Source organism: Petromyzon marinus, chromosome 46 (genome assembly GCF_048934315.1).
Source record: "Petromyzon marinus isolate PM22_M1 ecotype Great Lakes invasive population chromosome 46, UKy_Petmar_22M1.pri1.0, whole genome shotgun sequence".
NCBI classification, from domain to species: domain Eukaryota; kingdom Metazoa; phylum Chordata; class Hyperoartia; order Petromyzontiformes; family Petromyzontidae; genus Petromyzon; species Petromyzon marinus.
Genome location: NC_133712.1, coordinates 8,853,375 through 8,980,001, shown reverse-complemented (window position 1 = coordinate 8,980,001; position 126,627 = coordinate 8,853,375). Strand labels below are relative to the sequence as shown.

The following is a 126,627-nucleotide window of genomic DNA, read 5'->3' as shown; positions in this document are numbered from 1 at the left end:
AGCATCATCACCACACACGGTGCCTTTAAGTTCCAACCACCAATGAGCCCACCTACACGCGTCACCACCCGAGACTGGAAACCCAGGGACAAACTCTGTAGTCCCCCGGGTAAAGTAGCCAGGAAGCCAACGCTGCGTTCGACAATTACTCGTCACCGTTGTCAACATCCATTGAGCCCTTCGAATAACTTAACATTCGGATGCACCGTTATTACATGGGGCCCTCTCCGTTATCTTTGCGCTTGCTGATCACCGAACCGCAGAGGTGGTCAGATTTCGCAGATGCGACAGCATTCGCCGGGTTGGCGCTAACGAGGATCGATGTCGACTCCAGCCGGACGCAATTAGACGGATCGCACAAATTGGTAACGAATTTTTTTAAAAAAACCCTTCGCACCTTCTGTTCCCCGACCGCTAGTCCGCGATTGGGGAGCTTTGCGGAGATGTACAGGGGCTTAGGACACGCCGGGGGAGCGGCGAGCATTTACTGGGGCAGGCGCGATTGGACCACCGCCGCAAAGCCGTGGTTAGAAGCGATGATGGTGACGACGATGCGCACATCATCGCTGATCACTCAATCCCTTGACAGGACGCTTCATTTATTTCAATATAAAAGTCATTTTGATAGGTTTTTTTTTACATTTTCATGGCCCCATAATTTCGTTTGCACCTCCCTTGGCAGGGTGGGGGGGGGGTGGATAAAGCCCCCGGGTTTTCTTCGTTAGCGGCTGGCTTGCATCCCGGAAAAGACGCGAAAAATCTCACAATTCTCCGGCTTGGCGATGCTCAATCAAGATGAACATCGGTCATTCTGAAATAGATTTTTTTTTTAGATTGTTTCTTTCGCAGCAAATGTCTACATTACAATTGGCATTTCTTTAAACAGTGTGTGGTCTCTTCTGGTTTGCATCACTCAACGCCGGACGTGAGCCAAGCGTTTTCTGAAAACAGGTGTAAAAGTCGTAATGCTGAACTTGAAACACAATTGCCTACCCCCCCCCCCCTACACACACACAGACTCCGGAAGGCTTATTTACATACGGCACAAACAGCTCTGGTTAGGCTTAAAGCCAATTAAAATGAATGACAGCGTTTACAAAACAGGACTATGGTTGAGCAGCAGGTTGTGCATGGATGATTATACTTTTTGAAGGATTCTTTTTAAGTGGTCCCTCTGTAAAAAAAAAATGAAAACAAATCCCTTAAGTCAAGTTAAAGTGATTTCCTGCTCAATTGAGTGTTGAGGCCGTGCCCCACCTACCGTTTTACAGCCCTGTCCCAGTGGTGTAAATTCCATATTACTATGGCAGGGGGCGACGCAATCCACAAGGACTAGCGCTGCTGACATCTCCACCAGCTGGTACTCATTTTACGGACCCCCCCCCCCCCCCCAGAGGGATGATGGGCTGAGTCAACCCCGCAACCAGGACTCGAACTCGCCACCTTCCGATTGCGAGCCGGCTCGAAAACATTTTTGAGGGTCAACATTTGTTTAAAGTCTGCTTTAATTTGACTGTCGTAACATGTGGCCCTTTTGCCAGTACCAAAAATAAGAATAGTTTTTACCCTTTTCTGGCAATGAAAAAGGTGTAAGATGTTCTAACGCCAAATTGAAACCTTTTTTCAAGGAATCATGTCTGCATTAACCACAATACTTGTGGTCAAAATGCAAACAAAAACACACACTATGATAATATATGATGCATTGTCCTTGATACTGATTGGTCCACACCAGGGACGGCTTTCTTTTGAGCCTCGACGCAATTGGTGCGAGACCAGAGGACGCCAAAAGGTGTACAGCTCAAAGACAATGCACTATCAAAGTAATGAGGGCTCGGGGTAAGCATCAACATCATTAGACTTTGATAGTGGCATTGTCTTTGAGCTGTACGCCTTTTGGCGTCCTCTGGTCGAGCACCAATTGGGTCGAGGCTCAAAAGAAAGCCGTCTCTGGTGTGGACCAATCAGTTTCAAGGACAATGCATCATATATTATCATAGTGTTTTTTTTTTGCATTTTGACCACAAGTTTTGTGGTTAATGCACACATGATTCCTTGTTAACAGGTTTCAGTTTTGTTGCCAGAAAAAAGGGGAAAACCCTTATTATCAGAGACAGCTTCTTTATGGCCTAGTCTCACAAGTGCCAGACCATAGCATTGTCTTTGTTACTGTTCGCCTTTTATGGCGTGCTCTGGTCTGACACTGCTGAGACTCAGCCATAGAGAAGCTGCCTCTGGCGTAGGCCGATCCGTTTCAAAGATAATGCAAATAACAGGTCCCTGCAGGGTGGGCTGGTAGGAACATTGGAATTTTTCACTTCGTTAAAGTATTGAAAGGGGACGGATGGACGGACACATTAATCTAGCAGGCTGGTACACTCAGTTTACAACTTCGTTCCTACCAGTATTATTACCAGAGCGTGTTTGTTTGCATGTTCACCACAAGTACGTGTGGTTAATGCAGACTTGATTCCTTGCAAAAGGTATCTTATTTGGTGCTTGAACATCTTAACACAACTCATTTTTGTTTATTTTCAGAAAGGGTTAAACCTATTTTTGTTTTTCATACTTTGACACTGACAAAAAATATCCCATGATATGATGTTTTACAATTGCTATTTCATTCCCCGTATCTTTATTTCGTGAAGCCAGAATTTGGCCATAGGTGACATAACTAAAGTGCAAATTAATTAAAATTGTTAAGACAATTGTGTATGACGTGAAAACATCCTGTATCATTATTTTTGTGACCACCCCGAGTGATGACGTAGATCCATTGCCCCCCCCCCCCCCCACTGAGGTTTTCTATACCCCCACTCTGAGCGAGGTCACCATTTAGGGTTGGGTGCATACACGCAGATCTTGCCATGTGCACTGTGTGAGCTGAACAAATTATTTTAAATGTCAAGCAAAGTAAACTTTGCCTGCGCTTCATGCGTAAGTCTTAGGGTTACCCAAACAGAGGACATTTGTGAATGCTGTACGTAGTTTAATCATTTAAATAGCAGGTGATTTTCTATTTTTGTATATCGCTTCAGTTTTCCAGCGCTATGGGGGCCCCGGTAAAGTTAATATGGAATATTTAATCGGCCAGCGGTGGATTTTGCCGAAATTCTGAAACAGGAGTCAAATACAAACAAAGTAAAAACATTCAACATCGTTATGAATATCAAACAGCGTGCAGGGGGAATTCATTTCAATAAAGGCGCTGCTAAATACATTATGTGAATCTGTGCGCTATGGTTATATTGCATGACTTAGGAAGTCTTGTGATTGCAGAACGTGCACTGGAGCTTGGAGTGAAGGGTTGTGAATAAATAAAACCTGTAAATGTTTTATTTAAAGCTTTCGTGACTGCAAGGATTCATATTCTTGGTTCTTTCGGTAAAGTCACGTAGAAGGGAAACAATAAAATGCTAAAAAATCTAAAACAATAAACTTCTCACGACGTTTCGACTGCAACACAAGCAATCATCATCAGGTGTAATTTTTTGTTGGTGTTTTAAATACATTGTGCACAACAAATATATATTCTGTTCTCCCTATAAGTTGTATTTGGCTAAAGTTAATAGCAATAGCACACGCACCTGGTCGCTCCTCTCTGTATACACGATGCATTAATTGCATTGCAGTCAGTTGTAGGAAATTTTCTCGTTGTGGGAATAATGTATTTTATTTACCACGTTTATTTCTCAATGACAGATGTTCGTTGAGAGCGGTTGTGCTTTATTTTGCTCGGTCGGTGTTTGCCGCTGAGGTCTGCGACGAGTTATTTTGATTCCTGTTTTTGTTCATATTCCTGTACCGTTCCCGGTCTGCTGTAATTCTCGATTGAAAACCTATTTCTTTAAAACTGATTTTTGTCTTGAGTTTGTTGTCCTTCCCCCGCACCTCCGATTAGCATAGTTTTTGCTATGTATGGTGCGAAAGAAGTTCAACGCACAATACGCAAAAATGTGCTCCGATGCCAACTTTATTGAGGGCGATATTGGCACTTAAAATAAAGGTTGATTGGTTGAGTAGAATTATGATTTCTGAGTGAACACCATACCTAAGCCTGTTCCTCACAATCGCTCATTACAGGTGGTGCACAAGTGTAGTGACTTAACGCGCAGGGTTAGCAATGGGTGATGTGAGGTGACGCTGGAGTGGCGTGGCAGCAATTATGGGGCGAAGCAGGGATGGAGAGAGTGCAACTGAACTCGCGCAGATGCAAGCGTGGGGACGTGGATTAGGCGCCGAAGAGGCGGCAGCAATTAGGGGGCGAAGAATAGATTGAGTGGGTGCATTTGGGGAGGAGCAGGTATGATGTTGGGGCACGGGGAAGGCGCCGGAGAGGCGGGGGATGGAGGGATAATTGGGGGATAGCGCGTGCAGGAGACACTGTGGAGGCGGTAGCTTAATGGGGAATAAGTGAGGACTCCAAATGAGGAGGGAGATATAGAAGGGAGTGTGCGGAGGAGCACGGGGTTGGTGCTCAAGGGATGAAGAACACAAGAGTCGGGGAGAAGACGCCTGGGACCTCGCGCTCCTCACCTCGTGCTCGCCAGCAGTGTTGGCTCATCCCCTGCTGGGGGCAGGGACGAGGGCGGAGGTGTGAGGGAAGCAGGACAGGCTAGCGGAGTATAGAGTGAGAGAGTTAGCGGAGTATAGAGTGAGAGAGTTAGCGGAGTATAGAGTGAGAGAGATAGCGGAGTATAGAGTGAGAGAGTTAGCGGAGTATAGAGTGAGAGAGATAGCGGAGTGTAGAGTGAGAGAGTTAGCGGAGTATAGAGTGAGAGAGTTAGCGGAGTATAGAGTGAGAGAGTTAGCGGAGTATAGAGTGAGAGAGTTAGCGGAGTATAGAGTGAGAGAGATAGCGGAGTGTAGAGTGAGAGAGTTAGCGGAGTATAGAGTGAGAGAGTTAGCGGAGTATAGAGTGAGAGAGTTAGCGGAGTATAGAGTGAGAGAGTTAGCGGAGTATAGAGTGAGAGAGATAGTGGAGTATAGAGTGAGAGAGATAGCGGAGTACTAAGTGAGAGAGATAGCGGAGTATAGAGTGAGAGAGTTAGCGGAGTATAGAGTGAGAGAGTTAGCGGAGTATAGAGTGAGAGAGTTAGCGGAGTATAGAGTGAGAGAGTTAGCGGAGTATAGAGTGAGAGAGATAGTGGAGTACTGAGTGAGAGAGATAGCGGAGTATAGAGTGAGAGAGTTAGCGGAGGTGAGTAGGTGGAAGTCGGGGAGTTTGGAACAAGGGGTGTGTGCGTGTTAGTGGAAGTGAGGAGCATCCACATTGGATGCAAGGTAAATAAAGTGACACAGGGGAAAAGTTAAGAGTGTCCGTGTGAGTACACCACTCCACAAGTATCAGCCAATTGTGAGAGATAACAAATAACATTCATATGAGTGCTCCCATCTTCCATGAAAACCACCAACTTCGGTATTGCAACAACCTCTTCGACCCCGTCCAGCCCCTCTATGCAGGCTGCTGGGTCCACGAACTTGCAGCAGCGGTGACAAGAAGCAGCAGCAGCAGCAATAATGCCATCTGTAGCTGTGCACATGTTGAACGTCTTTCGCACCATACGTAGCCCGCCGTGCTCATTGCACGTGTGGGGTATTCCCATGTTCCTCCTCGCCGTTGTCATGCCTCCTTCTCCACGAGTCCATCTTTTCTCAGTCATCCTCCGCCACTCTTGCCTTCCGCTAACGGTTATTTTGCCCGATTCATGTTTGGTTCCGTTCTCCAACAACCCGGTAGCAATGAAACACACGCACAACTTAGCATTTAGAATGACAATCGTTTACAGTCCTTTGACTGTATTCGAAGGCTTCCCCCGCATAGCGTATTGGTCACGGTGAATATGTGCTTTTCACCATATTTCACCACACTGCAAGGACAGGTTGGTGAAAGCAGGGAGGGCCCACGACTGGTTCAGATATAATTGGCTACTGATGTTAGCCGGAGCTGGGATAAGAAACTCTGTTCGCTGGGTTCAGAGCGCAGTACGCCTAACCCACACGCGCTGTCACCCCAACACCGTCTCCTAAATGATATTATTGTAATGATTACTTTAAATTGTCACCATATGCTGTGCCATCACGTGTTCACATCTTACTAAAGCGCGCTTTAATAGAGCCGTGCAATCTGATACGAAACACAACAATAGCACCGCTTAACCGTTTCTTTCTTCATGTGAATTTAATAATCGAGCGTTGTGCATAAGTTTAATTTTTTTTCCAGACAATTCACACTAAGTCAATAAATCCAATTCCTGTATTATTTCCCTTAAAATTTTACTTTTTTGTGAAATTTAATATCAATGCCAATGTAAACACTCAACATCCAGAAATAATTATAGATGTTTTTCTTTGTGAGGTTGAAATGTAAGAGCAGATTTTTTTTCTTGGGTCGTAACTTTTCAAATTGGCACAGAGGTTGCGATGCAAACTGGCACTTTCACGATATGCACTCTCAATTTTGCTTGGCATTCGCATGTACTCGAACGTATCTTTTTTGGTACAGGAAACAAAATAAATATGTTGGCAGACTCATGTAGTTTCAAAGTTTAATTACATTTACAATGCTTTTGTTTGTTTGAGTCCACTTCTTTGTGTGTGTGTGTGTTTCACTACCGTGTGGCGCAATTTCTTGACTAACGACGTAAATTAAAAAAAGTCAAGCAACCTGGCCTTTTACCATTCATCTCATCGTGCTGCTGCGTCACATCCAGTTTAGCCTGGCATTTACGAATGAAAATTCCAATTGACGTTAGGTTAACCTCATTATCATGTTACTTGCGTCGACTTAAAGTTGTAATTGAAAGTAAAAATGCGTCTGCAAGGGGGCTTTGATTTTTGGAAATATGACTTTTAAAGAAACACAGTTTGATTCGATGTGAGTGTTAATTTGGTTAACAACATTTGTGTTAAAAAACATTAAACAATGGGGGTTTTTTTTACGTTATATCAATCAATGACGGTTGTGAGTGGAATAAAAACCACAATAGCCAACCAGAGCCTGCACGTGCCTCACTGTGACGTGTCCAAATTAAGATGCAGCCTAAGATAATTTACGAACGTTATTAGAGGCGGTACTACTGTGTAGTGCACTGAGGAAGACCCCCAATCACAATTGTCATTGAATTATATTGTGTACCGTAGATATATATTTACTGAGTTCAAGGTTTAAAGGTTTTTTTTTATTTGAAATGTAATATCACGCCCACATTTATTTAGAATTATTTTTGGTGTTTAATTTGTTGTCATTCCCCCGTACCTCTGATTAGCACAGTTGGCTACGTACGGTGCGAAAGACGTTCAACATTACTACGTATCAAAACATTGTACAATCAATTCACTGACTGGCTGACCTCGTAATATGGGGTGGCGGGTAGGGTAATTACTCGCTGCTCACACCAATATTCAACAACTCGAGAGTGCTTGACGAAATGATTGCGCCGACTAGACTGAGAGAATGACCAAACAAAATCTGCGGGTGACGATATTTTGAGGACGATTCCAACTCCCCTTCATTTCGTTATTCCTGAGGTCCCTTGAATTCAGGTGACTACGTGAGCCGTCGTCATTCCCATTGAGGTCGTAGAATCATTTCGATGGCATGGCACCCACAAAAACATGCCAGAGGCGAACACGTTTTTAATAAAAAGGAATGTTGTTAATTATTTAAAAGAACAAAACGGTGATTTTTGTAGATCTTATTTCAGGAACTCGTACAGCAGGGGCTTTCTGTTGATGCGTTATAAACACTCTCCTTACAACTCGGAAACCTGTGGAATGTTGTTAAAGGAAATAAATGCAAGGCCAAACCCAGAATTGACTCTGGTGATGAACGGCAGCGTGCAGAGCGGGTGCACAAGGCCAAAGGAGTCTTGCACACTGCGATGTTGCTTTAAGTTTACAGAGCGCAGAGGGAGGTGACCGGGTGGGCTCGGAATGCGCAGTGCAGATCAGGCTCCACTTGAGTGCCTGGGTTAGAATCCAGTCAGGTGCCTCTGATTAAACCGAATTCTTCCTCGAGCGCGTTGAGTTGACGGCCGGAGCCCCCCTCATCAAATGTCGCATTAAATGTGAGTCTGCACTAAAAGTTTTGGCGAAATTCCACCACCGATATATAAAATATTTGTGTGACTGCCATACAGCGGACATGATTATCTGTAACAGGGCCAGTGAGAAAGTGCTGCCCAGCACTGTGTGGGCCACAGGTCTCAAAAGTAGTTCTGTGGTATCCATTTCCATGATCACGCAAGGATGCACATCTCTGGGAGAGATCCGAATGGATATTTACTCACATTATGCTGACAGTACACAAAAAAGTAAGCGCTCTTATTATTGGTTCTTTCGGTAAAGTCACGTAGAAGGGAAACAATAAAATAATAAAAATATAAAACAATAAAAATTCTCACAACGTTTCGACTACAACACAAGCAATCATCATCAGGTTTTCAGGTTCTCACCTGATGATGATTGCTTGTGTTGCAGTCGAAACGTTGTGAGAATTTTTATTGTTTTATATTTTTATTCTTTTATTGTTTCCCTTCTACGTGACTTTACCGAAAGAACCAAGAATATGAATCCCTGCAGTCACGAAAGCTTTAAATAAAAAGTAAGCGTTCTGTTTGGTGTCGGTGGTGGCAGTAGAGTATTGGTGACAAGTCGAATGTTTCTTTATATTCAAAAACCAAAAAACAAATGTCGATGCGTTGTGTGGTCTCACCCGAAAAAGGGATTTCCATTATTCAGGGAAAAATCTCTCAAGACCCCGTTGGTGTTTATTTGAGGGCCCATGTTGCACGGAGAAGGGCAACCGTTTTGGGGTAAAATAGGGGCAACGTGACGGAGCTGGAGAACACGGCCGCACCGAACTTACAACTTCACTCACCTTCGCTGCCATTTCTCGCCAAAGCTATAGGCAAGCCCACGGCCAAAGCCGATAAATGTTTGAAAGTAAGGGAGTAAAAAAAAAACACCGAGTAAGATGTTTTGTATAATCTGCAAATGGATATCTGTTGACTGTACAGCTTTGGCAGGTGGATTCTTTCTTTTTTTGAAAGCACCAGCTATGAAGTTAAAAGCGGCGGGTTTTGAAATGTTCCTCTCGATTTCCTCTTTCATCTGCTATTGTTATGTCATGGCGTGAGGTCGGCTAAGTGGTCCATTTCTTTGCCATCAAAAAACGGTCAATTTACTCGGTGGCAGCTCTTTGTACTCGTTCCAACAGGCTGCGATGTCTTCTCTTTCTCTCGACGAGAAATTGGTGAAGGCAGAGCCCTGCAATTACTCGCTCACGCCACTTCTGGCGGAAGGGCCTCCAACGAGAACGAGATCGTGAGCCCCATACTCTTTGGTTCTATCCGGTAAAGTCACGTAGGTAAAAAATAAAACAACAAAAATCACGATGATGAAGGCCGCTTGTGTTGTGGCCGAAACGTCGTGATTTTTGTTTTATTTTTTACCTACGTGACTTTACCGAATAGAACCAAAGAGTATGGATCCTTGCAGTCACGAAAGCTTTAAATCTAGAATCGTGAGCCCCCTTCCAGACCCAGCGGTGGGCAACCTGCGGCCCCAGGGGCCTCGTCTCGGTGTGTCGAGGGCACCGCTCGGCAACCTGCGCCTCTTTGGGGTCATCCATTTAGTACGCACGCATGGGGTTCACCCAAACGCGCACGCTTGCGTATGGGGGGGTCTTACTGACAACCTTGATTTGATGCTTTCGTGACTGCAGGAATCCATACTCTCTGGTTATTTCGGTAAAGTCACCTGGGTAGAACAATAAAATAAATCACGACGTTTCGGGCGCAACACAAGCGTGCTTTCCCACCTGATGACGGACGCTTGTGCTGCGCCCGAAACGTCGTGATTTATTTTATTTTATACCTACGTGACTTTACCGAAAGAACAAAAGAATATAGGTCTACTGACAATTTACGTACGCATAGGAAACGGGGGGGGGGGGGGGGGAGGGGTGAAGCCTCGATAATAATTTGTCTACATTGGCCTTCAAATGAGTTAGATAGTCCGGCGGTGGACTATCTGTTTGCTTAAACACGTTAATATTATTAATCCTTGATCGTTTCTGCCTGGATTAAATATCGGCCGTTCTATAGGATTCGGGGGGGGGAGTGCGTCAGGCGTACGTACGCAGGTTGGGGGGGGGGGTGTAATAAGTCCGCGTGCGTACAGGGAGGGGGGTGGGGGCCAAGTTTTGACAGATTTTTTTGCGTTCGCACTAAACGGACGGTCCCTTTGGCGTCCCCCTTGTGAGCAGCCGTTAAAAAAAAAACCAACGTAAATCTTAAACGTAATTTAACATAAAGATAATTGATTAAATACGTTAGGGAATGGGTCACTATGGAATGCATTCACAGTCAAACTGTATTGTTGGATAATAACTAAAGGAGGGGGGGAGAAACGAAATAGACGATGTTTATTCCATCACTTGTTTATTTATTTAAGTCAGAATGTGTGTTGTCTTCTGCTGCACGCCGGCTGTGTCTGTGTAGTTCCGCGTGTGATGCGGCTCTCGGAACTATTTTGGTGAAAGACAAAAAAACAAAATAGATCCTCGTCTTCACCTTTGCAATGTTGCGCGTGAGGTCACGGATGTCAACCTTGCCACCCACCCGAGGCGAAGGAGCCCCACTAACTCGACTGTGCAGCTCACGTCACTGCTCTAGACCTTATTTTGGCCTACTCTTCCACTGCGGTCAGACGTCTTGGTGGGGGGGGGGGGGGGCGTCCATAAATGACGTCACGCGATTTTGGACGATTTTTGACCCCCCCCCCCCGCCGCTTCGTCACACGGCGTCACAAAAAGTCAGACCCCCCCCCCTCATATATGACGTCACAAAGGTCTGCCCCCCCCCCAAATAAATATAAAACATGCTTCAAAACGCTTTAAACTATTGTCATTGTAATGTGTATTTAATGTGCCGCTGCACTCTGATGTTGTAGGAGAAAACATTTATTAAAAAGTATATTTAATTAAGTAGAACGTGTTGTCTATATTTATTTAAAGTTGCGCATTTTAATGTGACGTCACATTTCTCAAACCCCCCCCCTCGTCACACATCGTCACAAATGTCTGACCTCCCCCCCCCCCCGGTGCGTGACGTCATTCATGGGCGGCCCCAAAGTAATCGAAAACGTTCCCATTGTTTGAATTTACGTGCTGGGAATCTTCTTTCGCACCGTACGTAGCCAACCGCGCGAATCGGAGGTGCGTGGGAACGACAACAAACTAATCACACAAAAATCGAAGTTCTCAAGAAATTAGTTTCAAATGTAGATGATTTAAACGTGGGTAGTTCCAGTGGCTTCCTAACGTCGGAAGGAAGAGCGTTCCAGACGGCCGCAGAAGCGCGTCTGAAAGCACGCGATGCGGTGACCGTCTTTGTTAGATGAACAGCCAAAAGCCGCTGCGATGATGACCGGATCTCGCGTGATGATTTAGGCTTCCTGATGAGATCAGCAAGGTTTTGTGGTTCGTTTTGGGTGTAATGAATGCGACCTTAGGGGCCGTCCATAAATGACGTCACGCACCTAGGGGGGGTGGGGGGGAGTCAGACATTTGTGACGATGTGTGACGAGGGGGAGGGGGTTGAGAAATGTGACGTCACATCAAAATGCGCAACTTTAAATAAATATAGACAACACGTTCTACTTAATTAAATATTTTTTTTAATGAATGTTTTCTCCTACAACATCAGAGTGCAGCGGCACATTAAATACGCACTACAATGACAATAGTTTAAAGCGATTTGAAGCATGTTTTATATATATTTTGGGGGGGGGGGGGCAGAGCTTTGTGACGTCATATTTGAGGGGGGGTCTGACTTTTTGTGACGCCGTGTGACGATGGGGGGGGGAGGGGGGGGTGGAAAATCGTCCAAAATCGCGTGACGTCATTTATGGACTGCCCCTTATAACAATGTAGTCGTTCGGCAACCGGTAGCCAACGCAGCTCGGCGAGTACTTGAGGGACAAGATCAAAACTGCTGCCAAATTATAACGCTTTAATATAATGCATCATACCTGCATCGATGCCCTGTCGTATATGCATAGACACACTTCTATGCGTAATAAAAAAAACCCAACACAGTTTCAATTTAAACTTCCAAGAATGTTGGGGCAAAAGGTGTCAGCAAGCATCTATTGAGGTCAGACCAGTGCACGGCCTTACCAGTGCCACACACACACACCAGACCTTCCTTTGTGCGCAGAGCTGCTGTCGACATGCCACACTTACTACAGTTCAAGCCCGAGTCAATATTCGGGAGACCCAGAACATGTTAGTACATTAATTGCTACGATGTTTTGCATGGGCAGCACTCACATCTTGGTTTGCAGGGATATACTGCAGTGTCCTAACCATTGCTATACATATATTTACGTAAATACAAATACTCCAAACATAGCCTTATAGACTGATGGGTAAAATGATGTTAGCAACCACCTATTAACCCTTGAACAGCGCATTAAGTGGTCAGGTGGCTGGAACTGCACCCAGCCACCTTTGTACCCCCAGTGTTGATGAACACTATATATGTACGTTTAACACGTAGGCTTTTGCGATTAAAATCCATAATAGAGGTTTTTTTTTGGGTTAGATCGCGTATATATAAAAATGTGTCATTATAACCCGCCACCACTCGACACAAAACTGGCTGTCGCCTGATGAAGCTGGTTGTAATTACTGGCGAAACGTCGTACTCAGATTGTAAGTGTTGTGGCTTGGCTCTCCAACACACCGGTGTGCTGTACTAGTATACTACACTATACACTACACTATACACTAGTGCTGTACTAGTATACTACACTTTACACTACACACTAGTGCTGTACTAGTGAAGAATTGGCACGTTCTGTTTACGTGACAACCCTTACTAGTTGGCTGTGTCGGGTGGTGGCGGGTTTTAACGACACAACATTTATATATTTACGCGATCTAACCCAAAACACCTCTCTCTATTACATATGTCCAACACAAAGTTCTCTGTTTTGTACGGTTGAGTTGACCAAGGGAAGGCTCACGACACTTTCAGACAACACTTACGATCGATGTTGGCTGTGGTCTGGAATCTAACTCAGGTGGCTGGGTTCGTAGTGCTGTGAGTGCACCACCGGCGCCCACAGTCCAGTGTCGCTCCTCTTGTCCTTGGCGATGTGGGCCACACTCTGGGCTGGCGCCAGCTGAGCGCCAGGGGTGAGTCCTGCATCACCAAATGCCCCTTTGACCTTTCCACCCGAGTGCATTTGAGTCGGGCTATGGTGGCCCACCACACGCCAACTCTACCGCCCCCCCCCCCACCACCGCTATCCGAGAGGTGCTGGAGCCGGGTCTGAGCGTGCTCCCGGCTGACCCGATTATTTGTGTAAATGATTTCCGTTATCCTTGCAGGTATCCAAGTGTAAACATGGATGTTAGGATGACTTTGCTGTCTCTTCATAATTGTATGCGGTTAGGCATGGACAAGAGGATTAACTTAGTGCTTCCAAGAGGCCGCGTACGGGTGATTCATCTGCGGATCAATGGGGTAAATAGGGTAAATAGGATGAATGGGGATTGGGTATATAGGATGAATGTTCTACCTCTTCCAGGTGTCTCCTCTAAACTGCGGAGCAATACGAAGAACCAATGTGCAGACAATGACCGTTTCCCAGGATCGATCGGAGGGACACAAATAATAGGATTAGCAAATAATAGGCTTCTACATAAGAGGAGCGTTAGAGCTGAGATATCCAATAAGGTGGGCGATTAAATGCTGTACCAATGTTCAGTTTCATTACTCAGCTACATCTGAAATATCTTGATTTTAAGCTTTCGTGACTGCAGGAATTCATACTCTTTGTTTCTTTCGGTAAAGTCACGTGGGTAGAAAAATAAATAATAGATCACGACGTTTCGTTCGCAAGAACAAGCAATCGTCTTCAGCTGAGAGAGAGAGAAGCATTACGTTGTGACGAGGCATTATATAGATCCGATAGGGGGGAGTATCTATATAATGCCTCGTCATAACAGCATGCTTCTCTCTCTAAGCTGAAGACTATTGGTTGTTGTTGCGATCGTGATCTACTATTTATTTTCCCATCTACGTGACTTTACCAAAAGAACCATAGAGTGTAAATCTGAAATATTTGGGTGAAACAAAGAGCATCGCCTATGTGCACACGTGTGTCGCTGGATGGGAAGTTCTAGGCAGAGCTTGGTGAAGTCATTAGCATCATCAGCCCACGTCACACCAGGCGGAGTGTGGGGCGATCACTGTTTATAAAAGTGTTTGAAACATCCCAAGTAATTGACCAAGAATAAAAAGTAGTGTATTACAATTTTGATTCGGTTAATCGGCAGACTAATCCCAGCTCTACACAGCACGATTAAAGTAAAGTACAGAATGCGGTGTATGTGTTCATATGTTCACATACACATCGCCTGCGTTTTGGGGCAAGGTTTGCCCAATGTGGGGTTGAAACATCCACACGTGTGGAAAGCCTCTTGTGCAGGAAAGTGAATCCCTGCTGACTCCAAACAGCGAGCAACCCCTTGACACCGCACGGCAAGAAAACAGATCGTCGATGATTGATCCGATGCTCATCTCATCGCGCGGGGTTTGGGCAAAACGAGGTTTGAGAGAAGAAGAAGAAAAAAATATCCCCCCGAGGCCCCGTAGGCAAGATTCGGCTCACCGACTATTATGATGGAAAAGCCACAAATGAGAAAGAAATTCAATTTATGTTTTAAAATGTTTGTGTGCGCGGTTTTTTTGGTTACCTTTTTTTAATGCTTAAAGACACAGTTTGCCCGTGGCGATGACTGACGTGTAGGTGTGCCGAAAAAATGTTCTTTGCAGCTTGAACCCATGCTGAGATTTGTGTTTATATTTCAGCGACATCAAGGTGGAAAATCTTATCTACACACGCTTAGCTCGGGCATTTTACATTAGCGTGCGCATACCAGACCGCATGCTGCACTCTAATCATGCTGTGCAACTACGCATTCTTATACATTTTTTTTAGTTGTTAATATTATTTTTTAAAGTGGCAAAATATCAATATCCTCAAGACCAATCCGGCATATGCTGTCCGGTGTACTGTACACAATTCCCCATTTGACAAGGATAATTCTATCCATTTGCCACCCACTGTAGGTTGGGTGGTCAATGCTTCTGCCTCAACAAGTGGTGCTCAGTTTTTTTCAAATTCCAGAGAGACGATGATCATGGGGTTGAGTCGACCCTGGCCAGGATTTGAACCCATGAACCCTAAAACTGAGAGGTTTGAAGCTCTACTCACTGCACCACATCTCAGTCATAACACACAACGAACACACGTTCTTTTCTTTGGCTACATCGAAACCTGATCCGTTGTCGTGTGTTTAAGACTGGCAGTCAACAATGAGTGTTGGTCAAACGTGCACCAGCTCATAGCAACCAAGTCGGGACACGTTTTATTCAATATCTTTGCAATACTACGTGTGGAAGGCATCGGAAAGGGAGGAAGACCTCACAGAGAATGGCTCGACGACAGAAAGAGATTGGTGCCAGAAAGATGTGGCCACTACTTGAGTATGTTGGCACAAGACGGAGGGAAATAGAAGCAAATGATGAAATGTACAGTAGACACCTATCGGGGGCTATCTGCCCATGGATGACGATGATGACTGTGTTTTCTTACGCGATTAAATTCCAGTGAGGTACATTCTAGCCACATATTTTGCCAATGGGATGGCTGCCGTGGTGAAATGGTTAGTGCGCTGGAGTTCCAATCCGGTTGTGGTCAGGTTAAGTCGATCTTCTCGCAGAGCGAATTAAACGATGGACGCGTTTCTTAAAAGCCTCCACCGATATCCTGCCAGCAATGCAAATGCGTAAAGCACAGTCCATTGATTGTCAAGTCGCGCGTGTGGTGGGGTAAAGCGTGGGTACTCCCACCTCTCATAAGACATCTTGCCACCATGGAAGATTAAGTTCAAAGCAACATCGAGAGGTTGTCCCCTCGAGCTGTTCCAGTTGGGGGCCGCTTGTGCCGGCAGGGGCATGGACAGGGGTCGGAAACCTGTGGATCTGGAGCCGCATGCGGCTCTTTAAGGAATTATTCGTAACGCTATTTAGTAAGGGCGCAACGTCTCTCGTATTCACAACACGGTGCATTGCGGCTTTTGAAATATTGAAATTTCTTACCGAATTCGTTGCCGACCCCTGGGCATGAGCAAGCAATGGTCGGGGCTGCATCTTTACCCTTTTCCTTGCAATGCTGTATATTTTATAAGGTGAGGAGATTACTCTCCGCTTTGTTACGAGGCGAGACGTGATGCGTCACGTCTTGTTAGCATTGTAGCGCCGATATTGGTATGGGGGTCATTGCCACCGGCATCAACAGAAGGACGTTAAGATGTGTTGCATACAAACTGCAGTTCTGCCGTCAAGCACACGACCATCATCGTGGGGATTATATTTACAGTGTTTGTATATAACTAAGAGAGAGAGAAATGTGAAAAAGCAAAAAAACAATTATGATTGTAGCACACACACACACAACAGCTGGTCTATTATTGAAACGTGCAATTATTCGTTATTTTAAAATATGAATGCGCTGTAATTAAATGAAAGTTAATTAAATAATAATGACGATGGTGGTGGTGGATAACGGGGTTTTTGACAAGGTCTGACTCCAATTTAGAATTGTTTCGCTGCACAAGAGGCTGCCGCGTAGCACTGGGTTGAGGGCATGCAGCCGGAACCGCTGGCATCCTGGGGTTCAATCTGCATCCCAGCCGCCGCAAATAAATTAAGTTCTCAAAAGTACTCAGTTGATGTTCGCAGCCTGGTGGTCTCCCAGGGCCTGGCGCTGGAGGGCTTCTTGGGTCGGGCCCTGCACCAACTTTGGCCCACGCAAGTTCACTTTCCTGAGCGGTATTATAATGCTGGCTGTTATGGTGCCCCCCCCCCCCTCCACCCCACACACACACACAGCGGTAATGTGTGTATGTTGAACTTCTTTCGCGCCCTACCGAGCTGGAAACGGGTCACCAATGAATACACAAACAAATATAATAATACGTTTTTTTTGTTGCATTTGATTTTATTTATTCCACCCCAAAAGGATTTAAAATGTCCAGTTTGATTAAAAGGTGTAACCCAAGTGTGGATTTGGAGGTCTCTCGAAGTGACTTGAGAAGCAGTTTTGGGATGTCATCTTCCAGGGCTATACTCCGACACAGAGTGATGCACTGCTAAACTGACACCGATGGCACAATTTGCATATAATTGTGAATGAAATGTCAAAAAAGATGAATAAAGCATTTCACTCAGGGGGATTATACTTCACCACGCTGGTCAGCGCAGATTGGTTGAGGGCATAGACGTGGGAGTATAGAACAGTACAACAACGGATTTTGCTACACTGACCTCTGCTGACAACGTAACTCCCTAGCAGCCTATTCACACTTTTATGCATGATGGTTTGGGGCCGTCCATAAATGACGTCACGCGATTTTGGACGATTTTTGCCTCCCCCCCCCCCCCGTCGTCACACGACGTCACAAAAAGTCAGACCCCCCCCCCTCAAATATGACGTCACAAAGCTCTGCCCCCCCCCAAAAAAACATGCTTCAAATCGCTTTAAACTATTGTCATTGTAGTGCGTATTTAATGTGGCGCTGCACTCTGATGTTGTAGGAGAAAACATTTATTAAAAAGTCTATTTAATTAAGTAGAACGTGTTGTCTATATTTATTTAAAGTTGTGCATTTTGATGTAACGTCACATTTCTCAACCCCCCCCCCCCCCTTGTAACACATCGTCACAAATGTCTGACCCCCCCCCCCCCCCAGGTGCGTGACGTCATTTATGGACGGCCCCTTTCCCATCCAAGCGCTAACCAGGCATAAACAAACACATGCTTAGCTCCCGAGACAGGGCATATTGAAGGTGATTGTCCCATAGGCTAGTGATATGATTGTGTTTAATCGCTGCCTGGATATGCAGAGCAGACGTACTGTTACGTGTGTTTGTTTAATGTTTGCTCGCCCAGTGAAATACTTGTTCAGCATAGATGAACCATGCCACCTTGTGACTATACAACCAAATTACACATTCACAAGTGACACCTCCCCCCCCAACCCCCTGCTTTTTTCTTCCTGATGACGAACGCTTGTGTTGCGATCGAAACGTCGTAGTTATTTTGTTATTTTATGTTATTTTCTTTGAACCTATCTACGTGACTTTACCGAAAGACCCAAAGAATAAGTGGCAACAAACTTGAAGAACTTGCATATTCCACGTCCATGATCATCTCCATATATAGAAAAGGCAAAGTTGTGAATATGTGTGTCTGTTCAAAATGTTTAGCGTACTTACCGACATGCAACAAACTTGAAATTTGCCATGTGGGTACTTTCCAGACTGTACACCATGCACAAATTATAAAAATACACTTTAGGTTTTTTTTGGGGGGGGGGAGCTCAATAATGCATTTATTTTTTGCACGGCCAGTGAGCTGTGACGTCAAATCTGTCACGTGACCCGCGCACGTGGAAGCGTAACGCATTGTAGTGTAGCGGTTAGCGCGCCGCGCTACGAACCCGGCGACCCGAGTTCGATTCACGCTCACGGCCACCACCGGTGACGATTATTTCAACCGCTCCTGGGCCTCCCCTAGGTCGACTCAGCCTCAAACGAGTAACTGCTGTGGTGTGTGAACATCGCCACTGGGGAGACAAAGGCGGCCGGGCGTGGTGGATCCAAGTCCCGGGCGAAGTACAGCTAGTCATTTATAAGCAGTGGTGGTAGTGGTGGTGTCGCTCATTGGGTGGCGTGGACCTTAGAAGAAATTGTCTTTGCCCCCCCCCCCATCTCAATCCCAGTTAGATAACAAAATACATCATATAGACAAGAGAGATGTAGTGAGGTGAGCACTGTAGGGAAAAATCGAGATGTCCTGATGAGAGACTTGAGATCCAGACAAGCTAAAGGTGAGAGAGTACTTGGATTGTAGTGTTAAATAGCTTGTTATGTTTTCACCATGTCAATTTGAGCTGATGTATGTGATGCACCCAACATTTATTGAATTACTTGCGGTTAGTACCGGGCGTTGCCCGGGCGAAAAAGGCAGACACACACATGGACTTACAAACAGACATGGACCCATACACATAGAAACCCACTGACTTACACGCACGCAAACACTTATGGACTCACACACACAGACATCGACTTGAGAGACACATGTAGTTACACACACAAATCGACTCAAACACACAGTTACACACACATATGGACTCACACATACATACATAGACTGAACAACAACCGCCATTCGCCACTAAGTGGCAGTGACGTCACCACAACGCTTGTGGAAGGCTATGTGCACCTTGAGGCCACGTGAAGTGTCGAACACCTGCTGGCAGGTCACGGGGCAGACCCAGATGGCACAGGTCGACTGAGATGACTGGCAGATGCACCACCTGTGCCCTGTACCCTGCTAACTTGCTGTGCTTTATTGAATTATAATCTGGAGCTCCTCGGTGTACTTAGGGGCCCTAAGCTTCTGTTTAAAAAGGGAGCACTAATAATAACCACCGCTCTCTCCCATTCAAACCACTTCAAAGAGTAATGCCATGAATATTAAATTGACAACTGTTGAAATCTGTCCGTCACTGCAGAGTTCAAGCACTGAGCTGAAGAGTACAGACTTCATCAATTGTTACAGGCAAGATGACCACCCTTTATTGACACATTATTCGTAAACATGTTATGAGTCGGCTGATATTTTGTAAATGGATTTAACTACAGTACTGTTAGACTATAAAATGGAGGGACTCGGGTTATAAGGCCTCTGAAAGGTTCTGATAAGTTGATTGTGGTTCTTGATGTGGTTATTGTAACGCAACTGTTGATTTTTGGCAAGGTTAGACTTTAGTAGAAAATACTGTTTTCACTGTTGGAGTTGGAAATCTATGACACGTATTATTAAATAATGTAACATAGGCATCTATGGGAATGTATATCCAGTATAGTAAACATATACCCAAATAGGCTTAGGCCTGTGCAGAGTCGGATAGTTATTGCAAAGTTAATGTAAACAAAACATGTGTAAAGTTATATTAAAGTATGTTGTGTTGCTAGATTATTATTTTACTGTTCCGGACGTATTCAATACATGTATGGCATTCTTGCCTTGGACCCTGTCTCATAATTCTAGAAATGCTACGCTTGCAAGATATTTATAATCCACCTTTTTAACTTTGACTAGCCCGCTCTATAATCCATTCCTCTCTCTCTCATCCTCAGTTTGCGTATTAGAGGCATAAGAAGACATTAAACTCAAAGTGGCATGGGTACAACACGTATTGTGCAGTCACACTGGGATTCTTTTTGGGATGAGAATAACGCTTCAACAACTGCTACCGTAGCATTGGTTGAAAATGTTCAAAGGCCGAAACAAAAAAATATATCATATTCCATGGTGACATAAACCGAGATCCTGCGAGCGAGGAAGAGCACATGTATGTACGTGGATGTTGAATTTATTTTGCACCATACGTAGCCAACCGTGCTAATGGGAGGTGTGGGAATGTACAGCAACCAATGTGATTTAAAGCACAGGAAATAATTTCGGAAATTAATAGATAAGCCTGAAACGTTGGGCTCAAGATGAATGCGTTAAATAAATAGTTGTTCCTGGGATGCAACTGGGAAAAACAGAATGTTGACCTCTATGGATGCTAGTAGAAATAATGTCATTAAGTGGCGGATGAGAGTGGTTTTCATGCCCGAGTTTGAAAGTAAATTTTTTGTTCTTAATAACAAACAAAAAACTTTTAGACATACTAAAGTCCACGATATTCACCGCAAATTTAATTGCGACCCCGAACCAAAGTTATTTATTGAATCGCAAGGGCAGCAATTTAGTCCCACCCGTGATATTGTGAACCATTATTATATTGTATCTTTTAAATTACATCCCTCTGCCTTTTTTCACTACTGGATAAAGGTCCTCCCGACACGTGTCAGTCATGTGGAGCTTGTTTTACCGTGATTCACCCTGTCAGCTAGTGCTGCCCGGAGGCCCAGTTCCAGTTCAGATATTGCTCACCACTGACGTTAACCGTCACCTAGGAATTTACATTTGTTGGCCAGGTTCACGCGTTATACAGCTAAAAGTTAAAGTAAGCCAACACTTTTTTTTATGTGCATGATGCAAGGAATCACCACCGTCCGCTCGACTGTTTCTTTGATGTAGAGGCGTGCATCGATCAGGGGGAATATCAGCGTTCCATCAGGAGAAATGAGACACCCCGGAAAAAACGCCGGTCCTGTGAGCCACTCAATTATCCCCAGAAAATCGTGGCAGATAAAAGAAAAAAAGGGGCAGCTTCGGCTCAGGAACAATCAGATAGAAGATTGTTTGGAAGGTGAGCATTTCTCCAGCTGCCGCATGCTCAAGAACAAATTGCTTGGCAATCTCTTTTACCCTGAAAAAAAATTACTTCCTTTTTCACATAATGTACCTTGTGGTAAAATGTCACGTGAAATTGTTTTGAACTTCTGCGAGTGAATTGGTCATGTGTTTCTTGCACCGAAAAAATCTTATCGGGAAACGTATATGAGCAGAAAGGTTGAAGCTTAACAGTTTTACTTTAAAAAAAAACGTGCTGGTTTATTTTTAATACCATTAATGGCATTATTGGAACCGCTTTGTTAATGTGCTGCTGGTTGAAGGCCTCTCCACGTCTTGTTGGTGAAGTGGTGGATGTTTGACCATACCTCACCGTGCTGTTCAGTGCGTTTTGGCAAAAATAGGGGGCCCAGGATCGGTTTCCCACACAACTCCGCCGCTGATTTTTAACCGTGGCCAGGGATTAAACCCAAGGAGCTAGGTCCATAGTGCGGTGCTAACCCACTGCACCACCACGCCGCTAATAATTATTGTGGAAGTAAAACTGGAACCAGGTTACATCTTCGCACGTGTAGGAAACATGCGTAGACGTTTCATGTTTAAAGACTTTACTGAATTAACGGCTACAGTAGCAACAGAGCAAATAAAACAAGTTTGTTCAATGCCTTACAGAGACAGTAATAAGTAAAGAAAGCAAAGATAATTCTGTAAACAAGCATTCAAACTAAAAAAAAGATAGAACAGTATACTGAAATGTTGAGTACATTGCTAACGTCACGCAATAGTGTTACGATATCCATTTACAGCAAACTGCACTTCCTTTCGAATGATAATTACTTTCGGCTTTAAAATATTTCACAAATACACAAGTCTTGTGTTCCTTGATTAATCAGATCTATAAATGACAAGAAACCCCCATCGTAACGTTTATTAGCGTAGAGATCCCGATAAAATTAAGGCACAAAAGATACATTTTCTACATAACGCTAAAAAAACACATTTAGTGGCAATAATGTATAGACAATGTGAGATGAGGCAGAACGCAAATACTCTGCTGCATATCAACTTGCAGCGTCTTTTTAAGCCGTGAAAAATGTCACTTTCAGAACTGAAATATTTTGTATGAGTACATTTAAAATACTAACGAAACATTTTTTTTATATTATTTAGGGGAAAACATGTTTAAATAATCACTGCCCAACGCTTTGTGGAATACTTGAGTAATTATCTGTTCAATGTCATCACTAAATTAGGGAAAATACAATTTAAAAATATATATTTATGTACATGCTTCCCAATACAATCTTAAACACATTCTATTCTGGAATACATCGACATCGGTATTTTCAGAATGCATTATTAATACAACTCGGGGTTCATTATGGTCAGTAAACCTCAATGTTGACAACCAGGGGTATGTTGGCAGCGTTCTGTGTTGATGTCGAGGATGGTGAGCCAACCGAGGGCTACGGGAGCGACATTGGGAATGTCTTGAGACGCTGCCAACGGATGAATCAGAATCTGAATAATCCGATGAGCTATAAAGCTCTGTTGTTCACAGATGTCCAGTTTAATGTCTCACTTGTTGGTACCGTCTCTGTAGCAGTTCCAATTTCGTCTTGGCCAATAACAGCTAATAATGCGATTGAACCGTGAGACCGTGAATGGGTTATGACATAATTAACTCGTGTTAAGTGACATGAATAAGCAAGGGTAACTGCAGAAGTTTAGCTACCTTCGCAAGTCCCAACTCTACCGCTCCTTAGCTGCGTCAGCGTCTTCATCGTCGCCGGTCACGACTCAATGGGGCATTGGGGAACAGCTGTGCTCCACAGGTTGGTGATTCGATAGCCACCGCAGGTTCCAATGCCACGTTGGGCTTTTCGCGTCCCAAAATTCACCGGAGCCAGCACCGTCGAAAAATCCCCGGATCAAAAATCCACGTCTCGGTCGTCAGCGATTTTAAAAAAAAGAGTATTCTCAAGTGCAGCGAGTTGATGGTCGAAAACCCCGGTCGTCAGTGACTGCTCAACAACAACAAAATAAACACCCAACCGAATAACGTTTAGTTTTTACACTTTATTTCGTCTGAATTCCAGCTCTTGAGAATAAAAGAATGGTGGTTTGACTGTCGTGTGACAATCCTAACACCGGGAACGTTTCATCTAACCTACTTGCACAAGTGACACCAAAAAAAGCTGCCTGACAAATAATTTTGGGAAAAGTCTCGTGTCAAAATCTTGTCGGCAGCTGTTGTCCTACACGCGCGGAGCGAAAGCTTTGTGAGATTCCAGTTGTATTCTTCATTCTCGTGGCATTTTTGCCGACAGCATGTTTATTTTATATTGAAGAAAAAAAAAGACCAAATGGAAACAAGACCATCAACCGCCTGGGGGCAGAAGCATTTATTAACTTGCGGTGTATTTAATTAGCAGCGAGGAGCATTTAGGGGTGAGTCCAGTGAGTAGGTTGTAGTCCTGTCAATAAGGAATTTGAGTGCTATTCTCTTCTAAATGTTTTTTCATTTGTCACTCCCAATTTTTTCCCCATGTAAAATGTTAAACTCGTGGCCAAACAACCCAAGCAGGGCCCTCTTGATCGAGTTTCGAGACTCAAGCGAGGTTCTTCCAGAACCCGTCAGATGTGTTTTATGTTGTTCGGCATGATGTCTGACGTTTCGTGGCACGTGCTGCGAGCTTCAGATACTGAAGAACAACGCTCACTTCCCGAAGAAGCTCGCAGCCCAGCACGTCAGGCATCATGCCAAACAAACACGTGGTACGACCTGAAAACACGTCACTCAAGCTGTACAGCACAACCGTAACAATGAAACGGTATTATTTGTGGGTGAGCGTGTTTCAACAAAACGTGTATGCTTTGTCCTCCTTGACAAGGCGTTGGACAGACCTCTGCCCGCCACCAATTAAATGATGAAGAATCTATTAAATCTCTAAAACAATCCATTGTGCCCCCCTTGCATTTGTGAACACGCCAGCTAAAACTCAAGCACGTAACGTGTGGCGCACCGCAGGACGTCCAACATTTGACGCGACGCGGAGAGAGCGCGGCATTGCACCAGAACGTGTCGCGTCAACCTGCCCTGGTGGAATGCTTCCACGATCGTTTCAAAGCGAAAACGCGTTCACACAGTGTCATTTTTTTGTTTTTCCACTTCAATTCTCGTCAAATATTTCACGAGTCTTTAAAGGTTATTTCGACACCTTTCGTATATGTTAAGCACGGATCATAACCAAAAAGGAAGGTGAGCGTTTTCTCCGAAACTATAGTTTTGGACATCACAACATACTTCATCATATGCAGCATGAACCATCAACATATTAATACAGTACAGTTTAAGAAAACACGCGTAACAAATATACAATATTATTCATACAACTGGAGTATTAATCACCATTGAAACTATAACAAACCAATCGTCACCATAATCATGATCGTCCTCACCTAATGCCATTTAGAACCAAGGCATATTTGTCATTACATACTGGACAGAATTACTTGGTCTTGATTTGAAGCTTTCGTGACTGCAGGAATCCATACTCTCTGGTTCTTTCGGTAAAGTCACGAAGGTAGAAAAAAATAACAAAAGAAAACACGACGTTTCGGTCGCAACACAAGCGTCCGTCTTCAGGTGAGAAAATTATTTGCTTTTGTGGCTTTATATAGACACGGGGGGGGGAGAGGAGTTTTGTCGAGTCGTGGCTGCAGGAGTTCACTCCTGCAGATCATCTTCTCACCTGAAGACGGACGCTTGTGTTGTGACCGAAACGTCGTATTGGTTTAAATGCCCACGTATGGGTGAGAAAAAAAGTCACTTCATGTGACCGTGGTAATTACTCAAATGTATTCAGCAGCTACAGATTGAGCAGTAATGCAGTGATGTATGATGCACTTCTTTCGCACCGTGCGTAGTCAACCGTGCTAATCGGAGGTGATGAGTATGCCGGCCGCCCTATGAACCCAGTGAAATGAGTTTGACTCCTGGCCATGGTTAACATCAACGGCGAGTTATATCTGAACCAATCCAGCACTCCCACGCAATTCCTGCACCCCCCTTCGCCAACACGCACAGAGGACCAGCTTGATGAAGTATAGTCAACCCACCCACATGGCCAACAGCACATGCGATGGTATGCAGCAGTGGATGGACAGGGAGTGTATATTACTATTGGCATTATTATTCAGTGAGTATCAGCATTATGCTGCTAAAGTAACAGGGAGGCCTGGTTGCCCAATTGTGGGGCAAAAACGAACGGTGTTTTAGTACGCTTTAGCGCACAGAATTGGCTACAAGCTCGTTAAACCATTTATCATTTCCAAAATCAGGTATCCCTCAATTTACTAAAGGGGTGCGTTCTTCAAAAAAACACAGGTAAAACGAAATATTCTAATTCGGAATAGCTTCACCCATTAATTTAATACTAAGAATTAGGGGTGTGTTTCGGACAGTCATCCCACCTCTACTCCTAACCAAAATATATAATACACCTACATCACTTTTCACAATAATTTTTTTTTTTACAATAATGAACATATATATAATTCAAATGAATGAATAATTTAAAATAATTAACCTCTTCAGGGCACTTTCGCCAAAAGATCTGCACGTTGGAATGACTGTTCAAGGCGATGCAGTGGCGAGACCGCTGCACGGCAGGGGCACCGTGACGCTGTCGCTGATGGATGACGCAACACTCCGGGGGTGACTCTGCTTTGATGATCTCGTGGCGAGTGGCCGGAGTGAAACTTCGCGAACGCAGAAATTCGATTTCGATCGTGACAAGTGTCCACAGTTTGGCAATTGCGTCCGCGCGAAATGTCGGAAAACCGAGCGTTCATAAAACGGAAATCCAAACACAGTCAAAAACAAGCGTGTGCTGCGTAAGTTTTATGCAGCCTAGTCCTCTACAGGGTATGTAATGGGCACGTTAATATTACCGTCAAATTGCATTGTACCGCATGTTAACAAGGTACATTGTACCCCAATTACTAGTGTTGGAAAATATCCATTCATATATATATCTGGGACGATGAGTCGATTTATCGACTAAAGATTGTAATTGGCTTACTTTTTTGTGGTCACTAACCCGAGTCTTTTTTAAAGAAATGGCCGGCCTGCCGAAGGCAGGAAACCCCCCCACAAGCCACGCCCAGTGCGACGCTGATGATGCTTGGAGACATCGCCGAGCCCCGCACACACTGTAAAAATTCAAAGTCGTTTGCTCGCAATAATCTTACAAAAGACAATGTGACAAAACGTACATGCTCAGAGGAATGTCTCAGTGTACATGTCCATACTGCACACACTTGAAGTTACAATCTTTTTTTTTTGGGGGGGGGGGGGGGATAGCAGGACATCGTGTCACTATTTAAAAAGGGTGTTGCCAATTTCACTCCGAGCTCTCCGATATGGTATCAGGAATTGCCGCTTCTTGGTCAACGTTCTGCTCCCAGCACGTCGGACATCGTGCTCAACACGGCACGATACAAACACAATACACATCGGAGAGCTGTGCAGCACAACCGCGAAAACCTACACAGTAGAATTTCACCATATTTACACTGTCGCTAAGCTAGGCACTCGACCACTAAAAACACGTACGTATTTCTCCAGTCAATTCCATCAAGCCACACGATAACGTCATAATAATGTTGCCTGTGGCTAAATATAGATTTTTTTTTTTACATTCCAGAAACAGAGGTGACTGATGGTGCCAACTGCTTCACTGTAGATACATCATATCACAGGTAGCGGTAGTATAACAGCCATATTGTACCAAGAATACGGAAACAACCATTTGTTGAAGACGGCAACACTGTGATACCTTTTTTTGTCATTTCCTCGTAAAACAAAGCGACAGCTAAAAGCCTAAAAGCCATGGCAACACTCTTCGCGTCTTCTGCCACGGAGAAAAAAATAAAAAAACAAACGCCTGGTTCACGCACACACACACACGCGCGCACGCACGCGCACGCACGCACACACAAAAAAAAAACTTTTAACGACGCGATTTGGTTTTTTTTGCATAACACTGTCACAACCGCTCCGGCAGAGACCCGGCGGCGCTTTGAGAGGGCGACACGAGCGGAACACACGCCGCGAATTGGACGTCGCGAGGGTGTGTGTGACGGAAACGGCGCCCACGTCCGCGCAGCGCCCGTTGTGCTTCTCTCTCTCTCTCTCTGTGTGTGTGCGACGCGAAGGACGAACGAGCGGCCGCCTGCGGTCGAGCGCACACCGGGGACGAGCGGCCAGGGGAGGCAGAGCCTCACCCGTCACGCTCCAATGAAAATAGACGTTGCTAAAAAAAAAAAAACAGGATAATCAAATAAAAGAAATATTAAGATTTTTTTTCCACCGATCTGTATTATAAATGTCATTTCTGCACGATCCCAATCATTTTTAGAGTCAAAATCGCCAAATTCGCGGAGCTCCGCTGCAAATACTGTAAGAGACGAGAGGTGAGGCAGCGACGAGCTCAGCCTCCCCTGTGATTGCGCAACCCCTCACTAACTGGATGGAGCGCGGGCAATAAGCGCGTGCCTGTTACTATCTCAGTGTGTCACCAATGTCATGTTTGTAGACCCCTTCATTTCATGTCCTCGCCTTCCGTACTCCAGGTAACTTATTTCACGTACGTGTATAAAGATATTTAGGCTCGCCGGTCTCGTCATGAAACTGCAAGGAAAAAGCACCAGGGGAGGTAGCTATCACATCTGCCTCAGTGAGGACACGCCCCCTCAGTGAGGCCACGCCTCCTCCGTGAGGGCACGCCCCCCTCTGTGAGGCCACGCCCCCCTCAGTGAGAATCTGGCTCCGACACTAGCCAGTGCCTCCCCAGCCACTGACCTCACCGCACGTCACTGGTGCACCCCCCCCCGCCGCCCCCCCCGAACGCGGCGACTTTACGCAACGGGCAAAAGCTTTGCTGCCTTCGCCCCCGCGTTTTGTTTTGCTTCTTTCCTACCGCAAGCACTTGTGCTGGGCCCGCTTTAAACACGAACCGAATACAATCGTGCTTCTGTTGCCATTGTTTGTGTGGGGGGGTGGGGGGGGGGTGCTGGGGGTGAGGGGGTGGGGGAAGACAGACTCCATCCGTACGCCGCTAATAAAGCATTGCATTACACAAGCAAGCAATGAGAACGATCGCGACTGATCGGGCGCGGGGGGCAGAAACTTCTTCGAGCAACGCGACGCGCACTTTACAAAAGCAGCGACGAAGGCCGGGGAACGAAATGAAGAGTAGGAAAGAGTGTTTGGTAGCGCTCTTCGCAATCCTTTCTTCCTCCAGAGCAATACACCAGAGTCCTTTTTTATTTGGGTGGGGGGGGGGGGAGAGATTCAAATCTGTAAATAAAAGGAAACGGGGATTTTTTTTTACACGTAGGCTAGCAAAGGTCGTTTGGCAAACGTTACACGACAGCGTTCGATCAGCAACGAATCAGTCCATTAACGACATTATTTGAAAAATAAATCCTTTTTTTCATGTTATTTACAGCCCTTTGTCATTTCACCGCTGGATGAAGGCGTCACCATGCTGTGTTGAGCATTGTGTTTGTTAGACCATGCTTCACCACACTGGTCAGTGCAGGCTGGAAAGGGGGTCCCCAGAAACGGTTCAGATATCGCTCAGCATTGACGTTGGCCTTGCCCGGGAATCAAACTTCACTTGATGTAAGGACCGGCTGCTAGCAATACGAATCTCACGGCAAATAGGACTGTGATCAAGCAAAGCGTCGATTCGTAGATTACGATCACGTCTCAAGTTCGTGTGTTGGATCACACGCGTAAGTTACTTCATTCCACTACGCTCACCACATTGTGAAACATTCATCAAATGTTCGGTCAAACCACCACCCTCATTTGCAAGCCTCTGTGATGTCATCTCGCCACGTCACACGTCCGTGCGCCATGTGACGTCACGTCGCGTTTTGTGACTCGAAGCCGACGTTGTTGTCGCCGATGAAAACTGCGCTTCCGAGAACAAACACACTGCAAGGCATTAGAGAATCGGAGCTTGCGCGTTCTAGTTCCCTCCTCACTTTTATCCAGATGAGGTGCCTTCAGATTTGCTGTAAATGCACATGGATGACGTCTATTGTGAAACGAGCACATTAAAAGGCCCTGAATTACAGTGCTGCGCTACTTATTGTCTGTCGTCACCATCCTGGACTATTTTTTTTAAGAACATGTTGCTCATTACTGCCCGATGTTATTTCTGATCATTTAAAATAGATGGCTGCCGTGTCACTTTCGCATTAATTCTTTATCGCCTCATCTGAAATCGACCGTCTTTCAATAATTAAAATAGGCAATTAAAAAAAACCTCCTTGGGCCAATCGTTGAAATAATAGTAGAAAATAAATAAATAACTAGGCAAATATTTTTATTAGCTAAAAAATGTGCACATCGGAAGTAAAGACGTAGTTTTCAAAATTAACTGCTAATTATCTTTTTTACATTACAAATGAATAACAAGACCTTTGCCACGCCGCTTAAATTGCCTCCATTAATATTTATGCTAAGGAACGGATGACATATGATTAAAGAAAATACGCAGGTTAAATACGTAATTTCAAACCATGCAAAAAGTAAGCGGGTTTGGGCAGGACACGTCGCTGGAGAGGATGACAGCCGTAGGTCAAGAATAGTCGAATTAGAAGTTTGTTTCCCGAGTGAGCACATTGAGCTAAGACGCTTTTTTTCAATGGCAACTCATCTTGCCTCTAGGAATGAATTGATGAATGAACACAAGGCCTATTATCTCCTCCTCCCTCCCTGCTCCTGATCCTATTCCCCATCCTCTCCCTAACTCCTCTTACCCCTCCCTCCCTCCTTCTCCCCCCTCCTTATCCCTCCCCTTCACAGAGTTACAGCCAAGGAATAGAACACGTCTGAGAGAAATATCAACTGAGGAGATGGTTGCTGGGCGAATTATTACATTGCCGGAGCGTGGCGGCAGCTTGGGAGATTATCTTCATCCAGCAGTGGATTGGCCATGGCCGACGATGATGATTATGATGATTGCATACAGTTAAACAAATATTCGTTAAGTGTGAGTAACTTAAGAAATGTGGAAATGTAATAATTATCTACACCACTCATGTCACAAATCAGACCAGTTGACATACACAAACAGCATTCACAACCGTGAAATCACAGAATCCCCGTTCAATCTTTTCAGGGCACAGGAGCAAGTGCTGTTAGTAAGCACCTATGATAGAGGTTTTTTTTTGGGTTAGGTCGTGTAAAAATATAAATGTGTCGTTAAACCCGCCACCACCCGACACAGCCAACTAGTAAGGGTTGTCAGGTAAACAGAACGTGGCCAATTCGTCACTAGCACAGCACACCGGTGTGTTGGAGAGCCAAGCCACAACATTGACAATCTTGAGACGACATTTCGCCTGTAATTGTCAGTCTGTCGCCTGATGAAGCTGGTGGTAATTACTTACTAGTTGGCTGTGTCGGTGGTGGCGGCTTTAACGTCACATTTATATATTTACACAATCTAACCCAAAACACCTACATTATAGATGATATTGGTCGCGAAAGCCTACGTGTTAAACTAGTAAGCACAAATCAAAGGTAGTACAGTGCACGAGGGGGCAGGTGGCAAGCACCATGCCTGGTCACCTTTGTATCCATCCCCAGTACTGATTTTTATACACCACACCAAATACTAATTTCATGCTGAGTCGACCTAGGGGAGGCTCAAGACTGGCTCAGATATATGTTTGCTGCGAGTGGGAATCGAACTCGGGTGCTGCCATGTTCGTAGCACGGTGTCCTAACGGGTATTGTCGTGGTTCACAAACTGCTCTACGAACCCGACGACCCGAGTTCGATTCCCTGTTCGGGGTCAACACGAGTTCCGATTAATTATCTGAACCGGTCCTGGGCCTCAAATGAGTACCTGGTGCGGTGTGTAAACGTTGCCACTGGGAAGACAAAGGCGGCCGGGCGTGGTATTGGCCATCCACCCCGTCGCGTGCCGAGCCGGCCTTCGTAGGCGCGACTCGCTAACAGAGGGGAGGATCTTCGTCTTGTCTTTCTGCAAAGACACCCCACCTGGCAGAACAAACGATCCGGCCGCATCAGAAGAGGCCGCAGTCCTTGAGGTTGTTCTTGATGATGACGTCGGTGACGGCGTCGAAGACGAACTGCACGTTCTTGGTGTCGGTGGCGCAGGTGAAGTGTGAGTAGATCTCCTTGGTGTCCTTCCTCTTGTTCAGGTCCTCAAACTGACACTGGATGTACGCCGCCGCCTCCTCGTACGTGTTGGAGCCTTGTGGGGGGGGGTTAGCCAGAGCGAAGGAGAGATAGACGGGGAGCGGGGGGGGTGGGGATCCAGCGATCATTGGCGTTAGGCTCGCCCACGCCACCCCGAGCCCCTCCGTGTGGGCGGCCCTAGTTAGGGGAGGCGGCTTCAAGATTTTAAACTAGATTCAAAGCTTTCGCGACTGCAGGAATTACTCTTTGGTACTTTCGGTAAAGTCACGGAGAAAAAAGTTTAATTAAATAATAATAGAATACGACGTTTTGAATGCAACACAAGCAACAATCGTCAGGTGCAAATGAATGAGAAAACAAACAGCTTCTGTGTGCCTATGTGTGTGTCTCTCTCTGTCTCTGTGTGAGTCTCTCTCTGCTTGTGTGTCTGTCTGTGTGTCTCCGTGTCTATGTTTGGTCTCTCTCAAATTTAGCAATCTTTGGAAGAACGTAATCAACCAGGTGGGGTGTTGACTGTTATGTTAGCCGACTCTCTGTGTTATATTGCATTATATTTCCAAGTATACTAGGTTTGTTTTCTCATTGATGTGTACCTGATGATGGTTGCTTGTGTTGCAATCGAAACGCCGTATTCTATTATTATTTAATTTCTTTCTACATTACTTTACCGAGCGAACCAACGAGTGTCAAGTTTTTATTTCGTTTAGCCAGATCCGGAGCTCGAGAGACCAGGATGAGTCTCATTTGCGAGAGTCACTTGGCTCGCCAAAATGACGAAAAGAGAAACAATTTAACAAGTACGGCGATGAAGCTAATTAAGAAATCCGGACAAAAAAAAAAACAACAACAACCATAGAATATTCCACGAACTTAAATCGATGTCAAGTCACAGTCACAGGAGGGTTATGTTTGCTCGCATAGGTGTGACGCCACAAGGGACAGACGTTCCATTCCTGCAGACACTTAGAACTTTCATCGGGATATTGTCATCATCATCATCACTGTCAGCCACGATCAATCCACTGCTGGATGAAGGCTACCCCAAGCCGTCGCCAGCTCTTGGAGTCCTGCGATTCGACAATCCACCTGACACTTGCCCACCGGCTGATTTCGGCGCTCTGTCTCATCAATAGGCGTCCTCCTCTCGGACCCGGCCCATCCATTGGCTGCTGTGCTGTCTTTATTCTTGACCGTTGGTCAATAATGTACAGTGAGGGAAAAAAGTATTTGATCCCCTGCTGATTTTGTACGTTTGCCCACTGACAAAGAAATGATCAGTCTATAATTTTAATGGTAGGTTTATTTGAACAGTGAGAGACAGAATAACAACAACAAAAATCCAGAAAAACGCATGTCAAAAATGTTATAAATAGATTTGCATTTTAATGAGGGAAATAAGTATTTGACCCCTCTGCAAAACATGACTTAGTACTTGGTGGCAAAACCCTTGTTGGCAATCACAGAGGTCAGACGTTTCTTGTAGTTGGCCACCAGGTTTGCACACATCTCAGGAGGGATTTTGTCCCACTCCTCTTTGCAGATCTTCTCCAAGTCATTAAGGTTTCGAGGCTGACGTTTGGCAACTCAAACCTTCAGCTCCCTCCACAGATTTTCTATGGGATTAAGGTCTGGAGACTGGCTAGGCCACTCCAGGACCTTAATGTGCTTCTTCTTGAGCCACTCCTTTGTTGCCTTGGCCGTGTGTTTTGGGTCATTGTCATGCTGGAATACCCATCCACGACCAATTTTCAATGCCCTGGCTGAGGGAAGGAGGTTCTCACCCAAGATTTGACGGTACATGGCCCCGTCCATCGTCCCTTTGATGCGGTGAAGTTGTCCTGTCCCCTTAGCAGAAAAACACCCCCAAAGCATAATGTTTCCACTTCCATGTTTGACGGTGGGGATGGTGTTCTTGGAGTCATAGGCAGCATTCCTCCTCCTCCAAACACCGTGAGTTGAGCTGATGCCAAAGAGCACCATTTTGGTCTCATATGACCACAAAACTTTCACCCAGTAGTCCTCTGAATCATTCAGATGTTCATTGGCAAACTTCAGACGGGCATGTATATGTGCTTTCTTGAGCAGGGGGACCTTGCGGGCGCTGCAGGATTTCAGTCCTTCACGGCGTAGTGTGTTACAAATTGTTTTCTTGGTGACTATGGTCCCAGCTGCCTTGAGATCATTTACAAGATCCTCCCGTGTAGTTCTGGGCTGATTCCTCACCGTTCTCATGATCATTGCAACTCCACGAGGTGAGATCTTGCATGGAGCCCCAGGTCAAGGGAGATTGACAGTTCTTTTGTGTTTCTTCCATTTGTGAATAATCGCACCAACTGTTGTCACCTTCTCACCAAGCTGCTTGGCAATGGTCTTTTAGCACATTCCAGCCTTGTGTAGGTCTACAATCTTGTCCCTGACATCTTTGGAGAGCTCTTTGGTCTTGGCCATGGTGGAGAGTTTGGAATCGGATTAATTGATTGCTTCTGTGGACAGGTGTCTTTTATACAGGTAACAAGCTGAGATTAGGAGTACTCCCATTAAGTGTGTGCTCCTAATCTCAGCTCGTTACCTGTATAAAATACACCTGGGAGCCATAAATCTTTCTGATTGAGAGGGGGTCAAATACTTATTTCCCTCATTAAAATGCAAATCAATTTATAACATTTTTGACATGCGTTTTTCTGGATTTTTGTTGTTGTTATTCTGTCTCTCACTGTTCAAATAAACCTACCATTAAAATTATAGACTAATCATTTCTTTGTCAGTGGGAAAACGTACAAAATCAGCAGGGGATCAAATACTTTTTTTCCGCCACTGTACGTATGTTGAACTTCTTTCGCACCATACATAGCCAAAAGTGTCCAGCCCAAGCCATCATTCACTCGATTCAGCCAGTGTTTGTAAGTGTCCAATGCCAAATAAAATAAATGTGTTAATTACCAGCAGCTAAAGTGTACAAAAACACAATCATTCCCAGATTTACATAAAATAAACGGTAGTGAATCCAAAAGAGCTCTCGCTGGGTTGAATGAAGGACAGTGAATTCAATAGCAGGCAATATGGCATGAAGGAAATGCTACTCAAAATTGTTCACATTTCTGAAGTTAATTAATTTGATGGAATGCTTAATGCTTCTGAGCTTAACATACATGTGTAGTGACACAGCTTTAGCGATGTAGCAGCATAGCGCTGGCTGCTGGCGGGGAAGGGGATCTGCAGCTCACAGCAGCCCTGACAGCATCAGGCCAGGTGATACACCAGAGAGGGATCTAGGGGAGAGGTCACGGAAGGGACACACCAGGAACCCGCGGGTAGGTTCTAGAAAGTGGGCGTGGCCTGGGGCGGAGCCAGGCCACGCTAACAGTAAGAGGGGCCCCGAGAGGGGACCTTGGGGCTGTCGTTTATAGTGGGATCCCCGTCGTGCTGCTGAAGTCTTCAGTGTCGTCTCCGTCTACACCATCTCGGCGTGGCCAGTCAGGCAGTCTACCGGCCGTCCTGACTGGGAACCGTAGTCGACTATAGACGGATTATTTGGAAGTGTTAACCCGTTGGTGCGTGTTAATAAACAGAGTGCCTCCAACTCTTAGTGCCTCCGATTCAGTCACTGCACATGCACAGAGGTATGGTACCATCTATTTGTAAAAAAATATATACAAATTACAGTGCTAATAGGCGGAGGGAGAGCGGTGATCCCAGTTATCTGAGCAATATTCCCGGTCAGTGGCGAGTGGCATCCTGCACTCGTCCTCCAGCAACCCACACTTACCAGTGTGCCGAAGAACAGTCAAGCAACCCACATGACTGGTACGGCACTAGGAGAGGCCTTCATCCAGAAGCGCATTGGGAAAGTTCCATGAATAATGACGTACTATCAACTGATACCCTGATAACAATGGAGCCGCTGGTAGTCTCGGCCTGCCAGATTTACCAATGTACTCGGCGAAGCAGATGGACAGGGGACTCTTGTTGATCTTCTCCTCGAAGAGGTCCTTCTTGTTGAGGAACAGGATGATGGACGTCTCCGTGAACCACTTGTTGTTGCAGATGCTGTCGAAGAGCTTCATGCTCTCGTGCATGCGGTTCTGCAAGGGGGAACAACGATGGGTACACGGACTCACTGCGGTGCGCCAAGCGTCGATACATCAGCCTAACGAGGTCCCTTGTCAGCACCAGCAGCAGCAGCAGCTGGTTCGATATGCAGCCTGCTCGTTTACATCTTGTCAGGTTAATGAAAGTTAAGTGCGCGCCAAATTGGGTTTTGGGTAAAACAAAATAGTATTCCCTAATGCGAGTGTTGCAGGTAATTTTATGCAGTTTTGCCGGCAGATTATCACTTCGCATATCATATCTTGCAAGGCGCCTTAGGCACAACGTTTAATTACACGCCATCTCTTGGTTAATTTATCAACCACAACTCGAACCTACAACACCCGGTTTTCCTGGCAGTCCGTCATCCGAGTAGTAGGAAGGATGGAATCCTGCGTAGCTTCCGAGACCCGAAGTCGGTAGTGACGCGAGCTCTCAACTCACCGTCTCCTCGTCCTCCGCCAGCACCAGGTCGTACGCGCTGAGCGCCACGCAGAAGATGATGGCCGTGACGCCCTCGAAGCAGTGGATCCACTTCTTCCGCTCCGACCTCTGCCCTCCCACGTCGAACATCCTGGGCAGAGCCATCCGTTCAGCTCACATCGCCGCCCAGACCCTTCCGCCAGCAATGGGCATGAGCGAGCAATTGCGGGGCTGCACCTTTTACCTTTTACGGGGCTCCTCTAGCAATTGGCACACAGCTATGATCGCGTGGTGTTCAGTGCTAAATACGCTCGAGAGGGCCTCCATGGTGCTTCCACGAGTGGAGACCCTTCCGCCAGCAATGGGAGCGAGCGAGCAATTGCAGGACTGCACCTTTTACCATTTGCAGGGCCTACCGTGGCGATGGGCCTGCGGCTATGACCTGGAGGCGCCGCTCACTTGAAGTGGAGGTCCTTGAAGGTGAAGTGAGTTTCCACGATGCCCGTGGTCTTCACGCGCGTGCGCAGCACGTCCTGCTGCGTGGGGATGTAGCTGAGGTTCGATATTCTCTCCAGGTCGTTCAGGTAGCTGCAAAAGCCGCACGAGCCAAACACACACGCGCGAGCGGGGGGGTTACAGCGGTAGCGGTGGCCGTCGTGCGACGCGACGACGGCCCGGTGGGCACCAGGAACTGGAGGGCGACGACGGGAGTCCACTTTAAAACATCGTTCGAGTATGGAAAATAAGAATAGGTGTTTTACCCTTTCTGACAATGAAACAACGAGGTGTTGAGATGTTCAAACACCAAGTAGAAGACCCTTGTTGCAACCGATTGGCCTACACCAGAGACAGCCTTCTTTATGTCATTGTTTCACCAGTGTCAGACCAGAGAACCCCAAAAGGCAAACAGTATAAAGACAATGCAGGTGTAGTGCATAATTAAGAGACAATATTTAGGAGGCAACAACGTTTATTCTACACTTTACGCAACGCCGTTACACCCGAGACTAAATACACCTATTCTCACTCTTGTTACACATAGGACCACAATACACTTATTTCTCTTGCATACGGGATAACTATAATCGGGTCAGCGCTGCCAACGTGCTGCCTGACCCACGATGTCGAAGACGGAGACGAAGACGTAGCACTTGGGTTGCCCTTCACCTGCAGACAGCCCGGATCTGTGATCGGGGCTTCCCTTTAATCTCTCTCGGCGCCGCCTGGCTCCACCCTGGGCCGCGCCCTACGTACAGAATATTCCCGACGGTTCCAGGCGACACCGCACCTGTTCCCTCTCTGGCTCCGCCCTTAACCACGCCCCTTTCGGGAACTCTCCAGACGTTTCTCAGCTACATACCGCGTGCCCCCTCGTTCACCTTTGGCCCACTTTACTCACCCAGCCCATCACGTGCTTAACCCGGTGCCGGGGTGACTCGTCCTCACATGGCCCCTACCACCAGCCGCCCCCCACCGCACTCTCCCAGTGGCCCCCTCTGTGGTGATTCCCTGCGGCGCTGGTGGAGGCTGCAATCCCCGACTCTGCCGCTAGGACTCTTCAGACTTCCTCCTGCGAGCACCCAGTACCATGCCCCTAGTGGCCCACTGAGTGGTACTGCATGGTGTGTGAGCCCCTAGTGGCCCACTGAGTGGTACTGCATGGTGCGTGAGCCCCTAGTGGCCCACTGAGTAGTACTGCACGGTGTGCTCGCCTCCGCGCCTGTTTCAACGGCACATGGCGCTACGAGCCGTCGTGATCCATTTAACATCACTACACAGGTATCAGAGCATTTACAGCTCGGGTTAAGCAGTTATATCTACGGGACCTTTTTTGGCAGTATTAAACTAAGAAAAATTATAATCATGTGGGTGTAAAGACCATACACGCTACGCGACTTCGCAAGATCCAAGTTAAACAATCTCGTGCCGGCGTCATGTTCCAAACCTGCCACGTAAAAAAAAATAACCCGCAAATTACTAATTTGGGAAACGTATAGCAACTATTGGCACCTATTGGAAAGTTATTGCAGACTGTTGTCTGCAAAGCATAGCCTCCTAGCGCTATAAGAATGGTGCAAATTCCAACTGTACGGCTCACTTGATCCGATAAGACGTTAAGTTGGGGCACGACTACAAATTGGCAAGGCGCCCTGCAACCAGTGCCTGTTTGTAGACAACAGAGCGCAGAGCCAGGGTACAAACTCTGAATGCTCCGGGTGCCTTCCCTCATCCGCCATCCCCCTGATACAGTTCAGATCGATAAATGTCTCATACTTTTTTGAGGAATTAATAGTAAACTTTACGGTGCTCGGGCTCGTTAAGTCAAATAAAAACGCGCGGCGCCCCATATGGTGCAACTTGTAAATGGTTTACGTGACAAGAATTTAAACTTTGCCACCCCCATGTTGCGAAAGCTGCACGAACGGCAAGGGCTCCGCGTTACATGAAGATTTCGGATAACTTTAAAATGTCACGCGCCATCATTGCTGCCCGGAGTCGATGTAAGAGCTCTCCTCCGATGCATCCTTGGGTTGCACCATGTGCTGTCATTTCGCGTGATGTGGCCAGATGTTAACTACCTCGCCTGCAATGCAGGAGGTCGTGGGTTCGATCCCAACCTTGACGCCTATCTATATTTGGAGTTTGCGTGTTGCATGGATTTTTCTCTAGGCTCTCCGGTTTTTCCCTCCAAATGTAGAAACTTGCGTTTCCAGTATTTGGCTGCTATAAATCTCCACGCGACAAGCCACTTCGTTGAGCTATCATTTGTGGCCAGGTCGCTTTTGAAAAAGAGCCATCTAGCGCAGTGGGCCTTACCTGGTAAAATAAAACATTTTCTTTGGTTCTTTCGGTAAAGTCACGTAGAATGAGAATAAAATAAATTGATAAAATAAAATAACACAATAAAATTCTCACGACGTTTCGGCCACAACACAAGCGGCCTTCATCAGGTGAAGGGACGAGACTGTCTGGAGGACAGCGCTGGAGCGAACACAGCCAAGCTCAGACCGCGACCTTTAAGCTGTGTGAGAAGAAACAGAGCGCCTTGACAAAGGAATTAGCATAGAATTTAGCATTGTGCTAATTCCTTTGTCAAGGCGCTCTGTTTCTTCTCACACAGCTTAAAGGTCGCGGTCTAAGCTTGGCTGTGTTCGCTCCAGCGCTGTCCTCCAGACAGTCTCGTCCCTTCACCTGATGAAGTCCGCTTGTGTTGTGGCCGAAACGTCGTGAGAATTTTATTGTGTTGTTTTATTTTATCAATTAATGATTTTATTCTCATTCTACGTGGTGACTTTACCGAAAGAACGAAAGAAGATGAATCCTTGCAGTCACGCAAGCTTTAAATCGAAAAACAAGACATTGTTTTATCGTTTATAGTTTATGTTCCAAGCCGATGACACGTCAGAGAGCACGCTACACAACAACCCACGCGAAGGTGATTCGAGCCAAAGCAGTGGACATCACTGTGACCCTCCCCACTGAGTGTAAATTCTCCAATTACTTTCTCCGCGTGTTGTCTGTTGCATCTTTGAAACCCACGAGCGAGCCTGGCTGGTCACGACCGGAATGGTAACGCACAGCATTTGGTGAAATGTATGTGCGGGAGGACGGCAGGGAATTATTTTCCGGAGCTCAGCCCAGGACAGCCCCGGCTATAATCAAGCGCTAGTTTCAGCGCACTAACTTAAGTGAATTTCGAGGGCAGTTCGAACCACCGGAATGGTAACGCACGACCGGAATGGTAACGCACAGCATTTGGTGAAATGTATGTGAGGGAGGACGGCAGGGAATTATTTTCCGGAGCTCAGCCCAGGACAGCCCCGGCTATAATCAAGCGCTAGTTTCAGCGCACTAACTTAAGTGAATTTCGAGGGCAGTTTGAACCACCGGAATGGTAACGCACGACCGGAATGGTAACGCACAGCACTTGGTGAAATGTATGTGAGGGAGGACGGCAGGGAATTATTTTCCGGAGCTCAGCCCAGGACAGCCCCGGCTATAATCAAGCGCTAGTTTCAGCGCACTAACTTAAGTGAATTTCGAGGGCAGTTCGAACCACCGGAATGGTAACGCACGACCGGAATGGTAACGCACAGCATTTGGTGAAATGTATGTGAGGGAGGACGGCAGGGAATTATTTTCCGGAGCTCAGCCCAGGACAGCCCCGGCTATAATCAAGCGCTAGTTTCAGCGCACTAACTTAAGTGAATTTCGAGGGCAGTTTGAACCACCGGAATGGTAACGCACGACCGGAATGGTAACGCACAGCACTTGGTGAAATGTATGTGAGGGAGGACGGCAGGGAATTATTTTCCGGAGCTCAGCCCAGGACAGCCCCGGCTATAATCAAGCGCTAGTTTCAGCGCACTAACTTAAGTGAATTTCGAGGGCAGTTTGAACCACCGCTGATGTAATACAGAGCACAAAATGTACGGTTTTACCTCATTCGCAATCGTTGGTGCTAATCGCCTTCGGGGTGAAATGGAAGTTATTTTTCTGCGAATTATTTTTTGTAAAAGATAAAATTTCAGTTTTGAACTGCGGCCAAATTATTGTGGTTTGATACAGTACATTGCTGAGTCAATTTGGTTGTTAAAATGACGAACAAACATGAATGGAATCAACTTAAATTAAAAACATCGATAAGCCGCGCCAAGAAAATCTTCATGCAACTGTTTTAATTATAATTAACAGCTCTTTTTTAATCAACTGCTGGGTGGTCTCCCCATGCCGAGTTAGTCATGGAGCTTAATTGAACCATACTTCACTGCACTAGCCATTGCAGCTTGAAGGGTGGAGGATGAAGACTAGTTTACATTTCGCTCGCCACTCGCCATGGCTGAGAATCGAACTGGGGGGTGGGGGGGGAGGGCTTTTTAGGGACAGTGCGCTGCTCCACCCTCAAAACACGTACGACAGCATCGCATTCCCTCCCCCAGAGGCCCAAAAACCAAACAAAAAAACCGTGAATAATTATTTGCCATGCAGTGATGTAATGAAGCCACAAGATGGCGGTGGTATTGCAATCCAGTATCACTCTCATCCACAGAACCGTCATAACGATGATTTCAACTCGCAATGGCGCTGCCACAGTCTTGGCTGGCACAGTCGAAGAAGGGAGAGGACAACCTACGAGGCACAGGCAAGCGGGAAGCCGGCAGCCGGTCAGTGAGCCAGCACCAACGATTGCCCAAGCTCCTCTGTGTATCAAGGTGTTATTGGCCAATTAATGAATGCTTACGTGTGAGAGGAGACCAGAGCACCCAGAGAAATCTAACGCGTGCGAGGGGGCAACACTCTATCCCGTACAGATGGAACAGGTGGAGTGCACAATTTTCTGTACCGCCTTCACTTGGCGAACCAGGTTATGGCACCTCGACGCCTACGGGAAGGGCGTTTTGCAACATTTGTGCGGTGATCCACCAACGCTCGCTGTCTGCAGAGTGCTGGATTACAGGCCACGTGCATAGCTACCATCCCACACAATTGACAAAAGCCAGTGGTGGTGCTGGCCCATTGGAGGCCCTGAGCAGGAATCATTCGGGGCGGGGGGGACCCCGCTTACCTTATAAAATCCTCGTGAGGTGACAGAAGAGATATGGACAAGAGCTAGAGATGTAGTGAGATGAATGAAAGAGCAAAAATATATAAATGGAGTTAGATGTGGGAAGAAGTATGAGAAGGTATATTCCATTTACGTCAATTTCGGTGGTCATGTTTATTTGAATTTGAGCCGATAATTGACGCACCATTTTCCTCACGATTCCAGGGCCCCCTTGAGGCCCCTGGAGCCCTGCACTTTTGCTTTCTTTGCTTACGCCTGGCGTTGCCGCTGCCAAAAGCGTAAATCTAATTCACGCCAGAGCCTTTGAAAACCTCATTATTTTGCGACAGCGCACCTCGAATGAACCCGTAATGAAAATCTCTTTTTTTTTTGTGGCTTGAATAAGAAGTTATGAGCAATTAATTTCGCGGTTGCACAACATCGAGACGGGTTTTGAGTCTGACGCATATAAAATGGCATTTCACCGCAGGGGTTGCTGACCGCGTTGTGTCATTGTGTGGAAAAACCCGAGATCAAACCTGCCAAAGTAACTTGCGTCAGAACGACCCGACGTTATTATGGCGGTCCTATCTGGCGGGGGCGGGGGGGGGGGGATAAACAACGTGGATGTTGCCCACAATGGTGGAACGGTCATTGCACCGCTGGACTAGCAATCCTGAGATCGCCGGGTTGGACCCCATCTCCCTGGCGCGGCAGTTGTAACGACGGTGCAGGCTCCTTGAATCTCCCCGTAACCCCCCCTCACTGCCGCCACTGTCCGCCCAGCGGTTTACGTGGGTTCGCCGCAGTCTCCCACGTGTGGTGGAGGTTGCGTATGGGGTCGTCCATAAATGACGTCACGAGATTTTGGACGATTTTTGACCCCCCCCCCCCTTCGTCACACGACGTCACAAAAAGTCAGACCCCCCCCCCTCAAATATGACGACACAAAACTCTGCCCCCCCCCCCAAAAAAAAACATGCTTTGAATCGCTTTAAACTATTGTCATTGTAGTGCGTATTTAATGTGGCGCTGCACTCTGATGTTGTAGGAGAAAACATTTCTTAAAAAGTATATTTAATTAAATAGAAGTGTTGTCTATATTTATTTAAAGTTGCGCATTTTGATGTGACGTCACATTTCTCAACCCCCCCCCCCCCTCGTCACACATCGTCACAAATGTCTGACCCCCCCCCGCCCCCCCAGGTGCGTGACGTCATTTATGGACGGCCCCTATGGTTGTTCCTGCCTCCTGCAAGACGTCTGGCCAGCGTGGAGGAGTAGGCCAATGTGTACCCTCTTTGTAGAAGGGCTGCTCTCGAGCTCACTCTAGTGGAGGCCCGTTCTGCCAGCAGTGGCGTTGAGTGAGCAATTGCAGGGCTGCGCCTTTTACCTTTCACGTGATGAATCCGTTATCACTTTATTATTTATTGGGAGAATGAGGTCTTGCGGTTCGTTCAAAATACCGTGTTGTTTCCACCCGCTATTGTGTCCATGCTGAGGAATCATTTGTGCTATCGAGCGAAAACACCCGCTGTTAAAAATAATAATCGTAATTGTTGCCTCGTACGTCTCCGGCAGAGCCTCGTGATGTTTCCATTGTGGATGTTTAGATAACGCTGTACTGGACGGAAAGCAGCAACTTTAACCTCCAAAACAAACGGTCATTCATCATCTATCTCAGGGGTCGGCAACCTATGGCTCGTGAGCCAGATGTGGCTCTTTTGATGACTGCATCTGGCTCGCAAATAAATCTTAGCTGACATTTCTTTAGTTGTATTCAGTGTTAAAAAAATATTATATGGCTCTCACGGAAATTTATTTTAAAATATGTGGCTTTCATGGCTCTCTCAGCCAAAAAGGTTCCCGACCCCTGATCTATCTGCTGCATCTTCACGGTCTCACGATGCCGCGATCAATCCTCCCTCGTTATGCGCGAGCTGATTTAATCGCTCCATCTCCGCAATGTCGTGCCGTTCCAGTCTCGTCCTTCGACCTTCATACCCTTCTCGCGACGAGTCCTGCCCAAGCTGTCACGCGCAAACTTCGGTCGCCCTCGCACAAGCGGCTTTTGGCTAAGCAATCGAACATCGTGCCCTTTCAGATGCGCCTCTGCGGCCGTCTGGAATGCCCTTCCTTTATAAGGAAGCCACTGGGAGCTATGCATTTTTAAATAATCTACATAAAAAAATTAATTTCTTTCGAACTGCTTTTTGTGTTTCGTTTGATGTCCTTCCCCCACAGTTGGCTACGAACGCATACATCGCTGACGTGTGTTTTGTTGCTAGGTCCAAGTGTTCCTCCTCCTGCATCTCAGAATGTGCCACCTCTCCATGAGACTTTGCACGCTTTTTACGCTTATCAGATTTTGTTATTTTTTTCTTGCTCGGTGTGTCCATGTTTCTCCCCCCCCCCCCCCACGACCACCACCCCCCGTACATCATTTAGCTGGCTGTATGCGCAGATTGAAAACTCCCTCGTCTTGAGGCACGTCTGAATACTCTTCTTCTTCCATCGTCGTCAAATTCACGGGCAGAATTGAACCACTTTTAGAACGGGGGGGAAAAAAAGAAACAGTCCAATACGAAGTAGAACGAAGGAAGGTTCTCTGGACACTGCTGGTTATGAGCGTCGTTTGACCGTGCTTTCCGGTGCTGGTCAGTGCGGGTTGGTGTGAGGATAGAAAGGGGGCAAGGCCAGTTTACACACCACTCCTCACTGAGAATAACAATCGGCGGTAGCGTACAGTACATCCAAATAGCTGTTGTACCTCCTGAGCATCGTTCATTCAGTGTGAGATTAACGTATTTCACTGGCGTGAGAATCGGTCCTGTTTTACATAGCGAACATTGCATTGGTGTCAAGCCTGCTGCTGCTACTAAGCAACACAAACACAACACCCCTCCCCCACACCACCGCCTTCCATCCCCCCCCCATGCCCCACCACACTCCGGTCTCGCACCACCCGCTGACCACTCGTACGCAACACTGCCCCATCTCCAACCCATAGAAAATGACTGCTACACCCACGCGCAGAGCCTCATTCGGATGTCTCGCGAGGCCAGCGGATTGCGGGTTTGTTTCTGGCTCAGCGGGAGAGCCAGTGGGGGAGAAAAAATAAAGGAAAAATAAACAACCCGTACCGTGAGGTGCCCCTGCGTTGTTCACATGGAGTGGACGTGCCAGCAGGAAAAGGGGCATTTGGATGGGTGCCACTGCCGTCGATGGTCACTCACTAGGCGGCCGAGTCGTTGAGCTGGTACTCGCGTGAGCGGCGGAAGCAGGCCTGCACGCCGCTGTCGGACCACAGCCGCTTGATGACCTCCGAGAGGTCGGGGGTCATGACGCCCTCCTCGGCCACTCCGGCCAGCACGAACAGTTGCCGCGCGTCCTCCTGCACACCAGCGTTCATTCCATTCCGTGAGATCTCAGGCAGGAGGCGTTTTATTATCGTATTTTTATTTTATTTTACTCAATTATTATGAGCGGATGAAAATCTGTAGGTGTGACGATCACTTCAGACTGCCCACCAAACTCTGAGGGCACGGCTGCAGTATGAACGGACAAAATTAATGAGTCTGAATAATTACGCTGATGACGATAAATTACCTTTGAATAGAGACTACTGCAGTGAACTGACGAATTCCAAGAATGGGAATTTGCTATATACGTTTATTAATTATTCATCATGTTCACTGACTAGCTAACCTGATAATTACGGACCATACTAAGGTAACGAGTACGTAAAAACCACAGACTCAGACGTGACAAAAATTCCACAGGTTGTTGACAACAACTCGACAAGGACTATAAGACACAATGCTGACTAAATGAACACTGCCGTGTGCATGCACACACGCAAAAGAGTCAGAGGTGCCAAGTCGGCGGTGGAAATTCCACAATCCCACGAAGTTTTAATGCGTTTTAGCCACCCAGAGACATGATAGGCGGAGATGAACCTCCACCTGAATTTGAACTTGGGACTCTCATACCGAGTGACCGCTGCTGATATCCCTGACAGCAGCGAGTCAAGGGACTTTTTTTCCCACAGCGCCGGCCAGCCGGATGTTTGGCCAAAAAGTGCGTGACGGAAACGAAATTAACCGGCTGCAGCTCCAGCAAATTCACGTTCCGATGAATTAGTCGTCCTTCAATTTTGCAGCGACGTGACAGCGTAAAGCATTTTACACCGCTGCGCGGCGGAAGCCCTGGTTTGCTTCGCAATCATGGGCGCAATATGTACCGTATTACCGATTTAGCCGACAGGTCAACGACACTGCCTTTACCAGCTGACATCATTACGCGAGTGGCATTGCACCGAGATACCCGCATCTCCACTCTTTGCCCTGGCCAGCCTAAATCCTCGCAGCTACCCAGCTGTGCCGGGGGACCCGATGGCTCCCCGCTGTGTGTGGCACACGCGAGGGTGCCAAACGGGAGGCAGAGGCTCGAAGCCGCAGCCCTGCAAGCTGCTTGCTCGCGTCACTGCCGGTGGATTGGGCCTGCGCTTGGAAGGAGTTGCCCCTCTTCGGGGTGTTTGCCCTTGCAGACTGCGCAGAAGTATTTGGAAGAGGCCGAGTACCCACATTTTACACCCACCGCACTCTGCCCGACCGGCCCGATTGACTAACTGCGGTGTATTTGTACCGCTGGTGGACAGAAGCGAGGGGAATTTAAAGCAACTTACTCCACTGCTTCCACTGCCGTCGTGCTAGGAGAGTGAATGGAACTGGTGACCTCTGGATCGCAAGTCCAGTTTCTATCCGTTACACCGCGGCAGCATGGGCAGAGTTGGCCCTTTATAGGGCAAATTATATTTATTTGATTATACCGAATTGGCGGTGGTGCACAACCACAAATAACAACAAACTCAAAACCTTTGCCAATAATACTCACTGCCATTAACGGAAAAAATATTGATTTGTGTTTTTTTTTCCTTTAACAAGCAGCTTCTTTGCACGTATGCTGAATTTCTTTCGCAACGTACGTAGGCAACCGTGCTAATCGAAGGTGTGGGGGGGGGGGGGGGGAGCGACAACAAACTAAACACAAAAATTAGTTCCAAAGGAATGAGTTTTCAATCTAGATTTTAAAGTGCATAGCTCTGGTGGCGTCCTTTTCTTTCACAGCCTCAAATGGCCTTGGCTGCACCCATTCGTGCGGAGTACTGCTCGACCAAGGTGGTCACACTTTGCGAGGATGCTTGAGATTAGGATGCACGTGGAGGAGAAAAAACACATGAAGCGAGAATTTTGTTTTAAAAATAATGGAAATCCGGAGAATGTGGGGGAAATGCTGTGCACGGCTCAAGGGGAGGATGAAGACGATGATCCGTCTGGACATCCAATATCGAATATCGGACAGGATGGAATCCGTCTCGGTTGAAAGAGGCAACAACGCATGTAGAGAAGTGTTGTGGACCGCTGCAAGGGGATATCGGTGAAAAGGAACAACCGTGTCATGCCCCAGTGGCTCAAAAGCCTAAGGGACGGCAAGAAGAATGATGCTGGGTTTATCCAGACGGAGGAAGGTGGCAACGTTTTCCAGACAAGTTGTGCGAGGCTCGCGGGGAGCTCGACTGTTGCGCCCGCTCGCGCTTGGAGAGCAAGGGGGAGACAAGGGCGGACGCTGTGACCGTGCGCGACCTCGAGGCGTGGACCCAGCCCAGCACCAGGGAACGACGATCACAGGGGCCTGTAGCCATGGGCAAGTGCTGCCATATGCCGACCTCTGAACCTAGAGGTCACGCCGATGGATGGAAGAACTTCTTTGGCACCATGGGCAGCATTGTACCGAGGCTCTAGCTACTGTCTTTGGCAGGTAAGGGTTGGTGGATCACGCAGAGTTTTTTTTTTTTTTACTCCCAAGCACCGCTTCTCTGTGAGTTGACAGATGCCAGCAAATCGTTTCATGAGCCCATACGTGTTGAGTGATATCCATTTATATTTGTGGGATCGTGCTCTTGTAATGACATCTATTGGTTTGATTGTCACATGAGAAATGCCTCTCTATATGTGCTGCCTATGATCGAATTTATTTCATGCACCTACTGTTTCATCCGAACTACGAAGACAAGCAGGGACAGATCGCACACTGTCTGGGCATACCAGGTGTCAGGGGCTTTGGTTGGGAGGAGACTAAGGAGATGGCAGTACTGGACATTTGCGAAAAAGAGCTTAACAGCCCATCGGATTCCTCCAGTACAAATACATATTCGGATTCTGTTCTGATTCTCATTCAGTACGGCAATGGTTTAAATGTATGTATGTTGAACTTCTTTGGCACCATACATAGTCAACCGTGCTGATCGGCAGTGCGGGAGGACAACAAACTAAACACAAAAAGGCAGTTTTGAAAAAAATCTGACTTTTCCAGAGATTTGAGTGCGATCTGTTCCCATGGGTTCTCCTCCAGGTTCTCTGGTTAATAATAATCGGCCATCAGGTCACGGCGGTTTCTCATCCTTGCTTCAGGAATGCAATAGTGAAGAGGGAAATGAAGGTGCGGACGCCGTCGGGAAATAATGAAAGAATCAAATGAACAACATCCATCATTACCTATCCTCGCCCGCTGTTATGCACGTTCAGACGCGATGATTCGCGGTAGCGAAAGTAATGCCGCTGTTGAACGTGAAAGTTGTCACACCTAATTGCTCTGCGCGTGCAATTTAAGTCACATAAAGTCATTTATTGCCGTTGGAAACGCACGGGTAAAATGTGTTTAAAAAAAAAAACCATTACTATAAAACCGCACGAATCTGTGCGATTTGCATCTCATTACTTAACCGTCACAAACAGTCATAACACAACCATGGAATCAGACTATTTGGCAATTTCGCTATGCCGCGGATAATTTTTTAAGGATAAACGTTTCGTTTTTAATGGGCGGCGCATTACGCCGAGCGCGGGATGGAATTTGCAGTGACAAGGTGAGTTGGGCGCTTTGCACAGGGCCGAAACGTCACTGCTTGTTGAAGCTAAGCACACGGTATTGTCGCTGAGGTAGCTGCACCTTACACCGAGCAACGAGAGCCCATTTCCAAGGGCGAAGACGGCTCCTGTCAAAACGACGCTTTGAAAATCGGACCTAGACATTGAAATTTTGGATGATCTGAAACACTAAACTTGCTTTTGGGATCGTCCGAAAACGTGACTTCACAGCAATCAGAATGTGAATATGTATTTATACTGCAGGAGGAATCGGACGAGCTATAGATCTCTTTTTTCACATATGTCCAGTAGTTCACGGATGTCCAGTCGTTATTCGCTGAGCCATTCTCCACACAAGGCATTGCACTCGTGCCGGAATTTTTCCCCATGGATATTTACGGGTTGCAAATCACCGGGAGGCAGCACGTGGTTAGAAGTAACCACGTAGATACTGGATGTGGTGTGCGGGGGTGTGATGCCCTGGTTACATTTCTCTATGAGAGGTCCGAGAATGGATGCTTTCTGCATCTCATAAGGTGATGCCGACACGGACAATCTTGATAACAAAAAAGGGTCGAGGTGCCGCTCAGGAATGTATTGTTCATGCCGCTCTTTGCATGAGGGCCTCTATTTCAGAGAGTTCTCGAGAGCACCACCTAAAAGGTATTTTTGGCCTGCTCTTCCACGTCGACAAGACCCCCAATTCACCCACCCCACGTGAACTGCCAATCAACTGCCGTGTACTCCCTCGTACTGCTGGGCGAACAGAGGCAGAGGATTTATTAATAAACTTGCACCATTGTTTTAGCTGCCACAACAGGGGTATAGAATCGCCCCCGGCAATTTCTTTATCACAAGTCCGGTGTGCTATCCATCGCACCACTATGCATCCCAACTGGGATAAAATCGTGGACACAATGACAACTTTCCCATATTCATACACGTCATATATATGTTTGTTAAACGGCGGGAGGCCACGGGACATAAAGCACGGGCGGTTACTTGCCGCTCTGGAAACGTCTCCGAAGTCGATCTTGAGCTTCCCCATCGCTCGGATGATGGCGATGATGGACTGAATGGCGTTGCTGAACACGACCGCCGTGTACTGCTTGCACTCGTCCTCCGAGTAGCCGTCCTCGTGGATGATCCTGCGAGGAGGCGACAAGTCAGGAAATCGTCTCTCGCCGGGAGCGTCCGGGCCAGGCAGCGCAGCGGCAAAATTGCGCTGGGGAATCGAGTCAGCCGCTCCTCGTGACAGTGGAAGGGGGCGCAGAACCCACGTGGAAAAAACGTCCACAGAGCCCACGTGGCAACGGGCGTGGGGTGCTCCGCTGCCACCACGGTGGTGGCGGCGGCTCTTTGTGCCAATGCAGACGCGTTCAGCCGGCCCCGTCTGTGTGCCTACACTACGATCGTTTGCACAAAGCAGGCCCAGGTGAATGGCTACGAGGGTTTATTCATACAAAAAAACTTTTGTAACTCTGGTAACCTTAAAACCTGCACTACTCTGCAAAGAATGTCTACGGAGCACGCGAGCGCGTGGTGACCCCTACGCCTACGCCAAGTCACAAGCGCCCTAATCCTCGCGTTTGTTGCGCACTTTAACAACGCACACAAACACAGAAGCCACGCGTGAGACATGGCCTGTAAGCCGCCAGTGTTGTGCTACGGTGGCAAGATGATTACTAGCTCGCCTGGTATAGAGGAGGCCGTGGGTTCGATCCTGACCCTGGCGCCTGAAAATTTGTAGTTTGCATGTCTTTCTCTCCATGGTCACGATGGCTTTTCTCCAGGTCCTCCGGTGTATCCCTCCACATTAAGAATCATGCGTGTAGAGTATTTGGCTGCTGTAAATGTCCACGTGATAAACTACTTCGTTGAGCTATCATTTGTGGCCAGGTCACAAATGATAGCAGTGGGGGCCTTGCCTGGTAAAAAAAAAGAATTTAAATCGTTGTTTAGGTTTGGTTCACATAGGAAAACCGCATCATAATCTTCTGCTGCCCAGCAACACTTTTAAACGTCAAGAACACAGGTAAACCACGGTCATCCGCGTCCCTTCAACGAAGGAGGAATAGCAAAAACCACACCAACTTGTTCTCCTTGAAGCCCTCGACACCTCAATATTGGCATTGAGCTCCTGGGCACATTGACCATCACACGCAAGACTGGAATGTCAAGAGGATGACGTGTAATAAAAAAAAAACACAATTACACTTATAACTGGTGAATGGTGGCGCAACGGTTAGCGTGCTGTGCTTAAGTACACAGGAGACCCGAGTTTGATTCCCGACCATGGCTAATATCGGTGATATCCCAATTAGTCTTGGGGCACTTCATACACCAACCCGCATTGACTGGCGTGGTGGAGTATGGTCAAGCAAGCCCCCCCTTATGACTGACATGGAGTCAGGAGTCTTCCATCCAGCAAGCTTTGTTACGTGGAAAATGATACAATCATTGCACAAGGAACTACAATGAAATATGTATTATCTTCTTTACCAATTCTTCATAAAGAATTCTAATTATATATGTGTCGTCGTTATCCTTTCTTATGCAGCATAATGTGGAGAGGATTACGATTATAAGTTGCGTGTATGCTGGCACTTACTTCATCTGCTTGACTATGGTGCTCTTCCCCGATTCGCCAGCCCCTGCAAAGACAAAAGCACTTGTTGAATGGCTTTGCAAAGATAGCACCCGCAACCCTGGGGATTTACGCAGAGAATGCACAAGAATTGACGAGGATGGTTTCAAGTCATGAAATAATTCTCACGAAGATTTGCATACAGCAGATACATAGACGGCATAGAAATTTTTGCAATGTTTCGCCTTAAGCGTAATGTGATTTGTTTACACTGGAAAGCCTTGCTGGATCTTAAGACTTTTTTTCAGGAGAGTCATGCCACATTGGGGATGTCTGGCCATGAATTTCAAATTAATGAGAGTCTGGCTTCTTGTGGGAGGAAACTGAACAACCCCGACCCCCCCCCCGCCGAGGGTTGGTGGGATCGCACGAATTTGCGAAACTCCCAAACCCATGGGGTTGTGATGGAAGTACAGAAAGCCGATTGCATCCATCTGTGCGGATATTTTTTGCCACGTGTCATCCCCGCTCCCTCTATACACGCGTCAGCATGAAGGAAGGGGCAACGTGGCTCGGTCAGGGCTCGTGCCGAGTGGCATTCCATCAGCGGTGCGTAACAGCTCCTCATGGGTCCTGCTGGTTCACATTCAGCACGACAAAACAACATCTCCCTTTCTCTTTTTTTTTTAAAATGTTTTCATCGCGTTGTTAACTGAGCCTACGTTCCACGTCGTGACATTTCAAATATCACCCTTTACAGGGTACACAACTCTGTTGCCTTCTCGGGATTCAATTATTCACCATCCAACCAACTGCAAAGTAACATTTTATAGCGCATGACGTTGTGCAATATCGGCTTGTGCCACAGTTCGGCGTTCATTCCACTTCCCGAACTTTTATTTTTTCTGACGAGGCATTGGTTGATCGGCGGGCAGGCTCGTTGCATAAGCTAGGAATAAAATGTGACTCGCCCGGAGGATAAATACGTTCATTACCTTGCAAGGACACTCTGTTCTTAGACACTGCAGGTGCGCGTTTACATTTGTACCAAGCTGTTGCATCCATTAAGTTGTTTTCTATTTTCGTCTCCAATTTGTTAAGCATTTGGATAATTTTCCATCCACCGCATTGTATTACACGGAAGGTCAACTGTTGAGTCGGAAACCTCCCAATAGAAAGTTTCTGTTTTTGTAAAAACAAATAATTTCTCCGAAAAGCCATCGGGCTATGCCAAGTTATTCATAGTTCTCACCACTGGCATCATGCGGACATTAAGGGAGAGCACATTACAGTCAGTCCTGCCTTGGTGTAATGGCTAACGCGCTGGACTTGCAATCCACGCTGTGGAAGAAACCTGGGGAAAGTTTTTTTAAGGTCCCCCCTGACCACCTCCCCGCCTCTGTCCACCAAGAAGTATAAATGGGTCTGCAAGGCAGTTATTAGGCAGGTCACGTGTGGTGGGATACAGTGTGGGTACTTCCAGATGTGTCTATCCAGCATGGTAAAATAGGTCCAATTACTAAAATAGGTCCAATACCTAAAATAGGTCCAATATCTTTTTCCACCTTGATGTGGCGATGGCTCTTTCCGAGCTCTCTTCGAGCTTAAATTTGGAAGCAAATGTCTTACATTGACATGCTAATCTCTCACAATACAATAGCCACCCCCAAAGCTTCGTTTCTGAGTTACATTCACTAACACAGCCACCGTTAGCTGTTTTAGTTAAAGGCGGCTTGCCATTCTTTTCCACCTCCATGTGGCGATGGCTGTTTCCGAGCTCTCTCCGAGCTGACATTTACAAGCATCTCTAAACCTTTGTAAACAGCTCTCTGATTGGTGTAGGCCTGCTGCAGGTTACGGAGCCCTCTCCGACATTAACATTAGCTGCCCCGCCCATCTCTAAACCTTTGTAAACAGCTCTTTGATTGGTGTAGACCTACTGCAGGTGACAGAGACCTCTACTACATTAACATTAGCTGCCCCGCCCATCTCTAAACCTTTGTAAACAGCTCTTTGATTGGTGTAGACCTACTGCAGGTTACGGAGACCTCTCCTACATTAACATTAGCTGCCCCGCCCATCTCTAAACCTTTATAAACAGCTCTTTGATTTGTGTAGACCTACTGCAGGTGTCGGAGCCCTCTCCTACATTAACATTAGCTGCCCCGCCCATCTCTAAACCTTTATAAACAGCTCTTTGATTGGTGTAGACCTACTGCAGGTTACGGAGACCTCTCCTACATTAACATTAGCTGCCCCGCCCATCTCTAAACCTTTGTAAACAGCTCTTTGATTGGTGTAGACCTACTGCAGGTGTCAGAGCCCTCTCCTACATTAACATTAGCTGCCCCGCCCATCTCTAAACCTTTATAAACAGCTCTTTGATTGGTGTAGACCTGCAGGGTACGGAGACCTCTCCTACATTAACATTAGCTGCCCCGCCCATCTCTAAACCTTTGTAAACAGCTCTTTGATTGGTGTAGACCTGATTTAAAGCTTTCGTGACTGCAGGGATTCATATTCTTGGTTCTTTCGGTAAAGTCACGTAGAAGAGAAACAATAAAATAATAAAAATATAAAAAATAAAATTATCACGACGTTTCGACTGCAACACAAGCAATCATCATCAGGTGTGAAAACCACAGCAAGAAAGTTTGAAAAAAGTGGCGGTTATTTTTAACGTTAGCACCACGGAGAGAGATTTGACAGTTATTCAGATGGACGAGTCCATCTATGTTCGGAAAAGAGGAGGGGGGAGCACAAAATAATGGATGAGGTCTGAAAGCCACCGTAAGCGTGAACAGTCAATTAAAACCCGAAATGGTTTATCAAATCCTTCCAATGATTGCTAAACCAGAATCCATCTTCTTGGCTGAAATTGTCTGTGTTTGTATATGTGGATAGTCTCATGAACGAATCTCTCATGGTAGCCAGATGGTTTGCAGAGAATCTCTGTCTTGGAGAAGTCAATGTCATGTGAGCCTACTGAATTATAACAGTGATCTGCCACGGCCGAGGTGTTGGTCCTACCGTGTTCTAGGTCTGCTTTGTGTTCACGAATGCGGTCCAAGACATGTCGTTTGGTTTCTCCAATGTAACTACTACCACAGAGGCAACTTAGTTTGTAGACACCAGGGTACTGTATGTCCGGAATCACATCTTTTACAGACGGAACCAGATCACGGATTTTATGTAATGTGTTGAATCGGACCAGGATCTTGTGTTCATTCAAGATTTTGGAGATCTTTTTTGTGATCCCAGCAATGTAGGGTAAAGTGATGGTTTTGAAAGACTCTTCAAGAGGGTCCTTCATGGTTGGAGTGATAGCTTTGCGGATTGTGTAGTCGGAGTAACCATTAGCCTTAAGAGCTTGGTGTACGTGCTTGAGTTCACTGGCTATGTGTTCCTGGTCGGATATGCATTGGGCTCTATGTTGCAGAGTCTTGATGAGGGAATTCTTCTGGGATGGATGGTGGTAGGAATCTGGTTTCAGGTAAGCATCCGTATGGGTAGCTTTCCTGTAGTCAGAGTGGCTCATTGAACCATCAGGTCGCTTTTTTATTAGGACATCCAAAAAAGGTAGCTTGCCATCTTTTTCGACTTCCATGGAAAATGTGATGGCTGGGTGTATGGAATTGATGTGGTCGAAGAATTGCTCTAGAGCAGGCCGGCCATGTGTCATAACGTACCTCTTCCATAAGGTTGGGCGCAGAGTGACAGTCTGGATGGCGTCAGTCTCAAATTTCTCCATGAAAATGTTGGCTACAACCGGAGATAGGGGGGAGCCCATTGGGGTGCCCTCAGTTTGTTTGTAGAAAGTTCCACTCCAAGTGAAGTATGTATTGGTTAAGTAGTGTCTAACGTTAAAAAAACCGCCACTTTTTTCAAATTTTCTTGCTGTGGTTTTCACACCTGATGATGATTGCTTGTGTTGCAGTCGAAACGTCGTGATAATTTTATTGTTTTATATATTTATTATTTTATTGTTTCCCTTATACGTGACTTTAGCGAAAGAACCAAGAATATGGTGTAGACCTACTGCAGGTTACGGAGACCTCTCCCACATTAACATTAGCTGCCCCGCCCATCTCTAAACCTTTATAAATGACCTGCCTCAGCAGCTTTCCCCTTTCGTCACCTGATGACGATTGCTTGTGTTGCGATCGAAACGGCGTGATATTGTTATTATTTTTATTATTTTTTTCTATCTACGTGGCTTTACCGAAAGACCCAAAGAATATGAATTCCTGCAGTCACGAAAGCTTCAAGGCAAAACTTAGGTCCGGTACTCTTCCGGAGTAGCTCTTTGGAGCTCCCTCGAGTGGAGGCCCTTCCCACGCGAGTCGCGTGAGCGAGCAAACAGCAGGGCTGCGCTTTTACCTTTTACATTTCAATGTACACTTGTTGGCACTTTAATGCGAGAAACCTGACGATGTGTTTTAAGAAATATGAAATGAAACAGGAATTTATATGCAAGGATCCACGGTGTACTTTCACGGCCATCATCAAGGGGCATTGGCGGTGGGTGCCGGAATGAATGTCTTCGTGTGAAGTTGCGTAACCACATCGGCGCCGGCCACCTTAGAAGGGAATTGTGTTCACAGCTACAAGAATTCTAATTACGTGCATGAGAGCCGCTCGCAAATTTTCCAGCAAATGTCGAGAGTAAAACACCCGTCCATCACTTTAAAAGGCAACATTTTTAATCTCACCCTAATGCTTACCAAGCTCTGTTGCGGACAATCGCTCGTTCTTAAGCGCTTGAACGGAGAATTTTATTTATTGGAACGTTGTCAACCACAAGTAACCAAATGTATCGTCCACCGTCTACTCTGCTGCACGCTGACGATAGCAACAACTTGGTGGAAGACAACAGTGCTTGTCCAAGGAATACTTGCCCCCTGTCAAAGGAATGTGGAATTGCCACCACTGTCTCAGGGCTGTACATGGGAGATGAGGGAGGGCTTTTCCATGCTATTAAGTCTGGCGAAGGTGGTTCACGAGAGCGCTGTGTTACCCATTCGTGCATCACGTCCACTGTGTGTATGTACGTTGACCTTCTTTCCCACCGTACGTAGCCAACCGTAATAATCGGAGGTGCGGGGCAGACGGCTGTGATATATACACACTGTGGCGGACTGCTGTGATATATACACGATGCTACACAAGGAATTTCACGCGGCTTTTTATACTCTAAAATCACAACCAAACAAAACAAAATATAATCCCTTTATAAGTCACGCATGCGGGTGTTAATCACATGACAGTGGTAGAGCCCTTGGTTCATGGAGCAAAGCTTTCAATGTTTGGCCAATTCGTTTGCGGTAGAGTAATTAAATCAAGAGATGTTCATAATAAGGTACGTGCTATTTCAAAACAATAACTGCATACCAAATGACGTACGATGTTGTTTCTTCTCCTTCAAAAAGCATACCCACTAAACGCACATTCATCTTCATCTGTAATCGTAATTACGTTGCCCTTTACCCAGGAAGGCCTCGCTGAGTCTTAGGACTATTTTTCAGGAGGGTCATGCATTGAAAATATTTGTCCTCATTCCATGAAGGAGTGCTTGGCTTGTGGGCAGGAACCGAAATACCGGGTGAAAACTCCCGGATAGGAGGGAGTGACGCTTGAAGCTCCAACACAGACAGGTAAAAGCTAAACGTGCAATGCCATCCCCTTGTCACCTGCCAGGCAAAGCCCACAACACCTGGGATTTCCAGGCAGACACCCATCAAAGTCCTAACCAGGCCTAAAACCGTTTAGCTTCCGAGATCAATGAGCATTTAAGGGTGGATTATTCATCGGAAAAAGATAATGGAGACTGAACAGGGCCGCTGTGATTGTTGTGTTGTGTTCACACTTAGACGCAGAAAGGAACACTTAAGCCCATTGGTAAAGACTGTACTCACAGAGATGCTTTATTTTTAGGCTTTGAATGTCACTAATGATGCACTTCCACTCGCCCCAACGTGGACAATGAGCCCTATGTGATAAAACGGCCAACGCATCCTGTGGCGTGCGGATAAATAGTTCTAGCTCACAGGAAGTTTCTCAGCGTGAGGCGACAGCAAATCTACTCCAGGCGTCTATCCCACTCCTCCCACCGCCTCCACCACGACTGTCATCGTAAAACACGTCCACACGGCTCTACGAAATAGCCATCTGCTTAGGTTCCACTTTGAAGTGAATGTCATTGGAAACTTAAGCCGATGTGCTTCGGAGTCGTTCGCACCTAATCCGTGGTCGTTAGGGAGGCTGGCTTTGCCTCGTGACACTGTGGGTCCACACATCTTTGACATGTGTGTACAAGTGTAAATATATTCGTGCAAATGACACGTCCTTGTCTGTTTACATACGAGTAATTCGTCCGAGTCAACTCTATCGACAGGAAATTTTATTTATTATTTTATTTAATATTTGATGTATGTTAATGAAGTATTCCCAAATTCTTCTGCGAATTTGGTTGTTTTTGCCCTGATTTTTATTTGTTTTAGTTGTTCTCATTTCTATTTGGATCATTTTCTACTTCATGAGATTGCTTTTATTGATTTTGGTGATCCAGGTCACCCCTTTCAAAATGAGACTTTCGTCCTGGTCTCTTGAGTACTCACCTGGTTAAACTAAATAAACCCGAGCGTGAAAACGCCACATTCAGTGGCAGTTATTATCCCTTTAGAGGCAGCAATTGCCTTAAGGAGAAACGCGACTTGTCAAGGACACTGGCAACATTGAATCACTGCAACAAACCACGGCGGGTGAGAGTGTGTCTCGAGCCTCTAATGCAAAGTTCTTTAGTAACGTCATGGACATAGCTAAATGGAAGCCAATGACTACCGCCGTCTTTGATAAATGACACAGGCATTGAACACCTCAAGCGTACGCCGTTGCCTCAATCGTTACTCCGTTAAAAAAAAAGGACGCGAAAAGCATTTGAAGAATTACAGACCCATTCGCTTCTGGCCACGCACCATCTATAAACAGTTGACGGAGACCGTAGAGCCGATAACTGGACAATTTTGAGGCCAATCGACCATGAAAGCAAGCTGGATTTTTATACGGAAACACTTTTTTATTTTTAACATTGACCACAAACGCAGGGTAGGATTTGCCACGCACTACAAAGGGTACAGGCATAGGCCCTGGTATTGCTCAGTCACGCCACTGCGAGCCGAAGGGCCTCGCACGGCACGAGAGGGAGCTCTAGAGGACCCCACGAGAGAGAGTACTTTTGGTGCACTCTTCCGCACTGACCAGATGTCTTGGAAGAGGTGGGAGTACCCACACTTTACCCCACCGCACGCGACACTGCCGATTGACCGACTGTGGTGCGCACAATTGTGCCGCCGGGTGATTTTGTAGCTGGAGATTGCGCTTCACACTCTGGGGTGCCCTGCGGAAAAGTGGGACATTTTAAATAACGCTTCGGAAAGCGTGGTTTTTGACACGAGCAGTTTCACGTTTGCAGACACGAATGTAAAACGTGGGTATCGAAACAGAGCGTCGAGGAAGAGTTGTGGAAAGAGAGAGTGTCCGATACAAGAGCGTCAAAACGCTCTCAAAGATCACGACTTCCATCGTGGCAAAGCCCACCGATGCCACGCGCCTCACCAAAGCTCGCCGTCGCTCCCTCCGGCAGAACCGGCGCAGCTCCTGCACAGCGGACTTCTAAACGCTCCTCAGTGGGCATTTAGCAAATCCATAGGGGTGGTGTGCACCTGAGCGGTACAGCGCGGGGGGGCACTGTGATGCTGGTTTTGTCCGTTGATCTCTCTGACCCTCTTCTCTCTGTTCCGAAGGGCCGTCTGGAAGGCTCTCCCAACTAATTTATTTAAAATTTATTTACGTGTTTAGTTTGTTGTTCCCCCCCACCCCCCGCACCTCTGATTAGCACCATTGCCTACGTACGGTGCGAAATAAGTTTAACATAATACATATTGCCCAAAAACTGCCATCATTCTTCAACTGTAATATCCAGGGGGCCACATAATACATTTACCCTGTGCCGACGGGACACGTGCTGTCACATATTGCACGAACAGACGCCGCTAATCTGCACCACTTGTCCAGGTTTTCTCATCTCTCTCGTGGGTTATCTCACTTTCATCTCGCTAAATCGGTGTAATCTCTTGTCTACGGCCCTCTTTGCCGTGGTCTCTTATCATCTATCGATCTTTCATCTTGCTGCAATAATCTGTTTCTCTTTATGTCATGGGTGAGCCCGTGTATATCCCAAGGGGGCCATATCTCGGGCGGGTCACTCCAAGAGCCTTGGCAGGCCTCATCTGGCCCCAGGCCGCTTGGTGAAGAAGAACCTCGGCCTATGACGCACATAACTGCAGTCTTGCTGTGTACGGACAGCGGTGTTGATAACGAAATTGCTGAGAGGGTGGTTCTTTTTGGTCTGTGCTTTTCGCACCACTGCCAATGCAGTCCCACACCTCTTTCGTTGAAGTACTTTGTGAAGTGTTCACATGTCTAACTATCTTTAATTGAAAAAAAAAACTCAACTTTTCAGGTCGCAAAAGGCCGACTGAAAATGTGACGCACAAACCGCGTGAGTCACTTGAGCCGCATATTATTCAGCATTGCCTTGTGCGCTAGCAAAGTCTCATCATGTAGACGGAGCGGTCTTTACCAAAACACATCTTCTGTACCTGCAGTATCCGTTGAACACCTCTGACTCTCTCTTGGTGAGACCCAGAAGATCTAAACTTTTTGTCAGCGTTCGTTTGTCGAAACATATTCTGCTGGTTGATGTAGTAAGTCACAACGGCGAATAGGCGGTCTAACCACCCCCCATTCCCCCCAAAAGCGGAAGATGATTTATTTATTTTGTTACCTTATTATTGCTGCGTCAACATTTCCTTGCGCTCACATTGTGTACTAAAATTAGTCTGGCAACTGCAGCGCCTTTCCTGTGCTACAACTAAACCATGCAAAAAGTAAAATAAATTTGATGCTTGTTGTTTGTATAAACACATGCATATAATATACACATTAGTCGAGCCTAAACGTCAAAAGGAATGACACCACTACATCTCAAATGTCGCGAACAAGAAACGCGTCGGCCAATTCAAGACACCGATAGCCAAACCCTTAAAACACAGACGTTAAATAATTTCAGCCGGCGTGCATATTTTTTGTTACAATGTTGCCTTAAGTAGCCGGTGTGAGCTCGCCTGTGATGAATCACGCGTATAATTGTCCACTCTGCTGGTTGCTACGGAGTGCCGGGTGCAATTTTTATTATTACAATGATTGTAAGAGGAGGCATTGGACCCCAAGCCCCCACAGTGCATGGTTAGAGTACGAAGCACGCCTCCAATTAAGATTTGGGGCTGACTCGGGACTGAGAAATTGAGCCGCGATGTTAAAACGTGGAGGGTTGTTTCTGATCGCTATTGTAACAGATACCGAAAACTGCCCTTCTGAAGGGCTCTTGTTTAAATTAAGTTTTGCCGTTTCACACCCCGCCCCTCCCCCGGTGCTCAGCTGTTGTGGAGTCCGCCCAGTTCTCCGGAGGACAGAACACAACGCAAAGTCCCCTACTTATCGTCTCCGAACTTTGTTATTTGTATCGTTGCTGGCCATCGCAGCCGAACAGCCGCCCACCGCCACGCTGCCTCACATGGGAGGAGATGGGACAGGGCAGACCTGCTACACTTACAAACAAAAAAGAGAGAGCACTTCCACCCCATTCTTCACAACACAAGCGTGGCATTATTCCGGGGCTCGCACCTTAACTCCAAAGGTATCCGTGGCCGTCGTGTCCCACATTGTCGTCCGGAGTGTTTATATTCACAGTCGCGTCGCTTGCGGTGCTCAAAACACGGAGTCCACGCGGTTCCACGCACTCCAACCCACGTGGGTCAGTGCTCTCCACTGCCCACCACCAAGGGCCAGTAGTGGAAATGTCACGTTCTTATGGTAGGGTCAATATCAGAAAATTATAAGGCGACCCACTTTTTGACCCCACCGTGAAGTGATAACTCATTTTATAGACCCTGGAAGGATGATGGGCTCAGTCAACCCCTCCCCAGAATGGATTTGAACTCTCAAAGTTGTTAACTTGCTCACGACGGCTGAGCCACCAGGCCTGATTAATCGTAATGAGGGCAATGATTGAAGGTGTTTTGAAGTCACATAGGCATTGCTCTTTCATGGCCACTGGCTTTTATAATGCTGCCAACCTCGTGGTGCAGAAAAAAATCACTCGCCACCGATAAAACTCAACCCGCATGGGGCTACGCCAAAAACAACTACACAATATCGCTATATACACACACACATTCACAGAGGCCATATGTTTCATATATATCGGATAAAAAAAAACATATCTACCAAAATATGTTTTATTGTGCTTAAGTACAGTACGGGCGTTGCATATTGTAAATACGTTGCACATGTGTTCCAGTGAATGTTTGCAATGGGAGAGTTGTATACATGGGTCCAGATATGGTATACAATATATACATTATCTGGACCCGTTCTGGGCCTCTCCTAGGTCCACTCAGCCCTGGTGCCGTGTGTAAACATAGCCACTCGGGAGACAAAGGCGGCCAGGCACGGTGCTAGCCACCGAGGCCATGCTGGCCTGTACTAACAACACTTGCCCCAACAGTCTGTCAAGGCTATATGGGGGATCTGTGTCTTTGTTGTAGAATAGCCACCTCAATTGTAGACCAAACTCAGGCATGTTTCTCAGTCAACCTATAGGTTTATGACAAATAATGTGCAGTTTACCGTGATAAAGTTCAACGCCATATCTCGGTACAAACCAATTCTTGCCAACCAAACACAGACGCCGATTCCGGGATCGTTTGGGTCAAACCCCAGACAGGTGGCAACGATATCTACAGCAGCTGTTGGCCTGCATTCAATCTTTGATTGCTCTGTCCACGTGCAAGCTCCTGGCCCCACCACTACATCTGTACCCGTCCATAGAAATCAACTACTCTGGGAACAGACTGCATATACCTGTCCTAATATATATAGCTATAGATAAGGAGATTCAACATCACATCTCCTGCCATGATTCAGGGGCACGATTCGATTGGAGAATACATTTTTGTTATCTTGTTACACCATTTCATTTGCATTGTTTATTCAGTTAGCCTAAATATATGAGCATACAGGTAATAATAATAATTCACAGCCCTTGGTTAATCCACAGCTGGATGAAGGCCTCCCCATGCCGTTATGTCATGGGAGTTGTTTGACCATAAATCACCAGGCTGGTGAGTTCAAATATCACGGACCACTGATGTTAGCCGTGGGCAGGGAATCGAACCTCGGTGGCCAGCTTCATAGCACAATGCACTAACAACTGCACCACCACCCCCGCCCCCTTGCATTAACGTATGTGCATGCGTAATAATACGCATCCTCGTGCGCATGAATGGAGGCGTGCAAAGAATTTGCGTAAATAAAAGTGGGCTTGGCAGCATACGTCGCGAGAAGGGGCGATGAACAGCGACCGAGACTCACGATGGAGCGGCAGGCAAAGGAGGGAACGCACCCAAGAGGAAGTCCGATGCAGAGACGGAGGCGCGGGGTCAGGTTACACGCAGGTGGCAGATGGATTGTTGTATCGCAGGACCGCGGGTGATGGGGAAGACATCCAGCAGATGACGATCGTTTAATTTTCACACATCCAATCCGTGCGTAGCTTTGCATTCCGTAACATGTACACACTACCGTGCTGCTGAGAGCATTTTGGGAGGTTGCCCGAGCAATTGCATGGAAAATTGGGAGAGGGCAGACGGAAGATAATATGTTTTTGTCAGGTGCAACAACATACCAAGCACACAGTTGGGGCCGACAGAATCTTCGGCTTTGCAGAGCGGATTGCCAGGAACACAAAAGCGGTGGAGGTGAGATCTTGAGAGGAGGCCGGCACGCGAGGTGGTGCAAGGAAAGGTCTCACGCAAAATAAACTGGTCAATGAACAAATGCGATTCTAATAGAAATAATCATAACAACCAAATAAAACGTCACCGAAGGGAGCGCGACGGGCACTGCCTGGTTGCTCGCGCAGTGACTCGCGCGCAAATTTCGTTTCAACGGTAACACAATCTGTTGTTGACGCCCGTGCCTTTGTGAATGTTGGTTTTGTTGTTGCTGTTGTTGTTGACGCGGCGAGCGCGGGCTCCCAGCAGCAGACGGCAAATTAGCGCCGGACGCAAACGGGACGACTGTAACGGTCTCAACCGATTCGGGGACTGCTGCGTGACGGGAGGGGGAGAAACACTGCCGAGATTGAGAAGGAGCGCGTGCGTTGGGACGAGATGGATTATTGCGTGACAAGACCGCGTGAGATGGTGGCAGCTTGGGGGAAGGCTTTCACCTAGCAGTGGATACATCACGGTAGGTACGAATGATGACGGTGGGGATGCAGCCTTATTGCTGTCTGGAACCCACTTAGCCACAGGAAATTAAACCTTGCGAGGGAAAAGGTCAAAACTCTCAGCGCACCAAAATCCCAGTCCACTTCGGCACAGACACACGCTCGCTCGCCAAAGTCGTGAGTCCATTGTCGCCGTCGGGTCAGAGTGCACTCGCACTCCCCGGCTTACGCTTGTGGAGGAGACTCGTCAGAGCCATTTGACCACCCACGTCAGCGCGCGCAGTACCCATTTAAGGTGGGAAATGATGGAAAGGAAAATCGCAGTTTTTCAAGTGCAACGTGCCAATTACAAAAGATGGGGGAGGGATGCGGAGAGGCGGGGGGGGTGAGGGGGCTGCCTTGTGTCCTGCTACGGCTCTGTAATTGAGGGCCCGTTGCCCGTCATCGTGCTTACTGACTGCACGCGTTCGATACTGAAGCTCACGTACGTGGAATCGCGTGTGTGGAGAATCGATGTTTTTCCATCTGTGCTTGTTCTCTGTAATCGGTTCTTCGTGTGCCACTCGAGCCACTCGAGCCCGCTACATTCATCGTGACTGCGTCCACAGATTCATTGATTATAGAATTGCCCCGCAAGCTTTAATTGCGACGAAAAAAATCGCATCGCCGAGGAAAACACAAAATGTGTTGAGCAAATGGTTAAACGAAGCGGTACAGGATTTAAAAACACTGACGTTGACGAACACGGGTTCCGGCAAACAGCCGTGGAGTGATTAGGAGTTGGAAAGCGATTCGGCTAAGTATATATATAAAAAATAATATATTTTTTTGTTTACATGTTGGGGAACTCAGCGGCCACTCGTGGCTGCAGGGGTCACGTGAACCCGTTACAGACATCTACAAATAGAAAAAAACACATCGATCCTCATGGCCGTAATTCTGCCCTTGCATCGCGAGCTGAAGGATCGATATTGCTGATAATGGGCACCCCATGCTCTCCGACTAATGATTTTTAATACGCATGCCCCACTTACATTGATCAGCACCTCACGCGTGATGGGGTAAAGGGTGAGTATATTCGCGTGTTCCAAAGCATCTGACCAGTGTGCAGGGCGTAATCCAAATATTAACTAGAGCAGCTGTCTAGGGCTCCCTCTCGTGGAGGCCACACATGCAGCAGTGGCGTGAGCAAGCAACTGCAGGGCTGCACCTTTGCCTTTACGTTATCTTTCTCTCTGCTCGTTGTGCTAATTGAAAACAATAACACACGCCGAATTCATAATATACTTTACGAGTTATTTTTTTTCACGCGCACGCGATAACACCGCAACGCCCACAACCGGCTTCCCCACAAACTCCCGTTTCACCTCTTTAAGTGAGAAACAAGCGACTGTCGTTCGGTGCCTCGTGCGCCCGATCAACGTGGGCACGCCGCGTGCGTCCCTGTTGCCGAGGCGAGGCCAAATCGCCGCGGCACGAGGAGTCAATGACCGAGGCTGCGGAGATCTCGGACGCGCCGCGCGAAGGTGCACCGCTCGCTCCGCCCGCAGCAAAAAATTTGACCTCAAGAGGCGCTTCGTCGTCTCGTCGAGCGGAGGTTGTGGGCGCCTATTTGGCGGATCGCGGTGAACCGCACGGCACCGCTGATCTGTTCGTTTCACTCCTCGACGTTGCGCGAGGGAGCACAGATAACCCGCGCAGTGGTTATCTCTGGGGTACCTTGAGGTCATCTCTCTCAGGGGTTAGGTAAATGCGCAGCCCTGCAAATGCTCGCTCCACGCCACTGCTGGTGTAATGTCCTCCACTAGAGGGAGCTCGAGGGAGCCCCCCTCTAGAGTGTATTTGGCACGCTCTTCTACGCCGGATCAGATATCTCGGGAGAGGTGGCAGTGCCCGCACTTCACCTCCCAACATACGCCCTGCCCAAAAGCCTCCGTGGCAGTGCCAATTGAGACGAATCGGGTAAATTTGGTTAAATATCGTATTCTTAACTCTTTCGGTAAAGTCACGTTGAAGGGAAACAATAAAATAATAAAATATATATAAAACAATAAAAAATTCTCACGTTTCGACCATAACACAAACGGTCGTTATCAGGTGTGTCGGTTCGCATTAATTTATTTATTTTTAAACGGTGTGCTTATTTATTTATAAAAAATATATTTAAAATATCAAAATTTGGTTAAATATCGTCGAATTAGCAGCCCTCATTCACACCGGAAACCAGTGCCGGATTAAGCTAGTGCGGGGCCTGTAGCGTATGTTACAATGGGCCCTAAAAAAAACCACGTAAATATGAATACACAAAATTTTTACTTGCATAGTAAAGTAATTTTATTTTTTCATTTTCTATACAGCCAGATAATGACAAATCGCTAACCTTAAATACTCAGTCGTTCATAAAAGTTGAAGGCAGTATAGTACTATAGTAATAGAGCAAGTGCAGAATCACTAAACCGGCATTTAAATAACTTGATTTGAAGCTTTCGTGACTGCAGGAATTACTCTTTGGTTATTTCGGTAAAGTCACTTAAAAAGAAAATAAATTAAATAATAATTCACGACGTTTCCATTGCAACACAAGCAACCGTCATGAGGCAGAACTAAATTTGAGAGAGAGACAAAACACAGACACGGAGACACACAGACAGACACACAAGCAGAGAGAGACAACACACAGACGCACAGAGAGAGAGAGAGACACAACATAAACGTCGTACTCTATTACTTAATTTATTTTCTTTCCACGTGACTTTCCCGAAAGAACCAAAGAGGAATTGATAGCTTGAAATAATTTCGCGCGGGGCCCTCGAAAGTGCGGGGCCCGTGGCAACATATGTAGCTACTCTTGCTGCTGGGATAATCCGGCAATGCCAAAAACAACGTGAGCATTTCGATTTAAAGCTTTCGTGACTGCAAGGATTCATCTTCTTTGGTTCTTTCGGTAAAGTCACGTAGAATGAGAATCAAATAATAAATTAATAAAATAAAATAACACAATAAAATTCTCACGACGTTTCGGCCACAACACAAGCGGCCTTCATCAGGTGAAGGGATGAGACTGTCTGGAGGACAGCGCTCAGCGCCAAAACGTCGTGAGAATTTTATTGTGTTATTTTATTTTATTAATTTATTATTTTATTCTCCTTCTACGTGACTTTACCGAAAGAACCAAAGAAGACAACGTGAGTAGTCGCGCCAAGCATCCGCCGCAGCGTCGCACCGACCAAGGTCTGTTCCAGCGATCGGCCGCAACAATTTCTCGCGGTTTTTTGTTTTTCCTGTGCCAAGAATTTGCTTTGCTCACAAAGCAGGGGATGCCATTTCGAATACAAGCGATAGTTTCTGAGGCTCACTCAATCACGCGCGGTAAATAAGTCGGCCGCGTGAATATGTTTTTTTCACCCCGGCATCGCACAGCTCATTTAACGGGCAGGCAAATGGATGATTTCCCCTCACTCAGCTCCGCAGAAAATTAAATATCTATTTTACAGCATCTCAAGATGCCGGGCAAAACTCAGCGCACATCAAATCACGATTTGTGTATTTGTATCGTGTGTGTGTGTGTGTCGGTGACAGGTTCATTCCGTGGGTGTGAAGTGCCCCTTGTACCAAATGAGAATACAAATCATGTTCACTACGAAACGTCCGCGCAGATAAAAACGTTACAAATGCCGGGGAGAAAGAAGAAAACACAATCAGCGCGAGTTTGTGTGCCGCGTACGGTAATAAGGATGACATCTTATAGCGGCATCTTATCTGCACCTCCGATTAGCCCGGTGGGCGATGTGCGGTGTGAAATAAGTTCAGCATACATACGTGGCACCATTCTAATCTGCGAGCGTCATTACAGCTTTTTCATTCACTATGACTATCGCTATCGTCACAAAGTGTCTTCCTATTTTTAATGCATTTGTGAAATGCATCATATTGGTAGGAATAGAGAGCATACTAATAGTGCATCTTTTAAATCGATACTATTCCCAGGTGGTCAGTGTTAAAAATAAAATAGCAATACCATGAGCGATGTTTCAATCACACTTTTGTTAATCGGTTCTCTCGAATGAACGGTGGCGAGATGTTAACTACCTCACCTACCATGCAGGAGGTCGTGAGTTCGATCCCGACTCCGACGCCTGAATATTTGGAGTTTGCGTGTTCTCCTCTCGGTCGCGTGGATTTTTCCCCAGGTCCTCCGGTTTTCCCCTCCACATTTATAAACACGCCTTTAGAGTATTTTGTTGCTATAAATTTCCACATCGTAAGCCCCTTCATGAAGATATGATTTGTGATAGTCAGGTCGCTTTTGAAAAAGAGCTATAGAGCTCAGTGGGCCTTACCTGATAGAATAAAAATAATTCAGTTTATTTAGGTTGCTGTGGTCGCTACATTTTGCACCGATTTGAATGCTGCAGCACCATGAGTGTGATTAATGTGTTGGCCGAACGGAATGCCTGGAAAATTCCCTCTCTATTCGCCGAGTAAATGAGCGTAAGGTTTTCACGGGTTTGATGTACAGTACGCATCGGCTCTCTGATGTGTTTTCGGATTGTACGGCGTGGTGTGTACGCGTGATGTCTGACGTTTTGGTTCACGATCATATTTCTATTTCTTTTTCACGAACTCAAATTTTTACCGCCTAATTAAACAAAAACACCCAAATTCAAAAGCCAATCATCGCACCTCCCGGCTTTCACATTCCTCCTGGGAGACACCGGTGAAACCCATCACCCGCACGATCAGACCACCAGCAGACCGATATGCGCACACCTCCTTCACGAATGGAAAATTGAAGAAAATCCCACAGCAGCACGGCCGTACCACGTAACCCAATCTATGGACCCGTATAGCTAAACCACTGGTAGTTCTGTGCTCCTTCAACGGAGGAAGAGGAACCGCACAACTACACGAACTCTCTCTCTCTCTCCATCTCTGCCAAAGCCCTCTCATCGTGGCTGTCAAGAGCTTCGACTGCAGAGCTTCGGCAATTGTTGGCGCCGTCTTCCGCGTGTGGCATGCCTGTGATCAGTCCTCGCCGCCTCTCTCTTCTTTGAGCGAGCGAATGCCTTTGGGGGGGGGGGGGGGGGTGGGAGGCTTTGGCGCGTTACAAGTTGAAATTATTACCACGTCTGGCTTGGTCTGCGCAAAATAAAGTGGGGACCCAATCTGTAGCACGAGGGTGGCTCGCCCATCATGGGGTGAACGGGCCCACTGGAGGTCCACGAGGTTGTTGTGGTGGATGTGGTTTCGTGGAACTGTTGCAGACGCAATATTCGTCACAATACACCGCACGCGAATGGTGGTGCGCTCATTATTGTTATTTTTAGTTGAGAGTGGTCCCCAGGTAAATCAGATGAAGCAAAACAAAACAAATAGCGCCATGCAAACGTGGGATTGGCTCTTGCAAAAGCGTCACGCGGTACGCCGTTTTAAGGCATCGGTATTGTTTGTAAAAATCGATTTCCTCCAATTCTAAACATCCTCGAAGCACAATTGGTCACGCAGAGCAGATTTTCTGTTCACAATGGAACTCCCAGCAACAACGCATAGGTGTAGTTGCACAGGAGGAGTTACACAGGCTCACAGAGCAAAGTGCCGGTAATGGAAGTTGTAGTGCAGTACAACGTCGCATACCCGACCATCACATATCCGCCCTGACCAATTAACTGCCCAGATCAAGCGACCCGTTTGCGCGTGGTGTGAGTGTTATTTTGTATCGACCTTTTCACTTCGCCGCCTATGCCTGAGTCTGCAGCTAGGTCGTACCGCATGTTCACACGCACCGCCGTGGTGACACGATGGGAGGTTTCACAACGTCCCCCAGTGGGAACAGCTGCCCCATTCACACCAGGTTGTAGACAACCCACAGCTGATGCGATCCGCCATCATTCCTTCGCGCGGAAAATCTGGCAGACCTTAACGATTCCAGTTCGAAAGTGCGGCACTGCCACTCCATTAGCCGAATTGCACGAAATGCAAAATATAACGGTGTCCTCTATTTACTCTGGGACGTCTCACCGAGTCTCAAGACACTCTCGGGAGGGTCCTGCAACTATAATTATTGTTGCCACCCGTCCAGGTACGATCCAGGCATTCCCGATATTGGTGTCTGGGTTCGGGTGGCAGGAATTGATTTGCACCGAGAATCTGGTACCGTCGCCGTGCCGAACTTCATTACCGCAAACTGTACCGGTTTGTTAATAAACATGGGCCAGGCGAGGAGTACATTCGGGTTTGGTCTACAGCGGAAAAGGTGGCCATCCTATAATTGGGATCTTTGGCCCATTTCAATGAATGAGTGATTGGCTCTCGTAGGGGAAACCTGGAGAACGTGGATGGTGAGAAGACAGCACCATCATCACCATCATTACGATTGATGGGTAGATAGTTCATAGGTGTCCACTGCACATTTCGACATCTGTTTCCACTTTCCTCTCTGTCTTGTGCCAACATGCTCAAGAAGCGGCCACATCTTTCTGGCACCAATCTCTTCTGCCGTCGTCATCAAGCCATTCTCTGTGAGGTCTTCCTCTCTTTCCGGTTCCTTCAATATTTCCCAACAACAACAACAACAACCGTTTTAACTCTTCTGTTGTTTTCCACCCTACACGTGGGTCCAAATAGTGTTCAAACACCAAATAGAAACCTTTTGCAAGGAATGATGTCTGCATTAACCACACGCAGTGCTTGTGGTGAACATGCAAACAAAAATCATGCTCTGATAATATGTCATTGTCTTTGAAATTGATTGGTCTAGACCAGAGACAGCCCTCTTTAGTGCCTAGTCAGACCAGACAACGCAAATATTGCCATCACGCTGTTTGCTCGGAGGCGATGGCACGACGCATTGGTGTGGGAAAATAAAAACACTCATCAATTTTAGGAGCATAAAGCAACAGCGAACTTTTGCCATCGTCCATAAGCAAGGCGTTCCAATGTTGTCCTGGTTTAGAGTGCCGCGTACACAAGCATGGAGGGCTCCCACGCTTCACAGAGGGCCTAGACTGGAAACCAATGCATGCGGGCAGCACCAATCCAAGCAAAACGCACATGGTGCAAATACAATAATCATAATTGGGCGCCGTGGTAGCTAGATGTTAACTACCTCGCCTGGTATACAGGAGGTCGTGGGTTCGATCCCGACCCTGACGCCTGCTGTATATTTGGGGTTTGCGTGTCTCCTCTCCCCGTGATCGTGTGAATTTTTTCTGGGTCCTCTGGTTATTCCCTCCACACGATTTTGGAGTAATTGGCTGCTCAATTTCCACGTGATAAGCCACTTCGCTGAGCTATCGATTGTTGCCAGATTGTTTCTGAAAAAGTGCTACATAGCTCAGTGGGCCTTACCTGGTAAAATAAAAAAAGTTTAATAGTTTATAGTTTTCGTAAAATAGTTGAGCAACGCTCGCCGCCACGACATCCCAGACTTTGTGAGTGGCACACGGACGAGGTCTTTTGGAACGAATGTTGGCCATGGGAACGTCTGGTCCGGGGGGCGGCGTATTCACGGCGGCGTGCCATCGCTGTGATGATATCCCACCCTGGAGGGCGCTGGCAGTGACAATCCGTGGCTCTTAGCCACAACTGGGGGGGGGGGGGGGTTGGATTCCCCCTGAAGATGACCCGAGGTCAGCTCGCTAGCCAGCAGCGCAGCGCTTCATAACTCATCTGGACGGGCTTCATAACTCGCCAATGGGAGGTTCGGGTTTTCAAGTTTATCGTCAAGGGAGGTCCTCTGCCCTTCTCGAAACCCCCAGCCGTGGTCAACAATTGGTTGTTTCACGGCAGCCCCCTTCTTACTGTGCCTCCGCATACTAATAATGGATTGTAAAAATGTATCTCACTCAACGGGGCGATCGGTTTTGTTCCAGACCAATATTTTCCAGCAGCAAACTCTAGACCAGTTTTTACGTTCTGGGTCTCATCAGCAGAGTCACGCTTGTTAACCAACTGCTGCCAGGCTGCCAGATGGAGTGCTGTCAATAACAATCTGTAAACCCTGCAGCAAAGTGCCACTCTGTGGGAAGTGAACATATGGTCATCCTACGGAGATGGAGAGGCTGAACCTTGCCGTGAGAGTGTGGAATTTTCCACTGCTGGCTAAGGGTCACAAATGCATCACCACCGCATCGCTTGGCTAACTTGACGCCGGACGAAGCTTTGCTTTAGGACACCGTGCACCCTTTAACGAGCCTTCAAATCACGGCGCTGCAAATCACACTTTGTGGTTGCCTCCTTTTACGGGCGACTGAAGCAAAACAGAAACGTGTTGGCGGTGGGGGGGGGTGGATGGAACGTTAATCCTGCTTTGCTGTTTCTTCACACAGAACGCAACGGGTCCACTTTAACGTCGTTTCAAGGTACCGCACGGCACCGTCGTGAACCACCGTTCAAACGTGAGATTGATTTTTTTTTAAAACCACATAATCCCGCATTAATCAAGATTTATTGGGCTGAACATTGCAATAAGAACATCGTAAGTCGTCTAATTTTTCAAGCCCACGCCCATTTGCGACGGGTTTATAATCACATTGGTGGGCGCAGTTGTCACAGCGCCATGGCCAACATCGGTGGGGGCGGCATCTATGGGTACCCCGTCCGCCCTCGCCGACTCACGCTGGACCAGTACAGTGAAGTATGGTCACACAAACTCCCATGACTGACACTGCATGGGAGTGATTACCAAAGGCCTGTGCGATGTTGTACTGTCAAAGGAAATTACCAACATGACCAAATAAAGACGTGGATTTTTTGACAACCAATTCAAATTACACTGTTTTGTACAACTGACATTAGGACGCTATATGATTTAAATTGTGTAACCGAGTCAACTGTAGTGCATTTATGTCCATCTGCCTGTGGCCTTTCGGAACAAATGTTTTCCAGCAACATATGTTTAAACAGCCAATCCATGGACCGGGTTTGTCTTTCTGAATCTCATCGTCAGTATGCGGCCTAATTTTTGCGGTTGTCTTTTTCGCAACGCTTTTCCAATTGATCCATCAGCGTCAAAATCATGAGATCAAGAGACGTGCATTAAAAACTCTCGCAGACTGGCGAATCCTCACCCCAGCATAAATAACGGCCCGCGGAAGGTGACATCATAGAAGCACTCCTGAGATGGCTCTCCGACGTGTTTTCAGGTTGTACCACGCGCTGTTCGGAGCGATGTCCGACGTTTCTCGCTCCACGGGAAAAATCCAGATCTCGCTCAGCGCGTCGGAAGCGAATCGGTGGGACGCCTTGCCGAGCCATGTGCGGCACAACCGGAATAAACAGCCGAGAGCCGGGCAGTATGAACCGCGAAAACCTACACTGCGGCACCCGTGAAAGACTGTTTGAAGACGACCGCTTGTCCAAACTATGGATGCTGCAACTAATCCCAAACGATGTACTGTGGTGAAAATAATACGGCAGTGCCCTTTACAGATCTTGTCTGGGAAAGCCTCCTATAATCTCAAGATTCGTTTTCAGGTGATTGGATGTTTGGCCAGTTTCATTAATGGGGATTTCACATGTGGAAGGGAAATAGTCGTCGGCATCATCATCATCACCAGCAGCATCAGCAGCAGCTATAGTCAATCGACTGTTGGATGAGGTGCTCGCCAAGTCGTTCTCTCATGGTCCTGCTCCACCTCCGCAGCTGGGCTGAGCCCCTTCCTTTGGCTGCCACTCCGCTGTTCTTCTCGCCCCCGAGCGGCCGTCGTCCCCTCTCGCGACGGCCGCTCTGTGCGTCCCTGGCACCCTGTCCGTGCTTTCCTTCGCAGTCGCAATCGCGTCGACTTTGACGGTGAAACTGGAGTGCCCGGAGGAAACCCACGCAGAGGGATATCGCCCAAAATCCGTGCAATGCTAGACGCACTGCAATGCTTCGTCGCCAACTCCCGCTCACACCGATTGGCACGGATGGCTACGTACGGTGCGAAATAAGCTCAACATGCATACAACTCCAAAGCACTTCGCAACGCAAGCCTATAATGCCTGGAACTCTGGTGGCCACTCCTGGCCGCCTGGCAACGGCAAACATATAACACCTGCACCATGTGCGTTTTGCTTGGATAGTGAAGAGAAGTGTCCTCACGCAAGTACGAACCAGCTCAACGTGCATAGCTTCCGAGAAAGGATGAGACATCGGCAGAATTCATGGTCATTTGGTCATGAGCCTTGGAAAAATGTTACCGAGAGAGATATTTGTTTAATGACAATCAAAACCAAAGTGTTTCATTCTTAGCGCTTGAATCTAACCATCATCGTCATCGACAACTATCCATTTCACTGCTGGATGAAGGCCTCCCCGCGCTGTCGCTATCCCACGATGCCACGCGCTCCATCTCTCTTCCGGGGCGTGGCCGTCCTCTGTGATGCATTCTCTCCTTTGGCCGCGTTTCCATCACTGGTCTTGTGCATCAGCCGCCATCCGTCTCGTGGTCATGATGTGTTCACTTTTCTAAACAGTCAATACGTTATCCCTAACGTGTGATGTGTCCTCCTCTGATCGATGTGCTCCTCTGTATTTCAATACAATTCCCAGCTAGGATCTTTCTCTCCACGCTTGTTTTGTGCAATTTTCAGCGTTTATGTGCTCTATCAGTGTCCACAAAGCTCGCCGGTGGTTCACGTTCTGCTGAAGTCACTTTGATATGTTGCTATAAAAAACGAAATTACATTTCTCAAAAAGCTCTCAAATCTACTCTCGTCTGCAGCTATTTTATCAGTTTGATCCCCGCTCTCCTTCAATTAAATTAAACTTTTCGTACATACGTTGAACTTCTTTAGCACCGTACGTTTTTCGTGAAATAGTTGTGCATCACTGTTGTTTTGCGGATACTTCAGTGTCCACGTTGCGGCCCGCTTTTGCTTCGTCTTTCAATAGAAAGAACCAAAGAAGATAGTTCCCTGCAGTTCATCTTCCGCCGGCTGTCGCGATGACCACTGCGTCAGATTTAATTAACCGCTGTACGAGACGGCTTTCGAAATCATTTGCAAACATGGAACTTGATTCAATCACGTGAGATACCTGTTTAAGTACGACGGGGCAGTGTTCTGTGCAGAGCTGTACGTACGTTGAACTTCGTGTTAAGATGTTCAAACACTAAATAGATACCTTCTGCAAGGTGTTTGAACATCTTAGAACATACTCTTTGGTTCTTTCGGTAAAGTCACGTAAGTAGAATTTTATTTTCTCCTTACGTGACTTTACCTAAAGAACCAAATAGTATGGATTCCTACAGTCACGAAAGCTTCAAATTCAAGATCTCAGAACATGTTTTATTGCCAGAAAGGGTAAAACCTATTCTTATTATTTTGCATACTTTGATACTGGCAAAAGATCCCAAGATATGTTGAACTTTGTTTGCACAATACGTAGCCAACCGTGCTAATCGGAGGTGCGAGACCTGCCAAATAAAATGATTAAAAATATCTATTTTTAGGAAGGTTTTATTGTGCGGTAATGGAAAACGGGCCGTGGCAATCAACTCGCTACGCTTGAGAACCCATTTTTTTAATCACGGTTGGCCGCCGGGATTTTAAACGGTGATCCCCGTGCCGCTGGCATGCGGCCCTGGCCCATAAGCCACGCTCTCACCTGTTGAATTTTTTTTTACTGGAATACCCTTGTGAGATGACTTCCAGATGCCTCGGGGATGAATGCCGCTGCGTTGCCTGTTGTGCAACGTTTCGCACACCGGACCTGCGATGCAGAGGTCACCGCCTTTTCTCTTCTGCTTAGTTTAATTTAGTTTGCATATCCTCCGTGCCATCCGCGCTTCCATCTCAGCTTTTTTTGCTGAACACGCCCGCCCATTACAAATCTTGGATCGACGCTTGAACCGTATTTGTTTGTTCAAACCGCGCGAAGCAAAGTCCGGGCGCCTGTTTGAGCTGCGATCGTTTTCCCTTGCCGCTGCATCATGTCCTCACTTTTAAGCGAGACATCAGCCCGTCAACAATTGCCCAATGGGTCAAATGCGAAACTGAACCGTCGCGACGGAGGGTTCTCAGAAATGTGATCATTTCAGTGACAATTGTGGAAGGGGGAATTTAAAAAAAATTTAAAAAAATAGGGCAAAAGCTGCTTTCGTGAGTGACCGGGTAAACTGACCCGGCCGGCTCTGCGTGCGTGCGTGCGAATGTGGCACCGATAACCGACGGGAGGTCTCCGTGCTCGAGTGCAAAGAGCTGCGAGCAGCATCGTTAACGACGGCCCGAGGTCTCGTTGTGTTGGTATCCCACGTCGCTTAGCATCGACGAAACCCCTCCCCCCCCCCGTCCACAAGACCCGGCCCTCGGTACAGTGCCTCACGTATAAATTATTAAGCGCTTGTAACCACGAAAGGAAAGGTGGGGGCGGCGGGGGGGGTTTCCTCATTACCATACGTCAGCATCACGCTGCCGGCAACTTGCGGAGAGTGGACAGGCAGACTGAATGACTGACACGCTCGTTTTGCGCTGCGCGTGGAGAACGCGCACGCTGCTCGGGTGGCACGAGACGAGCGATGAGGCGAGCGGCTCCTCATTGCCCTCGAGGCATGTGGCGGGGGGTGAAGGTGCACGACAACGAAGCTACGCACTGCCATGTCTCGGCGGCGATGATGATAACGCGTCGCGCGCTCCAAGCGGGCCAGGCCGCCACGATGACCTCCGTGACCCGACCACCCACCCCACCACCACCACCACCACCGGCCCACGCGTCTGACAATCCGGCAACAACGCAGAGAGGGGCCCCCTTATTTTCGCAAGCTCCTCTCGTCTCCAACGCTTCGACGGGGCGCAACGGGGTTGGGTGGTGGGGGGTTGCGGACGAAGCGAGCGATCGCGGCTGCCATTGAGCGAGCGTGGACATCAACAGAGCCGTGAGCGATGATCGGGGAACCCAGCCAGCGGCGTCTCGACTCTCGGTAGGGCTGCGGCACTGCTCGACAAAGAATGCGCGCATGTCCACGAAGATGTACCGGCTGGCGGAGCAAGTTCTGTTAGCGAGCGCACATCAAGGACCCGCACGGCACACAAGGAGCGGGGGTGGTTGTGGCCCAGAACCACGCCCGACCGCCTTCATCTCACCGCAGTGCTGATGTTTACACACCGAGCCAGCCGTAGGTTTGTTTTAAGGCCCAAATTGGCACAGGAGAGGAACCAAGATGCGTCATATTCCACTTGCCACTGACTCATGTTAAACAACATCCGCTGGATCCCAACGAAGGTTTGGTTAACGTCGGGGATTTTGTCTTCACATCACCGATAACCCCGCGTGACAAAAAAAGTGTCAAATTGTTACCAGTTTCCTGGTTATCATATTCTTTGGGCCTTTCTGTTAAGTTACGTAGATAGGTAAACATGTTTTTGCCTATCCTCGTGATTTTACCGAAAGAATATTAATTATTGCAGTCACGAAAGCTTTAAGTCAAGATTTTCCTGGTTATCATTTAACAACCCCGATTCTAAACCCAGGTCACCCGGGTTCGCTGCTGCTGCCTTGCACACACACGCGCGCGCATGCATGCACGCTGCACTGCCTAATTCATTACATGTGCAACGCGGTGTTTTTTTCTGTCTCCAACCGCTTCGGTGCCTAAGCTGGAGGGAAACAGGTGTTTCCAAGATTGCCCAGGCGCCGCGCCATTCAATGTTGTCCATGCAGGCGGCTATTGTTCTGGGATTGCCACGGGTTCGACGTTTTGCTTTCTCCAAGATACCATTTTTTTTGCATTTTGCGAAGGAAGTCGCCCAATGCCAGGAAGCACGGTTGAGGCTTGAGAATGTAACGTCCCGACGCCAGGATATGCAATATAATGCTCCGCAAACAGGCAAATGGGCGCGCACACACACACACAATTACCTCTCCTAGTGCCGGGCGTGCCCAGCCACCATAACCCAACGCTGTTGGTGCCACCAAAAAGCGAACCGTCAACGGGCTGCGACAGAGACATCGGCTGTGCCTATGAATTGCATTGTCTGTTGAGCGATCGCTGAGATTTCAACTTCAAGTTGTCTGGCAGTGTTTTAGCGAGATTGGCACGGACCCTGATGCAAGATATGAAATCGTGTGTGGAGGGGAGGGAGGGGGGGGATATGGGAGGTGGAGGGCTCGTTCGGACCGTGGTGCAATTGGACCGCCTGCACTCTGGACAGCTACGGCATGGGTGTCGAGCCACGGTGTGGGTCCAGGCCCTGGCAGTGATGACGTGCACATGAACGGAAGTCATCGTGGTTGTGACGAATTGACAAGTCGGGAAGGTGCATGCTGTCCGATCGGATTGCGTAACACTTTTCCAAAACGCGTTTGTATTTGTAAGCGTTGGATCGTCAGCAAGGAAGCCGGACGGGTAGCCTTTGAGGTTGTAAAAGCGTTTCGGATTTTTGTAAAGAGCCTTTCGTCGCTCTGGCTCGTGTCCAGGAGTTTTTTTGGGAAACTCTTCGATCGATTTATGCCGGCTCGCGAAAGGGTTCCCAAGAACGACGCAACGTCGTGCTAATGTTCCGCTCGCGCTGGATCATTTTCGCGAGTTATCACGACCTCGATTGCGGATGGACATGCAAAGCCGAGGCATTTACTTGATTTGAAAAACATTAAGGGAGGCCTGACCAGCGAATACGGAACGCAAGTCAAACTACCATTTGGGGCCGTCCATAAATGACGTCACGCACCTAGGCGGGGGGAGGGGGGGGGGTCAGACATTTGTGACGATGTGTGACGAGGGAGGGGAGGGGGTCTGAGAAATGTGACGTCACATCAAAATACGCAACTTTAAATAAATATAGACAACACGTTCTACTTAGTTAAATAGACTTTTTAATAAATGTTTTCTCCCACAACATCAGAGTGCAGCGCCACATTAAATACGCACTACAATGACAATAGTTTAAAGCGATTTAAAGCATGTTTTTTTTGGGGGGGGGGGGGCAGAGCTTTGTGACGTCATATTTGAGGGGGGCGGTCTGACTTTTTGTGACGCCGTGTGACGAGGGGGGGGAGGGGGGGTCAAAAATCGTCCAAAATCGCGTGACGTCATTTATGAACGGCCTCTTACGAATGAATTGATTTGAGCTCAATGGCACGAACAGTGAAGCTCACCGTTGCCCCGACTCTGCCCACATGGTTTTGTGACAACCGCGAGTGGGACCGACGGTGAACTTTCTACAAAGTACCGCACAGACAATGTGTTCGTGTCGAGCTACTGTTGCTTACTCCGGGCTACGCCGTTGCAAGTGCACGGTGCATTGCAACCGAGTCCGTCCAACTCATTACACCGCCGTATCGATCCGCAAAATTGACGTGAAATGAGCCCTGATATTTTTTTTTTTTAAAAACGCACTCTTTACAGGGGGCGTATATTAAGCTTTGTTCCTAGTATGAATTGCCGTCATTATCACCGTAATTATCATCAGCAGCAGCCATGGTCAAACTGCTGCACTTTTAAATACGAGATTGAAACCCTATTTCTTGAGAACAGTTTTTGCGTCTTCGTTTTTTGTCCTTCCCGCCACACCTTCAATTAGCACGGTTGGGTACGTACGGTGAAAAAAGTTCAACATACGTACAAACTACATAACATACATGATGGTCAGTGCTGGATTTTCCTAGTAGCAAAAGTAACTACATATGCTACGGGTCCCGCACTTTCAAGGGCCCCGCGCTAAATTCTTTCAATCTATCCATTCCGGTTGAGTGATTCTGCACTTGCTCTATTACTATAGTACTATACCGCCTTCAACTTTAATGAACGGCTGGGTGTTTATGGTTAGCGATTTCTCGTATTATCTGGCTGTATAGCGGATGGAAAAATACTATTACTTTACTAAGCAAGTAAAAAAATTAGTGTTTTAAAAGTTATTCTTTTTTATTTGGGGGAAGGGGTTAAGAGTGAAAAACATGAATAGGTTTTACCCTTTCTGGCTATAAAACAGGAGGTGTTAAGATGTTCAAACGCCAAATATAGACCTTTTGCAAGAATCAAGTCTGAATTGACCACACGTACTTGTGGCGAACATGCAAACAAACACGATCTGATAATAAACGGCATTGTCTTTGAAACGGATTGGCCTACACCAGAGACAGCCTCCTTTACGGCCTAGTCTCACTGCCAGGGTTAGACCAGAGAACGCCTGAAGGCGAACAGTACAAAGACAATGCACGCATCAGAGCCTTGATAGCTCGTGGTGGGCAGCTACATCATGGGACACCTTTTTCCCACTACCAAAGCATGAAACATAAGAATAGTTATATTCTTAGCTCTTTCGGTAAAGTCACGTTGAAGGGAAACAATAATGCAAACCGACACACCTGATGACGACCGTTTGTGTTATGGTCGAAACGTCGTGAGAATTTTTATTGTTTTATATATATTTTATTATTTTATTGTTTCCCTTCAACGTGACTTTACCGAAAGCGCTAAGAATATGAATTACTGCAGTCACGAAAGCTTTAAATCAAAATATAAGAATAGTTTTTACCCATTCTGCCAATAAAAAGGTAAAGCCTATTCTTACTTTTCATGCTTTGCTACTGGCAAACAAAGGTGGCCCATGATATATGGGGGGGGGGGGGGTTAAGAAACTTGTCAAATAGTTTAAACCGCCGCGCCTGGAGATCGACTCACGGCGGCTTCCTACAGGAAGGTTTGGAGACTCGCGCACACATCGCGTGACGCGCTTCCAAACCACCGGGCCGCAGCGCTGATCTTGTTTGTGGCCCCGTAACGCCCTCAATCGGATTACCCTCTCGAGGTGTAATCAACATTACATTGTGCTCCGTGGGGAGGAGCTGGGGGGAGTTAAAGCCGCATTTGCAAAACCACCTGTCGGGAACGATCTGCATTGCAAAGCGTAATCGCAGGGGCGCAATTGCTGCTCGGGTACAAGTCGCTCGTGATTGTCGCCACTGGAATTCCTGCATCACTCTCAGTTGTTGTTGTTGCTGTTGTGAGCGCACAAGAGCCTTTCCTTTACGAAAGAAAAACAATTCACCTCCCCCCCCCGCCCAACATCCCAATCTAGAGTACTGCCCTTGTGATCATCTGTTAGAATCATAATACTATACTCATACTCTTTGGTTCCTTCGGTAAAGGCACGTAGGTATAAAAATAAAAAATACAATTTCAATAAATTAAATCACGACGATTCGATCGCAACACAAGCAATCATCATCAGGTGGGAAACCACAGCAAGACATTTTTTTAAATAATAATACTATAATAAATAATACTAAAATAATACTATAATAAATAATACTAAAATAATACTATAATAAATAATACTATAATAATACTAAAGTAATACTATAATAAATAATACTATAATAAATAATACTATATTTAACAGCCCTTTTTTAATACACTGCTGGATGAAGTCCTCCCCAGCACGGGATGATGTTTCGTGATACTTCACCACGCTGATCAGTGTGGTTGACGTGAGGTGTCGTGCCCAGGACCAGTCCAGACACCACTCCCCGCTGATGTTAGCCCGTCGTGCCAGGAATTGAACTCGGATGGACCCAGGATCACCGGGTTCAGAGTGCAATGCACTGCGCCACGGCTCAACCCCGAGGGATTGCTGCGTGTGTGACCAACATTTTTTGTGGCCTGAAGGTGACGATCTCGGAATTCCCACGGGCGCCGAACCGCACTTTGCATGAACGTTATGAGCGCACTGCCTTAAACCACACGGTTTAGCGGTGTAAAGCAACGACTTCTCTCGTTTGCCAGTAATTTGCATGGCGATGCAACGTTGCTGTGCGGGTCACGCGACCGTCACATGGCTTGGAGTGCAGAGACGAAGACCCCCCCCCTCTTGTATAGCCTCAAAGAGACTTGGGCAAAGTGCTGTTCGTGAGCGCCTATTAAGGTCGGCACGACACACGAAGGGGTGGATGGCCAGCACCACGCTTTCCCTGGCCTCCCTGGTGCCGATGTTCACGCGCCGCACCAGGTACTCAATAAAGTCGACCCTGGGTGTGGCCAGAGACCGGTTTGAATATTCATCACTGATGGTGGCCGCGAGCCGGAATTGAACTCGGGTAGCCGAGTTCATAGTGCAGTGTGCTAACCACTGCGATGCATCTCCCCCCATCGTACAATTATAACAAAAACAAATATCCCCCGTATAGCCTTAACAGACTGTCGGGGCAAGTGCTGCTAGCGAGCACCTATGAAGATCGACACGACGCACGAGGGGGTGGGTGGCCAGCACTACGCCCGGCCGCCTTTGTCTCCCTAGTGGCGATGTTTACACATAGCACCATGTACTCATTTGAGGGCGAGTCGACCTAGGGGACGCCTAGGAGCCGTTCAGATAATCGCCGATGGTGCTGGCCGTGAGCGGGAATCGAACTCAGAACGCCGGGTTTGTAGCGCGGCGCGCTAAACGCTATGCCACCGCTCCCCACAATTATAACACACACACACATAGCAATGAACACAAGTCGCTGTGCTGTGCTCAGAAGGCAAGTAACGAAGCATCAATTCATTGATTCTAATCGGCTCTGGCGCTCACAATACAGGCATTGAATTGTGCACATGTGACAATCTATGACTTAGTCGTGATGCAAATTACACGCAAATCAAATGATGTTACATTCAGGCTATGGACGAATTAAATTGTGCCAATGATAAATGAGAATAAACGAGAAACAATACAGATCGAGAGCAGCAAACACATTAGTCAGAGGAATCAACTCTCGAATTGTATCGCGATACTGAATTCATGACAATTCATCGAATCGCTGTGTTACTTAGGTACAGTGTTGCATTGAATGTTTTAGATACAATTTCCAAATGTATCAAACATCGGTGGATTTATTTTGAATGTATTTTGTACAGTTTGTACACATAACTCAATGATACTTTAAAGTCAAACATTTGTAGATGGTATTTTATGGCAAGCAACATTGTCCATCGTTTGCTGTGATCTATCCAATTCTGGGTGAATGCATCCCCATTCTTCATGGTCCCATGATGTGTCCAGCTTAAGCCCAGTTAAATCTGGATCACCAGTCAACATCCCTTCCAGCCGTGATGTGTCCAGATCAAGCCCAGTTAAGCCTGGACCACCAGTCAACATCCCTTCTAGCCGTGATGTGTCCAGATCAAGCGCAGTTAAATCTGGATCACCAGTCAACATCCCTTCTAGCCGTGATGTGTCCAGCTCAAGCCCAGTTAAATCTGGATCACCGGTCACCATCCCTTCTGGCCGTGATGTGTCCAGATCAAGCCCAGTTAAGCCTGGACCACCAGTCACCATCGCATCTAGCCGTGATGTGTCCAGATCAAGCCCAGTTAAGCCTGGACCACCGGTTAACATCCCTTCTAGCCGTGATGTGTCCAGATCAAGCTTAGTTGAATCTGGATCACCAGTCAACATCCCTTCCAGCCGTGATGTGTCCAGATCAAGCTTAGTTGAATCTGGATCACCAGTCAACATCCCTTCCAGCCGTGATGTGTCCAGATCAAGCCCAGTTAAGCCTGGACCACCTGTCAACATCCCTTCTAGCCGTGATGTGTCCAGATCAAGCGCAGTTAAATCTGGATCACCAGTCAACATCCCTTCTAGCCGTGATGTGTCCAGATTAAGCCCATTTAAGCCTGGACCACCAGTCACCATCCCTTCTAGCCGTGATGTGTCCAGCTCAAGCCCAGTTAAATCTGGATCACCGGTCACCATCCCTTCTAGCCGTGATGTGTCCAGATCAAGCCCAGTTAAGCCTGGACCACCAGTCACCATCCCTTCTAGCCGTGATGTGTCCAGATCAAGCCCAGTTAAATCTGGATCACCAGTCACCATCCCTTCTAGCCGTGAGGTGTCCAGATCAAACCCAGTTAAATCTGGATCACCAGTCACCATCCCTTCTAGCCGTGATGTGTCCAGATCAAGCCAGTTAAGCCTGGACCACCAGTCACCATCCCTTCTAGCCGTGACGTGTCCAGATCAAGCCCAGTTAAATCTGGATCACCAGTCACCATCCCTTCTAGCCGTGAGGTGTCCAGATCAAACCCAGTTAAACCTGGATCACCAGTCACCATCCCTTCTAGCCGTGATGTGTGCCTGGCTCAAGCCCAATTCAGTTTCGTCACAATCCTGATTGTTTTTCGGGTCAGATTTTTGCATGAGCAAAATGTGTGTTGTACGCTCCCATCCACCCGACACACGACTATTAATAGAGTTGTCACGGGAACCAACGTGCTGAGTTATTACTACTGCACTGCGAACACACCAATGAAAACACGTTACGTTAAAATAATACGACCACGTACAGGTGAATGATGACATAAGGCCACACTTCTTCTCTGAGGACAACTCTTGCCAGCTGTGCCCGGAGGCTGGTTCACATTCCAACTCCATGTCTGAGTTCATGTTGATAGTACGGCACCGTCATGAAGTCTCACAGGACTCGGATCGATCAGAGAGTCGCTCAACCATTTAGTGACTGACTGCTCAGTGGGGCAGCAACCTCCACAAAGCAGCATCACTCACACACACACATAACCTCATTCCCGTTCTCTATTCTGCCAAAAATAAATCTGCTGGTGGCCTGCACAACAAAAGAGAGGCATATTCTTGGTTCTTTCGGTAAAGTCACGTAGAAGGGAAACAATTAAATAATAAAAATATAAAACTATACAATTCTCACGACGTTTCGACTGCAACACAAGCAATCATCATCAGGTGTGAAAACCACAGCAAGAACATTTGAAAAAAGTGGCGGGTTTTTTTAATGTTAGCACCACGGAGAGCGATTTGGCAGTTATTCAGCTGGACGAGTCCATCTATGTTCGGAAAAGAGGAGGGGGGATACGAAAATAATGGATGCGGTCTGAAAGCCACCGTAAGCGTGTGTTAAGTCCACCCTATTTGTGGCATATGCAGTTCTGATTATCACAAGCCTTGTGGATGCGTAACTTGAAACAATAAATATCCTACGTAGTGACATCATCGCCAGAATCGTTATTTATTATTTCTACGGGGTTTTCGTGAACAAAGCAATTCACAATACAGGTGGCTTAAACTCTACCCAAAAAAGGTAAAAGATGGAGCCCTGCAATTGCTTGCTCACGCCACTGCTGGCAGAAGGGACCTCCGCTAGATGGAGCTCCACTAGAGGATGTTTAATCTTCCTCTTGCATGCTGGCCAGGCATCTTGGTAAGAGGTGGAGAGTACCCACACTTTACCCCACCGCTTGCCAACGGCCAAATACACCGTACGACGGTCCCACGGGTGGACAGATACGGCAGAGATTTAAGAAACTTGCACCGTTGTTTCGACCGCTGTGTCAGGCGACCGATCCGGCGACCTCTGGGTTTCAAGCGGCTTCCCCCAGTTTTTTTTTATATTAAATTAAATATATACTGTATATATCAAAACAAAAACAGACGAGTAGACAAACAGAGGATGCAGGCGTAGTCACTGCTCCAAAGGGCCTCGCTAAGTGTGGAGGGGAAAGGGCAGCGAGGGGAGGAGATGAGGAAAGCAAACACGGAGGGAGGGAGGGAGGGAACGAGCGTGCGAACGAACACGGGATGGGATTAATAGGAAACTGTGGGAAATGCCACACAGAAGAGATGGCGTTCAAGCCGGCAGGCGTGCAACAATTCACCTCCCCAGCGTTTCCAAGAAATGTCATGAAGGGTCGCGATTCAATTCCAGGAATATTTTTTTGTTACACTGCTGTGGACGTAGTGACCTCAAACAAATCCATGCAATATACGATCCAGTATACGAATTGAACACAAAACATAAATTGTTACACTTTTGATCAATGCATGTATTGTGATCTTAATAACCGATATCAATCGGTGGATCGATGCTTCGATACAACTAACTGTCCCGTTTCGAGGTTGCAATTTTATTGAAAAAATATGTAATTTTTTTGTCTCGTTTCGCCATCTAATTTTAATTGCTTCTCATTGCTTTTTGGAGTATGTATACGTGGTTGCATGTTCACGTCCTCTAGGCTTAGGTCAGGGTCAAGGCCGATGCCAAGGCCGGGTCCTCTAGGCTAAGGTCGGGGTTAAGATCGGTGCCAATGCCGGGTCCTCTAGGCTCAGGTCAGGGTTAAGGCCGGTGCCAAAGCCGGGTCCTCGAGGCTGAGTTTTGGGACTAAAACCACGACCCTGAGGCCAGGGCCAAGGATGAAAACAGGGGGCCATTTTCTACAGCTGACCCCAAGGCCCAGGACTTAATCCCGTCCACATGAGATTGCTCGTTTTTTTAAAGCGACTTGATGTTCAAACATACCACTGGAGCCTGTTTTTCGCGTTCGTAATTAAATCAATATGCCAGCGTTTCCTAATCAAGATTTATGAGCGTTTACAGAGAAGTATCGTGGTGCTGTGTATTTTATTGCACAACACTTACTCATTACAAATGATTCACCCTGCAGGCAAGTCAACAATCATGTTTTCTCACCAACAAATGAACTCTGGGTCTATCTTCAAGCAAATTGCCTCCAATTGATTTTCTAACCGTACCTATGACAGCTAATAACACTTTATAGTACAGTATTTTCAAACAAACGATGAATTGCTAAACAACACGTGTAAGCCATTCTCATGGCTAAAGATAAGTGCCTGTCTTCACTATAATAATTCAAATTTATAATGCGCATTGCATCCTAGGATCCCAATGTGCAATGCATGGAAAGCAGGAAACACAAACAGAACCAAGGCAACCGACCACACTAAAGCAGAATTAAATATATCTACCAACCGTGATTTCCTGATTTCAAGTGGCAAAGCGTTCCAGAGCTTGGGTGCCACGCTAACCTAGACCTGGGAGTGCTAAGTAGTTGGATATCAGAAGATCTTTAAGGACCTTGATGGAATATATAAATGTATTAGTTCCTGCAAGTAACGTGGGGTTAGCCCTTTTAAAGCCTTATCTTAACGTCCACTAGCAGCATCTTAAAATCAACTCGGAATTTGACCAGTAGCCAAGGGGGATATGAAACACGGTCGTGTGTATGAACATATGCAAAAGCAGGATTTTTCATACGGCCATCCTAAATATACTATGGGATTCAGGCCTTCACATGCCATATCGGTCATGGAAGTTTTATGACCATGCTTCACCAGGCTGGGTTCGCGATTATACTGAGTTGATGGTCTCAGCCGGGGTGACCCATCTACTGCGCATGCAAAAAAACACCCCCATCGCTTTCAGTTTGGGTCTGCACTTAAGTTAGGTGAATGCCATTAAAACATTGGTTTGATTGTTATGCGACGGACATCACTCATAATCAGAGAGGATGGGAACATGCTGCCCCTTTACAGTTTGGAGCAGAGGTCACTTGGAGAGGGATCCTAGGAAATGGCTCTGTGATGTTCGCTTCTGCGGGCCGATCTCTCACGCAGAAGCACTGCACTACCGCACGAGAGATCTCGCGAGGAGCGCGCTTGGCCTCGTGCCGTGACGTCGAAATCGCAATTCGGAATAAATCAGTGGGGAAAAAAGTTACATAAAGAAAGGCAAAACGTCCATACAAACGTGAGGGTCAAGAGTTCATCACGGTCAATGCCCAGTGGCGTCAAAACACCTCGCCGTCGCTCCCTTCATTTTCCGCTAAATCCAGACCAAGTTCCCGAGTCGATGCACATCCTCGCCTCACACGTAAGCGGTTAAAAGAGAGAAGTTTGGTGCGGCCGATTTTACAGCGCTTGTGAGCGCGGCGGCGTCATCGTAGCGACGAGAGTGCGAATTCAAAGCTCGTCAACGCGACACTGCGTGTGTGTGTGAGAGAGCCTGATCCTACCTAGGGTCTGATCATTAATTCGTGTGCAACAACAACAACCGCCATTCGCCACTAAGTGGCGGAGACGTCACCACGACGCTTGTGCCAGGCTAGGTGCACCTTGAGGCCACGTGAAGTGTTGAACGCCCGCTGGCAGGAGGTCGCGGGGCAGACCCAGGTGCCACGGGTCGACTGACTGAGATGACTGAGATTCGTGTGCAGGCACACACACACACAAACAACGACCCGTGAAGATGTTATTTGCATTCCACATGCCAGTGCGTGTGAGGCTTTCGTGTTCATATTTGCAGAACAAGCAGTGCGTTAATTGCTAAATTATTAGACTGAGCATTGTGGAATGTTTATTTTTTTGGCTCACCATGTTTGGCATCCGGATGATTTCCCTGTGCCTGTGAAAGTATTTAGATTGCCATGAGCCAGTTTCTATCCACTACAAACTACCTCTCAACAACTGTCTCTCCCACACAACTTAAGTTGTTGCCTTCCCCATGCATCCAAGAGTTAACCTTTAGACTTCCATGTTGGCTGTCCACTGCATGTTTGTCCCTTTTGGTCCATCAGCTGTTATCCTTTTTTTGCTGAAGTCCACTTCTTTATCGGTGTTACATAAAGCGTCTCACTCTGGGTTGGGCGGTGCTGGGCTGATTTGTCTTGGCAGCGATAAACTAGGTTGACATTCCACGTTCCCATGGTGAGGGTCAGTCCAGCCACAGGAAAACCACTTTTGATTTTATAAAATGGTATTCATTTTACTCGCCCCAGAAGGATTGTAGGCTCTGAAGAACACCGCACTTACTCAATGGCCGGATGTTTAAGAAGAGGTTCAGCACTTTTTACAAGACAGCTTTTTATCGAAGTTATTTTAAAAGTGCCGGTGTCTTGTGATCTCCGAGCAGTACGTCGGTCAATGTCTCTGCCCTCTCTGCTCTGAATGAGGCCCGTTGCCCGAATCATTCGCCGGTGCGCGTACGTTCCTGCACTGTAGTGAGGCAGCGTTGTGTCTACAAAAACGCAAATTTATGCCGTCATATACTTCAAGTTGGGGTGGAGTGGCGATGCATTGGTTAGCACACTGCGCTATGAAACCCGCGATGTGGGTTCTGATTCCCAGCCAGGGCTGACATCAGTGACGAGAGTGATATCTGAACCATGATCCTTGGCACAAAACCTGCGCTGATCGGCGTGGCGAAGCACGGTTAAACAACTCCCAAGACGGAACACAGCATGGGGTGGCCTTCATCCGGCAGTGGATTGACAAAAAGCTGTATGTTAAATACTGCAAGGATACATTTATCCTTAACACCTCATCACCAATGTCAAGGATTAAACAAAAACCTCCACCATAATTGTTTAGGCCTCTGAAAACCAGGCCGTTGCCACGAAATAAATAAAACGCAACAAAAAAAAGCAAGTTATACGTGCGCCCATTACCCTTCTCATTATAAAACAATAAAGGCCACGACACAATGCAAACATAAATGAAGCAATAGCATCACAGTCGACTCCTATTAAAATCCAGCTTCATCGGGACGTCCGTAAATCCACACTACCACTCGTGGCAACAGCAGCAGCCAGTGAGTGGGAAGCTGCCTGGCTTAGAAGTCACAGGGCAAGGCTAGGAGTCGTGAGGTCATCACAGGCAAGGTCACTGATGGCCCCACAGCATCCCATCGCTATCATCTCACCACAAGGTTCCATATCTTGCTTTAATCCACTGTAAGCGGAGTTTTACCAGTTGCTAACCCTATCAGTCCATGAAGTCCCTCTGTATGTACCTGTATTCAAAGGCCAACAGTCTCCAGGACTAATTTCCATTGATACGCAAAGTAAAAAATGGTTTTCATCAAATGTTGACAAATGATGCGCATTCGTCCAGCCAAAAGAACCGTCCGGAAAGGAATTTGTCAAAACGAACGAAGATCCATTAGCAGTGTTCTTATATTCTTCAGCGTGCTTTTCGGTGCGATGTCTCACATTCCGTTGCAGACCCTGGGCGCTTTTAGCAGGAACAGGAACATTTCCTGGAAAATCTCCCTTCGTAACTAGGCCCTGCTTTCAACAAACCACATCCCCCATCAGAGAGCTACGCAGGGCAACAGCGAAAATATCGCGCACGTCACCTTCCTTAGGACTCGTGCTTAGCCAAAGTCTGGTGGGGGCAGCCCAGAATGTTCCGACTGCGTTCTCGTTAAGGAGCCAAGGGGCTGCCAAGACCAAGTCGGAGGGCAAGGGTCGTGGCTCCCACGAGCGGGGACGGAGCTCATCTTGCTGTGCAGAGTTCGTTGTCCCGTTGTTCGTCACGGTGGCACGGGCACGTTTTTTTTTTTGCCCTGTGAAGTGAACACACGTGAACAGTAATCCGGGGAAGCTAATCCAGCCGAGAGTAAAGCGTGAAGGTCAAGGTGCAGCCCTGCAATTAACTTGCTCACGCCGCTGCTGGCAGAAGGGTCACCAACACCAGAGGCGAGCTTCGCTCGGAGAGACTCCCAGAGAGGGTGTTTTTGGCCTACTCTTCTACGCTGACCCAGACGTCGCCGGAGAGGTAGGGGTACCGACGCCTTGACCGTGGACACGCGATGCAAGACATATCAGGTCTGCACTTTTACAGTTTACAGTAGTATGCGATGTCGTGCACTGCACGTATGACCGACGTATGGCCGATGTGAATCCAACGAGTTTTAAGTGTTAAACATGAGGCTTTCACAAATGGAGGAATCTACATCGGCCACTGACAGGGCAGCGTTTAGTCATGTCCAGACATGCACGCAAAGACAAAGATCCCCCCCCATATAGTTTTAACAGACTTTCGGGGCGGTGCTGTTAGCGAGCAGCACTAATGAAGGCCGGCACGGCACACGAGGGGGTTGGTTGTCCAGCACAAAGCCCTGCCGCCTCTGTCTCCCTCCTGGCGATGTTTACATACTGCACGGGTACTGGCTAGTATGGTGAAGTACGGTCAAACAACACCCCATGACTGATACAGTCGTGAGGAGGCCTTCATCAGATTGACACTAAAAATAATAATCAACACATAACGGGTGCAATTGCCTGTGTTGTTATATTCGCTTCGAAATAATAATGTATATTCTTAGCTCTTTCGGTAAAGTCACGTTGAAGGGAAACAATAAAACAATAAAATATATAAAACAATTTAAATCAAAAAATAATAATGCATTTTCCCTTGGCAAGCCTTACAGAGTCTCAAGACTCTCCTGCTACATTGGGATGCTCTGCCCAATTCCTGCCATGAGTGGTTTGGCTTCTTGTTGGGCGGAAATGGGAAAACAACAGAAAAGCCCCCATTAGCAAGGGTTGGCTACGTACGGTGTGAAAGAAGTTCAACATAGCACACGCGTACAAACCCCACCACCCAGAGGTAAGGGGGTGACGCGCGATAGCTATGCATGGAGAGATTCAAGAATCCACTGCTGGGCTTCCAGCTCCTGGCCACGTCACAGCTAGTCTCACCCGATAGCGACCCTGCTTTGTGGTGAGTTTGGTGTCCTTCTGCCCTCCCACACACAACTCCGATTAGCGCGGTTGGCTACGTACGGTGTGAAAGACGTTCAAAATACTGTACAGACGTATTCCCAGGCAGCCTCGCTTCCAGGTATTAACCAGGCACCACCCTGGCATTGTTCATTCAAAGTATTACATCCCAGGAAGAGGGGGATTTAAACTATACACTTTTTTATTTTACCAGGTAAGGCCCACTGAGCTATGCAGCTATTTTTCACAAGCGACCTGGCCCACAAAATGATGGCTCAACGAAGTGGCTTATCACGTGGAAATTTATAGCAGCCAATGACTCTATATGCGTGGCGCACGTTTCTACATGTGGAGGGCAAACCGGAGGATCCCGAGATAAATCCACACGACCACGGCGTGAACATGCAAACTCCAAATATACAGGAGGTGTCAGGGTCAGGATCTACCTCACAACCTCCTGCATACCAGGCGAGGTAGTTAACATCTCGCCTCCGTGGCGTGCACTGAACTAAATGTCATCCAACCTTCCCCACCACATTTAAAAGATAAACCTCATTTAGCCCCTTCTCACAATTGGCCACCGCCCACTGTTGCCAGCTACACATTAATTAGCCCTTTGCTACCATCCTGCTTGCCACTCTACCGCCAGAACCAGGTTATTGGCTTCTAATGAGGTGTGAAATAATTAATTGCACATTATTATCCATTTACATGCATTTTCCTGATTAGTCATGCTTGTAATTATAGATGCTCTGCAGACGTATTTAGAGGCTGTTGTGTTCAATGCAGACAAAGTAGATGCACCTTACAAGTGTGCCAGTGCTCTGTGCTTTGCGTTCAGCCTTGTTATTGTAACAAGGCAACCCTTATGCATCCTCATGTGTGTATGCATGTTGAACTTCTTTCGCACGTAGCCAACCGCAATTATCGTAAGTGCGGGGGAAGGACAACAAACCAATCGCTCACCCACTCACACACTCACCGACTCACTCACTCACCGACTCACTCACTCACCGACTCACTCACCCACTCCCTCACTCACCCACTCACTAACTCGCTCACCTATGAACTCGCCGAATTACCTTCTCACTCACCGACTCACTCACTCACCCACTCACTCACTCACCCACTCACTTACCCACCAACTCACTCACACACTCACTAACTCGCTCATCTATGAACTCGCCGAATTACCTTCTCGCTCACCCACCCAATCACCCACCCACCCACCCACTCACCCACCCACCCACTCACACACTCACCGACTCACTCACCCACCCACTCACACACTCACACACTCACTGACTCACTCTCACCGAATCACTCTCTCACCGAATCACTCACTCACCGACTCACCCACTCACTCACCCACTCACTTACCCACCATCTCACTCAGACACTAACTCGCTCACCTATGAACTCGCCGAATTACCTTCTCACTCACTCACACACCCACTCACCCACCCACTCACCCACCCACCCACTCACCCACCCACCCACTCACACACTCACCGACTCACTCACCCACCCACTCACTCACACACTCACCGACTCACTCTCTCACCGAATCACTCACTTACCGACTCACTCACTCACCCACTCACTCACCCACCCACTTACCCACCAACTCACTCACACACTCACTAACTCGCTCACCTATGAACTCGCCGAATTACCTTCTCACTCACTCACCCACCCACTCACCCACCCACTCACACTCACCGACTCACTCACCCACCCACTCACTCACCCACCCACTCACCCACCCACTCACTCACACACACCGACTCACTCACCCACCCACTCACACACTCACCGACTCACTCACCCACCCACTCACCCACCCACTCACAGACTCACCGACTCACTCACTCACTCACCCACCCACTCACCCACCCACTCACACACACACCGACTCACTCACCCACCCACTCACACACTCACCGACTCACTCACCCACCCACTCACACAATCACCGACTCACTCACCCACTCACTCACCCACTCACTCACTCACCCACCCACTCACCCACCCACTCACTCACACACTCACCGACTCACTCACCCACTCACTCACCCACCCACTTACCCACCCATCCAATGCATGTACGCTGAACTTCTTTGGCACCGTACGTAGCCAAAGCGTGCTAATCAGAGGTGCTGGGGAAGGAAAACAAACTAAACACATACGCAGCTCTAAATAAATGAGTTTTCAATTTCGATTATTTAAAAGTGCCTAGCTTTAGTGGCTTCCTGATATAGGAAGGAAGAACGTTCCAGACGGCTGCAGAAGCGCACAACTGCCAGCGTTTGACAGTTCCCAATACGGTGAAACGTGTTCTCCACAATTCTATCGTAGTCTCTCGATTATCCGCTAACCCAAATGGACCTTCCCATTATCCGCACGACCGCCCGTGCTTAACGCAGGCATCACAGAATACTCAGCCTATTACGTGCAACTATCCGCGGATTTGACGCGACCACAAACTGACTGCGAAGGGGTCTCCCGAAAGAACTTCACTCAACCTACCGCTTCATCCTATTAGACGCATGGTACCCAGGGGTCTTCACGCGACTATTGGCCGATAATAGGATCGGCCAATAGCGCCCCCTGCAGGCAGCCTGGATAAGAGTGCGGCTTGTATTCCCCTCCACCATAAATTAGAATGTCACTTGCGTAGCAACAGAAACACACACACACATATATATTATGACGGGTGTATTTCAGTAAATGTGAAACTTGCAAGCGAAAGGCAGACCGCGACGTGATATTCATTGCATCAATGCGTGTGCAATTTATAAGGCCGCGGTGACACAGACTTATTTAATTTAAAGGTTATAATCCCTTGTTCGTCACGACGTCCTTTTTACTTTGATGTCTCAACAGCGTGACGGAGATCACGTGACGTGAGGGTTCTGCCTTTGCAGCGAGGGTTGTAAGTTGACGCCGAGGAGGGGGGAGGAGCCGCCTCGCCCCCCCCCCCCCCATGTGGAATGACGTCAACCCGCTAATTATTATTAATGCAGGGGGGTGTCCATTTGGAAGACGTCACCTCTTCATGATTATTAATGAGGGATGTTCGATCCGGAGTGACGTCACTTCCTCATGATTATTATTGAGGGGGGGAGGTCCTATATGCGGAGTGACGTCACCCGTACATGATTATTAATGATGGGGGGTGCTATATGCGGAGTGACGTCACCCATACATGATTATTAATGAGGGGGGTTCTATATGCGGAGTGACGTCACCCGTACATGATTATTAATGACGTGGAGTGACGTCACGCGCGTTACACACAAACATGCTTGCCCCATTGTAGTAGTTAATAGACACAGTACAACGTTGTAGTAGTTAATAGACACAGTACAACGTTGTAGTAGTTAATAGACACAGTACAACGTTGTAGTAGTCAATAGACACAGTACAACATTGTAGTAGTTAATAGACACAGTACAACGTTGTAGTAGTTAATAGACACAGTACAACGTTGTAGTAGTTAATAGACACTGTACAACATTGTAGTAGTTAATAGACACAGTACAACGTTGTAGTAGTTAATAGACACAGTACAACGTTGTAGTAGTTAATAGACACAGTACAACATTGTAGTAGTTAATAGACACTGTACAACGTTGTAGTAGTTAATAGACACAGTACAACGTTGTAGTAGTTAATAGACACAGTACAACGTTGTAGTAGTCAATAGACACAGTACAACGTTGTAGTAGTTAATAGACACAGTACAACGTTGTAGTAGTTAATAGACACAGTACAACGTTGTAGTAGTTAATAGACACAGTACAACATTGTAGTAGTTAATAGACACAGTACAACGTTGTAGTAGTTAATAGACACAGTACAACGTTGTAGTAGTCAATAGACACAGTACAACGTTGTAGTAGTCAATAGACACAGTACAACGTTGTAGTAGTTAATAGACACAGTACAACGTTGTAGTAGTTAATAGACACAGTACAACGTTGTAGTAGTTAATAGACACTGTACAACGTTGTAGTAGTTAATAGACACTGTACAACGTTGTAGTAATTAATAGACACAGTACAACGTTGTAGTAATTAATAGACACAGTACAACGTTGTAGTAGTTAATAGACACAGTACAACATTGTAGTAGTTAATAGACACAGTACAACGTTGTAGTAGTTAATAGACACAGTACAACATTGTAGTAGTTAATAGACACTGTACAACGTTGTAGTAGTTAATAGACACTGTACAACGTTGTAGTAGTTAATAGACACAGTACAACGTTGTAGTAGTTAATAGACACTGTACAACGTTGTAGTAGTTAATAGACACTGTACAACATTGTAGTAGTTAATAGACACTGTACAACATTGTAGTAGTCAATAGACACAGTACAACGTTGTAGTAGTTAATAGACACTGTACAACGTTGTAGTAGTTAATAGACACTGTACAACATTGTAGTAGTCAATAGACACAGTACAACGTTGTAGTAGTCAATAGACACAGTACAACGTTGTAGTAGTTAATAGACACTGTACAACATTGTAGTAGTCAATAGACACAGTACAACATTGTAGTAGTCAATAGACACAGTACAACGTTGTAGTAGTCAATAGACACAGTACAACATTGTAGTAGTCAATAGACACAGTACAACATTGTAGTAGTCAATAGACACAGTACAACGTTGTAGTAGTTAATAGACACAGTACAACGTTGTAGTAGTTAATAGACACAGTACAACATTGTAGTAGTTAATAGACACAGTACAACGTTGAAGTAGTTAATAGACACAGTACAACGTTGTAGTAGTTAATAGACACAGTACAACGTTGTAGTAGTCAATAGACACAGTACAACGTTGTAGTAGTTAATAGACACAGTACAACGTTGTAGTAGTTAATAGACACAGTACAACGTTGTAGTAGTTAATAGACACTGTACAACGTTGTAGTAGTTAATAGACACTGTACAACGTTGTAGTAGTTAATAGACACAGTACAACGTTGTAGTAGTTAATAGACACAGTACAACGTTGTAGTAGTTAATAGACACAGTACAACATTGTAGTAGTTAATAGACACAGTACAACGTTGTAGTAGTTAATAGACACAGTACAACATTGTAGTAGTTAATAGACACTGTACAACGTTGTAGTAGTTAATAGACACTGTACAACGTTGTAGTAGTTAATAGACACAGTACAACGTTGTAGTAGTTAATAGACACTGTACAACGTTGTAGTAGTTAATAGACACTGTACAACATTGTAGTAGTTAATAGACACTGTACAACATTGTAGTAGTCAATAGACACAGTACAACGTTGTAGTAGTTAATAGACACTGTACAACGTTGTAGTAGTTAATAGACACTGTACAACATTGTAGTAGTCAATAGACACAGTACAACGTTGTAGTAGTCAATAGACACAGTACAACGTTGTAGTAGTTAATAGACACTGTACAACATTGTAGTAGTCAATAGACACAGTACAACATTGTAGTAGTCAATAGACACAGTACAACGTTGTAGTAGTCAATAGACACAGTACAACATTGTAGTAGTTAATAGACACTGTACAACATTGTAGTAGTCAATAGACACAGTACAACGTTGTAGTAGTTAATAGACACAGTACAACGTTGTAGTAGTTAATAGACACAGTACAACATTGTAGTAGTCAATAGACACAGTACAACGTAACATCAGGGTGAAGGTGCAGACCTGCAATTGCTTGTTCACACACATTTCCAGATGCGACGGGGGGGGGGCACTTTCGCCGATAAGACATCATCGGTCTCTGAGCTCCATCACACATTTGCAACCATTTGGGGGGGGGGGTTGACAGTAGCACGATGATGATGACGACGATGGGAGGAGGGGGGGGGGTGTTGTCACTCGCTGTGTATTTGTCGGGAAGGACCGCACGTCAGGGGGGGGGGCCGCAACTAAAGGCCCCCCATCAGTGGCTCGCGGGCCTTGCAATGAAGAAGCCACCCCTGGGTTCGAGTATTGCAGCCTCTTCATCCACGCTGGACAGGCACCTTGAAGAGGTGGTAGCGCTCACATTTTACCCCACCGCAATGCGACCTACCAAATGTGCGAGCCATGTGCTGTCCCAACCACCTCCCCCCCCACCCCACACGTGTTTGCAAATGCACAGAGTATGTCGGAGTGGTGGTGAGACCCTCTTTTGTGTGTCCCCGTTACAGCCTTCACACGTGCCCCAGTCACGGTTGCTGCTAGCGTGCAAGTGTGTTGCAATGTTACACAATATTGGCGTTAAGCGCCACCACGGAGAGTTAACAATTCTCAAACAATCCTCCTCGCGCGGCGGCGATGGGACGGACTAACGCAAGTTCTCACGCGCGCATTTTCGTGAAATAAAACAGCTGTGAGCAATTGTGGTTTTTGTTGTTGTTTTTTTTTACGGCTTATTCTCGCACGCATTGTTTGTATTTAATTCCTCAATCGACGAGTTCAGAATCGTAATCTTTATTTGTTGCGGAGAAATCCGTTGAGCCTATGAAGCCCCTTTTTTTTTGTGTGTTCACGAGTGTCCCCGTTCTACGAGCCTCGTGGTGCTGACCACCCACCCCAGCACTGCGCCGGCCTTCATTGGTGCGACTCACCAACAACACTTGCGCCAACAATCTGTTTGAGGCTATACGGGGGAAGGGAAGGGTGATCTTTGTCTTTCTCAACAGCACACACACACACCAACCCGAGCAAGAGTCAGCTCTGGGCATGTGTGAACTTGCGCGCTCTCGACAACAACGACGATGATTACGTTTTCCTAATTGCTGATGGATCATCCATCATCATCATCACGATGGCGATGATGCTGAAAAGCCAAATGTAGTGCAATTGTCTCACCTAGAAGGAGCAGCTTGACCTCGCGAGCGGCCTTCTCCCCGTCTTCTCTCAGATTCCTGTCGATCATCTTCGAACGTTCGGCAGCTGCTTTATCTTCCGCGCTGACGGTGCAACCCATGACGACCACAAAAACAAATGTGCTCTCCAACGTCTTACACTGTCTGTCTTCGGAGAAGTATTTTTTGAAACACGTATGCCTCCCCTCACCCCACCGCCCCACGCCCCAACCCCCCTATGGATTTTCTTTTGTTGGTCGAGGAGAGAATATTCCAGAAAGAAAAGAAAATAATCTAACAAAAATTGCCTCCTCTACAGCGATCGGGAGGCCAACATTTCTCGAACCGTTCTGAAATTTTGGCCTCTCCCCGTGAATTGTCCGAGCTATGCTCTCGTATCCGAGTTTGTCTCTTCCGAAGGATTTCCCACAATCAACAACTCCACAATCCACAGTCTGTATCCAGCGATGCGCGCGCGTGTCTCTCTCTCTCTGTTTCTACGTGCCACTAGAGTCAAATATATAACACAGCTGTTGTTTAGCCACCAAATTTGTTTTAAAAATCGCTTCCGATTTCTTTTATTAATCAACTGAGACGATGTCGCTTCCGGCGAAGTTTTTTTTTTTAAATGATGACTCTACACCAATTATTGTGTCGCTCCACTGTTCATCGCCAAGGGAAGTCGTAAGGCGAAGCCGCCTCGCCCGTATAAGGCTGCCACAGCCAGCAACGACACCCCTACCCACTCGGCCCTCTGCTATGCCAACTCGGGCGTGCAATATAACAAAAGTAGCACTGTTATTGCAACGGATGCCAGAATATCCGATGTCGCGTTCGACGGATCCTGAACGTACTCTAACTCGGTTCCGATATCCTGAATTGCGGTTTTGCGGTGTCTCGCGACGGATGGTCCAGCGGTCGCCCCCTTTTGTAGACGCTGCCACTGAATGTAATTTGCACGAATGATCGCGCCACAACATCCGAATACTGCGAGATAAAATCACCCAACTGCGCGTGCCGATATTTTCGAATAAATGTTCCGCAGTATGCGCACCTAATGATGTTCGAGTGTCCCCGAACGTGGCGTTCGAGAGGAGAGCGCGCGAACGCCTCTGATTAGTGCAATGGGTTTTTTGTTGTTGTTGTTGTTTAATATTCGCGGCAAATATTTTTTTAAATAATCCCCAAAAAGAACGCAAACAACCAACGGCGGTGCTGATTGCGACGCTGCGATGTTCGGTGATGCTAACGCGATCTGGAACCGCTGTGGAAGCGCTCTCCACGATTATTGCCCGGTTGATTACGGAAGACCGCCGGCGATGATGATGATGATAACAACAATAGACCTCGTGATCATTACGACCGAGTAATGATGACAGACGAGTGGCAACGATGAGGCTGGTGACGATAGACTACTGATGGTGAAATACCAGTGACGATGATTGTCGGCTAACGATGATGATAAAGAGTACTTCGTGACGATGACGACGATGATCCCTACGATGACAGCGCGAATGACCAACACGGCGCGAGCGACTCGGCACTCACGCGCGCGCGCCCGCCCGTGCGCGTGCTCGCGAGCTCAGTGCGCGAGGCTGGGCGCGAGACCAAGAGAGCGGAGAGCACGCGGCGAGCGGGAGGAGGGGGAGGAGGAGGAGGCGGGGAGGGAGGAGGAGGAGGCGGGGAGGGAGGAGGAGGGGGTGCGGGGAGGTGGAGCGGGGAGGAGGAGAGGGTGCGGGGAAGAGGGGACGCATGGAGGAGGGGATGAGAAGAGGAGGAGGGGGGGGATGAGAAGAGGAGGAGGGGGGGGAGACGCGAGGGAGGTGGTGGCAGCAGCGCTGCTTGCTTTGGGTGAGCGCAGAGACACGGGGGGAGATTTGGGTGAGCGCAGAGACACGGGGAGAGAGAACTCTGGGTGAGCGCAGAGACACGGGGAGAGATTTGGGTGAGCGCAGAGACACGGGGGAGCTCTGGGTGAGCGCAGAGACACGGGGGGAGATTTGGGTGAGAGGAGAGACACGGGGAGAGCTCTGGGTGAGAGGAGAGACACGGGGAGAGATTTGGGTGAGCGCAGAGACGCGGGGGGAGATTTGGGTGAGAGGAGAGACACGGGGGAGCTCTGGGCGAGCGCAGAGACACGGGGGGATATTTGGGTGAGAGGAGAGACACGGGGAGAGCTCTGGGTGAGAGGAGAGACACGGGGAGAGCTCTGGGTGAGAGGAGAGACACGGGGAGAGATTTGGGTGAGCGCAGAGACACGGGGGGAGCTTTGGGTGAGAGGAGAGACACGGGGGGAGATTTGGGTGAGCGCAGAGACACGGGGAGAGATTTGGGTGAGAGGAGAGACACGGGGGGAGATTTGGGTGAGAGGAGAGACACGGGAGGAGATTTGGGTGAGAGGAGAGACACGGGGGGAGATTTGGGTGAGCGCAGAGACACCGTTGGGGGAGATTTGGGTGAGAGGAGAGACACGGGGGGAGATTTTGGTGAGAGGAGAGACACGGGGGGAGATTTGGGTGAGAGGAGAGACACGGGGGGAGATTTGGGTGAGAGGAGAGACACGGGGAGATTTGGGTGAGAGGAGAGACACGGGGGGAGATTTGGGTGAGAGGAGAGGCACGGGGGGAGATTTGGGTGAGAGGAGAGACACGGGGGGAGATTTGGGTGAGAGGAGAGACACGGGGAGATTCGGGTGAGAGGAGAGACACGGGGGGAGATTTGGGTGAGCGGAGAGACACGGGGGGAGATTTGGGTGAGCGCAGAGACACGGGGAGAGCTCTGGGTGAGAGGAGAGACACGGGGGAGATTTGGGTGAGAGGAGAGACACGGGGGGAGATTTGGGTGAGAGGCGAGACACGGGGAGAGCTCTGGGTGAGAGGAGAGACACGGGGGGAGATTTGGGTGAGCGGAGAGACACGGGGGGAGATTTGGGTGAGCGCAGAGACACGGGGAGAGCTCTGGGTGAGAGGAGAGACACGGGGGGAGATTTGGGTGAGAGGAGAGACACGGGGGGAGATTTGGGTGAGAGGAGAGACACGGGGGGAGATTTGAGTGAGAGGAGAGACACGGGGGGAGATTTGGGTGAGAGGCGAGACACGGGGGGAGATTTGGGTGAGAGGAGAGACACGGGGGGAGATTTGGGTGAGAGGCGAGACACGGGGGGAGATTTGGGTGAGAGGAGAGACACCGTTGGGGGAGATTTGAGTGAGAGGAGAGACACGGGGGGAGATTTGGGTGAGAGGAGAGACACGGGGGTAGATTGAGTGAAAGGAGAGACACGGGGGGAGATTTGAGTGAGAGGAGAGACACGGGGGGAGATTTGAGTGAGAGGAGAGACACGGGGGGAGATTTGAGTGAGAGGAGAGACACGGGGGGAGATTTGAGTGAGAGCAGAGACACGGGGGGAGATTTGAGTGAGAGGAGAGACACGGGGGGAGATTTGAGTGAGAGGAGAGACACGGGGGGAGATTTGAGTGAGAGGAGAGACACGGGGGGAGATTTGAGTGAGAGGAGAGACACGGGGGGAGATTTGAGTGAGAGGAGAGACACGGGGGGAGATTTGAGTGAGAGGAGAGACACGGGGGGAGATTTGAGTGAGAGCAGAGACACGGGGGGAGATTTGAGTGAGAGGAGAGACACGGGGGGAGATTTGAGTGAGAGGAGAGACACGGGGGGAGATTTGAGTGAGAGGAGAGACACGGGGGGAGATTTGAGTGAGAGGAGAGACACGGGGGGAGATTTGAGTGAGAGCAGAGACACGGGGGGAGATTTGAGTGAGAGGAGAGACACGGGGGGAGATTTGAGTGAGAGGAGAGACACGGGGGGAGATTTGAGTGAGAGGAGAGACACGGGGGGAGATTTGAGTGAGAGCAGAGACACGGGGGGAGATTTGAGTGAGAGGAGAGACACGGGGGGAGATTTGAGTGAGAGGAGAGACACGGGGGGAGATTTGAGTGAGAGGAGAGACACGGGGGGAGATTTGAGTGAGAGGAGAGACACGGGGGGAGATTTGAGTGAGAGGAGAGACACGGGGGGAGATTTGAGTGAGAGGAGAGACACGGGGGGAGATTTGAGTGAGAGCAGAGACACGGGGGGAGATTTGAGTGAGAGGAGAGACACGGGGGGAGATTTGAGTGAGAGGAGAGACACGGGGGGAGATTTGAGTGAGAGGAGAGACACCGTTGGGGGAAGCTCCCCCATGGGAGGAGATTCACCGAGGGAGGGGGCAGAGGGGGGTGGGGGAGAGGGGAGGGGCTCGTGCTATTCGGCTGCTGCTGGAAAAGGGGGGGGGGGGTGATTGACATGACCCCCCCCCCCCCGCCGTGTGTGTCGATGAGTTGATTAGATTAGTCGTGAATTTATAAAATATTGCTACCAGTGTGCTGCCTGTTTAGTTTGAAGTGACAACACATCTTACAGTTTCTGTAAATAGTTGATGGGCAGTACAAACAACATCACACGAGGCGGTACGATAGGGGCAGTACGATAGACGCTCGTTTCTCCGGGGAGATGGAGCGATAAGATTTGGTCGTGTGAAGATGCGAGGTGTATTATTTACATTGCAGGATCGCGATAGATGGGTTAGGGGGTAGATATGTTAGGGGGTTAGGGGGTAGATGGGTTAGGGGGTAGATGGGTTAGGGGGTAGATGGCTTAGAGGGTAGATGGGTTAGGGGGTGGATGGGTTAGGGGGTAGATGGGTTAGGGGGTAGATGGGTTAGGGGGTAGATGGGTTAGACGGTAGATGGGTTAGGGGGTGGATGGGTTAGGGGGTAGATGGGTTAGGGGGTAGATGGGTTAGGGGGTGGATGGGTTAGGGGGTAGATGGGTTAGGGGGTGGATGGGTTAGGGGGTAGATGGGTTAGGGGGTAGACGTGTTAGGGGGTGGATGGGTTAGGGGTTGGATGGGTTAGGGGGTAGATGGGTTAGGGGGTAGATGGGTTAGGGGGTAGATGGGTTAGGGGGTAGATGGGTTTGGCCGCAAGGGGATTGGGTCACAGATAGATGGGCGAGGGGCTGGGTGAGTAGGTTGGGGAAAGGGTTAAGCACGCTGAAGGGGAATGATGGAGGCTGTGTGTATGTTCTGTGAGTCTGTGTACTGTGTGTGTGTTTATTGTGTGTGTTTACTGCGTGTGTGTACTGTGTGTGTGTTCTGTGTGTGTTTACTGCGTGTGTGTACTGCGTGTGTGTACTGTGTGTGTGTGTTCTATGTGTGTATCCTATGTGTGTACTGTGTGTTGTCTATTGTGTGTTCGCGTGCAGGTCGGTATTTATGGATGTGTGCATTTGTATCTGCGGGTTGTGTGTATGTCGAACTGATTGTGTGTGGGGGGGGGGGGGGGGAGCGGGAGACAAAGGCGGTCGGGCGTGGTGCTGGCCAATCACCCCCTCGTGTGCCGTTGCCGGCCTTCATAGGTGCTTGCTAACAGCACTTGCCCCAACAGTCTGTTAAAGCTATACGGGGCATCTTTGTCTTGTCTTTGTGTACGCACGAACGCCTCTGTGTATGTAAGTTTATCTGCATAATGTGCACTTGGGGTCTTCATCTCATGGAGCCGTGCGTGCGTGTGTGCATGCGTGTGTGCGTGTGTGTGTGCGTGTGTGCGTGCGTGTGTGCATGCGTGTGTGCGTGCATGCGTGTGTGCATGAGTGTGTGCGTGCGTGCGTGTGTGCATGAGTGTGTGCATGAGTGTGTGCATGAGTGTATGCATGAGTGTGTGCGTGAGTGTGTGCGTGCGTGTGTGCATGAGTGTGTGCATGAGTGTGTGCATGAGTGTGTGCATGAGTGTATGCATGAGTGTGTGCATGAGTGTGTGCGTGCGTGTGTGCATGAGTGTGTGCATGAGTGTGTGCATGAGTGTGTGCGTGCGTGTGTGCATGAGTGTGTGCGTGCGTGTGTAGTGTCGCGTTTAGCGCACTGTGCCACGAACCCGGCCAACCGAGTTCGATTCCTGCTCACGGCCACCAACATCAGTGACGATTATTTTAACCGGTCCTGGGTCGCCTCCCTCCCCCTCCAGGTCGACTCAGCCTCAAATGAGTACCGTGTAAACATCGCCACTAGGGAGACAAAGGGGGCCGGGCTTGGTGTTGGCCACCCACCCCCTCGTGTGCCGTGCCGGCCTTCATAGGTGCTCCTTAACAGCACTTGCCCCAAACAGTCTGTTAAGGCTACACGGGGGACATTTGTCTTTGCATGAGCGTGTTAGTGTACGTTGAACTTCTTTCGCACAGCACGTAGCCAACCGGAGTGTGTGTTGAGTGGAGTGATGCTGGTCACTCCACCCCTTCGGGCGCCCTTCCTTAATAGGTGCTCGCTAACAACAACAGGGGTGTGTATTGGGGGGGGGGGGGTGTTGCGTGTGAGAGCGTGCGTGAGACGGAGCGTCACTCTTCCACAGTGCTTGTCTCCACGCGACAAGACGAAATAAATAATTAACTAAACGTCGCAAACAAAGCTGCCGCTGCTGCTGCTGCGGAGAAGGAGTAGGAGGAAGAGGAGAAGGAGGAGGAGGAGGCTGTGGGGTGATGTCACCACCAGCAGCAGCTGGTAACCAACGGCGTGGCACGCGTTCGCTCTCTCGCTGAACGTGTCCGCCGCGGAATGCGCGCGGCCGGTTCATTCCTCGCCGTCAGCGGATGGGACTCGCGGACGGATCGAGGCGGCGCGCTGTTCCGCGTGTGGCTGCTTTTGCGCGCCCTCTAACCCAGCGGCGGAGAGGGGATTGTTGTTGTTGTTGGTGGTGGTGGGGGAAGGGGGGGGATCGCACGGACGTCGCGAAGGAACATCGGCGTCGTCACAACGGCGACAGGATGACATCGATGCACAGCTGTCAACCCCTTAACAGTGCCCTACCTTATTACAGACCGATCCAGACCTTATTGGTCACCACGTGCCCCTTATAAATCTCAACGTTCATCCTACAAGAAATTCCCATCACCACAAGGGATAAACGCAAACAGATAGACTAAACAATTGCTGTTGCCCGTATTTAAACGGCTGTACGCCGCGTGGACCTAAAAACTGAATTTCCCTGCACAAGAAAACGGGTAAACCGTGTGGGTTTAACAGGTATGCTAAGGCCAACTACCATTTGACACATCAGTCAATGATAATTGGTGCTGGTGTTGGCAATTGTGTTATGTGTATTGTTGCATTGGTCTTACATCTTATTGGTACTTTCGGTAAAGTCACGTAGAAGGGAAATCATAAAATAATACAAATAAAACATTAAATACAATTCTCGCGACGTTTCGGCCACAACATAAGTTGCCTTCCTCAGGTGAAGAAACATAACTGTCGGAAAGACAGCGCTCCAATGAACACTGCTAAGCTTGGCAGCGTCTTTGAAGCTGGGTGGGAGGAGCAGAGCGCCTTGACAAAGGAGTTCACATATCAACAGAAGAATTTAGCATTGAAGTAGCTGTGTTAATGTGAGAGATTAGCAGGATGTTAAAATCAGAAATTAGCATGTAACTGGGAGATTGGCATGATGTTGGTGTGAGGAATTTAGCATGTAACTGGTCACGGAAGTAGCTATTTTAAAATCAGAAATTACATATCAACAGAGGCATTTAGTATATTGACGCTAAAGAACTGCAACTACCCAACTATCATACAATAAACCGATGTGAAAGAACTAAATATAAACTACATCAATATACATTTTGATTTAAAGCTTTCGTGACTGCAGGCATTCACATATTTGTGGGGGGTTTGGGGGGGGTTCAACACATCTGCTTTATTTTCAATTCGTAGCATATTGATTTTAAAATAAATAATACAATCTTTGTGGTAATAATAATTTTAAAATTGTGTACAGTTTGTACACGTTATTGTAGGGGCACATGTTAATGCAACTTTTATCATTTTTCAGGCACACACGAAGGTGAAAAAAAAATCAAAATTATGAATGCAGTAAAGTGTATGTTTAAACATTTATGTCGGACAAATCCTTTGAGATGCACGTTTATACTGGTAGGAAACGTAGTGGACTGGAAGCCCAACCTGGATTAATTCACAGGAGGCAGGGGATTAATTGTGTATGTCTGTGGATGTCTGTCCACGTGTATCCGGACACCCGGATATATAACAAATGCGCTCCTAGTGGGCATTACTGGTAGGAAACGTATTCGACTGGAAGCCCAACCGGGATTAATTCACAGGAGGCAGGGGATTATACACTGCACTTTCTGGTGCGACTGATGGGACCTCTTTTATGCTGTACTTTCTGGTGGGACCTCTTTTACACTGCACTTTCTGGCGTCGTTTTTATAATTCTGCTTACTTTTCATTTTGCTTTCTTCTGCGCACGACCCTAACAAGTTTGCCTTAAATATCCGTACATAATTACTTCATAATTACTTCAAATTTCCTACTAGCCCCCTCCGCAGGAATGTGTTTGCCTTGCGACAGGAAATCTGTTTAGCCATCTCACTCCAGCGAAGCATCATCTGACAACTCCCACGCACGCGCTCCCCTGCCAATTAACACTGGACACGTGTTCCATCGTCTTTACGTCTTGCAGCACTTTGTCAATGAGTCATTCCATCATTCATTCATTGCCACATGCACCCGAATGTTGCTGTACCATCCATATGGGGGGGGGCGGGGGGGGTGGGGGGAGGGGTGGGGCGGGGCGGGGGGGAGGGGTGGGGCGGGGGGGGCGGGGGAAGACGTGAATCAGAAATGAAATGCAAGAAGAAGCTGGGTTCGATTCCACTCTCGGGCATCTTTCTGTGTGGAGTTTGCATGATCACATGCTATTCGGCATGGATTTCCTCCGGGTTCTCTCTCTTTTCATCCCAAAGCTAAAAATATATATTAAATTTAACTGGTAATGTCCAAACATCAGAAAAAGCTTAAACGTTACCTGCAAACTACTCAACCGGGATTACACGGATAAACTTTGTCCCCCCTTCTGTGAAAACTACAGCCATCGGTTTAACTACGGGCTTGGAGTTTAACCCAGGCCTTCAGCAGTGCCAGCTCAGTGCTCTGACCTATGAACCACGAGACTGCCCCTGTAAGCCGTATTTGATTGATAGGCATTATTTTACCATGTGGGACCCATTGAGACAATAACTTCTCTTTTTTGCCAGGGTGGCCTAGGTCAACAAATGACAACCAGTGCTGACCACAATATATATAAACACAATGAAAATGAAACCAAAATGTTACATTTAAAACCAATTCGCATGCAACAAAAGCCATGCTCGTTACTTACTTGTTTCTTTTATTTGTGCATTATATCTTAAATGCAGATAACGTCTGCCAAGGAGATGGAGCGACGAAATCAGCTCGTTTGCCAGCGCCAGGTGGATTGTTACAAAAAATGATGGTGAGAGATGACTTGGGGAGGCCTTCATCCAGCAGTGGATTGATCATGGCCGGTGATGATGATCACTTGAACATCACCGTTCACTTTATCCACAGGTTGTGGACAACTTAACATGAAAGTGGGCCTATACATCAACACTCCGAATTATCTGTGCATGATTAAATACGCTTAAGTTTGTGGACTGCTTTCATCACGTCCAATTAAAGTAACCTTGTACATTTTAACATGCGCATTGCTTACCAGAAAAAGACAATTGACGTGCCATTGTACATGTATTGGTATTCATATAATAACATTTTGTATTTATAGCGTGTTTAATTTGGTAAGATACACCGGCCATTAATAATAATAATAATTTCCAACCCGCTGTCAATCCACTGCTGAACTGAGGTACTCTCGCACCGTACCAGTCATTGGATTTGTTTGGCCATACTTCACCATGCTGGCCAATGCCAGTTGCTGTCGGGAACAAGTGCAGGTTCCTTGGGACCGGCTCAGATATCATTCACCGCTGAAGTTTTCTGTGGCTGGGAATGGAACTTGGGTCACCGGATGTGTAATGCAGTGACTTGCCCCTAGGGCAATCCACTGCTGAATGAAGGGCTCCACACTCAGACGTGGGACTGATTTGACCAGGCTTTATTCTTCGTCGTGCAGGTCAGTGTGGGTTGGTGAAGGGAAAGGCCCAGCACCGGTTCAGACATCACGTGTGACCGATGTTCGCCAAGGCCAGTAATCGAACTGTGTATGTATCAAACAATAAATAAAAGCGTGAGATATTGCCTACATATTCAAACAACAACAAAAAGCACACTCGCAGCCAAGCACACGACTGTTATGAAGAGGCCTGATTCACGACTAAACATCCAAGAACGTCTTCTCTTGACTCGTCATCGTCACCATCAATCCACTGCTGGAGGAAGGCCTCTCCCAAGCCGTCACGATCTCTCACGATCCTGCGATGTCGCAATGCACCCAGCGCGTGCACACTCTCTAGAGCTGACCCCGTGACCCCACGACCCCATGACCCCCATGTCGCGATGTTTCCCTCGCCCTTCCAGGGAGACGGCTGTCCCGTTGCGCAAGATGGACGGTGTTTTGTTGTTTGCCTTGTCCGTGACGATGCTTGTGCACCCTTTTTGCAGCTCAATGTGGGAAATCTCGAGTGCGAATTCCCCACGCGCGCCACATTGTTCGAGCCCAAGGTCCAGTGTCCGGTTGGGGGGGGGGGGGCGTTGCTGGCTCAGCATAATAACCCTCGACGCAAAGCTAAAAAGCCGGTCATCCGAGAGATGGACTGGTCCCCGCCACGAGGCTGTTGAATTTCCACTGCTTGGAGCTACTAGCATGACTATTTTCCCACTTGTCATTTGTAGAGCGATACTATTGAGTTTTAATGTTTATAAACACGACGTGTCTTTTAAAATTTGAACAAAAACTGAGGTTAAGCGCAAAGGAAGCACCGTAAAAAAAATTGTCACGCTTGGAATTACATTGAGAGACTTATCGAGGAACACGTGGCTTAGACAACATACCCAGGTTCAAGATGATTAAGGAAAGTAAGTGACCTTGGCAGGACAAGTCACGAGAATGGATGATGGCCAATAGTCAGGGATAATTATGGAGTTGCGGCCAAGGGATTGAATGATGAAATCAGCTCGTGTGCAGTTGCCAGGTGGATTGGTGCTTTGCGATATCATGATGGATTGCAACAGCTTAGGGACACTTTCATCCAACAAACGCTTGCTCATGTCTGATGATGATGATAATGATCATGACAATGATGAATCACCCCAATTATTTACCTAAAAAAGCCTCATGGAGGTGGGAACCAGAGAAACCAGAACAAAACGAACCGTACATTTGAGCGGACCACGCACAAAGCTGTCCACAGATGGATTACTTCCACGCTGCTTTAACAAAAATAAACCTTTATTATGGTGAACGCAGCTTGTACACTTTGCAGGATCTGTCTCAGTGAATATCTTTAACGTTAAAACGCGTACACACGCAGAGCATCGTTTTAAAGCAGGCTGCATCCATCACACTGCCTTAATTAATATTGTAATGGTACCAAGGATTAATGCATAATTCAGCCAGTGCACTCATAGTGGGGGCGAGATGGATTTCAAGAGCTGACACGAGAGCACCGCCACTGACAATTGAATGTATTAGTGGATTGATGATGTCGTTGACAATGTTGAGGAGGAGGATCATAATGATCATTGTCAATGGGCCCTGGTGCAAAGGATGAAATGAGGCCCCAGGTCGTAGCCGAACGCCTGGGCCCCTCTGGCACCATTGTCCCCAGCGCAGTTGCACCGCCTACACACCCGGATAGCTACGCCACCGATTTTAGGCGAAGGTAAAGGCGCCGCCCTGAAACGTCTCGCTCACCGACCGACACTGCTGGTGGAAAGGGCCCCGACTCGAGCGAGCTCTAAGAAAACCCCTCTAAGAGGGTATTTGGCCTACTCTTCCACGCTGGACAAACATCATGGGGGCGGGTGGGGGGAAGGTAGGAGCACGCACACTTTACCCCACCGCACGTGATCTGCCGATCGACTAACTGCGGTGTATTCATTCATTCTCCTGGGGGCAAACAGCGGCAGCGGTGTGGGGGGCTGGGTGGGGTGGGAGTTGTATTTGATAAACTCGCCTCGTTGTTGCAATTCCCGTGCCAGGATTTCCCAAGCGGACACTGGCACATCAGTGTGCCGTCCACCGCATCGCTACACCAACAAAATTGCTACCGATTTTAGTCGTTTTCTTTGTTAAGCCGCGGTTCAAATTTCGATCGCCTAATGAAAGAAGTACGCTTGGCGCACGGACGCCGACGAATTAAAAAGACAATAATCAACAACGTGAAAAGTGCAATGCGCTACGAATGAGTGGAGTAAGCCCCCTTGTGTTTGTTCAATAATACATTTTAAAAATATATATATATAATGCTGGAAGCAAAGTACTGGCGCTCGTGGCAGCTGTTGCTTTCCGTGTGAATGCCACCGTGGAATTGAAGGGTGGCCAGCTCTTGTTTGCCGACTCTGCTGTTGTCGAGAGAAAGCGCTCCTCCGGTGTCTTGCTCAGCCCTCCTGGCGAAAGGTTAACCATTGAGGGACCGCGTGATATTGCAATGTGTGCTGTTGCCTAGCAACCGAGCGCGCCCCCCCCCCCAGCCCCCCCCAGCCCCCCCGTTATTATCGTTATGGTTATCATGGTATCATTACTCTTATTATTGCCACTGTTGAGAAGGCTGCCGCAACGGACGTAATGGGTAGCGCGGCGGCGGTGCGCTGCGCTTGCAATTCGCCCGTTCGGGTTCTATCTCCCGGAGCGGCAGGTGAAGCAACGGTGCAAAGTTTTTGTAAAATCGTGCACCGCCTCCTCTGTTCGCGCCAGCAGCGTGTGGGTTGGGGTAAAGTGTGGGTAACTCGCACATGTTTCGTTTTTTCTCTCCCGAGACGTCTGGCCAGCGTGCGAGAGGAGGTAAATCTAGCATTTACAGGGGCCTCTCTAAAGCTCCCTCGAGTGGGAGGGCCCTGCCACCAGCAGTGGCGTGTGCAGGCAATTGCAGGGCTGCGCCTTTTACCCTTCATTACAACTGTAACATTATTTCAATTCATTATTTAGTTCAACGTCAAATATTCATGCGGGCTGGAGCCTGTTGAGATTCGTCATTCAGTGTTTCGATTTGACATGAAAAACCAAGGTGCATTATATTACTCCCGTACTGTATTGTTCTTCAGCCCCTGTGGAAGCTACCGGCACGTGGAGCGAAACGTCGGACATCGCGCCGAATAACACGCAGCGGCACGTCCCAAAAACACATGGGAACAGCACGACCGTGAAGACCTAGGAGGTACAGTCGCATATTACTGTATTATTACTACGTTATTAGGATACATTCATCTTCGAAATAAAGGCAAAGATAAATAACAATTGGTGGTATTTTTACCTTTCACCTTCATCAGCAGTGTCAGGCTCGCTTGGAACAAATGTTGCTGGTCGGTATGGAAGACCCGTAGGCCAAGAGGGTTTAACGTATTTAGTGGGGTTCTTTTATGCACTGATGTAGAATGGATGTAAATTTACATATTTACCCACCGCAGCACATACACACATTGCACCTTTTCAATTCAATTCGCATTTGCATCCGCCGAACCGGCAATATCATCAATGCGAATCCCCAAGACCTCCGATGCCAGTCAGTTAATGAGTTACTCCCTGCCTCTTATTAATGTCTTTTTGCGTGAGAATAACGCCAGTGGTGATCCTGTGGTGAGACTTTCGCCTCCACTGGCCCGGGGCTATAAGTAGGAGAAAAGCACCACCACAATGCTATTTTTTTAAGTTATTTGTTTACCTTTTCGATACTTTGCACTCCTATCGTGTTTTTTATACCGTTTGGTGTTGTAACGTTCTGAAATGCCCCTTCTGAACATCTGCGAAAAAGAGCTTTATAGCTCATTGGATTCTTCCAGTATAAATACATATTCATGTTCTGGAGCCCCACGGTGACGAGATGTTAACTCCCTTGCCTCGTATACAGGAGCTAGTGGGTTCGATCCCGACCCTGACGCCTGCATATTTGGGGTTTGCGTGTTCTCCCCGTGGTGGCGTGGATTTTTCTCCGAGTCCTCCCGTTTTTCCCTCCACATTTAGAACAATGCGTTTAGAGTATATGGCCGCTATACATTTCCACACAGTGATAAGCCACTTCGTTGAGCTGTCATTCGTGGCCAGGTCGCTTCTGAAAAAGAGCTACATAGCTCAGTGGGCCGTACCTGGTAAAGCAACAACATTCTTACAGCAGGGCAAGACAACCTGAGACTCTCGCTTGTTTAAGAAATTATTTACTGCTCACATTTCTCGGAAACTGCTCCACGCTCTCGGAATTATAACGGAATGCATTTCACAAAAAAATTGTGCGACGCGGTTTTTTTTTCTCTTGTTCGCGCGACTCCTCGGTGGGTTTATTGTACCACGTGTTGCGTCTAGTCCGTCGTTAACTATTAACTGTTATTGGAAACCGTTTTGATGCAAGTCTGCGTTCACGTGTCCGTACAAGAATTCTAGCTGTACTCCAGTGGCTGCGTGGCTCCAGATCAATTAAGTCAAGGTGTCATCATGGCCAATTAGCCAAAGCTGTTGATGCCACACACCCCCGCTGCCCACCCACCCCCGGCAAGATCCCGTAGATGTTGTGCCGTAGACACGCAGGTCCCTCCGAGGTCAACGCTCACAGCATCCCACCATCTGCTCGTGGGTCGACTCTTCCCCTTGGTCGTAGGAGTCGTGGAGATACCTCCAGTACCTGTTCCTCCTGCCCCATCCTGTACGCATGTCCCACCCAGCGCTGCAGTCTTTACCCCTTCATACATATATCTATCTATCAGAATCACAATATGTATTTATGTTGGGGAATTCTGATGAAGCGATGAAGCTCTTTTTCACAGATGCCCAGTAGTTTCACAGATGTCCATATCTACAACACCTACCTGCCATGTCATCTTCCAGACTCGTGCACTGCTTCTCCTGTCTTGCCGTCAAATTCCTAGCATCTTCTCAGACACCTGTGCTCAAATTGCAACTATGAAATGTATATTTGAGCAGCATTAGTTGGTGTCCATCGCTCTGAGTTCATAGAGTAATGCAGATCGCACACCCACCTCAAAAATAATACAGAGATAAAATTCTAGATGGTTCAGGTGGCTAATAGGAGGTGAGAGGTTTTCGCAGCTCGGATTAACACGGTTGTCTGCGTAAAGTACATGCATAGAGCGATAAATCAGCACTGCTGATATCCTGGGTTGGGAATCTGGGTTTCAGTTACCCGGGCACTCAAGCGCAGTGTTTCAAGCTAATGTTTTGGTTTAGCTACGTGAGACCTCAAGAGACCAGGATAGAGACTAATTTCCAAGAGTGACCCGGGGCATTAAGTCTACCAGTAGGGGGGGCATGATTGCTGTGTATAATCCCAATTGAGTAATGTGAGTTGAAGATAGGGTTGCTATCTGTTTTAGTTTTCCCAGGATCGTCCTCTTTTTGAGATATCTGCTGTCAAGGGAAACGTATAAGTATTCCCGGAACATTAAGAGTCCTGGTTTTTGTCAGTTGCATTATCATAGTAAAAATAATAATGTACCAGTCAACACAACGCATTCACGTGTAGATCTCTCCTCCTCTAGTGTTGCGACATATTCTTCTTCCCATGTTACGTCCTAGGCGTTTTTGTTCCTCAGAGGTGGCAACTCCAGTGCATCGCCCCAGCCCAATCGCCAAATGGAAGCACCACAACTCACGTTCAAATGCATATTTTTTTTCACTTAACACGGCATATTCTCGCACTCAGGACTACACATTTTACTCTGTCATGCAAATTCAGACTCCGTGCAAGGACATATTAGGCCTGGCCACCGAATGCAAATGACAATGCCTCTGCAAGGCATTTGAGGAATTACCTCGCACCACGTGATTCACCGCTCGGTGCGAGATGTCAGGACGCCAAATGTCTCCGTCTCCGTGACATGACGCCAATTTGCACAATGGGAAAATAATTTGAGCGACACAAGACAGCGCCGTAAAACATTGCATGTACAGGAGTTATAATAACTCACGCCTGTGGTGCGGTCCACATGTCAAGAACGAGATCGCAGCGGCCAGATTGTGAAACGAATGAGCACAAGGTCCGCGGACATTTTCTTTATCATGTTCTCAATTCCCGAGTCCGTCCTTCACCCCAGGAATTGCATTAACGTACTGAACCGTGCGCATCTATTCTGTAACGTTACTGCAGCGGATTCATCTGCGGACGTCGCTCAGTTCTGCTCTACCGCCACCGAAGTCTGGAGCGCCCCTTCGCCCTTGCCGGCCGCGCTGTCGGCGTCCCGGGCCCCTTCAAATCCTGCCTCTGGGACAGTGTTCTTCATGGCAAGGCCCGCGAGCCACTGGCGGCCACTGGTGGCCTTGAGTGAGGGCCCTGACGTGCGGCCCCCCTACAATGCACAAAAGTTAAAACACCCCCTCTCCCCTCTGAAGATTAGTGAAGAACACTGCTATAGACCTTGCTCTGCTCCTCTGCCTTTGACTCTGTCACTGCCGCCCTCTCTCCGCAAAAACACAAATACGTTGCGCTATTTCTGCACAGCGTCTTGAGACGCGGTCGCATGTAGCTGTTGCAATATCCCAAATGCCATCGTACTCGCCGTGAAAAGTCTGCTATCTAGTATAAGAGTATGAAAAATAATAATAGCTTATACCCTTTCTGGCAATATAACAGGTATTAAGATTTTTGATTTAAAGCTTTCGTGACTGCAGGGATTCATATTTGTGGTTCTTTCGAAAGAACCAAGAATAGGTATTAAGATGTTTAAACATCAAATGTATACATTTTGGAAGGAATCAAATCTGCATGTGGTGAAAATGCAAACAAACACGCTCTGATAATATGTGCATTGTCTTTGAAACTGATTGGCCTGCACCAAGAATAGGTAAAACATCTGCTTATTTTTTTAATACTTTATACTGTCAAAAAAAGGTCCCATGATATAGTATATGAGCAGTGCCGGATCAAGCTAGCGCAGGGCCTGTAGCATGTTATAAAGGGGCCCTAAATAAAAGAAAATACCACGTAAAATATTAAAACACATACATATTTTACTTGCATCGTAAAGTAATTGTATTTTTTCATTTGCTATACAGCCAGATAATACGACAAATCGCTAACCTTAAACACCCAGTCGTTCATAAAAGTTGAAGGCGGTATAGTGCTATAGTAATAGAGAAAGTGCAAAATCACTGAACCGGAATTTGACAGCTTGAAAGCATTTAGCGCGGGGCCCTTGAAAGTGCGGGGCCCGTAGCTACTACTACATGTGTAGCTACTTTTCCTCCTAGGATAATCCGGCCACTGTATACGAGCATCGCTCTTAAGTGGCTCCGTTGGGTTGCTTTTTTTCTCTCTCGAAAACTTCGATGCACAGACGACGCTGCGATGTGAAGGTCAGGGCCCGCGGCCGTGTATTCCCCGCCACGACAACGAGCCACCGGGGGCGACCTGTTACAATGGATCATCATCCTTTAAGCCACGTCGCAGAAGGCACGACCCGCACTGATGGTGGCGGTGGCGCGTTGGCTCAGACGTAGCGTTGACATTTTTTTTTGTTAATCGTGCCACCTGCTCTTCCCGGGAGGGCACAAAACAAAACAGATGCGTTGCTTAGATTTAATTCAGAGCCGATTCGCGCAGGCAGAGGCTTTGGCCATCTCCCTGGCGGCAATCGAAGGCTTCGGGGTCGCTAGCTCGCAATTACGGGAGCGTTGCAAACCGCTCTCAGTGACCAACGGGGCCTCCGCACTGGCACTCCAGAGATCGCCGATTCGGTTCGATCTCCCGGCGTGGCAATTGAAGAAATGGACAACGGTAAAAAAAAATTCATCACCCACAAGCCCCCCTCTCACACCGACCTGTCGCGTGTGGTGGGGTAAAGTGTGTGTGGGGGGGGGTACTCTTTGTATGGTCAGTGTGGACGTGTAGGCCAAATATCCTCCAGCGGGGAGGGGGCGGGGGGGGGCGGGGCTCTTGTAGTGGAGGCCCATCTGCCAGCAGTGGCGTGAGCACGCAATTGCAGGGGCCGCGCCTTTACATCGTTGTTGTTTGTGTGTCCTTTGTGGGCTAAAACGCCGCACTTTGCATCGATCTGCAGGAAAACGTCTTGCCTGTGCGAGCGGGCGGGCGTGGCGTGGCGTGATGCTCACCTCTCCGTTGTGCGATGCTCACCTCTCCGTTGTGTGACACCGAACCAAGCCGATGGGTGTTGCCGCATGCCTTCGACAGGAGGCAGCCACCTCCAAGGACGTCCGCTGTGAGAAAACAGTAAATACAACACCGGACGGCTTCCCAACGTAATCAACAAACAGCATCCAAATGCATTTGGCTTCAGTGGCGTGAGCGGGCAGTTGCGGGGCTGCGCCTTCCACCACCACCCCCCACCGACGAGCAGGCAGCGGGGTCTGTGCTCAATTAAAGCGGCTGGCATTGCCGCCAGGAGGTTGGGTGACCCACCACGGGATTCTGTGCACGCTGTAGCACGCTGCAGCACGCCGACATGCCGCGCGTGTGTCTGTCTGTGTGTGTGTGTCTGTGTGTGTCTGTGTGTGTATCTGTGTGTGTGTCTGTGTGTGTCTGTCTGTGTGTGTGTGTGTGTTTGTGTGTGTATCTATGTCTGTGTGTATCTGTGTGTGTGTCTGTATATCTATGTCTGTGTGTGTCTGTGTGTGTGTCTGTGTGTGTCTGTGTGTGTATCTGTGTGTATATATGTCTGTGTGGGTGTATCTGTGTCTGTGTGTGTGTCTGTGTGTATCTGTCTGTGTGTGTATGGAACATCTTCGCCGGTTAGAAACATTTAGGCTGGCCTGCCTACGATCCATCCTGGGTTTAACCAGACTGGATTGTGTGAGGAGCTCACAAATCCTTGAAAGATCTGGGCAAGGTCCCATCGGTGAGCTCCTCCGGCGGGCAAGGCTGCGATGGCTGGGTCATGTAGCCCGCATGCCGAGCCACAGCATGCCGAAACAGCTTTTGTTCGGCCGGATCGAGGGGGCTAAACGGGCGCGGCACGGGCTAGAGAAGAGATGGAGTGATGTGGTACAGGAGGACGTGGAGCTGAGTGGACTTGCCGATGACTGGTACCAGCGGTGTCAAGATCGGCCTCTGTGGAGGAAGCTCGTGAAGGACGCTACTGGGCAGTTGGAGGCAGTCGCCCTCCAACAACAACGGAGGGCGGAGGAGCGACGCTCACAACAACGAGCGGAGCGCCGGGTGTCTAGGGCACAGCAGGTTGGCACAGTAGGGGGCACAGGTGGTGCATCAGCCAGTCATCTCAGTCATCTCAGTCAGTCGACCCGTGGCACCTGGGTCTGCCCGTGACCTCCTGCCCGCGGGCGTTCGACACTTCACGTGGCCTCAAGGTGCACATAGCCTGGCACAAGCGTCGTGGTGACGTCACCGCCACTTAGTGGCGAATGGCGGTTGATGTTGATATCTGTGTGTGTATCTGTGTGTGTGTATATGTGTCTGTGTGTGTATCTGTGTATCTGTGTCTGTATGTGTGTATCTGTGTCTGTGTGTATGTCTGTGTGTATCTGTCTGTGTGTGTATCTGTGTCTATATCTGTGTGTGTATCTGTGTCTATATCTGTGTGTGTATCTGTGTCTATATCTGTGTGTATCTGTCTGTGTGTGTATCTGTGTCTGTGTGTGTCTGTGTGTGTATCTGTGTATCTGTGTCTGTCTGTGTGTGTATCTGTGTCTGTGTGTATGTCTGTGTGTATCTGTCTGTGTGTGTATCTGTGTCTATATCTGTGTGTGTATCTGTGTCTATATCTGTGTGTGTATCTGTGTCTATATCTGTGTGTGTATCTGTGTCTATATCTGTGTGTATCTGTCTGTGTGTGTGTCTGTGTGAGTGTCTGTGTGTGTATCTGTATCTGTGTGTATTTGTGTGTGTGTATCTGTGTCTGTGTGTGTGTCTGTGTGTGTGTCTGTGTGAGTGTATGTGTGTGTGTCTGTGTCTGTGTGTATTTGTGTGTGTATCTGTGTCTGTGTGTGTGTCTGTGTGAGTGTCTGTGTGTGTGTCTGTGTGAGTGTCTGTGTGTGTGTCTGTGTGAGTGTCTGTGTGTGTGTCTGTGTGTATTTGTGTGTGTATCTGTGTCTGTGTGAGTGTCTGTGTGTGCGCCAGTGTCGCGATTAGCGCGCTGCGCTACTAACCCGGCAACCTGAGTTCGATTCCCGCTCACGGCCAACACCAGTGACGATTGTCTGAATAGATCCTGGGCCTCCCCTAGGTTGACTCAGCCTCAAATGAGTACCTGGCACGGTGTGTAAACATCGCCACTGGGGAAACAAAGACGGCCGGCCGTGGTGCTGCCTAACCCAACCCCCTTGTGGGCCGCGACCGTCTTCATAGATACTCGCTAACAGCACTTGCCCCAACAGTCTGCTAAAGGCTATACGGAGGATCTTTGGTTTTTTTTTTTGCCCACGCCTTTCTCATTTTTTTCACATCCCCCTTCTTCTACTTCATTGGCACAACCTCCGCTAATTGGTGCCCCGTGGCTGCTGCTTGTGAAATGTAATGACAATAACCAATGCACCTGCACACGTGCCAACAATCGCCACCGGCGCGCTACAAAACCTGGAGAACGGGGCTCCCCTCCCCCCCTCCACATCTGGAACTGGAGCCTCGCTCTCGACGCACACAGGGGTCAGTGATGTCCAGGGACTCCTCTACTTACGAACATTCGACTTACGAACTTTCAGAGATACGAACAAACCTGTCCTTATGTCCAGTTGAAGCTGTTCGGACCGAGAGTCGTAAGTTCAACCGACGCGCAATAGATGGCGGTGACGGCATCTACATCGACATAACGTGAAGAACCTGTGGCATCTACATCTGCAGAACATGAAGAACCAGTGGCATCTACATGCAGAACATGAAGAACCAGTGGCATCTACATCTACATAAGGCGAAGAACCAGTGGCATCTACATCTGCAGAACGTGAAGAACCAGTGGCATCTACAGAACACGAAGAACCAGTGGCATCTACATCTGCAGAACGTGAAGAACCAGTGGCATCTACAGAACACGAAGAACCAGTGGCATCTACATCTGCAGGAGATTATTATACAACTTGGAAAGCCATTCCGTGTGTTTAAAGTACATGCCGTACAACGTGTTTGGAATCGACAGGGGCAATGTTGGACTTACGAACAACTTGATTTATGAACAGACCTCTGTCACCGAACTCGTTCGCATGTAGAGGAGTCTCTGTATATCGAGTGGGAGTGACGGATGCACCAGAGGTCACGTCCATCGATGAGAATGAGCGATGAAATCAGCTCGCGTGCCAGCGCTAGTTGGATTGTGACGGAGCATGATGGTGGGAGATGGCGATGGGCTTCGGGAGGCCTTCATCCAGCAGTGGATTGAAAATGACTGATGATTACGATGAAAGTGACTTAAATCGCCCACATAGATCGTCTTTACAACTGAGGAAGATTAAAGAACTCGGTTCCATTTGAGCACACTTCTCATCGGGATGTAACTTCGCATGAAGAGCCGAGTTACGACGGGCCTGCCGCATGTATTCGGGTTATTTGCAGTGCATTCGAGCGCATTACCATTAGTGGAAATACATCACGCAATACAGATTACTAATCGTTTTCTCTCCCAAACCAAACGTGGCACTAATGTGCTGCAGGCAACAAGACTACCAAAAAATACCAAAAATAAGTAACTTTCATCTCTTTCTTCTCGCCTGCAGTGCTCATTATAAAATTTCGGGGCACTCGAGGAGATAATGTAATTATGGTCATATGCGGTGTTACTTTATTAAGCCGTGTGCTTTATGTGTTTTATTATTATTATTATAATTATCGTCATTAATACGATTAAAAACATTACCTCAAGTGTGCAGGAAATCCAATGAAGAGTGCCAGATAGCGAATAAGCGACGGTGCCATGGAGTTCCCATCGGAGATTTAATCCGAGCAATCACTCACACCTCGTTCTCGGAGAGAAACGTAATGGATTTCAATTAATACAGATCAACGGATTACGGAGGGGGAGCAGATCCCACTGCGTGGAACCCGCCGAGCAGAGTTTAATTTCCGGCTCTGGTCAACTAACATCACCTACCAGCGTGGTGAAGTATGGTCCCGCGACCGACACAGTGGGGAGGCCTTCATCTAGCGATGGATTGACCAAGGGCCATCAGTGTGCATCGTTAATTACAATGGATCGCACACTCTGATGGGTTTGCACAGTGGCGCAGCCACACCTAGGTCAGATCAGCATTGAATGACTAACTGCATCCGGCATGTAAAAGATCGGCCATTGTGAGACGTTAGGCAGCTCAGTGTGGTGCTGAACCACACCACCACCACCACCACCACTCATCATACCAGCATTGATAATTCAGTTCTCATGGACCCCTTCCTCCACCCCGCTATTTTGCACCGACCTGCTCATTGCAGTGCCGTATGGGTCAAACAACCTCCAATTACCGGTGCGGTGTGAGGATACCTTCATCCAGCGGTGGATTGACCGAGGGCTGTGAATTGTCAATTAATATTGCCAGCGGGTGACATTTGACATGAACGTATCGGTACTCATCAGATTACCTCCTGACCGGGGACTCACGGACACGTCGCTGCTTGTCCCGCGAATGGGGGCCATGCAAATGACGTAAGCTCGATGGGCCATAATGGTGACGAACAAAATAAATCTCTGAAACTTAACCTTGGGCCATCCTAACCAGCTCATGCAGAAAAGCCAAGCTCGGCTGGAACCAATTCTAAGTGAATGAATAATTAAGGTGCAGTGGAAGGCAATGATCAGACAATATGGTATCCATTATTTGTTTTGCTCCAGTACAGCAAACAATGCTCGCTGGCGTGGCTGTAACGGTCGGCGCACCGGACTAAGGATCCAGTGGTCGGCACTTCGATTCGTTATCCCGGCATGGCAGTTGAAGGTAGGGGGCCTGCGTCTCCAATATAGCACCCTCCACCCACCCCCTGCCTCTATCCACCCAGAGGTATAAATAGGTAACACTGTGGTTCGTCGACCGCCAGGTCGCATATGGTGGGGCAGAGTGTGGACAAATCCCCCACCCCTACCGGACATGTGGGACAAAGAGCTTCACAGCTCATCGGATTTCTCCAAGATAAAATGAAGAATCTGATTCGGAAAGACTCGGATACGTCTGGGCCAGCATCGAAGAGACGGGGGCACATTCGCCGCGCTCCGATTGATGCCCTGGGCGGCGAGCGGCTCACTCGAGCGGCGAAGGCCTCTTCTGCCAGCGGCCGTGTGTGAGCAAAGCAATTGCAGGGCTGCGCCTTATTGCGAGCCCAACCACTATGACCATCTGCGCGCGAAATCGTTTTCCTCGAGAGACAGCGCGACATTCCCAAATCCAGACAATCGCAGCGGACATCATTTATAAGCAATCAGAGATAAGCCCTAGAGTGTCCTCATAATTCTAGAGACCAGGTGTTGGTCAATTAAGGTAATTTTATGCAGTGTCCAATTAACTGTGCAGAGCACACCTGGTAGAGGAAAATGTTCAATTGGTAAGGACCGCCAAATTAAATGGGGTTTTTTTGCGTGATAAAAACGTCCAAAATAAATCAACGGATAGAGACGGGGGGGGGAGGCAGGGGAATACATAAAATATATTCTCTCTTTCTGAAGTTGGAGTATTTTATTTGAAAATATAAAATATACAAGAGTGAAAATATAAAATATACATAAGTGAAAATATAAGATATACAAGAGTGAGATTGTGCTCCGCTAATTGATTGCGCTCGTTCAGTGCGGGAATAATTTTCACACAGGTGTTGTCGGGGGTGGTTTTTTGTTGTTGTTAAATAACAGGCGGTGTTTTGTTTTGAAATGTTATAAATATGCACGGGGTTTTTTTTTTGCAAATAGATAAATTATTCAGCACCCGGTGGCTGTGGCAGGGTTGAAAAACATTTCGCATCTTGCAGATTTTGTTTCGGGGGATTTCATTTATTTTTTTCCAGGACAGCTGCGATTTTCGCTAAGCCAGGTCGAACCGTAACATTTACAATAGCCGAGGCAAAACTTAATTGGTCCATGACAAACATAGTATACGTATCAACCCATACGGTTTACCCGTATTCTTGTACAGGCAAATTATTTGTTTGTGTTTCTCCGGAGTGATGAGACTTTGTAGGATTAACGTTGAGATGTATAAGGGCACTGGGTGACCCATAAGGTCTGAATTGGTCTGTAATAAGGTGGGCATTGAAAAAGGGTTGACAAGTATGAAACATAGTCACCTCGCAATTTCAAATTACAGCTGATCATCGATTATATCCGGCTGCACGCGATTATCCGGCTGCTTCCAACATTGGCCTCGGTCCGATCCGGTGAAACCGGCAAAACCGCTCCAAAGTCCGTGACCCAGTCCGGCGATCGTCAAACACACATCATGGTTGTGTTGAAATAAGAGCGTTAGTGCAACGTACATCACCCCAATACAGAGTCTTCGAGTTCCACACGTCGTCTTTCGCGAGCAATATTAAACATAACAGAGGTTTTTGGGTTAGATCGCGAAAATATAAATGTGTCAAACCAGACACCACCCGACAGCACCAATTAGTAAGGTTTGTCACGTAAATAAAACATGCCAATTTGTTTACGTGACAAACCTTACTAATTGGAGTGGTAATTACGGTACAGTACATACAGTATCTTTATCAAGTAGGACATTTATTGTTGTCTCTTTATATGTTTAGTTATGCTAATTTCACATAGTAAACACATTTAAAACACTTAAAAACTCCTTTAAATTTTTATTATTTTAAACAACGGTTGTATTAACTTCGTGCGAGCCGATTGTACAGTTTAGGGACCGCAGCGTTTTTGACCTACACAAAAATATATAATTAAAAAGCCGTCCATACAAAAATTGTAATTGCTTGAAAGGAGGCAATTACTTGATGAATTGATGCCGATTTTGATACAGGCATGCATTGTCACCGGATCTGAGTAGGTGTGCAAAATTTGGAATTGATTTGGACAACAGGAAGTAGACTAACTTTTGATTACATGGTACCCGGTATCCCGGGGTACCATAGCTACCCCGGCTCTCGCACAATGTCCGTGATGCAGTCATGTTCAGTCGGTTGATGGTCGGCGATGCGGCAATCGACTCATCTCGACGAGCTGTACACGATGCACTATTCAACGTTGAATTTTTCGATAACGGATTTTTTTATCTAATGTTTGTCGTTTCGACATCGCGGAGTAGCACTGATTGCGGTTTGATTGGTACCCCTGTCGCGGAGTTGAGTAACACCCCTGGTAAAAAAAAATATATGGTACTCTTTGGTTCTATTGGGTAAAGTCACGTAGGTAAAAAATAAAATAACAAAATCACGACGTTTCGGCCACAACACAAGCGGCCTTCATCAGGTGAAGGGACGAGACTGTCTGGAGGACAGCGCTGGAGGTGTGTTGTGGCCGAAACGTCGTGATTTTTGTTATTTTATTTTTTACCTACGTGACTTTACCCAATAGAACCAAAGAGTATGGATCCTTGCAGTCACGAAAGCTTTAAATCTAGAATTAAAAAATATAGTGTCCCAGAAATAAAACAAGGGTGGGAAAAACCCGATTTTTTTTGCCCGACAAATCGGGTTATTGGTTTTAATGGAATTAAACCCGATTTTGCCGATTAAAACCTGGTTGTATTATCGGCGTCTCGTGCACACTTCAATCCTGCTCCTCGTCGTCGTCATCATCGCTCTCGCCGCTGGACTCGGTGTTGTCGTGGCCGTCGCCGGGCGTGGGGTGGTCGTAGAACGCGTTGAGGTTCGACTTAATGAAGACGAGCTTCTCGACTGTGCTGGGCGCCAGGCTGTTCCTCAACTTGGAATGGATAAATCCCATCGTCGAGAGGTTTCGCTCAGACGCAGCGGTCGACGTGGCCATGCCGCCGTGCGCGTGACTCACGCGAACCGTAGTTGGATGGCCTGCCAAGAGCCACTGCTGCTGCTGCGAGGATGGCCAGAGTTTCAGGTGATTATGACGGTGGTGGTCTCGTGACCATCAGAGTTCACGTGATTATGACGGTGGTGGTCTCGTGACCACCAGAGTTCGCGTGATTATGACGGTGGTGGTCTCGTGACCATCAGAGTTCACGTGATTATGACGGTGGGGGTCTCGTGACCACCAGAGTTCAGGTGATTATGACGGTGGTGGTCTCGTGACCATCAGAGTTCACGTGATTATGACGGTGGTGGTCTCGTGACCACCAGAGTTCGCGTGATTATGACGGTGGTGGTCTCATGACCATCAGAGTTCACGTGATTATGACGGTGGGGGTCTCGTGACCACTAGAGTTCAGGTGATTATGACGGTTGTGGTCTCGTGACCATCAGAGTTCACGTGATTATGACGGTGGTGGTCTCGTGCCCACCATAGTTCACGTGATTATGACGGTGGTGGTCTAGTGACCACCAGAGTTCACGTGATTATGACGGTGGTGGTCTCGTGACCACCATAGTTCACGTGATTATGACGGTGGGGGTCTCGTGCCCACTAGAGTTCACGTGATTATGACGGTGGTGGTCTCGTGACCACCTCACAGCCCAGGCCAACAACACATGCTACTCTCTGTATTCCGAGGCAACTGCTGCTGCAGCTGCTGCAGCTGTACCGATGCGGCTCAGTGAAACCCTGCGATGTCTCCAAGATCGGACACGATCTGTCACGTTGAGACCCCGGGGTTCCGCTCTCAACTCGCGTGACGCTCGCTGGAAAACATCGCCGCTCCCCTCCACACGCACCCCGCTGCCACTGCAAACACATCAACCCTCGATGATAATGATGATGATGATATCATAATTAAATAACTCACATCCTTCCAAAGGATATGCAGTTCAAGAGACTCGGGGCCTCCGGTTCGGCAGTGGAAATTGTAAATGGCACCGATTGTGGGCGGCCGCGCTGCCAAAGTCGTAGAAGGAGCTGCTGTGACCGTGGCGATTGCGGGCGAGGAGAGAGATTGACGGGGCTTGTCAGCTACAATTAGCACGGTTGGCTACGTAGGGTGCGAAAAAAGTTCAACAGATGGAGCACGTTCTGTAATAGAGGGGGGGGGGGAGTGGTTAGATCGCGCAAATATAAATGTGTCGTTAAACCCGCCACCACCCGACACAGCCAATTAGTAAGGTTTGTCACGTAAACAGAACATGCCGATGCGGTACTAGTTCAGCGCATCGGTTGTGTCTTAGACAGTAAACCCACTGCAACATTTACAATTCGAGTACCGTAACGTTTCGCCGGTAATTACAACAACCAGCATCATCAGGCGCCGTTCCTTTGACCTTGAAGTGATGGCGAGCGGTCGATGGCAGGCGAACCTGATGAAGCGCAATCGACGGGAGATTTTGGGACGGAATTCGCCGGGGTAGCGGCCAATCCGAGAGCAAGCCAAGCCCGGCCTAATTGCGCGTCAAGCGACGACGCGGAGCCTGGTGAGCGGATTTGAGGGCCTCCGCCCACACGAGGAGAGGGGGCATTCTGAGGAGGAGTGGAGTTTTCTCTGCTACTACTACCAAGAGAAACATTCAATATATCTCTGGCGCCACGGTGGCGAGATGTCAACTACCTCTCCTGGTATGCAGGAAGTCATGGCTTTAATCGCGACCCTGACACCTGCTGCTGTATATTTGGAGTCTGCGTCTCTGTCGCTCTCCCCGTGGTGGTCGCGTGGATTTTTCTCCGGGTTCTCCAGGTTTTCCCCCTCCACGTTTAGAATCGGCGTCATGCGTTTGGAATATTTGTCTGATGCCGATAACGATGGTGGTGGTGAATGAGGAGCAACGGGTGCCGGGCTGTCACTGGGCGTGCCCATCTTAATGGGAGACTCCATGGGTCTCTCAGCTGGAACCCGCGAGATGGAGCGCGCCGTCTACCCGACCTGGAGCCTCAAAAGTCGCCCGCAAGGTGACGGGCGTCGCCATTCCTACTCGAGTTGCTCAATCCCAGGTTTATGCTGACGGTAAAAGTAAGCGCGCGCTTGGCAGCATGTCAAGCCTTTTATGTTTTTAACATTGGTTGCACCTTGCACAGGGTGGTTATTAAACCTGGATTGCAGCAACACTGATTTGCCTTCAGAATATGCTCATGGGCACGGGTAATCTGTTTGGAGGGTAACGATCGCCCCCGCCACGCCTCCACCCCACCACCTCCCCCCCCCCCCCAGAATGTTGAGGTCAAAGCGAGCTCAGGTAAAGGTGCAGCCCTGAAATTCCTGGTCATCCCAATACTGAGAAGCTTTCGAGAGCCCCTGTAATGGGAGCACTAAAGAGCCCCTCTTTAGAGGGTACTTGGCCTACTCTTCCACGAGGGTCAGCCATCTTTAGAGTACCCACACGTTATCCCCCCCCCCCCCCCCCCCGATCAAACCCAATTGTGGTGTAGCCACTTACACAGAGACAACTTCGCCCGTGCTGGAAATGAAATACTCCCAAGAAATGATTAAATAAATACGCCTCGAACGAAAACCGACAACGGGACCACCTCTACAGCCCTCTAACGACGCCGCACCCATTAAGGAAAAAGCGACAGGAATGACACGACCACCACTACCACCACGACCACCACTACCACGAACACCACTACCACCACTACCACCATTACTACCACTGCCACCACTACTACCACTACCACCATTACCACCACTACCACCACTACTACCACTACCACCATTACTACCACTGCCACCACTACTACCACTACCACCATTACCACCACTACCACCACTACTACCACTACCACCATTACTACCACTGCCACCACTACTACCACTACCACCATTACTACCACTGCCACCACTACTACCACTACTACCACCACTACTACCACCACGAACACCACTACCACCACGACCACCACTACCACGAACACCACTACCACCACTACCACCATTACTACCACTGCCACCACTACTACCACCACCACGAACACCACTACCACTACTACCACTACGACCACCAATACCACCACGAACACC

The 126,627-nt window shown here is 47.7% G+C and overlaps 1 protein-coding gene and 1 long non-coding RNA gene across 4 annotated transcripts; one reads left to right on the top strand and one right to left on the bottom strand.

Annotated features, from left to right (window-relative positions):
* Positions 1-21,990: 21,990 nt before the first annotated feature.
* LOC116952296 (guanine nucleotide-binding protein G(i) subunit alpha-1) lies at positions 21,991-99,291 on the bottom strand. 3 transcript variants are annotated; one of them, XM_032971510.2, is made up of 9 exons: positions 97,674-99,291; positions 51,246-51,288; positions 49,641-49,782; positions 44,942-45,099; positions 36,620-36,748; positions 36,182-36,311; positions 35,580-35,733; positions 31,490-31,706; positions 21,991-28,765 (listed from the first exon to the last, which is right to left on the bottom strand). In XM_032971510.2, the coding sequence occupies exons 1-8, from the start codon at positions 97,789-97,791 to the stop codon at positions 31,516-31,518; spliced, it is 1,065 nt and encodes a 354-aa protein (XP_032827401.1). In that variant the 5' UTR covers positions 97,792-99,291; the 3' UTR covers positions 21,991-28,765; positions 31,490-31,515. The 3 variants fall into 3 exon arrangements, with proteins under 3 accessions (XP_032827401.1, XP_032827402.1, XP_075930275.1); XM_032971511.2 differs by having other exon boundaries at positions 21,991-28,726; XM_076074160.1 differs by having other exon boundaries at positions 21,991-31,706.
* A 7,125-nt stretch (positions 99,292-106,416) lies between these two features.
* LOC142930989 (uncharacterized) lies at positions 106,417-115,541 on the top strand. The gene is made up of 3 exons (XR_012946987.1): positions 106,417-107,010; positions 110,757-110,869; positions 113,807-115,541. It is a non-coding gene; the product is annotated as an uncharacterized LOC142930989 (long non-coding RNA).
* Positions 115,542-126,627: the final 11,086 nt, after the last annotated feature.

Excerpts from the sequence above, each read along its gene's own strand:
- LOC116952296 (XM_076074160.1), bottom strand. The coding sequence starts at position 97,791 with ATGGGTTGCACCGTCAGCGCGGAAGATAAAGCAGCTGCCGAACGTTCG. Across the intron at positions 51,289-97,673 it reads GGTCAAGCTGCTCCTTCTAG|GGGCTGGCGAATCGGGGAAG; the intron begins GTGAGACAATTG and ends TTGTCTTTGCAG. Across the intron at positions 31,707-35,579 it reads CTGCTTCGCCGAGTACATTG|GCTCCAACACGTACGAGGAG; the intron begins GTAAATCTGGCA and ends CCCCCCCACAAG.